General features: G+C 44.5%; 13 protein-coding genes across 16 annotated transcripts in view; 9 read left to right on the forward strand and 4 right to left on the reverse strand.

The window, feature by feature from the left end:
• Positions 1 to 7,632: 7,632 nt before the first annotated feature.
• prdx6 (peroxiredoxin 6) lies at positions 7,633 to 12,441 on the reverse strand. The gene is made up of 5 exons (XM_079267061.1): positions 12,288 to 12,441; positions 10,551 to 10,707; positions 9,879 to 10,022; positions 9,373 to 9,519; positions 7,633 to 7,953 (listed from the first exon to the last, which is right to left on the reverse strand). Exons 1-5 carry the CDS (start codon positions 12,377 to 12,379, stop codon positions 7,828 to 7,830), a joined length of 666 nt encoding a protein of 221 aa, XP_079123187.1. The 5' UTR covers positions 12,380 to 12,441; the 3' UTR covers positions 7,633 to 7,827.
• A 277-nt stretch (positions 12,442 to 12,718) lies between these two features.
• On the forward strand, positions 12,719 to 19,428 carry plpp6 (phospholipid phosphatase 6). The gene is made up of 2 exons (XM_079267060.1): positions 12,719 to 13,408; positions 15,137 to 19,428. The coding sequence occupies exons 1-2, from the start codon at positions 12,904 to 12,906 to the stop codon at positions 15,502 to 15,504; spliced, it is 873 nt and encodes a 290-aa protein (XP_079123186.1). The 5' UTR covers positions 12,719 to 12,903; the 3' UTR covers positions 15,505 to 19,428.
• A 1,781-nt stretch (positions 19,429 to 21,209) lies between these two features.
• LOC306776567 (uncharacterized protein) lies at positions 21,210 to 34,188 on the forward strand (the record flags this gene model as incomplete). The annotated part of the gene is made up of 20 exons (XM_079267279.1): positions 21,210 to 21,341; positions 21,498 to 21,686; positions 21,781 to 21,946; positions 24,056 to 24,198; positions 24,293 to 24,492; positions 24,668 to 24,803; positions 24,898 to 25,117; positions 25,198 to 25,270; positions 26,378 to 26,630; positions 26,743 to 26,886; positions 29,291 to 29,512; positions 29,707 to 29,895; positions 29,979 to 30,141; positions 30,267 to 30,409; positions 30,748 to 30,947; positions 31,716 to 31,949; positions 32,563 to 32,684; positions 32,762 to 32,834; positions 32,938 to 33,007; positions 33,097 to 34,188. 20 exons carry the CDS (start codon positions 21,210 to 21,212, stop codon positions 33,397 to 33,399), a joined length of 3,375 nt encoding a protein of 1,124 aa, XP_079123405.1. The 3' UTR covers positions 33,400 to 34,188.
• A 6,135-nt stretch (positions 34,189 to 40,323) lies between these two features.
• Positions 40,324 to 44,919, forward strand: LOC306776671 (flavin-containing monooxygenase 5-like; the record flags this gene model as incomplete). Its single annotated transcript, XM_079267451.1, has 9 exons — positions 40,324 to 40,455; positions 40,809 to 40,997; positions 41,923 to 42,088; positions 42,194 to 42,336; positions 42,481 to 42,677; positions 43,191 to 43,326; positions 43,570 to 43,783; positions 44,187 to 44,259; positions 44,530 to 44,919. 9 exons carry the CDS (start codon positions 40,324 to 40,326, stop codon positions 44,885 to 44,887), a joined length of 1,608 nt encoding a protein of 535 aa, XP_079123577.1. The 3' UTR covers positions 44,888 to 44,919.
• Positions 44,920 to 46,428: 1,509 nt separating this feature from the next.
• On the forward strand, positions 46,429 to 52,531 carry LOC306776670 (flavin-containing monooxygenase 5-like). The gene is made up of 10 exons (XM_079267450.1): positions 46,429 to 46,485; positions 47,792 to 47,932; positions 48,019 to 48,207; positions 48,351 to 48,516; positions 48,825 to 48,967; positions 49,287 to 49,483; positions 50,122 to 50,269; positions 50,371 to 50,578; positions 50,680 to 50,752; positions 50,854 to 52,531. Exons 2-10 carry the CDS (start codon positions 47,801 to 47,803, stop codon positions 51,266 to 51,268), a joined length of 1,671 nt encoding a protein of 556 aa, XP_079123576.1. The 5' UTR covers positions 46,429 to 46,485; positions 47,792 to 47,800; the 3' UTR covers positions 51,269 to 52,531.
• Positions 52,532 to 54,534: 2,003 nt separating this feature from the next.
• On the forward strand, positions 54,535 to 59,506 carry LOC306776672 (flavin-containing monooxygenase 5-like; the record flags this gene model as incomplete). Its single annotated transcript, XM_079267452.1, has 9 exons — positions 54,535 to 54,666; positions 54,753 to 54,941; positions 55,142 to 55,307; positions 55,792 to 55,934; positions 56,811 to 57,007; positions 57,092 to 57,239; positions 57,347 to 57,554; positions 57,656 to 57,728; positions 57,829 to 59,506. 9 exons carry the CDS (start codon positions 54,535 to 54,537, stop codon positions 58,241 to 58,243), a joined length of 1,671 nt encoding a protein of 556 aa, XP_079123578.1. The 3' UTR covers positions 58,244 to 59,506.
• A 2,003-nt stretch (positions 59,507 to 61,509) lies between these two features.
• Positions 61,510 to 73,219, forward strand: LOC306776568 (uncharacterized protein; the record flags this gene model as incomplete). The annotated part of the gene is made up of 18 exons (XM_079267280.1): positions 61,510 to 61,641; positions 61,728 to 61,916; positions 62,117 to 62,282; positions 62,767 to 62,909; positions 63,786 to 63,982; positions 64,067 to 64,214; positions 64,322 to 64,529; positions 64,631 to 64,703; positions 64,804 to 65,214; positions 70,315 to 70,447; positions 70,534 to 70,722; positions 70,866 to 71,031; positions 71,516 to 71,658; positions 71,767 to 71,963; positions 72,048 to 72,195; positions 72,297 to 72,504; positions 72,606 to 72,678; positions 72,780 to 73,219. 18 exons carry the CDS (start codon positions 61,510 to 61,512, stop codon positions 73,192 to 73,194), a joined length of 3,339 nt encoding a protein of 1,112 aa, XP_079123406.1. The 3' UTR covers positions 73,195 to 73,219.
• Positions 73,220 to 75,142: 1,923 nt separating this feature from the next.
• On the forward strand, positions 75,143 to 98,605 carry prrc2c (proline-rich coiled-coil 2C). The gene is made up of 34 exons (XM_079266923.1): positions 75,143 to 75,496; positions 81,802 to 81,971; positions 82,156 to 82,330; positions 82,941 to 83,050; positions 83,929 to 84,054; positions 84,165 to 84,457; positions 84,558 to 84,637; positions 84,758 to 84,894; positions 84,988 to 85,075; positions 85,625 to 85,805; positions 85,909 to 86,590; positions 86,684 to 86,856; positions 87,263 to 87,527; positions 88,522 to 88,726; positions 88,810 to 91,263; positions 91,868 to 92,031; positions 92,156 to 92,310; positions 92,396 to 92,786; positions 92,912 to 92,994; positions 93,072 to 93,266; positions 93,354 to 93,611; positions 93,759 to 93,851; positions 93,966 to 94,067; positions 94,170 to 94,341; positions 94,568 to 94,786; positions 94,914 to 95,026; positions 95,121 to 95,419; positions 95,527 to 95,758; positions 95,887 to 95,997; positions 96,153 to 96,347; positions 96,823 to 96,923; positions 97,101 to 97,227; positions 97,325 to 97,576; positions 97,666 to 98,605. The coding sequence occupies exons 2-34, from the start codon at positions 81,857 to 81,859 to the stop codon at positions 97,912 to 97,914; spliced, it is 8,595 nt and encodes a 2,864-aa protein (XP_079123049.1). The 5' UTR covers positions 75,143 to 75,496; positions 81,802 to 81,856; the 3' UTR covers positions 97,915 to 98,605.
• A 1,807-nt stretch (positions 98,606 to 100,412) lies between these two features.
• myoc (myocilin) lies at positions 100,413 to 119,790 on the reverse strand. The gene is made up of 5 exons (XM_079266758.1): positions 119,092 to 119,790; positions 103,226 to 103,291; positions 103,044 to 103,136; positions 101,618 to 101,829; positions 100,413 to 101,542 (listed from the first exon to the last, which is right to left on the reverse strand). Exons 1-5 carry the CDS (start codon positions 119,576 to 119,578, stop codon positions 100,961 to 100,963), a joined length of 1,440 nt encoding a protein of 479 aa, XP_079122884.1. The 5' UTR covers positions 119,579 to 119,790; the 3' UTR covers positions 100,413 to 100,960.
• A 4,128-nt stretch (positions 119,791 to 123,918) lies between these two features.
• Positions 123,919 to 132,004, reverse strand: vamp4 (vesicle-associated membrane protein 4). 3 transcript variants are annotated; one of them, XM_079267421.1, is made up of 9 exons: positions 131,865 to 132,004; positions 130,831 to 130,979; positions 129,966 to 130,067; positions 128,726 to 128,772; positions 128,476 to 128,526; positions 127,455 to 127,555; positions 125,518 to 125,597; positions 125,325 to 125,376; positions 123,919 to 125,242 (listed from the first exon to the last, which is right to left on the reverse strand). In XM_079267421.1, the coding sequence occupies exons 2-9, from the start codon at positions 130,831 to 130,833 to the stop codon at positions 125,217 to 125,219; spliced, it is 462 nt and encodes a 153-aa protein (XP_079123547.1). In that variant the 5' UTR covers positions 130,834 to 130,979; positions 131,865 to 132,004; the 3' UTR covers positions 123,919 to 125,216. The 3 variants fall into 3 exon arrangements, with proteins under 3 accessions (XP_079123547.1, XP_079123546.1, XP_079123545.1); XM_079267420.1 differs by lacking the exon at positions 130,831 to 130,979 and having other exon boundaries at positions 125,518 to 125,593; positions 131,865 to 132,001; XM_079267419.1 differs by lacking the exon at positions 130,831 to 130,979 and having other exon boundaries at positions 131,865 to 132,001.
• Positions 132,005 to 132,976: 972 nt separating this feature from the next.
• On the forward strand, positions 132,977 to 133,993 carry rangrf (RAN guanine nucleotide release factor). 2 transcript variants are annotated; one of them, XM_079267222.1, is made up of 2 exons: positions 132,977 to 133,017; positions 133,098 to 133,993. In XM_079267222.1, the coding sequence occupies exon 2, from the start codon at positions 133,191 to 133,193 to the stop codon at positions 133,770 to 133,772; it is 582 nt and encodes a 193-aa protein (XP_079123348.1). In that variant the 5' UTR covers positions 132,977 to 133,017; positions 133,098 to 133,190; the 3' UTR covers positions 133,773 to 133,993. The 2 variants fall into 2 exon arrangements, with proteins under 2 accessions (XP_079123348.1, XP_079123349.1); XM_079267223.1 differs by having other exon boundaries at positions 132,988 to 133,017; positions 133,123 to 133,993.
• Positions 133,994 to 137,115: 3,122 nt separating this feature from the next.
• On the reverse strand, positions 137,116 to 138,817 carry itpa (inosine triphosphatase (nucleoside triphosphate pyrophosphatase)). Its single transcript, XM_079267705.1, has 8 exons — positions 138,747 to 138,817; positions 138,472 to 138,529; positions 138,332 to 138,396; positions 138,175 to 138,248; positions 138,051 to 138,082; positions 137,849 to 137,961; positions 137,673 to 137,749; positions 137,116 to 137,459 (listed from the first exon to the last, which is right to left on the reverse strand). Exons 1-8 carry the CDS (start codon positions 138,807 to 138,809, stop codon positions 137,321 to 137,323), a joined length of 621 nt encoding a protein of 206 aa, XP_079123831.1. The 5' UTR covers positions 138,810 to 138,817; the 3' UTR covers positions 137,116 to 137,320.
• A 193-nt stretch (positions 138,818 to 139,010) lies between these two features.
• Positions 139,011 to 140,300, forward strand: part of mettl13 (methyltransferase 13, eEF1A lysine and N-terminal methyltransferase) — a 4,376-nt gene continuing 3,086 nt past the window's right edge. Inside the window, exons 1-3 of the mRNA XM_079268010.1 lie at positions 139,011 to 139,228; positions 139,476 to 139,748; positions 139,835 to 140,300. The exon at positions 139,835 to 140,300 is cut by the window's right edge and continues 3 nt beyond it. Coding sequence (XP_079124136.1) covers positions 139,076 to 139,228; positions 139,476 to 139,748; positions 139,835 to 140,300 — 892 coding nt within the window. The 5' untranslated portion in view covers positions 139,011 to 139,075. The remainder of the gene's footprint in view (positions 139,229 to 139,475; positions 139,749 to 139,834) is intronic.

Consider the following 140,300-nt stretch of genomic DNA (forward strand, 5'->3'; position numbering starts at 1 on the left):
ATGTTAAAGTATTTTTTTGAAAGAACCTGTACTTTTTGAAAGTGCTTGTACTTTTCCAAACTGTTTCTAAAGACGGCTTCTCAGATGGTTTTGTGTAAAAAAACAAAACATCTGGCGCGTTGGGTTAGCTTTTAGTTGGACACCTTTGGACAGAGCTAGGCTAGCTGTTTCCCTCTGTTTCCAGTCTTTATGCTAAGCTAAGCTAATTGTGTGCTAGCTCCCGCTTCATATTTCCTGTACAGATGTAACAGTGGTATTGATCTTCTCATCTAACTCTCAGCAAGAAACCGTATTTCCAAAATGTCGCACGATTGCAACTCTCATGGAAAGCGATTAGTGGCTTAAAATCTCTCACAGATATAATTAATTTTAAATAAATGTCAGTGGCAATAACATCTTTGTGGTTCACATGTCAGATAGGAGTCTTTTATTGCACAATGTTGAAAAAGCAATCATGTGAAATATTACTTTTATTACTTTTTCAATAAAATTACTTAATATTAGTTTTCTATTTTAGTTGACTTTTATTTGAATTGATTGTACTGTTGTTATTCTATTATAATATCAGAACAAGGTGTGAAGCCACTGACCCGACGTCTAAGCTGTTCGCTCTCTCTTTTTGTCCCCAGCAGACAAATGTGGCAGTTTGTTGGAGCCCAAACACAAAAAAATCAAAGTCGCTCCCCATTTCCTCCTCTCCATACCTATGTATAAATAAACATGCGTGCAGGCAGTCGACTCACCTTAACTCCCCCCGTCCCCTATACTTAAATAAATATACAGGGGGAAGCGAAGGGTTAATAGGGCCACATTTTGGGAAAAGGAGGGAGGGGTGGAAGGTGAGGGAGGCCCGGGGGAGCTCATTATACTCAAACAGAGGAGACATTAACTCACATACACACACTTTGACACAAACCTCCAAACTTCCTTAACGCACACACAGAGACTTATTACTCTCCATGTGAAGCATGTGCTGGCTGAAAGCCGCATTAACACACAACGTTTTGTAAGCGTACTTATTGAAAGTCACTGGTTCCTGGTTGGGTGACGCCCGCAAGCCACGTTACAACATGAGAATGAAATATATATATATGTGTCTGTTTACGGGATATTAAAGCGTGCGTAGCAAAGATTTGGAGTCTTATCTGTTGTGCTGATTTTGTCCAGAGCTTAAGAGAACTTTATTACATCTTAAAGCACTTGGTCGTTACTCTTTATTAAAAAAACATATTATATCTGTGATATTCATTTCATATTGTTCTTTTTTCTTTTCGTGCCTCTCTACGTATCTTCAGACAATGGTTCGTGTGATGACTTACAGAAAGTTATTTTTTATTGCGTTCCCCTCAACCCAGTCGTAAGAAGAAATGTTGGCATTGTTCATTTCTGCAAACAATAAAAACCTTTCATGAATGCGTTTTCCATTAACCTCGTATCACACAACGCCCCGTGGTTAACGCTGAGACACGATTGGTTCGGTTTAGGCAACAAAACGACATGGTTAAAGTCAGAAAAAAAGATGCTTTTAAACAATCACGTAACAACATCAGTAACATCGTAACTATAAGAAGTACACGTTACCCTCCAAAAGTACGGTTATTTCAGTCAATGTTGACTTGTGGTTTCACACAGGACACAAACAGCGGCCTCCTGGGTGAAAGTCCCATGTTTGCTTGACCCGATCCTCCCTACACAGACTCTGGATGCTGTTCATTATGCTAAAGTGTCTCCTTGCTATCGTCACTCGTGCCCTAACTTCAGAATTCAAAATGTTTAATGTCAATAATTTTTTACGAAGACTATTCCAACACTAGTATTTCAAAATATTACCCGAAAAACGATATGGCCGATCAAATAGGCCTCATTTTGCACGCAGCATCACCCCGGTGCATGAACACAGTGATTGGAGGAAAAATGATGGGAGGTTCACCAGCTAAGATCTGCCTAGCTGCACGTCCTGGCTCATCATGATACGTAGATATGTACAAACGAATAACAGCATTACTTTTGGTAGTGGTGAGTACGAGCGGTGACAGAGAACAGCCTGCTCTGTGTGAGCTCGGCCCTGTTTATTTACAAGTGCTCGTTTTATGATCATCGCTTTAATTGATAGTTAACCATGGCTCTGCTCTCCCACTGTTGGATGAACATAAACAAGTACTAAAGCAAAACATGTGTCACTCTCTCAGCTGTGTGTGTGTGTGTGTGTGTGTGTGTGTGTGTGTGTGTGTGTGTGTGTGTGTGTGTGTGTGTGTGTGTGTGTGTGTGTGTGTGTTCATTATGCTCCCAACTAGCCCATTATGGTTTAGGAAAATCATCCAAACCCTAAACAGTTGTTATGGCAACGGCATGTCACCTCTCCCTTTTTTTTTTCTTCAACCTTCCCCACTCTTCCGCTATTCCCATTTCCAAACACACACACACACACACACACACACACACACACACACGGCCCTCGCTCTCTTTTCCCCCAGCGGTGAGTTATAGATGCAGCCTCTGCACTCGGCCTAAAGAACAATAAACCAGTGGAAAAGAACACAGAGGGAGGGGAAAAAACAGCAACAGGAGATCTCTGTCTTTTTTTCCTTTCTGCTTTATTTTGTTCAAAGGTTTTGGCCCGTCCACTTCCTTTCCTATAAAGTTCAAGTCAGGTTTCAGTGAAGGGGTTAACAGCCTGAGGACCATGGTCAACATGTTTGTTGTTTCTGGCAGAATGAACGTGGTTCAACTTGAATACTGGAAATAGAATCAATCATTTTAAAGTGTAACTGCATCCCCGGGTCTGAGAGAAGTAAAAGGGAAACGGATAAAACCACGCCCACTTCAGTATGATGAAAGCCTTGATGCAGCGTCGACAAATATGACAACCAGAGTTGATGGCAGCTAGTTACAGTTGCTGGGAAAATAGCGACTGAATAGGATTTACTGTTTATCAGGCCACAAATTAGACAGGAATCACTTCCTGTGGTCAGCAACCTCCGGTACTGAAGAGTGAAGCTCATGCTGAAGTGTCCTTAAACTTGCATTCTCTCTACTGGCCATCAGGGGGCGACTCCTCTGCTTACAAAATGAAGTCAGATTGTATAGAAGTCCAAGTTAACTTAAATTCCAGTGGTCAGAAAGGAGCGAGCAGGCTTGTGCTGTGATTGTACTGTAATGCTACACTGTGGCTACTGGAAACGTAAAACCAATCGATGCTGAGGAGAGAGGAGAGGAGGGAGGTCTGATTAGAGGGTGTTCAAATTATTTTATTTCATGACGTTATTAGTCACAAAAGTTTCCAATGATACTGTTTCGTCCACAGATTTTCGCCCTCCCTTAGTCCCTGAATCTCATTTCACAATCAGTGGAGCTGCTTCCCAGAATCAGTCCTCCTGCCCTCCTGTTCACTGAGCTTTCTGTTGCTGCCGTTGTTGAGTTTTCCTTCATAGCACCTTGACACAGCTCTGTTAATCCATTCGTCTTGGTTAGCCTAGCTTTCTTTTATTTATTTAGCTCGTTTTGTTCTCTGGTTTTGTGGCTTGTTATTGTCTTCTTGTTTGATTCAGCAGAATAATTGAGTTTTTATGTTCTAGTTGTAGGTTCTTTTGTTTGTTTCTGTAATATCAGTCGGTTTTTCTGTTCATCTTCATAACGATGCCACTCATTTGTTACACTCGAGGTGCTTCAGCAGCCTTTTCTTGCTGTTCTTGTCCCATTTTCTTTGCAACGGTCAGTGAAATACTCGTTTAAAATTCTGAGAATTAGATGTGAAGATTGATGCAACTCGTGTGAATGGTAGATGTAAGGCCAACAGCATAGCTTAGCATGAAGCTTAGCATTATGCTAAGCTAAGTCTTTATGCTAAGCTAATGTCTGCTAGCTGTAGCTGCAGCTAATAATCTGCTAGCTCCTTAGCTAGTATGACAGACAGTCAATCTTATTTAATTCTTAGCAAGAAAGTAAGTAAGCTAAAGGGTTAAAGTTTAAATATACCTTGAGCATTCTGAGTGTGTGGCTTTAGGAATCTCAAGTGCACACGCACACATGCTGAAAAGATTATTAATGACTTAAAGTGGTGGAGCATAGTGCTTCGCTTTGTGGCAGGTCTGGGATCCTTATTGGGTTGTGTTTGATGTCTCTTCTTAATGGCAAAGTCCCAATGCGTTATGATCACACACACACACACACACACACTTTATGTGAGCAGCCATTTGCCTTGTCGCCATGATAAAGCTCTTGGCGCTCTACCGGGGTTGTTTTAAAGCCCAGACACCCTTAGCCATTACTCAGGTGATATGCCAGCGGCTAGTGATCAATGTGTCTCTAATAGAGAGAACAGGGGGGAGCAAAAAGCAAGAGAAAGACAGCGATACTGATAGAGAGAGATAAAGATAAGCGCGAGAGTGATTGCACTTTTACCTTCTCGTCCATCACGCTCTTCGTGGAGCGCTAACTGGCCCTAACCTGCTCTGCAGTAATAGCCTGTCTTGCATGTTGTATTTACGAGGTGCCATCAAAACAATGGCATTTATCTCGGCACTCGGATCATAAGCTTTCATCACTTTTATCATCGTGTCTTTCGCCTCTGTGTGCGTGCAGGTGTTGGCGGACCTGCTGAAAGGCTCGATGACCCGTGCTTTAGCGGGAGTGAGGAAAGCTCAAGGGGTGGGCGTCGAACGCGAGGCGCTTAATGCTCCTCCAAGTTCAGCCAAACCCTGAGGTCAGCGCGCGTGTTTCCGTACGTCTGTCTGACCTTCAATCTGTTCGTCTGTCTCGCTGCCTCTCCTCTCGGGAGGAGTGGGTGCACAGAAAAAGGCCCACGGGGTTTTTTCGCGGGAGTTTCAGATTGAATGAGGATTAAACCGCAACAGGAGCGAGGGAGGAAACAAAGAGAAGAAGTGCATGGGAAAGGAGAGCTGAAGAAGCAAAAACTTCTGATAAGCGGGTTTGAGTGAGCCGGGGGAGGTGCTAGAGTGTGTGTGTGTGTGTGTGTGTGTGTGTGTGTGTGTGTGTGTGTGTGTGTGTGTGTGTGTGTGTGTGTGTATGAGATGTGGGGAGGGTGAGAGTGCCAGGCGATGTAGGAGGGAGAGAGAGCGGGCGCGTCTGGAAAGCATCAAGCTGTAGTTCGGCATATGTGAGAGTGTGTGTGTGTGTGTGTGTGTGTTTTGCAGCTCCTCTGGTCTCTGGCTTGTTAACCCGCAGGTCACGGGCAGCTTCAACGCCTGGCACACAGCATGGGAATAATGACCTCTTCCATAGCCAGCACATGCTCATGAATAAACACACACAACACAGAAACATGCAAACTGAGTGCGTGTGCGTCCGTGACGTCTTTTTATATCATGCTGCTCCCTCTCTACGTCAAACGTCTGCAACACTTTCGAAGCCACGCTAGCTGTTTCAAGTGCCTTCAGCATTCTCCCTATCTACCACCCACTTCTTACACATAGCCTATGGCTGCTTCCCCAGGTTTCCAGTCTTTATGCTAAGCTAAGCTAACCGGCTGCCATAGCTTCACAATTGGCGCACAAACGTGAGAGCGGTGTCGATCTTCTCAAGCAACTCAATCAAGAAAGCGAATTCCCCAACAATTGTCAGACTAGTCTCTGAATATTCACAGTAAGATTAATGTCGCTGTCAAAGCTACAAGCAGTTTGTTTTGTTGGTACGGAGTCGCTCCTGGTTATCACTTCTCAGGAAGACTGGAGCATCTGAGGGGGAAACACGTCTTCTCCTCCGAGATAAGACAAGTTTAGTGGGAGGCCACTCCTTTTAGAGCGGTGCTGGTGTCTTTGATCAGCGGTGGGATGTGTGTGTGGGATGTGTGTGTGTTATAGGGAATAGTAGAAAAAGACCAGCAGCTGGTGTGTTGTGTTTTGCCCTGTGAGACCTGGACCAGGCTGGTGTTGTCTTACATGTACTAGTGTTGCAGAGGCGAGGTGGGGCGAGTTGGCTCGATAGCCCAGAAGTGAGGGGTGGCACCCAAAGCGCTTCTCATGCTCTGGCACGGGCTATTGTAGTCTGGAATTTGAGAAATGCATTTGATCGGTACAGAGCGTCCCTGTGGGTGTTATTTTGGACGACTCCTGGCGACAAAGCAGCCACCAGAGAAGGAGGGCAAGGGTTACCTGGTGAATACTTTCACTTTCATCACACATGAGAGAGGCATCCAGCGTTTAAGTGAAGAATGTAGGCCCTTTGTCTAAGCTCTGCAATCTAAAGAAGAGAAAGAAAGAAAAAAGAAACAATGTAGCACTTTTAACCTTTATGGGGCAAAGTGAGCATCTGCTTAAAAGAAAAACATTCCAGTTCACATTGTGTGGATGAGAGGAGTGAGGAGGAGGAGGGCCTGCTGATGTTATATCTGGCTCTGCACACTCTCAGCCTCCCTCCTCACTCAAAGGGAATCCCATCTTTTCTCTTTGACCGCTGCATTCCTCGGAGTCATTGCAAGGCGTGTGCGTGTGTGTGTGTGTGTGAGAGAGAGAGAGATCGGTGTTCACCTTCAAACTACTTGAAGTAATTAATCCGATCCTCAGCCACGCCGTTGTGAGGGTTGAGTAACTCAAAGAGGGAAACAGACACCTCGGCGCTGGCTTCAGTGTCTCATCCAGGCCGAGCTGCAGAGATGCGTTTACCGCGGCTGAAGAATCGGTTCAGTCTTTCATCTTTGTCTGCAACGCGGAGATGTGACGTGACACTTTAGAGTTGCAAGAGATATAAAATACTTTGTGTTGGTTATTGGTTTGGTGCAGCATGGGAGCTCAGGTGTAAAGAGAGATGGGGATACAGATTCTGCTGAGTTGAAATGAAATAAAGAGTCTCAGAAATGCATGCTTGACATCTTCGTTTGTGCAGTTGTTATTCGATCAAGCTAATAAAGTAACTTCAAGAACTACTTTTTAGTAGTGAAACAAGTATTCAGGTCTTTTACTTGTTTCAATGTGCTGATTTGGTGGCTAGATGCCACCAAATTTTTGGCACCAAATCAGCGACCACCTGATTTGCCACCAAATCAGCGACTAAAGTGAAAGTGTAGAAAGTACAATAATTCCCCTGAGTTTTACTTGAGTCGATGTAGTTAATGGTTATTTTCCACCGTCCTCTTCCACGGTGCAGCTGCTACATTTCATCTGCGATTAAAAAGCCTTCGACATGAAGCATAGAACAAACGGAACAATCAATTTAAAAGACTAATCCATTGTGCATTAAGACACTTAGACAGCTAAGGGCATGAGCCTGGAATGCTGAGTCGGCAAAAAGATTTTTTTTTAAAACCGCAGAGTAAAAAAGGAGGAGAAAGTTTTGCCTCACTGGGCACTTGGAGAAACATTGCTGGAAGTAGATCAACCTGATGTGGTCGATCCTCTTTTCATAATGAATGGAAATGTAAATAAACCGGTCATTTCACCACATGTGGTCCCACTCCCCACATCTGCAACTGTTTAGGACGGATTGGTGCTTTCACCCTAATTGCTTTCAGGAGAGACCATGAGTGGGTCGGTCATTGAGCACATACCGCCACCTATTGATGGAAGACTGCACTGCAGCGAGAGCAGCCAGCTGATATTTCTAGTTGAGGTTGTAGGAGGACACCTAGCGGTACAGTAAGCTGCTCAGAGTGAAAAGATTCAGAGGACATGTGTGAAAAGTGTGTTTATTGAAGGAAACAAGGCGGTGTAAAAGGACACTATACTCTACACTCCTGGCTCATTGCATCCCACTAGTCACCAAACCGGATGAGTGCATCCAATGCTTTTGATCAGTTCTATATGAGAATTAGCATTTCAAGGATTTCCATTTTTCCCAAAAAGAGCCACAACTAGAGAAGGCTGTAGTGTCTCGTCAGGGCTGGGTGTAGCGCAAGTAGTTCTTCCCAGAAGGCACCTCTTTGGTGGTCACACCGTTGGGGAAGAGAGCAGCGGCTTCAGCATCAGAGAGCGACGGGATGACCATGACTTTCTGACCAGGCTGAAAGAGACATCAAGGAGGCGTGTTATAGGAGCAGGACTCCAGTTTGAGTCACAGCGTCACTGTGACGACAATTACGCAGCGGCATCGTTTGGCTCCTGTGTAAAAGTGACGTCACATGGACACCTAAATGGCCTGTTTGGAAGGGATGCACTTGCAGTCTTGAATAATATGTAGATGTTGCTCTCATGGAGGTGGAATGCACTTATTTTAACTCTACACAACAGTGTCTGCTCAATGGATTTACCGAATGCTGATCATCACTGATGTCGTCAGTTTTGGTACTTTTCAACCTGTACCATTTTCCCCATGCGTTTGTGTCTAATTATTTATTTTACTTTTTTTAAATTGGTCCAGTATTGAAGGAGACATTTTGAAGACAGCAGCTGCTAAAAGGTCTGCAATATAATCGCTCCAGGCAACTCCTCTCCGTTATTATAGGTCCACTAAAAGTGGTTCAGATTGTTGTTATAAATAAGAATCCTGCAGAGAAATAAAATGCTTTTCTGCACCTTTTACTTGTTCCGGTCTGTTTGTTATTGTGTCTTGTTGCTGGAAGGCAACGGTGGGAGGGAGGGGGAGAGCGAGAGATTTGTGTTGTCACAGTTTGTTGTGTTGGACTACAGAAAGCGTAGCTAAGTGATAAATACAAGATTTTTAATGTCACGGCTGAATATTTAAATGATTTCAACAGTGTGGATGAGACGCAAAATATCAGAACGAGACTTCTCAGAGTGACACTTTGTTGAATGCAATAACAAACAGACAGGATCAAGTGAAAAGGAGGTTTTTTTCCATAATGTTGCCAGACACTTAATCTGAGAACAAGAGCAAACACAAGCACTTTTAGTGGAGCGATTTGCCCAAATGCACTTTCAAAAATCACCACACGCAAAATACCAGAATGACCTTTTACGCGTCTATAAGACAGCTGGGAAGCTGTGGTTGCTGCTGCACAAAAAGTTCATCGTCAACAGATCAAGAAGGTGACAGAATCCATGAATGGAAGGTTTATTGCGGTTATTGAAAAGAAGGGGGGGCTCCATTGGTCACAGATTTCTTATTTTTTTTTCAATGTAATTTTGAGTCGTGCGTTTATTATTCGTTTTTCATTTGGTTGCATAATAATTGTGCACACAGATATTCTCCTAAGAAAGCCAAAACCTCACTTTTACGTTCTTAAATATTCAGGTTTAACCGAGAGCTCTGTAGTTGTTGAATAATAAAATGAATCCTCAAAAATACAACTTGTGCATGCAGTGTACATTTTGGGAAGCGTGATCATTTGCGCTCTAGCTGAGAGTGAGATGGCAGGAATCGCCTCTTACATCTGGACGCTGACTATGAAACCGGAGGAAGGAGCTTAGTTTAGCACAGTTCACGGCTGCAGGTGAAGAAACACGCGGTTTAACCGTTTACCTTCCAGTTGACAGGCGTGGCCACCTTCTTCTGTGCAGTGAGCTGCAGAGAGTCGATAACTCGGAGCAGCTCGTCAAAGTTCCTCCCTGTGGTGGCGGGGTAGAGGATGGACAGCTTCATCTTCTTGTCTGGGCCGATCACAAAGACCTGAAGAGGGTTAAGATGTCACAGGGTCAACATAGCACCCAGAATATTCTTCTTTTTGTAAATATGGTGATAAAGTGCCACACAAAACAAATGGAAAATACTGGGGAAACAGCTTTGTTGAGGTGCAAACACTTCGTAATTTTGCTCCGACTTGACTGGCTCCCAGACAAAAGGATGTGGGAATCAGCTGCAGCTAAATTTGAGAATAAAGACCAAAAAACTGTCCTGCACGGATTTTTTTTGCCAGTAAAAGACTCATTTCACCAGCATCTGTACATTTTGGATCATGATGCGGTCTTGGCAATGTTTTTTAGTGATGCAATACAAAGTATGCCCGGCACTGAGGACAGGTGTCTTACACAGCGAGCGGTGAGGGGCAACCCATCCTTGTCAATCTCATCGGGGTCCAGCATGCCGAGCTGGACGGACAGCTGTCTCTTGTCGTCAGCGATGATGGGGAACGGCAGAGGGCTATCAGCCTCATCGCTGAACGCCATCACATCCTATCGGAGGAAGAGACACAGACAGACTTTACACCCTTCACAGCAGCACAGGTTTGATGAGTGACCAGAGACATTTAATCTTTAACTCCAATAAGAGCTCAGACACTAGGATTGTAGAGCCAACACTGTTGCGTCATAAATGTTAATTATCATCTGGAGGGCAAAAGGAGAGAATGCTACTTTCAAAAAGTAGTTTCCTGCATTTTTTAGCAGGATCGTGTTACTGTTAAATAAAAAACACACGGCTCCCTCTTCGACCAATCACCGGCCTGCCTGAGGAGGCGGTGCTAAATGTCATAAATTGAATTTAAAACGTAATTAATTTAAAGAAATTAAGTTGAAATGACTTAAATAAGTAGTATTTAATTAAATTAAATCTAATATAATCATTTAAATCTAACTCCTGTTTCTAGATCGTAAGCCACACGCAAGTAAAGCGCCAATCTTATGCAATGAAAGTATGCGATGTAAATCACAATTTAAAAAGCTGTGTGTGTGTGTGTGTGTGTGTGTGTGTGCATCCCCAACCTTGCTCCAGTTGCGGTGATCCTCCACACTGTCTACGGACAAGGCGATCATCTTCACGCCTCGTTTCTTGAACTCATTGCTGACGTTGGAGGCACAGGCGAGCTCGGTGGTGCAGACGGGAGTGAAGTCCTTTGGGTGGGAGAACAGGATGCCCCATCTACAGAAGACGACACACACACACACACACACACACACACACACACAAGCAATGAGGCCTTTGCTCTACACATCGTCTTCTGGCTCAGAAACCTCAATGTGAAAAACTGTATTTGGAGGAAAATGGCAAATAAGGTCACGGTCATCCAACACTCACGTGTTCCTGTTGAAGACAGAACTTGCATTAAGCGCAGAGTGCACAAGTTACCACACTGAATGAAGTAAACTAAAGGTGAAACAGAGTTAAAACACACATAACATACACCGTTGCTCTGTATTTGTGCATGCATGTCTTTGTTTCCCTGAAGGAACACACAGAAACAGAAGGAATAGATATAAAGAAGAAGGTAAAGACAGGACTTTAACTCTCAGTAGAGGAAATTCCAGCTGCAGATTGAAACAGGTGTCTGTGAATCTGGCAGACTGAAGCTCAAAACCCAGCTGTGCACTCACTGAAAAACATCCAATGAGGAGGGGTGAAGGGTCAGACGGTTGGGGAAGTGATCTTGCAAAAACAATTCCAATTTTTTCAAAAGAGAATTCTCCCATTAATCACACGAGCCTCCTGCTTCATATGATGCATGTCGATTTCTTTTTTTAACGTGTTGGAACATGGGGGAGAGGAAACTGGAAAGCTTTGTTCCTCACATGCATTGTGATCAGCTGATTATCGGGTAACTAGATGATCCGGTTAGATTGGGACACTCCCCATCGGTCAAAGCAGGGAGAAACTGGATACGGACAGTTTGTAAGAGGAATGTGTTCAGAAGATAGTGTTTTTTGTTTTGTTCTTCGCATCATTAAACAGGAAGAATGATTTTAAAAAAATTAAAAAAACGTCAGCTATGCATTTTTATTAAAACAAAATATATGGACCATTCTAAGATGCAACTGGCATAAACAACCTCACACAACAATTGATTATTTGGCAGTTAACTGGGCATGTATAGATCCAGCACTTTGGAAAGTCGGTCAAGTTACACAGTTGCAACACCGGCTCTGCTCCGCCACCGTGTGCACAACCCTCAGGATAAGGATACAAATCCTGAAAATCCTGAAAATCCGAAGAGAATAGAAGAGTGCAACGTCAAACAAAAAATGATTTGGTTATTAAAAACAGCAGAGTCTCACAGGGTTGGATATCAAAGGGGATGTGAGCACCGAGGCACAGTTCCAAGTTCACATAAAACACACAATACAGGCCTTGTCCTGACTGGGCCAACAACTCACTAATGAGTCGGGCCAGAGAAAAATACAGAAAGTCATGCTTGTATAACAGTCTCTGTGTCAGCCAGCAGGTGTCGCATCACGGCAGTCACACAGTGGGATCACGGTCAAGTGATCTGGACTGATGTGTCAGATCTCCATAAAATAAATAAAAAAGTCACCACTTTATGAACTCAGAATGAAATCCTTAATACTCAGATGAGCGTTCAAGCTTCTCAGTCTGAAGACAGGCGCATGCGCACACAAACCTGCTCAATCAAATGTTGCACTGTTAACAAACATAATTCAAAACTCAAGAGTAAAAACATAATAGGTGACGCATGTGCGTGGGAGTTTGCAGATGTGCACACTCACGAGCTGCCCAGGAAATCGTGGAACTTGATCCTGCCGATGGTGGTGTCGGCCTCGAAGTTAGGGAACTCGTCCCCCAGCAGAAGTCCAGGCATGGTCGGCTCTTCTCCGCAGCTCAGACGCAAGAAAAAAAACAGGATCTGTCTGGCTTCCTGGAGTGAGATGGACCCTCATGAATGGACCCGGATATAGGCGGGGTTTATTTATGTTACCTCGACATCATCGACCAATCAGATGCGAGATAGCTTCTTCTTTTTTATTATATTATAACTTTATTTAAACAAAAATTACACTTCGAACAGTAGACAAACAAAATACAAAAAATGTGACCCGTATATTACTGTTATCATGGATGTATAAAGAGAGATGTTATAACAATAGAAGAGTCAGAAGAAACCGGTCACATAAAAAAAACACAATTACCCAGGTAGCTTTGCGATTAGAACAACAAAGATGGCGATTCTGTTCAGTGTTTCCGGACGTGATAAGAATTGTGAAACGTCCAACATATGAATTAAAGGAGCGACAACCCGCACAGCACTGCAGACAACAGATAATTTACCATTGCGGGTCAGCGACATCACACCTCACTACATTCACCGGTGTATATACTAATAAAATGCCGTCTCCTAAAGCTAAAAACCCCGGTCGCGGCGGTGGAAGCCCAGTGCTTGGCAGCAGCTCCAACGGCCGCTACGAGTTCATGTCGCTAACGAAGCCGCTGAACCGGTCCTCAGCGCCACCGCCGCTCCTCCAGCGGCAGGGCTCCGACCCGACCACCGCCCGCCTCCGTGTCTCGGAGAGCCCCACTCGGCGCCGGGGCTCCAGCTCCTCCACGGGCTCGGCGAGCGGTCAGGGTCCGCCGCCGCCAGAAGTGGACGGTTTACGGCTCAACCCTTCCTTCGTCCGCGTGGCGCTCAGCTCGCTTCTCGCCATCGACCTGTGGATGTCCAAGCGGCTCGGGGTGTGCGCCTGCGAGGACTCGTCCTGGGGCAGCGTGCGGCCGTTGATGAAGCTGATAGAGATATCCGGACATGGCATCCCCTGGCTGGCTGGTACCGCCTACTGCCTGTACAAGAGCGACAGCGCTGCAGGACAGGAGGTCATGCTCAACCTTTTCATGGGTAAAAACACTTTGTGTTCATCTGTTGTCACATGCCGACAGGCTTCTATGTACCACTGAGCTTTGGCTGAGGTGCAGTATTTCTGTTCCCCCCCCATGCACACCTCTTCCATCAGAGTCCACATGTGATCCCATCTTCCATGACTAATTATATTCATTTCCTGACCCATTTTTCCTAAATGTTTTGCCAGGTTCTCACATGTACATCACAACTGTTGTTCATTCTGGCCTTAATACACCTCTTGTTTGCTGCAGCTTGCTCCAACAAACACCTTATGAAACCACAAGAGGAGTCTGTCACAACTTCACCTACATTCAAGGTGTTAAAGTCTGAAGAGGCCAAAACTCCAGGGAAATGTCACAAGTCTTAACAAATGATGTTCTATATTCTACAAGTGTTGCTGGAGTTTTGACTTCTTAAAACCACTGGAGGGAAATATGTACCAAGATTTCAAGAAAGGCAAAGTGTCAACCAGAGTGTGCAGCAATGCAGGTCCATTAGAAATAGAAACACGCCACACACACTCTCTCGCTCTCTCTTCTCCAGCACACCAAATGTTTTCCATCATGGAAATACCAACGTTTATTAAACTCTATTCGATACCTATACTTTTTGTTACAATTTGAATGATACAGATACTGATCATGTGTGATTTTTCAACATAATGGTTATTTTTTTTAAAGTAACACTAACATCTTTATACTCAACGGCAAATCACACATATACATCGATAAGGAATTCAAACGAATGCTGCGTGCCAAACCCCCCCCCCCCCACTGTGCACAAGTGATTCTCTTGTTACAGGAAGAGGATTTGTGTGTGTCCCTATTTCCAGAGGTTGTTTTTCCAGTAACACAAGCTCACAATGATGTGACCCGATATGAACTTTTGATTTGTGCTCCTCCTGTGCGTGGGTGAATTCATGTTTTATTTTTTAGGTCAGATCAGTAACTATGAGGCAGGTAGAGGCAAGTCTGTCTCACCATCATCTCACGCACGGCATGCAATTGTGCATGTGAACCAGTTACGTGTTAGTCCCACCTCGTCATAAGAGTCTGAATAGAAGAAGTCAACTAATAGCAGGCTGCAGATAAACGTCCAAGCCAGCTGCACAGTCTCATTATATTATCTCAGTATCATTGTAACAGCAGCAGTTATTTAAAAGTTGAGTTGTTGTCAATAATGTATGCAATGTACCGTTGCGTATTGGCGATTGGCTCGATGCCACCTGGCTGTTGCATGACTATTTCAGCACTGCAGACCTGGAGGACATAAAGCAACTGCTATTAAAATACAAAGAGACATCTCTCTTTATTCAAGACTCTGTTGAATCAAAGGCCAGCCTTTTTAAATGTAAGATAAGCTCAGATAATCCTTTATGAGTCCCGCAGCGGGGACATTTACAGGATTACAGCAGCAAAGTGGATAATGCAACAAGAGACATAGTAAAAAAAACACAAGATCAAAACAAGCAGAAAAGCTGCAGATATCAACTGCTCTTCTTCACAACGGATGACGTTTTGAAGCTTGGTTCTGATTTGTGTATAACTAAGCTAATGGGTGACATCATTCTGCGTTGTGCTGTTTTAGGATACAACGATAACGGCTGTTATTTAGAAGTATGAATCTTGACTGGCCTCATGATTTGATTGGATTACGATTGTCGATGGATCTCAATGTGTCACATCTTGTTAATGTGACTACATCTCCTCCCTTCATCCCCTCCAGGCCTCCTGTTGGACCTGCTCCTGGTCGCCATTGTGAAAGCAGTGGTGCGGCGCCGTCGGCCGTCACACAACCGCATGGACATGTTTGCCACCTTTTCCGTGGACCGCTACTCCTTCCCTTCAGGCCACGCGACCCGCGCCGCCATGTGTGGGCGGTTCCTGCTGGCTCACCTGGTGCTGGCCGCCCCGCTGAGGGTCCTGGTCCTGCTGTGGGCCGGCCTGGTGGGGCTGAGCCGAGTGATGCTGGGCAGGCACAACGTGACTGACGTGATGTTTGGGTTCTGGATGGGCTACTGCCAGTATAACCTTGTAGAGATGTTGTGGATCTCGCCTCAAACCCTGCAAGGGCTGCTGGGACAGTTGGCTTAATGTTAAGCATTGAAGGAGGACGAGACACGGCCGTTTAAATCTTGATCGTTAGAGCACCTGCACACCTTGTGTCTTTTTCACGGATACATCAGAGAAATTGTCGTTAGACTGGAGAAGAGAGCTCCATCACACGCAGCTTTCTTCTGCTGTTATTTGACACTTACAGGCACGTTGAGTAGGATTTGTCGGTTCCGGTTTGCAAACATTTAAGGTTGGTCCCGGCTCAACGCGGGTTGCGGTGCTCGGATTCACTCTAGTTTTGGAGCGAGCTTTGTCCGCTTGCCGTTGAACCTCGCTATTTTTTGCAGAGTCCTCCATTTTCAAAGCTTCCTCGCTGCGTTTTGAAGCTCAGAAAATGTCCCAAACACGGCAAAACGAAAAGAAAAAAAAGAAACGGAGAGACCAGCACACACTTGTTGTAGGTCATAAGTAATTATTAAGAGGGATTCATTTTGCACGAGTCTACACTTTGTTTTTAAGGAAAGTCCTACTCATTGTGCTTTAAATACAAAAGCCTTTTGGCCCTCATGATCAGCCTGTCTGTTATAATTAGAAACAACCACCTCACTCCCACTACTGGTCCGATTCACTGGAAATGATTTAAACTGCAAGCTGCATGCTTTTGTTGTTCGAAGAGTGCGGCTGGTTTTCCGTCTGCCTGTCCACATCTGGCGATCGGCGCAGAACTTTGAGGAGTTTTAAGAATGTCTGTTTTCCGCGAAGAGAAACCTGCACAGAGTATAAAAGATCCAACTGTTTCCTCCTCACAGTTCTGCGTCAGCTGATGTCTGTGCGATCGTCCAGGACGCTTTAGATATCCTGAATACTTTTACACACAGCACCTTTTTTACACCTGTAAGTTTACATTACATGGTTAGGTCCTGAGAGGAAAGTAAGAAAAATGATTCTTGTGAATTTTAAGTCTGATCTAAACTGCCAGGATAATCTGCCAGGATAAACATGACGTTTTTGTAATCAGAATAATTATTTTCCAGTGTTTGTTGTAGTACTAATTTCGGCCACAAGAGGCTGAACTGCACCTCCGATTAAAATACATTCATGGCGAAAAGAAAGACATAACAGTATACACAATATATGTACTTTGTGTTTAGAGTGCACAGATACATTAACACTCACCTGTAAGAAAACAGGAGTTTGTTTAGTCCTATTTAGAACACGGGGTAGTGTTGCACTTCAGCCTCTTGTGACTGAAATGAGTATTACAACGACAACAACATCCGACTTTACTTGACAAAACTCTTCAGCAATGTAAGATTATCCTGGCAAAATAAAACACAGGACAGAAAACGATTCAGATCAGCCTTCCATCGCCAGAATTATTATTTGATTCTCTCTTTCCTCTCAGGGCCTCCGTACTTCTTTGCTGTCAATCATTTTTCAAAATGCTTTTTTTTAATTTTTTTAATATGGAACACGGTGTATCTGAGGTCCACCTACAGCCCAGGGGAGGGTCTGGTGATGACCTGAAATGCATGAGTTCATACTCTTCATCCTCTGACTGAGGATCATGACCCCGCCGGTTAAATCTACATCCAAGCAGATTTGGATGTACTGAGACTTTTTAAAATGTATTGTTAATTTAAATGAACACTTATGAATCCATTGATACGCATTTGTTAGAATGGATATGGGGCACTTTAAAATAAGAGCGTGTGGATCCATTCGGGTGGTTTGCTGTCAGCGTTTTAGAGTTCTGCACTGTAATAATTCTAGTCTCACAGACTCGAATAGAAACTATCTTTATCCCTTTTAAGGGGGAAATGTTTCTCTGCATTTGACCCACCCCTGTATATAGGGAGCAGTGGGCTGGCAGTGACGGGAGTGTTGTGGAATATTTCTATGAATAGTCGGGAGAAGAGTGTCAAAGTGTTATCAAATCAATGTCAATTGAAACAGAGTCTGGATGAACGATCAAAGTTGTAATAGTCAATTTATTTGCTTGCAAGCAAAGAGAACACAGTCTCACAGACACATCACGTCATCTGCAGGAGGTGCTCTGACAACATAGTCAGATACATGGACATTTATACTCAGCCAGGTGCTTCCTTTGATTAGGTCACTGTGACCTAATCAAAGAGTTAAGTCACAAGAAATACAGAGTCTGAATCCTGTTTTACCATCACACATCACATATGCATACAGAGGGTCATGCTCATCAGGAAGTACCGTAATCCAGACCTCTGTGTGTCGCCGTCTTTGAAGACAGAAACAATGCACAAGATAACAGATAACAAATAACAAGACACCTGGATGCAAAACTGATAGAATCATCTACTCAACTAGGTTTGGTGCCTGCGCAGTTAAAGATTTACATTCTTTAATCCTGAAGCATAAGACGATGACATATTTTCCCATAACAAGAGCCAGGGGTTCAGTGTATTGCTCAGGTACACTTCGACACGTCCCAGTTGGGGATCAAACCGTTGACCTTCCGGTTCCCAGACGACCTCTTAACCCAGTGCGCCACGGTCACCTCAAAAAAAACAAACATTTATTCATTAAGTTAGACATGAAACCAGAATGTGTAACTACGCACGTCATTCCTCTACCAACTCTTAACTATCACTTGCCACTCTGGCTATATTGCTCCTGACTGTTCACATAATGTTTGACATTTTCCATAAAATTCTCAGTTAAAGATTCAGCAAGGCAATAATGTGTTAAAGGAATTAACAGCCAAGTGTTGCAGATCTTCCCACAGTTCATATTTGATGATGGAGTGACCAGTTGAATCTTGATGTTCAGACACAAATGTGACTCTGTGGGTCAGTTACTTGCTGCTCATTGTGTGTTTGGGGCACATACGGTTCCTCAGAAGCAGCATAGTTAAAGGTTAGTCCGACTCGCTGACCGCAGATTGAATGACGGCGGTCACGATGTAACACGGACGAGTGTTTGACGACAGCGCTGCCACGGAGGCTGCTGACCCGTACACCAGCACAGCACGTGGAACCTCTTCTAGTTATTTATTATATAGCTTATTTGCAAACGAAACGCAGCATCACAAGATTAGCTTATGTGATTGTTGTCAGATAGGTAGCAAAAGTAGTAGCAAAGAGATTTAAAGAACATTAAAATAATAGTTTATGTTTGTCTGTTATGTGTCTGTTGATTAAGACTACGATGGGATATATGGACGTGTGATTTCTGTGTATTTTGGTTATTGTTGAACCATTCTTTTTTTTAACCTCTTGAACACTGCCCCTATTTTTAACGCGCGTAATTTAACAGCCTGTTCCCTGGTGTGCAGGGGCCCCATTGTAGACTTTCATTGGCGCTAAATACTTCTCTCTCTCTCTCTCTCTCTCTAATAATTGACAAATAATCCCAGTGCTGGTGATAGTATGACGAGAGTGAGCTGTTGATTCCACTTTTTCCATTACCCTTCGGTTGAAATCTTAAAATGCTGGACAGTGAACTCTGTGACCAAAGTGATTGAGTTGTTGTTCCATGTTGACACTGATGCAGAATAGATTTTACACATGGAGCTCATCTGGTCGAGCAGACGCCACATGTGCTGAGGCTCAGTCCTCGGTCTGAGTCTGACCCACTGCTGCTTCTCTTCTCTCCCACTTTCCTGTCTTCACCATCATCATAACAATCATAACAATCCGAAAGAAAAAGCTTCAGCACATTCCAAATGTCACCTGATCACTTCACCTCATTCAGCTCTCAAAGGATGTCAGCAAACACATCTGTTCGTCACATCTGTTCGTGCACATTGTCCAACATGAAGCCAGCTGCAATATATTTCACTGGTCTGTTTTGCCTGCTGTATGCTATAACTGATATTGTGTGTTTCCTGTATGGACCTTATTCTTCATGTATGTAAATATGCCTGTATACGGTTCTGTGATTACACTGTTAATTAATGTTCAGTAGACTTGAATGTGCTGCTCAATATTCCCTGAGAGGTTGTTTTTGATTGATTTGATCGTAATGATTTTTAATTAAATTGGGAACGAATCTGAATCCGTCTCATCTCTGTGAATAGATGCATAGATATGTAATAACTGCTGCTCAGTTACTCATCATCATCATTACTGATTGTCTGCCAGGAGTGCAGGCTCCTCCCTGGCAATTAGCAGTAAAAGCAAGAATAAAATACTTAATATATATTTATAAAATTCACTCTTCCATGCGCTGGATTTATATCAGAGGTCAGAAATACAATTTCACTTGTTTGTTGACTTGTTATAGGGGCAGGGTTAGAAGGAACAAAAAACATTAGACCTTTGGTCCCCGCCTCTATAAAACATTAAGATGAGGTGGTGCTCGTCATTTGATTTTCACAAGAAACCAACACGCAAGGATCAAGGTAAGAAGGACACTTGTACTGTATTTTACTGCTATTTATTTTAGTGCCGTTGTTGAGGAAGTTGGTCATATTTTAGTGAGATGTGTTGCTCATTTATGTGCATATTATTATTATTGCTATTATTAAACTGCAAAATTACTGAATGAAGCAAAAAAAGGTAGTTTTCTAAGTTCAAAATATATATTTTGTCTTTACACATTTTCCTCTGATACAATCAAAACACTGAATCTTTACACATATTGCACCGCTTTGGCTGAGAGCATTACAGCCCAAAGAAAGTTGTTTTAAAGTCTCATTGCTCTCAACGAAGTGTAAGATCTGCTCTTCTTTCTTGTAAAAGATCTGGGTGTGATTTTGGACTCATCTTTTATGTTGGACCTCCAAATTGCGTCTGTGGTCAAAGTCAGCTTCTTTCAGCTAAGACTCTTAGCTGAAGTCAAAGCCTTTCTATCGTCAAAAGACCTGGAGAACGTTGTTCATGCTCTGATCACCTCCAGGCTGGACGACTGTAATTATTTGTATGCTGGAATAGGCAAAACACTTGTATCATGCCTTCAGTTGGTGCAGAACTCTGTAGCTAGACTTTTAACTGAAGGCATGAACACATTTCATCTTAAAATCCCTTCATTGGCTACCTGTAGAGTACAGAATTAAAAAATGTAATTTGTTTTTAAGTGTTAAAAGTCTATCTGTCTGAGCTGCTGCAGCCCTATACCCCATCACCTCGCTCACTAAGATCTCTCGGCAAACAGCTTTTAGTTGTTCCAAAAACAAAAATGACAACCCGGGCCGACCGGTCCTTCTCTGTTGCTGCCAACAGTCGTTTAAAAACCTATTTATTTTCACTGGCCTATCACCTTTGATCTTAACATGGCACTTTTGTGTGATTTGTGTCAGTTTGTCTTGATTTTAATGCACTTACTGTTATTATTCCAGTCTTTGTTTGTATGACTGCTTATCTCCTGTATGTGCAGCACTTTGAGCAACCTTTGTTGTATTTTAAAAAGTGCTATACAAATACATTTTGATTGATTCATTGATTGAGAAAGGTTTATGACAGAACCAGAGATCAGGGCTCGATAAGTCTGTGCATAAGGACTCAGTAATATCGCTTTATGCCGTAAGAAATTCTATAATATAATCTGATCTACTTTCTTTGTACAACTGTTGTTGAAAGACTCACTGGAGTATTTTAAATGTGCTGGGAATGAGATTGAGCCTTACTACTGCAAGCACGAAAACACACGATTAAATTAGTTGTCTACACAGCTGCAGCGTGTTTTAAATTAGAATTTTGAAATGGATCCAACACACACAATATATATATATATTATGTATTTGTCCCTTTCCTTCGTGCAGCTCCATCATGGTGCACAGAGTGGCGGTGATCGGGGCAGGCCCCTCTGGTCTGGCCAGCATGAAGGCCTGTCTGGATGAGGGCATGCTGCCAACCTGCTTTGAAAGCAGCGATGACTTGGGTGGACTGTGGAGGTTCAAGGCAAGTTGATAATGAAAAAAAAAAAAAAGATTCCTAGCAACGTGTTTATGTTTATGCCCCCAAGCAAGTCAAGTCAAACGGGGTGAGATGAAATAAATTAAATTGCTGCCTTATATGTAAAATGTTTTTCTGCCTTTTTAACGCCTCTTTCTGCAGGAAGTGTCGGAGCCAGACAGGGCCAGCATCTACCGATCCCTCACCATCAACACCTCCAAGGAGATGATGTCCTACAGTGATTTCCCCACCCCTGCTGATTACCCCAACTACATGCACCACTCCAAAATCATGCAATACTTCAGGATGTATGCAGAACACTTTAAACTGCTGCAACACATTCGCTTCCAGGTAAGAAGATGCAAAAGATGCAGAGAGGAGTATGCGGTTCATTCCAATATTTTTTGACAAACTAATCTGCGTTTGTTTTTTATGTGTATTTCAGACCTCAGTGAAGAATATTAAAGAAGGACCAAACTTTTCTCGCAGTGGTCAGTGGGAAGTGGTGACCCAGAGTAGAGACGGAGAGCAGGTGAGGCATGTCTTTGATGCGGTTATCTGCTGCTCTGGTCACTACACCTACCCCAACCTGCCGCTCAAAGACTTCCCAGGTAAAGACAGGTTGTACATCATTGGAGGATCATGTTGTTTCTTGCTGTTGGCACCTTTATTTACTCCGTGGTGGTGCTCTCGCTTTCAGGAATGCTCTGATCACATTCACACAGCTATACATCCCCAGTACAACCACAGTCTGATCTGCAGACTATAAAACAACAAAAATACCAAAGAAAATGAATAAATAGTTTAATTAAATTTTTTTGTAGTTGATTCATAATTTGTATAGTTTATGTATAATAAGAAACACATATTGTTATGGGTTGCTACTGACTAATTTACCCCCAAAAATAAAAACCAGGACGGAGATGGGTTTGCCTTTTTGAGGGCATTCTATATGGCAAATAGCCCCATAATTAAATTCATGTTTTTATCTGAAATGGAGCCATTCTTCGCTGAACAGATTGTTGGAAGGCCGGCTCTCTCTACAAGCACACCCACCCAATTGATCCAAGTGCAACGAGTTGGGTGTGTCAGTGTACTTCAAGAGAGGGGTGTAACTTTAAGGGATGTAACATTAATGGGGTGTAACATTAATGGGTGTAACATTAATGGGGTGTCACATTAATGGGGTGTAACATTAAGGGGTGTAACATTAAGGGGTGTAACATTAATGGGGTGTAACATTAATGGGGTGTAACATTAATGGGGTGTAACATTAAGGGGTGTAACATTAATCGGGTGTAACATTAATCGGTGTAACATTAAGGGGTGTAACATTAAGGGGTGTAACATTAAGGGGTGTAACATTAAGGGGTGTAACATTAATGAATGGGGTGTAACATTAATGGGGTGTAACATTAATGGGGTGTAACATTAAGGGGTGTAACATTAAGGGGTGTAACATTAGGGGGTGTAACATTAAGGGGTGTAACATTAAGGGGTGTAACATTAAGGGGTGTAACATTAAGGGGTGTAACATTAAGGGGTGTAACATTAATGGGGTGTAACATTAATGGGGTGTAACATTAATGGGGTGTAACATTAAGGGGTGTAACATTAAGGGGTGTAACATTAGGGGGTGTAACATTAAGGGGTGTAACATTAAGGGGTGTAACATTAAGGGGTGTAACATTAAGGGGTGTAACATTAAGGGGTGTAACATTAAGGGGTGTAACATTAATGGGGTGTAACATTAATGGGGTGTAACTTGAAGTTGCAGCTGGGACAGGCTAGCTAGCTGACTCCACCATGCTTTCATGCTTCACTGTTTACAAAATGACCTGGACCAAGTTGTTACTCATCTGGCGATGTCAACGTGCTTACCTCGCTATGACAAGAGTGTGTGGATGAAGCATTAAGTTGTTCAAATTTACTCATTTAGGTCTTGGCTAGTTAGCTTGCTAGCTTGCTAATCCTAGCATGCTTTTATGCTACAGTTACAGAACATAAAAAGCCCCACATGAACTGCTGGGCTTGGTCTACTGTACCTTAACATTCAGCCGGACTTTACTGTTTTAACTTACATCTATGATGGCTGTTACCCTTTCAATGAGCTTATGCTCATCGCTAGCGCCAATATGGTTAGGTAACTAAGTGCTGTTGAGGGTCTGTTATAGTAACAAAATACAGTTTAAACTCTGTTTGAATTTGAGAAGCCCTTGTGTATGCTAACGGTTTTACTCCACGTTGGTTTTATTGGAAGAGATCGTTGGTGACAAAAATCACATGCCTCCAGATCAGCCAACAGCAAAATGTATTTGCAATAGCCGAATTTCAACCACTAGAGGGCACGCTATTAATATTTATAACACAATATGTAGGATTCAACTACTTTGCACTCAGATGTCAACATTTTAACCTGATTCCATTGGTTTTCAGGTGAAAAATATGATACAGCATCACGTGTCAGGAACAATAACTTTTGGTTTCACACTGGACACGCACACCGGTCCCCTAATTAAAAGTCCTGTGTTTGTTTGACCCATCCACCACCAGTCCCTCCCACACTTTCTCGCTCTTAATTTAAAACCATGTCCGTTGTTCTGCGTGTCTATTAAGAACGCAGATGGGTTTACATTGGAATTAGTTGAAAGCCCGGTCCGTCTCATAGCAACAAAATAGAGAAACACAACGTATGAAGCCATCATTCTGCTGTTTTGCAGGGATAGAGACATTTGAAGGGAAATACTCCCACAGCTGGGACTACAAGGGGCCTGAGGACATGCATGGGAAAAGAGTGTTGGTCATCGGCATCGGTAACTCAGGAAGCGACATCGCCGTGGAGAGCTGCAGAGTGGCAGAGCAGGTTGGGGAGTCTTTTTTTGTTATTGCTCTTTTCTCTCTCCTTCTTTGAGATGATTCATGCATGTTGATGTCTGACTGTTGCGCTCCTTCTGCAGTTGTATATGAGCACTCGTCGTGGTGCCTGGATCATCCGCCAGGTTTCTGACAATGGCATACCCGTTGACATGAAGTACAACACGCGCTTTGTCCACATCCTCTTCCAGCTGTTGCCTATCAGCTTCCTTAACTGGCTCTGCGAGAAGAAAGTCAACGCCATGTATGACCACACCATGTATGCCCTCAAACCCAAACACAGGTAGGTGCTGTAGGGACCACACAAATAACTACTCTGCATAAACTTCCTCACATTGTTACAGCCGGCAATAAACAACTTGCATAATGAAGAAATGTGTTGAATCTGTGGATGTACAATACTTATTTGACCGTCTATACCTTGTTCTCCATTCTTCTGTCTTCTGCTGCCCCCTTAGATTCTTCAGTCAGATCCCAGTGGTCAACGATGAGCTGCCTATTAAGATTCTGTCCGGGTCGGTCATCCTCAAAACAAACGTGAAGGAGATCCGTGGCTCCACCGTGGTGTTTGAGGATGGCAGCGCTGTGGAAAACGTTAGAGAACTTTGTTTCCAACAATACTGTCTTTTCTTTTTATGCCCAGCACAATTTAAACTTATATCTCTAACTCATCCTTTCCTCATTACAGGTGGATAGAATCGTGTTCGCCACAGGTTACAACTACGATTTTCCTTACATGCCGAGCAGTGCTGTGTACAAGTCTGGGCACCGTGTGGGTCTGTACAAGCACATCTTCCCTCCCAACCAGGAGCATCCCACTCTGGCTGTCGTGGGTTTCATCCATGCCTTCGGAGCCATCTTGGCGCAGGCTGAGATGCAGGCTCGCTGGGTTGCACGTGTCTTCAAAGGTGAGGCGGCGTGTCCAGTTTGTCAGCTGCCACTAGTCTTGCCAAGCAGTCTTTACCTCAGTCTGTCTTTTGCTCTTCAGGACATAAAAAGCTGCCTTCAAACCGGGCCATGATAAAGGCTGTTGACAAGGACACCAAGGACATGGAGAACAAGTAAAACTTCCAGTATTCCTTTGCCTGACAACTTATTGCGAACAACATTGTCCCCATTGTCCCTCCTTCTGTTTTATATTATGGAGTGAATGACACAGCATACAGGGAGTTAATCAAATAAAGTTGATGAGAGCTGAGCTGTGGGTAAAAAAAAAAAGTAGCCCGAAAGACATTAAAAGGCTCCTTTGAGCTGCAGAGTGGGGGATAATTGGTCATTATGAGTGAATGTTGTCTGTCTGCGGACTGCAGGAGAGGGGCACAGCTTGAAACAGAGGGCGTAACTTGAAGTTGCAGTTTCGGCTGGCTAGTTAACCAGCTAGCTATCTTTTTGCACCATGATTTCATGCCCCACTGTTTACAGAAACTCATATAAAACAGCAATGTGACTTCCTGTGTGTGGATGAAACATTAAGTTGTTAAATATTGCGATTTCAAGGCTCTAGCAAGCTACAATATCGGCGAAGCGTCTCAGCGATGGAGAGAAAATGTGGCTAATAGTTTAGCTCCTCAGCCATCACGGCTGAGCTCAACGCTCACGCAGAAAGCTGGAGAGAAATGTTTACCTGTCCTACCAGATGGTATTACCTTTAGCCATTACAAAAAACAAGCGAACAAAACTTGTAAGCCAGCGTTTGCTAAGATTGCGTACTTTGCATCATGTCTTTCCAAACAGATTCCCCAAATATCATTTTGGAGTTTTCCATCAATTATTCCTCCTATCAATTTTTTAATTACTACTGTTGCAATCTACCATGTTTGACAGTTTCTGTGCAAGCATATAGTACAGTGCTTCTCTGTCGCACATAGAGTAAAACATTAGAAAAAGAACGATCTGATGAATTAAAACCACTGCACGTAAATAGAGAACAAAAAATAAATGAATGAATGTATAAACATGTTGTCATGTGCAGAAATAATTTACCTACAGTTAGAAATGGATGAAAGCCAGAATGCCCTCAGAGGGTCATAATTGTAATTGGGCGTGACTTGAAGTAAGTCTTGCAGGCGACAGATTGATAGTGTTGCTATGAGCGACTGCTTCCACATCACAAATTGTTCCACTTTGAACCTGTTTAAGCAACTTGTAAATTTCGGATGCATCCACAGCTACATTGTGTCGAAGCTGACGCCGCTGCAGGTGGACTTTGTTTCCTACATGGATGACATGGCAGGAGAGATTGGGGTGCGGCCAAGTCTCGTCTGGCTCTTCTTCACAGACTACCTGCTGTTTAAGAGGATTCTGTGGGGACCAGTCACAGCCTACCAGTACCGCTTGAGGGGACCAGGCAAATGGGAGGGAGCCCGCAGCGCAATCTTCACCCAGTTTGACCGCATGTTCCAGCCCTTAAAAACAAGAAAGGTTGGAAATGTTTCTTCGACATTCTGAGCCTTATGTGAAATGAAATAACTGTGTAATGACCCTGTCCCTGAGGCAAACATCAACGTAACCTTTTCCCTCCCGTCTTTTCCAGCTGGAGGCAGAAGAGGCCTCCGTCGCTGGTCGCCTGATTAAGCTGAGCCTGACCCTCGTGGCTGGAGGAGCTGCCGTCTACTACGTCCATGTGCGCAACCCGACCACCATCCCCACCCTGCTGTCCAACCTCTTTCCACAAACAGTCTGAACGTGCTGCAGTGATCAGACGATGTGAATCTCGCAAATCAAACATTGAATGTTCTGTTTCTAGATTCCTTTGGAAATCCTCCTGTTTAGGATGTGATTATGGGTCACTGTCTGAGCTGCTGAGTAATGCTAGAGGTCTCAATGTAGCTATATGTTTAGTTTCATGAATACCTTAACGTTTCCTTATCAGTGACATAGATATTCATCTAGATTGTTTTGGTTTGAGTTGTCTGGTTTTGTTGATATGTACCATCAAGAAGTCTGCATTCCCATGAACATAATGTAGCTATTTATATATTTATATATATTTAGCTGTAAGTCACAGTGAATGTAAAAGACTGTTTTTCCTATTTGAATCAACCATTAAACATCTGACCTGCCTGTCATTGTGTGTCCAGCCCCATTGAAATATAATAACATAATGTTCGGCATATGGAGCAAACAAATACTAAAATAACTGTGTGAGACCTGTCTTAAAGTGTAACTTCTGTATTTTTCAACCTGGACCCCTATTTCCCCATGGTTTTGTGTTAAAGTAACTAATGAGGACAAACAAATTTAAACTTGTCCAGTATTGAGGGCGAATGCTTGTAATGGAATATTTCCACGGCTATTCGGGAGAAGAAAGTAAAGGTTTTCAGTTAATATCAAATAATACAGAGTCTGATGAATGAACAAGTTGTAATGTCAATGTATTTGCCTGCAGGCAAAGAGTGCAGATCTCACGGACACGTATTGCAGAGTCTTGTGAGGAATGCCCCCAGAATCATCTCCGTACATGTTTATTCATACCTCAGAGACAGAAAAGGAGCAGAGAAGGGAGGGGTGAACGTGGGGGAGAGGACATACGTGTGCACTGTGCAATGACGGTATGTTCTCTGCATCACAGGGAGGCGCCTCATTCTCTGCCGAGGCCTGCAAATGCCTTCTTCTGTGCTCTTTGCCCTATATGGATGTTTCATGCCACAGCAGGCGTTGTCCTCCTACAGAGAACTATGCAGAGATGTTAAAACATGTTTTCCTTTTACATGCTGCAGGCGGCAGCTGCTAAAGCACAGGTGTTACTAATAACACTATGGCTCTGATTTAAAGTGTTCCAGTGAGCCTGACAGTGAGCCAGCATGCACGATACCAGGAACCCGGGTCCAGTTCTAGACTGCTTTGAACGGCCGAAATCTTGTGCATTTTAGCCCCCACACTGTAAATAGCTTTCAATCATTTTAGGTGGCATCGTTCCTCTCCCCTTTCTCCTCCAATGTTATACATCTGGCACTGTGTAACACCACTGCTCTCTGACCATTAATTAAGACACACATCCAATATTACTCAACCTGAAAGGCCCTCGCTGACCATGTCTGATATTGATTATCTTTGTTGATACAAAAGGGCCAACACACTGAGTGGTCAGCTAATAAAACAGGAGACGATACACAGTGGAAATTTACCATCACACTTTTCAGAACCTGCAGTTCTGACACGTTACTTATCAGAGAACGTGGATTCATCTACATATCAGTCCGCCATTAAGTCCGTCTAACATTTGAACGTGCGGTCAGTTGTAGTTGACTAATGTGTGTAAACTTGTTGTAAACTTATGGAAAGCTGATCACAAAAGTCACACTGCTTCCTTGATGTATCTCCGTGGTTTATGGGGCTCATTGGAGTTCAGCCAGCCAATAGTTTAATAATCTACTGTGCTTTTCCTACACTGTGACTTTTGTGACAGCACACTGGGTTAAAGTTCTATGGAATAATTCATGTATAGCTCCTCCCTTCCCCCTGCAACACGGTTCAACTGACTATTTGATAAACAGCTCAGTTCATGTGAATTTAGATGCTGTTTGGCATTTGATCGGAGCTGCCCAAGACTTGAAATCGGCACACTGGAGAAGGTGAGAGCAATCTGTTCACCGTCAACAATAAAGATCAGCAATGTCAAAAATGTCTCTCTTGAATTGCGCAAACACATTCTGTAAATTGAATCTGATCAAATTCCTCAAACTTTTCCAAGTGTTTTGAACTAACGTTACTTAATGCTATGATGTGCTTGACATTGCTGTTCTTTAATAACGGTTATCTGTTCTTCTAAAGTTTTGTTGTGTGCTAGAGCATAAAGGTAGTCTCACACGCTGCTGAAGGCTGTACTGCATTAATCACTCAGCCAAATTCCTTGTATGTGTAACATAGACACATTTTGGCTGATTACTATCAGTCTTGTTTTCTCAGTGCTCAGCAATGGTTCGACGTGTGGCTGTTATTGGAGCAGGAAATTCTGGTCTGACTTGTAGCGAGTAACGAAGGTTTCAGGGGAAATGTATCGGAGTAAAAGTATCAGTTTTCTTTGCAAAATGTAGTGAAGTAAAAGTCAACAGAAATATAAGTAGTAAAGTACAGATACCCAAAAGAAACTACTTAAGTACAGCAACGAAGTATTTCTACTTCGTTACTATACACCACTGCTATCAGTCTTGTTTTCTCAGTGCTCAGCAATGGTTCGACGTGTGGCTGTTATTGGAGCAGGAAATTCTGGTCTGACTTGTATCAAGACATGTGTTGACGAAGGACTGGAGCCTGTTTGCTTTGAAAGCAGTGATGACATTGGCGGCCTATGGAAATTTAAGGTGAGTGAGGCCACAGTTTAAAACGCGTATCCCACATATTAACCCTGTTGCCAGTTCAGGATTTGTCACACGATGATGAATGGCCAACGAGCTTTCCACCACATAGAACAAGTCTAGCATTCATGGTGTATGAACAAAGATTGTGTAGCTTTTGTGATTATCAATATATTTCTCTATGCCTGGTTTTCCTTCAGGAGTTGCCTGAGGCAGAGCGATCCAGCATCTATCGCTCCTTGGTGACCAACACCTCCAAAGAGATGACGTGCTTCAGCGATTTTCCCATGCCTGCCGACTATCCCAACTACATGCACAACTCCCAGCTGCTGCAGTACTTCAGGCTCTACGCTGATCACTTTGACCTGCTCAGATACATTCGTTTCCAGGTTGTCAAGCCACAGGTTTTTACAACGTATTGTGTCAAGTCAAATTTGAATGCATGCGTTTAATTTGAACATGTGTGCTGCAGACCACAGTGAGGAGTGTTACACAGAGGCCAGATTTCTCTGAGTCCGGTCAGTGGGACATAGTGACCAACAACGGGGATGGAGAGGAGAGACACGTGTTTGATGCCGTCATGGTGTGCATAGGCCAGTACACCCAAGCAGCCTTTCCCCTGTCCGACTTTCAAGGTCAGTAAACTAATGGACAACACTTGTCTCGTGAGGACAGTTTTACGATTTACTTGACATCTGCACAGTCTTGCGAGGACCTCTTGCAATTTCTTTGATCCGTTGCAACATCTGCATCTCTCCAGGATATGAGACGTTTTCTGGAAGGTGTCTTCACAGCTCGGAATATAGAAACACAGATACCCGCAGAGGAGAGAGGGTGGTGGTGGTCGGCATTGGCAATTCTGGAGGAGATATTGCAGTGGAGAGCAGTCGAACTGCAGAGAAGGTAAACCCTTGGCGATACTTTCCGTGAGGATGGTCGCGACATTAGCCGATATAGAATCGTGACAAGGAAACGTTTGGATCTTTTATGCTTGTGTGTTCAGCTTCTGAATGGCTTACATACTGCCCTACATTGCTTTTTTAATTTTCCTATAATGCCAGTTCTGGCGCTCTGGAAAATCACATTAAAGAAATTAAAGAAAATCAAGAAAATCAAGAGAAAATGTAAGAGAAATGTAAGATAATGTTGCTGCATGAGGCCCACTGTGTATTATACAGCTCGTATTGCACAAAGAATACAGTACATCTATTTACATCCCTTCTTTTTACTCTCTCTGACAGACATTTCTCAGCACACGGCATGGGTCCTGGGTGATGGGCAGGATGTCAAGTAATGGTCTTCCCTTGGACATGAACACTATCACCAGACTCAACCACACCCTCATGCTGCTTCTTCCCAGGTCTCTGGTCAACTGGGCAGCAGAGAGACGACTCAACCGCAAATATGACCACAGACTGTACGGCCTGAAGCCCAAACACAGGTGACACATTATTTTACCTTTGTCCCTTTCTGCCTCGGGTTCCCAGAGCAGACAGTTAATACAAAAGTGAACGTGACATAATGGGCCTCGTGCAGCAAATTCCTCTATAGATTTCCCCTTCATGTTCTGTTGAGAGAAGTCAACTCCAGATGCTCAATCCCCCTTGTTTATTATTAGCAAAGCTAAAGCCCCCAAAACACTATATAAGGGCAGGTATTGTGCCGTGTGCAAATATAGTGGCACATGATTTGGGGAGATGCCACCAATGAATTTTAGCAGATGGATCGATAGATGGACCGATTTTAGCCCACAAATTTAATCAAATTAAAACATATAAAACAATTGTGTCTGAAGTCAGCAGGCAGTCAATGGCAATGTAAAGCGGGCAATTAAAGGTGCTTTGCGAAAGTGTGAGTAACCGCAACCACAAGAGGTCCTAGAGATTAGCCGTGGACAGACACAGAGGTGCACACTCACTCACGGGGACACGCACACACACCACCAATCCTGGCAGAGATAATGGTAAAAATAATTTCATGCATTTCATTATGTTTGCCATATTTAACATATTAAACTCGTGCTTTGGACACGTAATTTATGGACTTCACTTAAAAGAAGAGCAAAAAAAAAAAAAAAAAGTTGCTGACTCCCAGAAATCAGATTAACAAAGTAAAAACAAATTTAGGATACGAACAAAAATAAGAGAAAATGTGTTTGTATTTCGTTCCAATCTTTGTATTGACTCCAATCATTTCCTTTCTCTGTCAGAGTTTTGGAGAAGGGCCGTTTGATCAGCGATGACCTTCCTGGTCGAATCCTTCAGGGGGCGGTGGTGATGAAACCAAATGTGAAACGATTCACGGACTCTGGAGTTGTGTTTGAAGATGGCACTGTGGAGGAGAACATTGACGCTGTGGTCTTCTGTACAGGCTATAATGGAACCTTTCCATTCCTGCCTTCATCTCTATCTGAGGGGCCTCACAAAGTGCTGACATTGTACAAGTGAGTAAACGGTGGACGGTGTTTTGTAAATCTATTCCTGATTTCAATTTTGTTAAGAAGTTAGAATTGAAACTCTATTACTCAATAAAAAACTGATTTACTGAGGATGTAAAGGTCACATGCTTGAGTTGGATGAGAAGACAGAGCGGGAGTAATCTTCTCATCCAACTCTATGAAGAACCTTTTCCCCAAAACTATTCTCTTAATATTTTTAAAAATGCCTTTTTGAATACACTTTAACAAATACACATATGAATTCAGTATTTTGATCAATACAAAATTGCATTCAATTTTAAAATAACATTTTATACTTTTTTTTAATGAAGCCAAAATGAATCCGAACCCAATAATAACTACCCAGGTAGCCAAAATGACCTGGCCCAGATCCGGCATGAGCTCGGCACGCCGGAAGAAACACGTCGAGCCCAGTCCGGTTGCCGACTCGGCAGAATCGGGCCGAATACACTGGCCCGATTCCGGGTCCCGACGCTGCCGTCACTCGGCCATTTTGCCTATTCTGAGTGACGCATTATTTTTAGGTCTTACTTATGTTATGTATTGGAATGTGATATCATCATTTTGAAGGATCAACACAGGCTTTTTGAAATTTCAGGAGACTGTTTCCTCCTTCTCTATCACAACCCACACTGGCCGTCTTGGGTTTTTTCCAGGCAAATGGACCAATCACACCCACGATAGAAATGCAGGCGCGCTGGGCTGTGAAGGTCTTTGCAGGTAAACAGCTTTAAATGAACACAAACTCTGTGCATAAGAAGCAAAATGTGCCAGTTTGTTGTGTTTTATCTCTAAAGGTTTGAGCCGTCTGCCACCCAGAGACAGAATGCTGGAGGTCATCGAGTGTGAGAGGAAGAGAAACATGAAACGGTATCATCTTCACACTTCGCACCATTCCATGCTGCCATCATTCAGGCTGTTTTTTGTAGAAAGTAGAGTTTGACTTTTCAAAGACTCTACATGTTTTCCTCAGCTATCCTTGCCCACGAAAGGCGTCTCTCCAGGTAGAATACATCCCGTACCTGGATTTCATGGCTGAGGAGGTCAGTTCAGTTCAGCTCTATATAAAATTGTGTGACCATTTGGACTGTATTTGTGAGACACAATCTTCATGACAGACTTCCAATCACAGGTCGGGGTGCGACCTAACTTCCTGAGACTACTACTGAGAGATCCTGTGCTCTGGTTCAGGGTCTTCTTTGGTCCCTGCACGCCTTATCAGTATCGTCTCACGGGGCCCGGACAGTGGGCCGGAGCCCGCCAGGCCATCCTCGCTCAGTGGGAACGGGTGGCTCAGCCGTTCAGAACCAGGGTGGTACCAGAACCGGAGAGCCGTCCTTCTGTGCTCTTTTCACCCTGGCTGCTCATGTTTGCAGGAACTGTTGCCATTGCTGTTCTGTCGCTCAGGTTCTGGACAAGGGCAAGAATTCCCTGAGGGTCTTCACTGGTTAAGTATCAAACACGACCTTTCATTATTAAAGAATACTTTATTACTCTGTCATATTTTAAATTGGTGTTTGTCGAAATCTCGGTGCATCGGTATCAGACGGTGAGGGGCACTGACCAAGCGTCTGTATTTGAAGAGTTGGGTGTGACACCTGGTTTAAAATATCCACTTTTAATATCAAGAAATGATCTAAGATGCAGTGAAAGAGAGAGTACACCGTAGGAGTATTTGAGAAGTCGTGTATTGTAATCAAATCTTTCTATTTTGTGTTTGGCATGCAGAGAAATTCAGCCTCCTGCTTTTAAATGTGGTGCACAAATGTGCTGTGTATGTAATCATTTATTTTTTTACCTAGCTTTGTTTTTGGAAACACTCAATGGCTGAATAAAGAGGAGAAACTGATTTAGTGGAGGAGTTACTGACAACCCTTTCTATCTGTCTGTCGATCTATCTATCGATCTAAATGGTCAGTCAACACCACAGCTGGCAGCCTGACTCAGCCAGGAAAAGGATTCGTATGAACGGTATTTCTTGCTGACAGCGTCGGAGAAGCGTTGCACATGTTATGGCTGGGCATGCGTTTCATTTGAAGTGAGCCCTTGGTGTTTTGAGCTACGCTAACCTGAGGACACCATAGCATTTGAAAACCTTTGGAGAGAAGTGGACCTACAACTCAACGAACACGTTCGCAGGGAACCTGCTCCACAACCTGGCGCGCGGTCTGCGCCGGCGGAGGTCGCGAAATACAACTGGAGGCTCGACTGTCACTGGTGTCCATGAATGGAGAAGGACTTCTTACTGGAACCGAAACGACACAGTAACGTTACGACTGTTCATTTGTCTATCGTGTCGTTTTTATGAATCATATTTGAATGGCTCGTGCTCTTGTGCGGTGGAATGCGTGGATCCGCTGCAGGTTTGCTGGATTGATGCTTCATAATGAGGTTATTAGGAGGTAATTCAACTGTAGTAGGACAGCACTGAAGGCCCAGGTATAAAATCCACTGCCCGCCACTGGGTACCGAAGAGGGTTCTGTGGATAGACTATTAAATCTACCATGTTAATGCCATAAGTCAGAACCAGGTCGAGAGTGTGGTTAAAACAGTGAGTGGGTTTCTGTACATTCTGACAGAAACCAATCGAATCTAATAATGAGATAAATGCAGTACTGAGGCTGTTGTTCTCGACATCCACATGAATATTAAAGTCACCTACAATAATTACTTTATCTGTTTTAAGGACTAGACTTGATAAAAACTGAAAAAATTCCGATAAAAATTCAGAATACGGACCTGGGGCCCGGTACACTATAACAAATATAACTGGCTGTATTGTTTTCCAGGTTGGGTGTGAAAGACTAAGAACCAAGCTTTCAAATGAGTTATAGTCTAGTTTAGGTTTAGGGTTTAATAATAGGCTAGAGTCACAGATGGCTGCTACTCCACCTCCTAGGCCGGCGCCTCCAGGAATGTGAGTATTGATATGACTTGGAGGAGTTGATTCATTTAGGCTGACATATTCATCATTACTCAGCCAGGTTTCAGTAAGACAAAATAAATCGAAGGGCTGCATCCAATCCTCTGTGTTTCCGATGATACTCAATTAGCTTGTTGACAAAAACGTGTGGCCATACCATGATAATTCTGCCTTTTTTTAATAAACTAATTACAACTACCAACAGTCATGCCTTCAATGACCTTAATGTATTGTCATATAATGTCAAATAACGACAAATAAAGGCTAAACTACGGCGGAATCTGCTCCGAAAGAGTGGCAGCTGCCACAAGATGCTAGTGGCAGCTGCCACATACAGTGAAAACGGTCGCGAAAAGTAGTGGCAGGTACCACACAACGGTGGTAACTGTCGCAACAACTTGTTGCATACTGTATATATATCTATATACTGCGTATATATATCCAAGTCAATAGGTTATATGGATTGCTATCACTCTAAACAGTACAATGCATATCCATCCATATTTATAATTTGCATTCCTTTAGTCTGCAGCGTGAAAGTGTTTATCGTTGCCATGGCCAACAGGTATCAACTGAAGTTAGCCCGCAATTAGCTTGTTGACAAAAACGAGTGGCCATACCATTATAATTCGGCCTTTTTTTAATAAACTAATTACAACTACCAACAGTCATGCCTTCAATGACCTTAATGTTTGGTCACATAATGTCAAATAACGACAAATAAAGGCTAAACTACCGCGGAATCCGCTCCGAAAGAGTGGCAGCTGCCACAAGATGCTAGTGGCAGCTGCCACATACAGTGGCAATCACTTCCTGTTGCAGGCCCAGCTGCCACGGAAAGTCGTGGCAGCTGAGCTTGCAACAGGAAGTGCCTGTACTAGCTGCCGCTGCCACGATTTGAGCCAGCTCCTACTGGCGCTTTGTAGACTGGGAACACTGGGCCCAGGCGTTCCCAGTTACAGTGGTGTATTGTACTTCAGTCGTTTTTTTTGGATATCTGTACTTCACTACTTATATTTCTGTTGACTTTTTCTTTTACGTCACTACATTTTGCAAAGAAAACTGATACTTTTACTCCGATACATTTCCCCTGAAACCTTCGTTACTCGCTACAAAATCAAATCTATCTTCAGAAAAAAATGAATCACGAGAGCAGCGTCGGGGACTGCGGTGGAACACAGACTGCAAGCAAGCAGGTTTGTGAATCAGTGGTCCTAGCAGCAAGTTAAATCATTGGTTAATCACGTTAATGCGCAATTGCAAACAAGTGCTCTCAAAGCCGCGGTGTTTTGATTCCCAGTGATGTCAGGATGCTACATGCGGGCGACTACATGAGTATAGTTCCACTCTACGATGACTGATTTCATGATGGAAGCAGAAATGGAAGCACCTGCTACTCCAGTAACAATCTACGGTGGTGACGAAGACCAACACCCGTGGATCGCTAGCGAGTTAGTGAGCTGAGGAAGTGTTGACAGTTGTGAGATTGTGTTGATTGGAGTCATGTTAGCTATAATCATTGCAGCACTAGTCCCACCACACCATAGGATTGACGGGAGCCGCGAGCGTTAGCATTAGCGTTAGCATTAGTGAAATCCTTCAGCTGTGCGCGAGCTGTCTGTGACGCTGAACACACCTCTACCTGCCTCAGCGGCCTGTGAAAGGTATTTAGCATCGCAGGACGAGTCTTCAGCCCAAGAAGAGAGAGACGGAATTCTCACCATTTTGAAAACTAACTTCTTTTGAAGATGAACAGGACATGTTTCAGTTTCAAGTAATGACTGGGTTGTTCCTTTCGCTGCTGCTTTAGCATTGATCATGTTTTGATATTTGAGTCATGTTGTGGATGATCAGATGGAGTTATGATGGCAGCAGTCGCCCAATTGCAGATTCAGCTTGAGAAAAACCTTTGTCTATTGTGTTAAAATCAGCCCACAGGAGTTTACAAGGCAGGCGTCCTTTCTCTAATCACTGACCTGATGCATCAAGTGGATATGTTTTGCTGAACATAATATTATGCATTGGCCTCTACATCCTCTAGTCCAGTGATTTTCAACCGGTGTGCCGCTGCACACTAGTGTGCCGCGAGAGATCGTCAGGTGTGCCGTGGGAAATTTTCTAATATCACCTAATTAACCATTGTCGGGTGTCTGTGCTGTAATAAAGTGTCGCAGATAATGTAATACTCTTCTATGGCAGTGGGTGGCAGCAGAGGGATTTAAATACCTGTAAAGACAATAGAGTTAGTGCTGCGCGACACGTGACAGTGACAGTTTGGGATCAAAGCAAGACGAGCAAGTGACAGTGATGAAAAACAAAAAAAGGTGACAGTGATGGAGAAGTTTTTGAGAAGGGAAAATGCAAATGCCGAACAGGGCCCTGGACAAAATTCTGACCCAGATGAAGGCCCAAGTATGAGTGGTCGACAAAAGAAAAAAGACAAGACGGTGAGCTCGAGGCAATACAGCGAAAGCTATCTTTCATTTGGATTTACGTTCACCGGGGATGCAACGGCCCCGAGTCCGCTGTGCTTGGTGTGTGGTGAGAAGCTATCCAATAGCGCCATGGTGCCAAGCAAGCTTAAACGCCATCTCCAAACGAAACACCCTTCCGTTCAAAACAAGTCGATGGACTATTTTGTACGCTTACGTACAAACAATGAGAAACAGGCAACTGTTTTGAGAAAAACCACAAAGGTAAACGAGAGAGCCCTCAAAGCTAGCTACCTTGTTGCTGAACTCGTAGCTAAAACAAAAAAGTCCCACACCGTGGCAGAAACATTAATACTGCCAGCTTGTAAAGCCATTGTGAATGAGATGCTCGGCCCTGACGCGGCCAAAGAGATCGCTAAAGTGCCTCTCTCAGATAACACAATTGCCAGACGTATTGATGACATGTCTGCGGACATAGAAACTGTTGTTTTTGGAAAAGATGCGCATCAGTAAGAAATTTGCCTTGCAACTTGATGAGTCGACGGATATTAGTGGACATTGTCAGCTCTTGGCCAACGTGCGTTTTGTGGATGGAGAAGCCATTAGAGAGAACTTCCTATTTTGCAAGGCACTGCCAGAAAAATCAACAGGAGATGAAATATTTCCGGTCACGTCGGAATATCTTGACAAAAGCGGGCTTACGTGGGAAAACTGCACAGGTGTCTGCACTGATGGAGCCGCAGCCATGGTCGGGCGCATCAAAGGCTTCGTAAGTAGGGTCAAAGAAAGAAACCCAGCTGTTACTGTTACGCACTGTTTTTTGCACCGTGAGGCCCTCGTTGCAAAGACCTTACCAGCAGATCTAGGTCCTGTGTTGGATGATGTTGTGCGCTTAGTGAACTTTGTGAAGACGCGACCTTTGAAATCTCGCTTATTTGCGTCTCTGTGTGAGGAAATGGGAGCGGAACATAAAGTGTTATTGCTCCACACGGAGGTCCGGTGGCTGTCGCGCGGCAAAAGTGCTGGCCCGTGTGTATGAGCTCCGAGAGGAACTTAAAGTGTTTCTGACAGACGAGAGGCCCGATTTCTCAAAGCTGCTTGCAAGTGATCAGTGGTGTGCAAAGCTGGCATACCTGGCTGATATATTTCATCATCTGAATGAACTGAACACACGGATGCAAGGCCGAAATGAAAACCTGCTTACAAGCACTGACAAAATGAACGGATTCCGTTCAAAGGTGCAGCTCTGGCAACAACATGTGCAGCGTGGCAACCTTGAGATGTTCCCACTCACCGAGAAACTGCAGGATGGCAACACTGCTGCAATGTGCGAGGTGATTGGCAAACATTTGAAAACTCTGGAGGAGAAGTTGTCATTTTATTTCTCTTCAGCCTTCACAGAATGCCTTGACTGGGTTAGGGACCCATACAGCTCAGCATCCGTTGCTGGAAATGACATGACTTTAAAGGAGCAAGAGGAACTCATTGAACTGAAACAAGATCGTGGTTTAAAGCTAAACTTTGCTGATCTTCCTTTGGACAGTTTTTGGTTAGCTGTTGCCAAGGAGTTCCCCATTCTGGCCAACAAAGCTATTTTGACATTGCTCCCGTTTTCAACCACATATCTGTGTGAGCTGAGCTTCTCAAGCTTGACAGCGATAAAAAGTAAAAACAGAGAGAGACTGAGAGCTGTTGAGGAAGAGCTTCGTGTGTGTCTTTCTACCATTCCTGCCAGGATATCCATGTTGTGTTCATCGAAACAGGCCCAGGTTTCACACTAAGTGAGTACAAATACATTTAGAAACTATATTATTAACTATATGTATTATATGTACTGTGTTAGTGTCTTTTTGTGTCATTTTGGTTGGTGGTGTGCCCCAGGATTTTGTAAATGTAAAAAGTGTGCCGCGGCTCAAAAAAGGTTGAAAATCACTGCTCTAGTCTAATGAGCATACTTATAAACACACTGTTACAACTCCTTCAGTGTCATATTGCTTTTCGGAGAATTATGATGATACGTTCATAGTAGATGCAAAAGTAGACTTATGTACGATATATTATGTTGAACATTGTTGCTCCTGGATGGATCACAGCCGACCCAATTATGTTCAACACAGCTCCATGTCCTTGGTCATGGTGCCACAGCACTTAAAAGAATAAACTTCATAATTCCCAAAATTCTGACCCTTTGCTTTTTTATTAACAGCATTTACTTGTACTTTTACTTTCAATACTTAAGTACATTTAATTTCAGAAAATTACTTTTGATACTTAAGTACAATAAATATCAGATACTTTAAGACTTTTACTCAAGTAGTATTCTAATAGGTGACTTTTACTTTTACTGGAGTCATTTTCCAGTAAGGTATCTTTACTTTTACTCAAGTGTGGCTTTTGGGTACTTTCTACACCACTGCCCAGTTGGCACTAATGATCCTCGATCTCAGAAACAGGTGAACAACTGACAGATTGGCAGGGAAGGGCAGAGGTCATCACGCCTCCTGAATAACTCTTTCTAACTTGAATCTTGATAGCATCGCAACACGAGAGCACTTCGGTTTCCCAGCAGCCATTTCGCTCTTTTCTCTATTTTATTTTCTTAGCAGACAAATCACAGGAGGGAGTAATAACGTCAATGATTGACATGAGCTTCTGGTATTTGTTACACCTGTGTAAATCTTCCTCTCTGAAAAAGGTGGATTAAACTTACACTGCACATTTTTTTCTGGCGCAGAAAAAAGATTATTGATCGAGCCATTGACGCTTTAATCTAGCACTCCTCTGTCTCATACTCAAATGAATCCCACTGTCCTTGATTGACTCAAGCAACTTGAAAGGTCATCAGTCGTCATCATGCAAATGAAAACCCAATGGGGAGTGAAAGACACTCAACATAAAGCTGCTTTCAAATCACACTGCAAAGCAGCACACACGTTTCTTCTGTCTCCGACCTCTTTAACGCATCAGAGCTCCCGTTGCTGCCGGACGTTGTTCCCCTCCAGCATGGTTCAGAAGGTGGCAGTGATCGGCGCCGGGGTTTGTGGTCTGATCAGCATCAAGGCCTGTTTGGACGAAGGTCTGGAGCCCACCTGCTTTGAGAGCAGCCATGAAATTGGAGGTCTGTGGAGATTCAAGGTGAGCGAGAACGCTTTTATACCATTTTTATACCATGCACTGAAGTCACACTGTTTTGACTTTTAGTGTATGAATATACACACAAATCTGACAGTCAATAAAATAGGATAACACCTCTGTGGATCTCATGATGTTAAACGTATTGATGCTAAAAGAAAACAAACACCAGAGCTGTCATTAGTTAATGAGGACTCGCAATGTATTCGGGAGTTTGACCCTTTAATGGCATTTTCAACAGCTACCACTCTCTTTGGAAGATTGGTTTCCTGCTACAGTATCACACAATATGGTAAATAACTTTATCATTTTTATTGATGATCATTTCAAGTCAAGTTGATATTGTCCCTCTGCAGGATGAGCCAGAGCCTGGACGTGCCAACATCTATCAGTCGGTGGTCATCAACAGCTCCAAAGAGATGATGTCTCTCAGCGACTTCCCGGCTCCAGCTGAGCTCCCCAACAACATGCACCACTCCGAGGTGCTGCTGTACCTTCGCCTCTACGCTCAGGCCTTCAGACTGCCGCAGCACATACACTTTAAGGTCAGTGACCTTTGGGCTTGTTTGTAAAGATGATAGTAAGCTCAGGTATTTTGATTTTCTGTATGGAGTTAAACATATATAGGCCTGCCCAACCGGTCGCTATAACAACAGTAACCACATTAATCCTTTGGCTCATGAGGACCGTAACAATGGTGGAAAATCTGCAATGAAAATATAGTGAAATCTACCGATGAATTTAGACTTTTTATTGGCTATTATTTTGAACCACTGGAATAATCCTTGATATGCTCCTGAAGGACAGGAAAACAATGAGCGCAGTACCTTTTTTATATATATATTTGAATGCATTAATACAGCCTGAGTTTCGGGCTTTTAAGGGTAATATCACCCAAATGTAACACTTTACTTTAAATGCCAAGTTCAGTGCTTTTTAACCATTTTCTCATGTTTTTGTGTCGAATAAGGACAACGAGCTTTGAAACTGTTGCAGTATAGACGGAGAACGCTGCAGCCGTCAGCTGCTAAACACGGCTGCGATGTCATGTTAAGTGCTTGTTTCTGCCACTGATAGGCTCTGATTGTCATAAGTGTCTGACAACATGATGGAAACGACCTAATGGTGTCCACATTAGTCACTTAGACACAAGAACATGGGAATATAGGGTCCAGGTTGACAAATTAGAAGTTGGTCTTCAAGCCCCTATTTCTAGCTTTATAAGCACGACATAAACATTGAATAAATGGTTTATAACACACTATATTGTAGTTGTAAGCAGATGTACTGTGGGCACCATAAGTGGAAGCTGATGTATGTAAACAGATAATAAAAGAAGCTAGAGTAATACACATACATATATGAAATATGTCTCCATCAGAAACATATGATATCAATGCAGAATATTCAACACTGTGTGCGTGTGTGTGTGCGTGCGTGCGTGTGTGTGTGTGTGTGTGCCTGCCTCAGACGGCAGTGGTCAGTGTGAGGCAGACCCCGGATTTTGCAGTGACCGGCCGGTGGGAGGTGGAGACAGAGAGGAGAGACGGTCGGAGGCAGACTGCTGTTTTTGATGCAGTGATGGTTTGTAGCGGACACTTCACCAAACCTCACCTGCCTCTCAGAGACTTCCCAGGTACCAGGAGTCATCATACACCCTGCACACACACACTCACTGCTCTTCAATGGGGTACATACGGCAATGAATATATGTTTTCTTTCTATTCTTATTCCATCTCAGGTATTGAGAGCTTCAAAGGTAGGTACTTCCACAGCTGGGATTATCGCAACGCTGAGGGTCTGCAAGGGAAAAGAGTGGTGGTGATCGGGATTGGGAACTCCGGAGGCGACATCGCTGTGGATATCAGTAGAGTTGCTGAGAAGGTACAGTTTTGTGTCTTTTTCAGATCCAGCATTGCTGTTCCATATTAAATAGCCGCTGCATGTGGCTGTACTTTGCGCGGTTAAAATGAATCTGGAAGCTGAGCACATGAATCTGAAGCCTCTACGTTGTGACCTGACCTGCAGGTGTTCCTCAGTACCAGGAGCGGAGCGTGGGTCGTCAGCCGCTTGGGACGGGGGGGGCTCCCGGCTGACCTGGTTGGGACTTCTCGAGTGGATGCGATGATGCAGACGCTCTTCCCCTCGTGGATCAACAGGATGGTGGAGAAGAAGCTGGACGAAGCATTTGACCACAGACTGTATGGTCTGAAACCAGAACATGGGTAACAATGGCACTCAGTTCAGCAATTATTTTTTAGTATCAAAAGTCCAACTTCCTATCTAGCAGTGCTTCACACAGTAATGTTCACTACACATCATAATGTGAAAGTACTGGCGGAGTGTAGAACATGATTCACCTGCTGGGTCTAAAGTTAAAGTTTGGCCTGCAGGTGGCATCAGACGAGAGCTTAGAAGTGTCCAAATATGAAGTGCGACCACGATATAACTTCAGCAAAAATTTTATTTTCAGTTGTCTTATGTGTCCATTTTATAATTGGTGCACAAAAGCACCACGTATAAAAGTTTCTACTGTGTAACGGTTCAATGTTTGGCCTGATAATAGTGCTGGAAGACTGATTATGGGTGCAAAGGGTTCAAACACCAAAGAGAACAAATGCACTCTCTACTTCCTTGGTGACAGTGTCTGTGCGTCTACACACAGAGTGTGTTTTTGTGCCTCTGAGACTTCTCATGTACTGACGTTCCCTCACACAGCTCTGCTGTCCTTTTGTCAGTTATTTGGCACAGATCCCTCTTGTGAATGACGACCTGCCAGCTCGGATCATCTCGGGTCGGGTTCAGGTGAAACCAAATGTGAAGGAGTTCTGTGGATCCAGGGTGGTCCTGGTGGATGGGAGCATCATAGACAAGGTGTGTATTTGTACAATTATTAGACGTCAATGTACATTCATTGTAAATATATGTAATTGCATTCAAAAACTGTGATGTCCATTTTTTTGGACTCTCCTCCCTTTTTGTTTTCCGCACACAGTACTTTGTTTCCTTGTGAATTACGGTCCGGTTATAAAAAATATAATAATCACAAAGAAATGAAATGCTGCTCTAATCTCTAGTGTGTGTATGTGTGTGTGTGTGTGTGTGTGTGTCACACAGGTGGACATAGTGGTGTTTTCCACAGGGTACAACTACAGCTTCCCCTTCCTGCCCTCAGCTCTGCAGGCTAAACGTGGTGACAAGCTGCTTCTCTACAAGCACGTGTTCCCTCCTGCACTGCCGACTCTGGCGGTGGTGGGCTTCATCCAAAGCTTCGGGGCGATCAACCCTCTAGCTGAGATGCAGGCCCGCTGGGTCACCAGAGTGTTTAAAGGTAAAGCACAGTGTTAAGCGGATACAACAATGATGACGACATACAAAGAACTTGTAACTGAAACAGACTCAATGTGATACTAATGCCTCGATATGATCTAAACACTCAAAGCGAGAAGATTGGCCTTGCAGACTTTCCTGCAGGAAAATTTGAGGTTTTCAAAAGGGAGTCTGGCAGCTGCATCTTTAAAACACAAAGTGGTGACGCTCGTGGATACACTACCGCTTTTTGTCCACAGGGGCCGCAAAAATCCCCACAAAATGTTCCTTATGGTAATTTTAAGTACGTTTGTTGACCTGTGAAAGAGGGCCCAGGGTCTCCAGGACCCCAAATAGAACATCAGCGTTAAGCTCACTGTTAAAAGAATGTATTTGTGTGTGTGACTGATTATTTGTTCGTGCAGGCTTAACGACCCTCCCATCAGAAGAGACCATGATGAAGGAAATTGAAAAAGACACAGTAGCTAGTCATCAGAGGTAGGAAATATGTGTGAGTTGTATCCACATTAAGATGTTGAGATGATCACAAATAATCCATTTCACTTCTCACACGGGCCGCCAAAGTTCTCCTGCACGCTTGGCACAACCTTACCGCTAGATGGCGCCAAATCATACACACTAGAACGTCACATTTCTCTCTGTCAACGTCACATTTCTTTTGTTTGCTTTATTTTAAAAAGTCCCACATAAGAATCGCTGTTTTTATTGTGTTATAATGTTTTGTTTTTGTTTGTTTACCTGTGTTAGAAAGTGTAACCCCCACCAGGTGAACTACATCCCTTACATGGACTCTCTGGCAGACCAGGTGGGGGTTAAACCAAATATACTGTGGCTCTTGCTGACGGACCCCAGACTGGCTCTGCAGGTTTTGCTGGGTCCCTGTACTTCTTACCAGTATCGTCTGACTGGACCGGGCCAGTGGGCCGGAGCCCGTCAGGCCATTCTCACTCAGTGGGAGCGGGTGCATCAGCCTTTCAGGACCAGAGTGGTACCAGAACCAGAGACCAGACCCTCGTCTAGACGGCGCATCATTGTGATTGTTTCAGGTGCAGCGCTGCTGTGCTCCCTCTTCTCTCCTCTGGCATTCTTCAGACCTCCTCAGTAAGATGGAGTGATTGTTTACATTGATGATGGGAACCGACGGCAACACATTCTCTTTGTCAAAGTGCTTTAGGCAGAGCATGTTTTTAGACTGTACTCATTGAACAATTTGAATGAGAAATAAAGTCTTAAAAAATGAACATGCTGGTTTTGGCTAAGTCTGTACAGCATACAACAATGTATGTCAATCCTCTTGTTTGAACTTTTTATTTGAGGCCCTCTCTTTACGGAGCTTGATGACGTCAGATCTCATTGTTTTTTTTCATTAGTGGCTCGTCGCCGTAATCTTTGAACAAAGAGTGTGTTTAGCCAGCTGCTTGAAACAAACAAACACAAAGGTTAACTGGACAAACTTACTCTGAAGTTTCTTGAATACTCTGCGATGGATATTTGAGCATTTCTTTAGCCAGCAGTACGTTCCTGTGTGAACATACAGTATCTAAAGAGCACTTCTGCTATCCTTGTCTCGAAGTCAATGTGTGTTTTAATTGTGTTTTTGTCTGAAATAAGACATAAGATGTTTACGCTTTGTTCTTGAACATAAAATATAACAGTAAATACCCCAACTCGTAAATGTTGAAGCTTTTACGCGTCTTAAAAAGGTGGCTGCTGACGACTAAATAAGACGATGAAATGTTATCGTGCAGATTAGTCCGTTCGCTTCTTACTTCTGCAAATTGCATTCAGGCTTCAAAAATCCTAAAAGATGTGTTAATTTGTGAAGATTATCTTGCTGAAACAAAACTTGTGAATGTCATAAACGTTTGTTTTCATCTTTTTGTCATCGTTTTGCTTTTCGTTTCAGTCATTTTGTTTTGGTCATTTCCCGTCTCGCGTAGTTTTCTGTCTCTTTGTGACTTCCCAACCAAAACAATGTTTGCAGTAACTTCAAACAGAGGCTCATGCCGGGGCCGCTAACCTGTTTGGCCCCTGAGCCTGTGGGCCCACTCGGTATCCGTCCTACACGGTAGAATCATAACGCTGGCCGTCTTTACTCTCACATTGCCTGTTTTACAGTCCAACAATAAATCATTCGACTTGTTTGTAGAAGCAAAGGTAACCGTTAAACAGCGACGTCTTCTGTGGTTGAGTTCAGCTCCATGTGCTGCACAGTTTAAGTGTCAAGCTGATACAAAACCAACAGCGCCACCCTGTGTATTTGGTGAGTCATGACATTGTTTATAGGCTAAGCTCAAATTAATCAAATATGAACAATATCCAGTGATATGACAGGTGTGTACTCTGAAGGCTTCACATGAGTAAAAGTATAAGCAAATTATAAGACAGATACATTCCAACGCTGTAATTGATTCACTACCCTACAGATGGTAACCTCCATTGCGTTCATGTTGAAGGAAAAGGAAACACCACAGACGATTGTTTTTCCTACAAGATGAATGTTGCATTTCACCGAAATAACCTAAACACCTGATCAGTCGCCCAGACTGGCCAGGACACGCTCCTCGCTGCTGTCAGCGGCTCAAGGGTCACTTCACGATCCTCCAGAAACGTGCGCCATCCCCTCCCGCTCTCACTTCCGCCCACCGCAGAGACGCCGCGCAGCACGAGCGAATACCTCCGAACAAAAACAAACACAAACAGGTAAAACACGGTTAGTGCAGGAACAGATTGTGACTTTATGTGCGCGTTTATGTTTAGAGATGTGGTAAAACCGAGGTGTGGTCTAAATGCTCACGTTAAACGCGTTGTTGTTGCGCCCTTGTTCAGAGTCGCACTCAACAACAAAGTTTAGTTCGGTAGTTATTCTGAAAATAAATGATACATTTCCGGGTATCGTGTTGGTGCACTGGAGAATTTAGAATGACGGTAACGGTACAAATTGCCATCCAAATGTATCGTATTTAAACTTCTTCCGCGACTGGATTTCCACGTGACGTAACTCCCTCAGAGGAAAACTGTTATAAGTTGAATCGGGATCATTTGACAATGTTGGTTGTTTTTGGAAACTTTCATGGCGATAAAACCACATTGTATTGGCAATTAAGAATAAGCTGCATAACATGGCTACACGCATTACAAGAATAAATCATTTTATTTAATGTATTTTATTCCATCACCATCGCGACATACATGTATGTATGTATATATGTATATATATATATACATATATATACATGTATATGTATGTATGTATGGTGCCATCGTCTGACTGATTTCATGTGAATGCAGCATTTGAAATCTCTGCCTGTGGCTACATATTAACTCGTGCTGAACTTTGATTTTGGTACATTCTGAGGTTTGTGGCACAGATCCAACAGTTAGAGAACTAGAGGGCAGATAGGATCCCACTGACAGAAAAAATGAACATGAACCTCTTATTTGCATTTTTCAGACAGCTGTAGTCATTATTGTGTGACGTGTATTTTTATGTATTTCCATATTTGTAGTGTATTGTGGGTTTTATGATACTGAAAGCTGTAACAGCCCAACTAGGTAGAAGGGTTGTGGATAAACTCGGTGCAGCGCTACATCGTCCTTATCAAATTCAATTCAATACAATCTCATATTATAAATCATATTTCTATCACTGCTTTTATTATCATAATGAATCTAGTATATCCACTGCTGCTGTTATTATCAGGAGTCATCATTTGGAGAGGGATCCCTACTCTGTTGCTCTCCCTGAAGTTGCTTACTTTTCTCCCCGTCAACGGAGGGGGGGTGGGGGGGGGGGGGTCAGCTGTACAGATTGTAAAACCCTCTGAGGCAAATTTGTGATTCTGGGCGATGCAAATGAATTGAATTGAATCCTAATCAACCCGCGTAAGTAGGAAACAAAAGTAGGAAAACCCCTTGGTCCACTTCCTGTTGTGTGCAGCCCATGAATGCATCTTATGGTTTGCAGGTGAAACATGTTTCAGTCTGATCTGGTTTAAATCCTTCACAGAGCTGAAGTATGACTCGTCGTGTGGCGGTGGTTGGAGGAGGTAGCTCAGGTCTGGCCTGCATCAAGTGCTGTGTGGATGAGGGGCTGGAGCCCGTCTGCTTCGAAAGCAGCAATGACATCGGTGGTCTGTGGAGGTTCAAGGTGGGTCTCGCTACGTGCAGGATCTCATAATTCCACAGTTTGTTTAACAAGTTAGGATGGTCATTGGTCTGGGGACTCTATTGCAGGAGAATCCAGAGCCAGACAGGGCCAGCATCTACCACTCTGTCATCATCAACACCTCCAAGGAGATGATGTGTTTCAGTGACTTTCCCATCCCTGCACACTACCCCAACTACATGCACAACTCCCTCATCATGGACTACTTTCGGATGTTTGCTGACCACTTCCAGCTCACCAAGCACATACGCTTCAATGTGAGGATGCTTACTGAAAAAGATGTTACTCTGTCCATGAAATGATGCCTTGTGGTTCACCCAGATCTCAAAAGTGTTGCATAATAAGATGACAGACAGCTGAATGTATTGTGAGCAGCTGGTTGTGCGTCTCTGTCGTTCAGACCAAAGTCTTGCAGGTGAAGCAGAGATCGGATTTTTCTCGTTCGGGCCAGTGGGACGTTGAGACGGAGAACAAGGACGGCGAAAAGGAGAAACACATCTTTGACGCTGTGATGATCTGTATCGGACATCACTGCCACCCCAACCTGCCGCTGCACGACTTCCCAGGTACCATTTACGGGCTATAAATATCCCTCAGTTTACTCAAGGACAGGTAGTGCTGATAGCGCTCCAGCAATATGAAGAGGAAAACCTTTGGACACAGTCTGAATAGCCTCTAATGGCAACGCTGTACAATGTGATGATGTCATACTTTATCAACAGAAAGCAGCAATAGATAGGTTCATATAATGTACTCAACCATGGCCTAGATTACATTCTAAGGGCAAAGCTGCAATGTCCATCAAGTACAGATTCAAATCCTCTTTTAGCAAAAATGAATGACGTTTTGTCCATTGTCCTTTTTTTTTTTTCAGGAATCGACACTTTCAAGGGAAAGTTCTTCCACAGCCGAGACTACAAGACTCCAGAGGAGTGGAGGAACAAAAAGGTGGTCGTGATTGGAATAGGAAACTCCGGAGGAGACGTCGCGGTGGAACTGAGCAGAGTCACCAAGCAGGTTGGGATGAGTCCCATTACAGACAAATAATGCTCCATCCACAGTGTAGCCATAAACCCAATAATCCGAAAGTTAAATCGAACATGAATGCACCAAATATAACCATGAGTTCATTGTACGACTGCAGTAAGTACCGTAAATATAAAATACATTTTTGGTTATGTTTCATGTAACAGAGCCACATCATTTAGTCCACTTTTTAAATCCTACCTTTCTGTCTGTCATTTTAAATACTAAGATTTTGCAAACTTATCGATATTGGTCAAAGATTTCTCTGGTACCATCAGAATGACTGACTACTGTGTCTTCCTTTTCTCAGCTTTATCTGAGCACTCGGAGAGGAGCCTGGATTCTGAACCGAGTCGGGCACAACGGGCTGCCCGTTGATCTGTTGTTCAACAGGCAGCTGAAGTCTGTGCAGAGCATCCTTCCCTTTAATCTGTTCTGTGGTCTGGTAGAGAGCCAGCTCAACCGGAGATTTGATCACACTCTGTACAATCTTAAGCCAAAGCACAGGTACTGCGTTTGCATCTGCTTTTTTTCCACAATTGTGTATATATATTACAGTGATGGCATAGCTTGACTCTGCAGATGGGATGGCGTCCAAAATTCCACACTAACATGCTGTCTAGTACGCTGAAAGCAAAATGTGAGATTTCTTTCACATGTCGGAAACGTCAGTGTGAAACCAATAGTATTTCCGGTGAAATATTACAGCATGCAAACACTGGACACATTCTACTGTTTATCCACACAAAGGTATGTTGAACGATAGTGCACATATTGAGTATATAGGAATGCAGCAAGACTAGAAATCGCAGAGAAAAGACACTCACTATAACTCCAGAACTTGAACGAGAATTTACACGTTTTTAAGTTGTCTTCAGTGTCGGAGTAATCCAGTGGCAGCCATCTGTACATCCGAGGAATAACTGCAAATACGAACTGCTAATAACTAATTCGGTATGTTTGTAATGGAGCCAATTTGCCTAAATCTAAACAAATTTAGGTACAAAAAACTGTTCTCAGTTCTACACGTCATGATATTAAAATATAATAAAAGTAATTTATTGCAGTATTCCTCGACGTGATTGATAACGGTATTCATCACATTGTTGTAACATAACGAACCAGTGTAACGACATGAATCTCAGGTTGTTCAGCCAACATCCCACAGTGAACGACGAGCTTCCCAACCGCATCCTGTCTGGAACGGTTCAGGTGAAACCCAACATCCGCAGGTTTCACGAGTCCAGTGTGGAGTTTGATGATGGAAGTGTTGTTGAAGATGTCGACCTGGTGGTAGGTTTAAATATTTAAAGTGTGTGTACACACACACACACACACAGCAGTATAGTTGGCCTGTAGTGTGTGTGACTGAGAGGAGTCCAACTGTCTTGCAGGTGTTTGCCACAGGTTACAGGTTTTCCTTTCCATTCCTGGCCTCACAAGTGGCCACAGTGTCCGAGAACAAAGCCTCTCTGTACAAGTACGTGTTTCCTCCTGAGTTGGACCGCCCCACGCTGGCTATCATCGGTCTAGTGCAGCCACTGGGAGCCATTATGCCCATCTCTGAGATGCAGGCCAGGTGGGCCACACGTGTCTTTAAAGGTACTCTTTAAAAACAAAACAAAAAGTACTCTATACTAACTTCCTTGACAGAAATACATTAAATATGAGAATTCACTCACCATAGCTCTCGTTATGAACAGGCTGCATCAAGCTTCCCTCAGTGGCTTCCATGCTAAAAGATGTCCAGTGCAAGCAGGAGACAATGGCTAAAAGGTAGGATTGTGGATTTTCTTAACTTCACGTTTGTCTATTTCGGATCTAAAAAGCCCCCAAATCTTGTAATCTTGCATTGCTCACCATGGTCTGTTCTCCAGGTATGTCTCCAGTCAGAGACACACCATCCAGGTTGACTACATCACCTACATGGATGAGATAGCAGAGCTGGTGGGAGTTCGACCCAGCTTGCTGAGGCTGCTGCTGACCGATCCCAGGCTGGGACTGAATCTGGTGCTCGGCCCCTGCACGCCGTACCAGTACCGTCTCAGAGGACCAGGGAAGTGGGCTGGAGCCCGTCAGGCCATCTTCACTCAGTGGGAGAGAGTGGCTCAACCCATGCAGACCAGGCCCTGTGATGATCCCAAACCCCAGAGATCGTTGAAGTGGCCTCTCATTCTGGCAGCTGCTGCTGTGGGCTCGGCGGCCTACGTCAACAGGAACAGCCTTCCAGCTTTCCTCCAGGATCCCACTGCACTGTTTGACAAGATAAAAGGTTACTTGCCTGCGCAGTGATGTGCATGTCGTGCTTGTTCCGCTCGTAGATATGTGCTAATCTTTTAACACATTTATCATACATGTTTTCAGTTTTTACACTAAACTACCCCAACTCTGGATGTGAACAATATACTCAGTGAAACATTTTGGGGGTCTGTTTTTATGACGTTTTTAATTTGCATTAAATATATTATGGGGGAAAAGTATTTTCAACAATGGTAAAATATTTATTCAATTCATTTTTGTACAGCCCAAAATCACAAATTACAAATTTGCCTCAGAGGACTTTAGAATCTGTACACATACGACATCCTCTGTTGTTGTGGAATATTTCTATGAATAGTCGGGAGAAGAGTGTAAAATGTTTCTTATCAATGTCAAATGAAACAGAGTCTGGATGAACAATCAAAGTTGTAATAGTCAATTTATTTGCTTGCAAGCAAAGAGAACACAGTCTCACAGACACATCACGTCATCTGCAAGAGATGCTCTGACGACACAGTTAAATGCACGGACATTTATACTCAGCCAGCATGCTGTTATCTTGGTTCGCAAACAAGAATAAACAGAAGAAGGAAACCAGTCAAGGCAGATGTTTGTCTTTGAAGCACAGCGTCCTGTCTTTCCGATAACCTGAAGGCGCTTTTAAAGCCTGTTTACAAATCCCTTTGTTATCAGTTTGCCCCACAATAAACCATGGATACACCCAGTCAGATGCGTCCTTTGATGTCACTGTGACCTGGTCAAAGAGTTAAGTGCAGAGACGGAATGAACCTGTGAACCATCACACATCATAAATACCTAAAGAGGGTCATGCCCTTCCTCTAATGCTCATCAAGGAAATACTGTAATCAAGGCCTCTGTGTGTCCCCGTCTTTGAAGACAGAAACAATGCACAGGAACAAACAGATAACAAGATAAACAAGGTTTGGTGCCTGCACTTCTACAACTTACATTCTTTAACCCTAAAGCAGTAGACGATGACATATTTTCCCATAACACTGTCCTGGAACCCTCACATCAGAACAGGAAAAAAACCCCAAAAAAAACCCTTAACGGGGGAAGAAAGAGGAAGAGACCTGTGGGAGAGCAACAGAGAGGGATCCCTCTCCCAGGATGGACAGAAGTGCAATAGATGTAATTTATTATGGCTTCATTTGCAATACCTAAACATGAAGGATGGCTGTAGGCGTTGATGCTACCCTTTAGTGTTTTGGTTTGGTTTTATTACCAGTTCTTTGTATTGACATGAATGTTGAAGATGCTTTTTACAGAATGGTTTGCGTGTGTACATAAAGTTTTAAACCAAAAACGAATGTACAATCCATGGTTGTATGAATAAACAGTTTGATCCCATTTGAGTTGTGTGCATATATTTGACATTTTAAAAGATAATTTTGCAATTCAAGAAAGTTGCAGTTTGTCGTTGTACCATTACGCTTCAACGTACGTCACCAATACCAACATGGCCGTTACCGTGGCTAACTAGCTAGCTTGATAACGTAGCGATGTTCCATTCACAAATGTAACGTTATCTTAACTGACGTGTCTTATCCAAAGATCATTCAAAATTTTTGTCCAGGCCATTTTCACACGTTTTTTGTTTTTTTTAATGATTCTGTTGAACCACAATTCAAAAGCAATGTCTGATTTTCATGATTCATTTTCAGTAAATCTTTATTTATTATTACTTTTGTCAGTTTCAAGTTATTTCACTGACCATTGTGGGTTTTTCTTTCTTTAACGGAAGGGTACCAACAATTTTGTCCACGTGTGTGTCTGCTGAGCAAAGGATTAGAAAAGCACAGTAGCTAGCATACTGCAAAATGCAAACAGGATGTATTGGGGCATACTACATCATTTTTTGGCATACTAAATAGTATGGTAGTATGTGTATTGGAACTCACACCATGTAGTGCCACAAGCGAGTGGAGCTAACTACAGTCAGACTCTGAATAAGGCATTTTCAGGTGACCAAAACTGTTTCCATGAACCTTCAATAAACTTAAAACACTCTGTGAAAGGGTTAACGCTCAAAGACAAACAGGTAAATAGCTGATCCACTCACTGACAGCATAAGTATGTGCTAAAGGTTATTCCTGTGACTACTCTGCACCTTTGCAACAGTGAGCTTTCTGTTTTTTGCATCTCAGTAGGTAAGTGATTTGGATGATTTTAATGGGAAAATTGGATTTGGTTGATTTAGTTTTTTTAATGCCCAGACGTGTTCGTTTTGTTTCTCATCAGTTGTTGGAGTGAAACAGCTTATTGCACGCTCAAGTTGACACAAAGTTTACACATTTGTCTGTGTTGGATTTGATGCATTGGGAAAGCAAGTTAGGTTTGACTTTGCCTCTCTCTGATGATTTGGATATTTTATTTTGCATAATTTATTTCAATATGAGTTTTTCTTTGCAATACTTACCCCAAATGATCATTGTCTTTCATCCGTGCAATTGGACAGAACTTTGATTTTAATTACTTTTTACATCCAGAAATATATGTTCCGTGAACAGACTTTCATGGTATATGTAAGATAAGTTTATTACATTTCTGCGTCAGCTGCCATGTACAAAAAACATGAATCTCATACAAGGAAAGGAGTTGTGTTGCACCACATTTAGCTTCTAGCTCATTTACACAAACTGTAATTTATTTTGTGTTTAATGTGACATTAACAAACTAATTACAGTTTATATGCTGCATGTGTTGTTTGCCTAAATAGAATAGATATGAATAGTTACAATGATAATATAATTATTAGGGATAATAGATAAACAGAGGACTTTTTAGATTATTAGAAAAGCTTCAAGACGCATTTTGTAAAAGCAAAGTTGGGTTGTTCTGAGGACATGAACCAGCATTTGAAATCTCTGCCTGTGGCTACATATTAACTCGTGCTGAACTTCGATTTTGGTACATTCTGAGGTTAGTGTGTCGTGTGTTGTGGGTGTTATGATACTGAAAGCTGTAACAGCCCAACTAGGTACAAGGGTTGTGGATAAACTCTGTGCAGCGCTACATCGTCCTTATCTGATTGAGTGTCCAAGGACAGAGGATGTTGTCAGCTGTACAGATTGTAAAACCCTCTGAGGCAAATTTGTGATTCTGGGCGATGCAAATGAATTGAATTGAATCCTAATCAACCCGCGTAAGTAGGAAACAAAAGTAGGAAAACCCCTTGGTCCACTTCCTGTTGTGTGCAGCCCATGAATGCATCTTATGGTTTGCAGGTGAAACATGTTTCAGTCTGATCTGGTTTAAATCCTTCACAGAGCTGAAGTATGACTCGTCGTGTGGCGGTGGTTGGAGGAGGTAGCTCAGGTCTGGCCTGCATCAAGTGCTGTGTGGATGAGGGGCTGGAGCCCGTCTGCTTCGAAAGCAGCAATGACATCGGTGGTCTGTGGAGGTTCAAGGTGGGTCTCGCTACGTGCAGGATCTCATAATTCCACAGTTTGTTTAACAAGTTAGGATGGTCATTGGTCTGGGGACTCTATTGCAGGAGAATCCAGAGCCAGACAGGGCCAGCATCTACCACTCTGTCATCATCAACACCTCCAAGGAGATGATGTGTTTCAGTGACTTCCCCATCCCTGCACACTACCCCAACTACATGCACAACTCCCTCATCATGGACTACTTTCGGATGTTTGCTGACCACTTCCAGCTCACCAAGCACATACGCTTCAATGTGAGGATGTTTCACTCTCTACCTTTCTGGAGTTTGATTTCTCTGTACCTGAAAGCATGCAACATTTTCACCTTGGCCTCAAATTATCGTTTGGTGCAACACAAAAAAACAGTTAAAAAGATCATACTCGCCTCACGTAAAAGTCTGTGTTAGCTCTTTGTGCTGTTATCAGCCAATTTATCTGTTTCTCTGTCGTTCAGACCAAAGTCTTGCAGGTGAAGCAGAGATCGGATTTTTCTCGTTCGGGCCAGTGGGACGTTGAGACGGAGAACAAGGACGGCGAAAAGGAGAAACACATCTTTGACGCTGTGATGATCTGTATCGGACATCACTGCCACCCCAACCTGCCGCTGCACGACTTCCCAGGTACCATTTACAGGGTAAACCTGTCCACGTCCTGCTGTGTTATCGTGTGACCCCTTGAAATGAAGCCATACTTGTAACCCCTTTGCTTAGGAATGTAGATGTTTTGTTACCCAAACAGTGACTGTCCACTCTTGACTCCTATAGTTTCATTATGAATAAGTGTTAGAGGTCTGAAATATTCACTATTTTAAACAAAACTGAGTAAGTCAGTAAGTTTTCTTCTTACCATCCCATTATCGCTGAAGGAGAAGTTGTCCAATGTAACTATTTACATAGTGTCTGAAACAACCTATTTTAGGTTTCTGGTGTTGTTGAATGTCTTTTTTAAATGTTTAAATTTAAAAAGTGTTTCATAATATGTTTGAAACTAGACCAATAGATTGCACAGAGGCATTTATTCATTTATTAAAAGACTTTGGACAAAAAGAAAGTCTACCAATGAAAAAACATGTAATGCATTTGATCTGATTGTGACAAATCTAAGGAATCAACACTTTCAAGGGAAAGTTCTTCCACAGCCGAGACTACAAGACTCCAGAGGAGTGGAGGAACAAAAAGGTGGTCGTGATTGGAATAGGAAACTCTGGAGGAGACATCGCGGTGGAACTGAGCAGAGTCACCAAGCAGGTTGGGTCGTTGTGGATCGTCAGACACACACATGTTGATAAAATTAGCTTATATACAGCTTAATCAGCAGCTAGTTTATATGCAGCTTTAAGTAGCAACTAGCTTATATACAGTTTAATTAACAGCTAGCTTATATACAGCTTAATCAGCAACTAGCTTATACATACAGTTTAATTAATCACTAGCATATTTGTAGTTTTAATAACCATTAGATTATGCAGCTCTATTAACCACTTATACAGTGCTCACAGCACACACTAAGGCCAGAGAGAAGCAGGAGGAAGGTTACTGATTTAACTGCGTCACAAGGAACAGGACGCCATCTTTAGAGAAGATAAGAAAGACACAATGGACAGTTAGATTCAAGCGAGGGACAACGCCCCAACAGAGCCCAACTCCTTCACACACTCTTTCTCAGGTCTTGTCCCATGCAACACCTCACTCACACTGATGGAAACCAACGCCTACTGGGAGGGGCCAAGGTGGATGGACATCCACGGCTCCCATCCAGGTGTCATAACGTACAAACGTGCCACGCCTGCATCTTTGACTTTGACCAATGTGTATCAAGGGGTGGACCCCCTATATTAAGGTTCACGCTGATGTGTTCAAGTGTGTCTCATGGCGAATCTCTGAGAGTGAAACCATTAGATTCCCATGCATGTTTAATTGTTTGGGCTGAATAACTCTGTTGATAAATAAATCTATTGCTTTGATATAACTATACGCCTCTTGAGAGCTTTCGTTATCCTCTTAAATCCGCTCTGAGTGAAAGATAGCTTTATTTTTCACAACACACACACCATGAGACTTTGATGTCTTCCCTTTGACACAGTGCTGGCATGATGACTTACTTCATGCATCTTATATTTACAGCTGTATCTAAGCACTCGGAGGGGAGCCTGGATCTTTAATCGAGTTTCAGTTAACGGTCTTCCCTCTGATATGCTCAACACAAGGATGAGTAATTTTGTGCGCCAAATCCTTCCCTTTGGATTAAAGTGCAGCGTGGCAGAGAAGAAACTCACCCAAAGATTTGATCACAGTCTGTACAACTTGAAGCCAAAGCACAGGTATGGCAGCAACAGCGTAGCTCAGTGAAATACTTCCGTACCATGTGCTGCAGTATTGCTTATCATTGTGAATATGAATCTCAGGTTGTTCAGCCAACATCCCACACTGAACGATGAGCTTCCCAACCGCATCCTGTCTGGAACGGTTCAGGTGAAACCCAACATCCGCAGGTTTCACGGGTCCAGTGTGGAGTTTGATGATGGAAGTGTTGTTGAAGATGTCGACCTGGTGGTAGGTTTAAATATTTAAAGTGTGTGTTCACCCACACACACACACACACACAGCAGTATAGTTGGCCTGTAGTGTGTGTGACTGAGAGGAGTCCAACTGTCTTGCAGGTGTTTGCCACAGGTTACAGCTTTTCCTTTCCATTCCTGGCCTCACAAGTGGCCTCAGTGTCCCAGAACAAAGCCTCTCTGTACAAGTACGTGTTTCCTCCTGAGTTGCACCGCCCCACGCTGGCTATCATCGGTCTAGTGCAGCCACTGGGAGCCATTATGCCCATCTCTGAGATGCAGGCCAGGTGGGCCACACGTGTCTTTAAAGGTACTCTTTAAAAACAAAACAAAAAGTACTCTATACTAACTTCCTTGACAGAAATACATTAAATATGAGAATTCACTCACCATAGCTCTCGTTATGAACAGGCTGCATCAAGCTTCCCTCAGTGGCTTCCATGCTAAAAGATGTCCAGTGCAAGCAGGAGACAATGGCTAAAAGGTAGGATTGTGGATTTTCTTGACTTCACGTTTGTCTATTTCGGATCTAAAAAGCCCCAAATCTTGTAATCTTGCATTGCTCACCATGGTCTGTTCTCCAGGTATGTCTCCAGTCAGAGACACACCATCCAGGTTGACTACATCACCTACATGGATGAGATAGCAGAGCTGGTGGGAGTTCGACCCAGCTTGCTGAGGCTGCTGCTGACCGATCCCAGGCTGGGACTGAATCTGATGCTCGGCCCCTGCACGCCGTACCAGTACCGTCTCAGAGGACCAGGGAAGTGGGCTGGAGCCCGTCAGGCCATCTTCACTCAGTGGGAGAGAGTGGCTCAACCCATGCAGACCAGGCCCTGTGATGATCCCAAACCCCAGAGATCGTTGAAGTGGCCTCTCATTCTGGCAGCTGCTGCTGTGGGCTCGGCGGCCTACGTCAACAGGAACAGCCTTCCAGCTTTCCTCCAGGATCCCACTGCACTGTTTGACAAGATAAAAGGTTACTTGCCTGCGCAGTGATGTGCATGTCGTGCTTGTTCCGCTCGTAGATATGTGCTAATCTTTTAACACATTTATCATACATGTTTTCAGTTTTTACACTAAACTACCCCAACTCTGGATGTGAACAATATACTCAGTGAAACATTTTGGGGGTCTGTTTTTATGACGTTTTTAATTTGCATTAAATATATTATGGGGGAAAAGTATTTTCAACAATGGTAAAATATTTATTCAATTCATTTTTGTACAGCCCAAAATCACAAATTACAAATTTGCCTCAGAGGACTTTAGAATCTGTACACATACGACATCCTCTGTTGTTGTGGAATATTTCTATGAATAGTCGGGAGAAGAGTGTAAAATGTTTCTTATCAATGTCAAATGAAACAGAGTCTGGATGAACAATCAAAGTTGTAATAGTCAATTTATTTGCTTGCAAGCAAAGAGAACACAGTCTCACAGACACATCACGTCATCTGCAAGAGATGCTCTGACGACACAGTTAAATGCACGGACATTTATACTCAGCCAGCATGCTGTTATCTTGGTTCGCAAACAAGAATAAACAGAAGAAGGAAACCAGTCAAGGCAGATGTTTGTCTTTGAAGCACAGCGTCCTGTCTTTCCGATAACCTGAAGGCGCTTTTAAAGCCTGTTTACAAATCCCTTTGTTATCAGTTTGCCCCACAATAAACCATGGATACACCCAGTCAGATGCGTCCTTTGATGTCACTGTGACCTGGTCAAAGAGTTAAGTGCAGAGACGGAATGAACCTGTGAACCATCACACATCATAAATACCTAAAGAGGGTCATGCCCTTCCTCTAATGCTCATCAAGGAAATACTGTAATCAAGGCCTCTGTGTGTCCCCGTCTTTGAAGACAGAAACAATGCACAGGAACAAACAGATAACAAGATAAACAAGGTTTGGTGCCTGCACTTCTACAACTTACATTCTTTAACCCTAAAGCAGTAGACGATGACATATTTTCCCATAACACTGTCCTGGAACCCTCACATCAGAACAGGAAAAAAACCCCAAAAAAAACCCTTAACGGGGGAAGAAAGAGGAAGAGACCTGTGGGAGAGCAACAGAGAGGGATCCCTCTCCCAGGATGGACAGAAGTGCAATAGATGTAATTTATTATGGCTTCATTTGCAATACCTAAACATGAAGGATGGCTGTAGGCGTTGATGCTACCCTTTAGTGTTTTGGTTTGGTTTTATTACCAGTTCTTTGTATTGACATGAATGTTGAAGATGCTTTTTACAGAATGGTTTGCGTGTGTACATAAAGTTTTAAACCAAAAACGAATGTACAATCCATGGTTGTATGAATAAACAGTTTGATCCCATTTGAGTTGTGTGCATATATTTGACATTTTAAAAGATAATTTTGCAATTCAAGAAAGTTGCAGTTTGTCGTTGTACCATTACGCTTCAACGTACGTCACCAATACCAACATGGCCGTTACCGTGGCTAACTAGCTAGCTTGATAACGTAGCGATGTTCCATTCACAAATGTAACGTTATCTTAACTGACGTGTCTTATCCAAAGATCATTCAAAATTTTTGTCCAGGCCATTTTCACACGTTTTTTGTTTTTTTTAATGATTCTGTTGAACCACAATTCAAAAGCAATGTCTGATTTTCATGATTCATTTTCAGTAAATCTTTATTTATTATTACTTTTGTCAGTTTCAAGTTATTTCACTGACCATTGTGGGTTTTTCTTTCTTTAACGGAAGGGTACCAACAATTTTGTCCACGTGTGTGTCTGCTGAGCAAAGGATTAGAAAAGCACAGTAGCTAGCATACTGCAAAATGCAAACAGGATGTATTGGGGCATACTACATCATTTTTTGGCATACTAAATAGTATGGTAGTATGTGTATTGGAACTCACACCATGTAGTGCCACAAGCGAGTGGAGCTAACTACAGTCAGACTCTGAATAAGGCATTTTCAGGTGACCAAAACTGTTTCCATGAACCTTCAATAAACTTAAAACACTCTGTGAAAGGGTTAACGCTCAAAGACAAACAGGTAAATAGCTGATCCACTCACTGACAGCATAAGTATGTGCTAAAGGTTATTCCTGTGACTACTCTGCACCTTTGCAACAGTGAGCTTTCTGTTTTTTGCATCTCAGTAGGTAAGTGATTTGGATGATTTTAATGGGAAAATTGGATTTGGTTGATTTAGTTTTTTTAATGCCCAGACGTGTTCGTTTTGTTTCTCATCAGTTGTTGGAGTGAAACAGCTTATTGCACGCTCAAGTTGACACAAAGTTTACACATTTGTCTGTGTTGGATTTGATGCATTGGGAAAGCAAGTTAGGTTTGACTTTGCCTCTCTCTGATGATTTGGATATTTTATTTTGCATAATTTATTTCAATATGAGTTTTTCTTTGCAATACTTACCCCAAATGATCATTGTCTTTCATCCGTGCAATTGGACAGAACTTTGATTTTAATTACTTTTTACATCCAGAAATATATGTTCCGTGAACAGACTTTCATGGTATATGTAAGATAAGTTTATTACATTTCTGCGTCAGCTGCCATGTACAAAAAACATGAATCTCATACAAGGAAAGGAGTTGTGTTGCACCACATTTAGCTTCTAGCTCATTTACACAAACTGTAATTTATTTTGTGTTTAATGTGACATTAACAAACTAATTACAGTTTATATGCTGCATGTGTTGTTTGCCTAAATAGAATAGATATGAATAGTTACAATGATAATATAATTATTAGGGATAATAGATAAACAGAGGACTTTTTAGATTATTAGAAAAGCTTCAAGACGCATTTTGTAAAAGCAAAGTTGGGTTGTTCTGAGGACATGAACCAGCATTTGAAATCTCTGCCTGTGGCTACATATTAACTCGTGCTGAACTTCGATTTTGGTACATTCTGAGGTTAGTGTGTCGTGTGTTGTGGGTGTTATGATACTGAAAGCTGTAACAGCCCAACTAGGTACAAGGGTTGTGGATAAACTCTGTGCAGCGCTACATCGTCCTTATCTGATTGAGTGTCCAAGGACAGAGGATGTTGTCAGCTGTACAGATTGTAAAACCCTCTGAGGCAAATTTGTGATTCTGGGCGATGCAAATGAATTGAATTGAATCCTAATCAACCCGCGTAAGTAGGAAACAAAAGTAGGAAAACCCCTTGGTCCACTTCCTGTTGTGTGCAGCCCATGAATGCATCTTATGGTTTGCAGGTGAAACATGTTTCAGTCTGATCTGGTTTAAATCCTTCACAGAGCTGAAGTATGACTCGTCGTGTGGCGGTGGTTGGAGGAGGTAGCTCAGGTCTGGCCTGCATCAAGTGCTGTGTGGATGAGGGGCTGGAGCCCGTCTGCTTCGAAAGCAGCAATGACATCGGTGGTCTGTGGAGGTTCAAGGTGGGTCTCGCTACGTGCAGGATCTCATAATTCCACAGTTTGTTTAACAAGTTAGGATGGTCATTGGTCTGGGGACTCTATTGCAGGAGAATCCAAAGCCAGACAGGGCCAGCATCTACCACTCTGTCATCATCAACACCTCCAAGGAGATGATGTGTTTCAGTGACTTCCCCATCCCTGCACACTACCCCAACTACATGCACAACTCCCTCATCATGGACTACTTTCGGATGTTTGCTGACCACTTCCAGCTCACCAAGCACATACGCTTCAATGTGAGGATGTTTCACTCTCTACCTTTCTGGAGTTTGATTTCTCTGTACCTGAAAGCATGCAACATTTTCACCTTGGCCTCAAATTATCGTTTGGTGCAACACAAAAAAACAGTTAAAAAGATCATACTCGCCTCACGTAAAAGTCTGTGTTAGCTCTTTGTGCTGTTATCAGCCAATTTATCTGTTTCTCTGTCGTTCAGACCAAAGTCTTGCAGGTGAAGCAGAGATCGGATTTTTCTCGTTCGGGCCAGTGGGACGTTGAGACGGAGAACAAGGACGGCGAAAAGGAGAAACACATCTTTGACGCTGTGATGATCTGTATCGGACATCACTGCCACCCCAACCTGCCGCTGCACGACTTCCCAGGTACCATTTACAGGGTAAACCTGTCCACGTCCTGCTGTGTTATCGTGTGACCCCTTGAAATGAAGCCATACTTGTAACCCCTTTGCTTAGGAATGTAGATGTTTTGTTACCCAAACAGTGACTGTCCACTCTTGACTCCTATAGTTTCATTATGAATAAGTGTTAGAGGTCTGAAATATTCACTATTTTAAACAAAACTGAGTAAGTCAGTAAGTTTTCTTCTTACCATCCCATTATCGCTGAAGGAGAAGTTGTCCAATGTAACTATTTACATAGTGTCTGAAACAACCTATTTTAGGTTTCTGGTGTTGTTGAATGTCTTTTTTAAATGTTTAAATTTAAAAAGTGTTTCATAATATGTTTGAAACTAGACCAATAGATTGCACAGAGGCATTTATTCATTTATTAAAAGACTTTGGACAAAAAGAAAGTCTACCAATGAAAAAACATGTAATGCATTTGATCTGATTGTGACAAATCTAAGGAATCAACACTTTCAAGGGAAAGTTCTTCCACAGCCGAGACTACAAGACTCCAGAGGAGTGGAGGAACAAAAAGGTGGTCGTGATTGGAATAGGAAACTCTGGAGGAGACATCGCGGTGGAACTGAGCAGAGTCACCAAGCAGGTTGGGTCGTTGTGGATCGTCAGACACACACATGTTGATAAAATTAGCTTATATACAGCTTAATCAGCAGCTAGTTTATATGCAGCTTTAAGTAGCAACTAGCTTATATACAGTTTAATTAACAGCTAGCTTATATACAGCTTAATCAGCAACTAGCTTATACATACAGTTTAATTAATCACTAGCATATTTGTAGTTTTAATAACCATTAGATTATGCAGCTCTATTAACCACTTATACAGTGCTCACAGCACACACTAAGGCCAGAGAGAAGCAGGAGGAAGGTTACTGATTTAACTGCGTCACAAGGAACAGGACGCCATCTTTAGAGAAGATAAGAAAGACACAATGGACAGTTAGATTCAAGCGAGGGACAACGCCCCAACAGAGCCCAACTCCTTCACACACTCTTTCTCAGGTCTTGTCCCATGCAACACCTCACTCACACTGATGGAAACCAACGCCTACTGGGAGGGGCCAAGGTGGATGGACATCCACGGCTCCCATCCAGGTGTCATAACGTACAAACGTGCCACGCCTGCATCTTTGACTTTGACCAATGTGTATCAAGGGGTGGACCCCCTATATTAAGGTTCACGCTGATGTGTTCAAGTGTGTCTCATGGCGAATCTCTGAGAGTGAAACCATTAGATTCCCATGCATGTTTAATTGTTTGGGCTGAATAACTCTGTTGATAAATAAATCTATTGCTTTGATATAACTATACGCCTCTTGAGAGCTTTCGTTATCCTCTTAAATCTGCTCTGAGTGAAAGATAGCTTTATTTTTCACAACACACACACCATGAGACTTTGATGTCTTCCCTTTGACACAGTGCTGGCATGATGACTTACTTCATGCATCTTATATTTACAGCTGTATCTAAGCACTCGGAGGGGAGCCTGGATCTTTAATCGAGTTTCAGTTAACGGTCTTCCCTCTGATATGCTCAACACAAGGATGAGTAATTTTGTGCGCCAAATCCTTCCCTTTGGATTAAAGTGCAGCGTGGCAGAGAAGAAACTCACCCAAAGATTTGATCACAGTCTGTACAACTTGAAGCCAAAGCACAGGTATGGCAGCAACAGCGTAGCTCAGTGAAATACTTCCGTACCATGTGCTGCAGTATTGCTTATCATTGTGAATATGAATCTCAGGTTGTTCAGCCAACATCCCACACTGAACGATGAGCTTCCCAACCGCATCCTGTCTGGAACGGTTCAGGTGAAACCCAACATCCGCAGGTTTCACGGGTCCAGTGTGGAGTTTGATGATGGAAGTGTTGTTGAAGATGTCGACCTGGTGGTAGGTTTAAATATTTAAAGTGTGTGTTCACCCACACACACACACACACACAGCAGTATAGTTGGCCTGTAGTGTGTGTGACTGAGAGGAGTCCAACTGTCTTGCAGGTGTTTGCCACAGGTTACAGCTTTTCCTTTCCATTCCTGGCCTCACAAGTGGCCTCAGTGTCCCAGAACAAAGCCTCTCTGTACAAGTACGTGTTTCCTCCTGAGTTGCACCGCCCCACGCTGGCTATCATCGGTCTAGTGCAGCCACTGGGAGCCATTATGCCCATCTCTGAGATGCAGGCCAGGTGGGCCACACGTGTCTTTAAAGGTACTCTTTAAAAACAAAACAAAAAGTACTCTATACTAACTTCCTTGACAGAAATACATTAAATATGAGAATTCACTCACCATAGCTCTCGTTATGAACAGGCTGCATCAAGCTTCCCTCAGTGGCTTCCATGCTAAAAGATGTCCAGTGCAAGCAGGAGACAATGGCTAAAAGGTAGGATTGTGGATTTTCTTGACTTCACGTTTGTCTATTTCGGATCTAAAAAGCCCCAAATCTTGTAATCTTGCATTGCTCACCATGGTCTGTTCTCCAGGTATGTCTCCAGTCAGAGACACACCATCCAGGTTGACTACATCACCTACATGGATGAGATAGCAGAGCTGGTGGGAGTTCGACCCAGCTTGCTGAGGCTGCTGCTGACCGATCCCAGGCTGGGACTGAATCTGATGCTCGGCCCCTGCACGCCGTACCAGTACCGTCTCAGAGGACCAGGGAAGTGGGCTGGAGCCCGTCAGGCCATCTTCACTCAGTGGGAGAGAGTGGCTCAACCCATGCAGACCAGGCCCTGTGATGATCCCAAACCCCAGAGATCGTTGAAGTGGCCTCTCATTCTGGCAGCTGCTGCTGTGGGCTCGGCGGCCTACGTCAACAGGAACAACCTTCCAGCTTTCCTCCAGGATCCCACTGCACTGTTTGACAAGATAAAAGGTTACTTGCCTGCGCAGTGATGTGCATGTCGTGCTTGTTCCGCTCGTAGATATGTGCTAATCTTTTAACACATTTATCATACATGTTTTCAGTTTTTACACTAAACTACCCCGACTCTGGATGTGAACAATATACTCAGTGAAACATTTTGGGGGTCTGTTTTTATGACGTTTTTAATTTGCATTAAATATATTATGGGGGAAAAGTATTTTCAACAATGGTAAAATATTTATTCAATTCATTTTTGTACAGCCCAAAATCACAAATCACAAGTTTGTCGTTGTACCATTACGCTTCAACGTACGTCACCAATACCAACATGGCCGTTACCGTGGCTAACTAGCTAGCTTGATAACGTAGCGATGTTCCATTCACAAATGTAACGTTATCTTAACTGACGTGTCTTATCCAAAGATCATTCAAAAATTTTGTCCAGGCCATTTTCATTCGTTTTTTGTTTTTTTTAATGATTCTGTTGAACCACAATTCAAAAGCAATGTCTGATTTTCATGATTCATTTTCAGTAAATCTTTATTTATTATTACTTTTGTCAGTTTCAAGTTATTTCACTGACCATTGTGGGTTTTTCTTTCTTTAACGGAAGGGTACCAACAATTTTGTCCACGTGTGTGTCTGCTGAGCAAAGGATTAGAAAAGCACAGTAGCTAGCATACTGCAAAATGCAAACAGGATGTATTGGGGCATACTACATCATTTTTTGGCATACTAAATAGTATGGTAGTATGTGTATTGGAACTCACACCATGTAGTGCCACAAGCGAGTGGAGCTAACTACAGTCAGACTCTGAATAAGGCATTTTCAGGTGACCAAAACTGTTTCCATGAACCTTCAATAAACTTAAAACACTCTGTGAAAGGGTTAACGCTCAAAGACAAACAGGCAAATAGCTGATCCACTCACTGACAGCATAGGTATGTGCTAAAGGTTATTCCTGTGACTACTCTGCACTTTGATAACAAAGGGATTCGTAAACCGGCCATAAAGCGCCTTCAGGGTATCGTAAAGACAGGACACTATGCTTCAAAGAAAAACATCTGCCTTGACTGGTTTCCTTCTTCTTGTTTATTCTTGTTTGCGAACCAAGATAACAGCATGCTGACTGAGGATAAAGGTCCAGGCATTTGAATGTGTCATCAGAGCATCTCTCGCAGATGACGGTGATGTGTCTGTGAGACTGTGTTCTCTTTGCTTGCAAGCAAATAAATTGACTATTACAACTTTGATCGTTCATCCAGACTCTGTTTCATTTGACATTGATTTGTTAACACTTTGACACTCTTCTCCCGACTATTCATAGAAATATTCCACAACAATTTGGCGTTGTCGGCAGGATTCGCTGACTGTCTATCAGAGCTCCAGAGGGACTGACCGGAGGAGAAGGCCTCTCCAGGAATCCACAACTGAAGTTTCCTGTCTCATACCTCATTAGCCGAGAGAGAGAGAACCGGCAGACCCGAGGGAGTTTCTGATTGACGGCACGCGAATCCAACGAAAAAGAATTAATTTCTACAAACGGGTAAGAAAGTTAAAATTTCAATTGTAAAAGTAATGGTAAAATTATACTAAGGTCATATGATTTAACAGACACAGATGAATGGTCAAGTAGTCATTTTTGGCTATCTGAACTTGACACACTGTTCATACAATACGTTGACCTGAGAGACGGTTACATTAGTTTAGACTTAGGAACATGGGGGCAGTCAAAGGCCTGGTTACTTTACTAGGTTAGACCTCACAGCACCAGACCTCTTCTGTCTGCATGCTGTTGCACGTGATATTGCGACATGTTTCCTTATGCTGTTTTTTACAGATTAGAGCAAATGAATACAATAGATTTGCCTAACACTGCTTTGAAACGATGTATTACCCTTAATCCTAACACTCTTTTTCCTCCTCCAGCAGATGGAAGGCTGATTAACTATGTAGTTTCTGTTCTACAGGTCTGCATACAGAGAGCTGACCTCACCGACACTCCCACTAACGCTTTTGATCCCATTTCAACAGGAAATGCTGAAGCTGATGTTGTGAAGGCGATTTTTTTTGTTTTTGTTTTAGGTTCGGTGTGTCTACGGAAATATTTCTCACTTATGATATTCGATTGTTATAAAATGATGTATGGCTTAGCTTAGATAGATTGCTATGTGGACCAAGTTAGCTAAATGTTGTGATGACACAGGTCTGTCTTGGACAAAAGCTTTGGTTTTCCTCCCCATGTGGGCACGGAAGCACCGAGAGCACCATTTCCCTCAAACCGCCTTATGCGAACATTTTAAATGTAAACATATTGTGCACAATTGTCGTTTGCTCTATCTCACATAAGACAACAGGTAGCAGCTGCCCTCCAGAGACCAGCTGAATGACCTCTCCATAAGCTGGTGATTTCGAGGTGGTGAAAGATTTCAGAAGGAAGTCCATTCCAGGTCCTCCTCGTCACTCAGACGGCTGTCAAAGTAGCTGAGATGGCAACTTGGGTTCATGCGTCACATTGCAAAAAGGTTCCAGACCCAGGAGAAGCTTCAGGTGAGCGAACACCTACACCAACCGGCACCACCGAAGGACGAGAGACGGACGACGGTGCCATCGACAGATGAGATGCAGTGATTCACGGACGGGATCACGACGGGCAGTTAGCCAACAGACACGTGCGTGTTCTGTGTTAACTGTCTACAACGCGACGTGGATGCCACGCAAGAAAGACGGCTGGAAGAGCCCCTCTCAACACGTGTTTATGCCAACAAACACAAGAAAAGGACAGCGGTCAGGCCTCTGAAGAAGGACGAAAAACTTTTCATGATAACTATATTCACATTATTGCTCGTTTTGTTTTCATTTTATTTCTGTATAATTCAATCTGTCTGAGCGTACAGTGTCTCTGACAGTTTTGTGGAAACCTCACGGTGGCAACACAAACAAAGCTGCTCACACAAACCAGTTGCTCGGGTGAACTCCATACAAACTGGTGGCTGTTGCACTCAAGACAGTTTTTTGATTTCTATTTTTTTAACCTTTGTGTTAATTGAATTATATTGCCTGCTACATTCATGGGATCTTTCATCTCACAAGAACAGTTTTTCTTCAGTTCTCTCACATGATATTTTTTAAATCATATTGTTGGGTAATACTTCTGTTGTAATTGAAATGTCCTTATAACATATTTTTACTATATTGTGTGATTACGATGTAATCAAAGAGTGGAATGTTATGGGAAAATATGTCAGTCTACTGCTTTAGGGTTAAGGAATTTGAGTTTAGAAGAGCAGGCACTAAAAACCTTGTGTCTTCTAAATGAGTCTCGTAAATTTCGGATCCAGGGGTCTTGTGATCTGTTATCTTGGTGTCTGTTTTCCTGTGCATTATTTGTCTTCAAAGACGGCAACACAGATGTTTAGATTACGGTACTTCCTGATGAGCATCAGGGAGAGCATGACCCTCTTTAGGTATTTATGATGTGTGATGGTTCACCGGTTTATTCCGTCTCTGCAATACTGTGACTTAACTCTTTGACTAGTTCACAGTAACATCAAAGGAAGCATCTGATGTCTCCATAAATATTGTGGGACAAACTGATAACAAAGGGATTCGTAAAACCGGCCATAAAGCGCCTTCAGGGTATCGTAAAGACAGGACACTGTGCTTCAAAGAAAAACATCTGCCTTGACTGGTTTCCTTCTTCTTGTTTATTCTTGTTTGCGAATCAAGATAACAGCATGCTGACTGAGGATAAAGGTCCAGGCATTTGAATGTGTCATCAGAGCATCTCTCGCAGATGACGGTGATGTGTCTGTGAGACTGTGTTCTCTTTGCTTGCAAGCAAATAAATTGACTATTACAACTTTGATCGTTCATCCAGACTCTGTTTCATTTGACATTGATTTGTTAACACTTTGACACTCTTCTCCCGACTATTCATAGAAATATTCCACAACACTTTGCAACAGTGAGCTTTCTGTTTTTTGCATCTCAGTAGGTAAGTGATTTGGATGATTTTAATGGGAAAATTGGATTTGGTTGATTTAGTTTTTTTAATGCCCACACGTGTTCGTTTTGTTTCTCGTCAGTTGTTGGAGTGAAACAGCTTATTGCACGCTCAAGTTGACACAAAGTTTACACATTTGTCTGTGTTGGATTTGATGCATTGGGAAAGCAAGTTAGGTTTGACTTTGCCTCTCTCTGATGATTTGGATATTTTATTTTGCATAATTTATTTCAATATGAGTTTTTCTTTGCAATACTTACCCCAAATGATCATTGTCTTTCATCCGTGCAATTGGACAGAACTTTGATTTTAATTACTTTTTACATCCAGAAATATATGTTCCGTGAACAGACTTTCATGGTATATGTAAGATAAGTTTATTACATTTCTGCGTCAGCTGCCATGTACAAAAAACATGAATCTCATACAAGGAAAGGAGTTGTGTTGTACCACATTTAGCTTCTAGCTCATTTACACAAACTGTAATTTATTTTGTGTTTAATGTGACATTAACAAACTAATTACAGTTTATATGCTGCATGTGTTGTTTGCCTAAATAGAATAGATATGAATAGTTACAATGATAATATAATTATTAGGGATAATAGATAAACAGAGGACTTTTTAGATTATTAGAAAAGCTTCAAGACGCATTTTGTAAAAGCAAATTTGGGTTGTTCTGAGGACATGAACCAGCATTTGAAATCTCTGCCTGTGGCTACATATTAACTCGTGCTGAACTTCGATTTTGGTACATTCTGAGGTTAGTGTGTCGTGTGTTGTGGGTGTTATGATACTGAAAGCTGTAATAGCCCAACTAGGTACAAGGGTTGTGGATAAACTCTGTGCAGCGCTACATCGTCCTTATCTGATTGAGTGTCCAAGGACAGAGGATGTTGTCAGCTGTACAGATTGTAAAACCCTCTGAGGCAAATTTGTGATTCTGGGCGATGCAAATGAATTGAATTGAATCCTAATCAACCCGCGTAAGTAGGAAACAAAAGTAGGAAAACCCCTTGGTCCACTTCCTGTTGTGTGCAGCCCATGAATGCATCTTATGGTTTGCAGGTGAAACATGTTTCAGTCTGATCTGGTTTAAATCCTTCACAGAGCTGAAGTATGACTCGTCGTGTGGCGGTGGTTGGAGGAGGTAGCTCAGGTCTGGCCTGCATCAAGTGCTGTGTGGATGAGGGGCTGGAGCCCGTCTGCTTCGAAAGCAGCAATGACATCGGTGGTCTGTGGAGGTTCAAGGTGGGTCTCGCTACGTGCAGGATCTCATAATTCCACAGTTTGTTTAACAAGTTAGGATGGTCATTGGTCTGGGGACTCTATTGCAGGAGAATCCAGAGCCAGACAGGGCCAGCATCTACCACTCTGTCATCATCAACACCTCCAAGGAGATGATGTGTTTCAGTGACTTTCCCATCCCTGCACACTACCCCAACTACATGCACAACTCCCTCATCATGGACTACTTTCGGATGTTTGCTGACCACTTCCAGCTCACCAAGCACATACGCTTCAATGTGAGGATGCTTACTGAAAAAGATGTTACTCTGTCCATGAAATGATGCCTTGTGTTTCACCCAGATCTCAAAAGTGTTGCATAATAAGATGATAGACAGCTGAATGTATTGTGAGCAGCTGGTTGTGCGTCTCTGTCGTTCAGACCAAAGTCTTGCAGGTGAAGCAGAGATCGGATTTTTCTCGTTCGGGCCAGTGGGACGTTGAGACGGAGAACAAGGACGGCGAAAAGGAGAAACACATCTTTGACGCTGTGATGATCTGTATCGGACATCACTGCCACCCCAACCTGCCGCTGCACGACTTCCCAGGTACCATTTACAGGGTAAACCTGTCCACGTCCTGCTGTTTTATCGTGTGACCCCTTGAAATGAAGCCATACTTGTAACCCCTTTGCTTAGGAATGTAGATGTTGTGTTACCCAAACAGTGACTGTCCACTCTTGACTCCTATAGTTTCATTATGAATAAGTGTTAGAGGTCTGAAATATTCATTATTTTAAACAAAACTGAGTAAGTAAGTAAGTTTTCTTCTTACCATCCCATTATCGCTGAAGGAGAAGTTGTCCAATGTAACTATTTACATAGTGTCTGAAACAACCTATTTTAGGTTTCTGGTGTTGTTGAATGTCTTTTTTAAATGTTTAAATTTAAAAAGTGTTTCATAATATGTTTGAAACTAGACCAATAGATTGCACAGAGGCATTTATTCATCTATTAAAAGACTTTGGACAAAAAGAAAGTCTACCAATGAAAAAACATGTAATGCATTTGATCTGATTGTGACAAATCAAAGGAATCGACACTTTCAAGGGAAAGCTCTTCCACAGCCGAGACTACAAGACTCCAGAGGAGTGGAGGAACAAAAAGGTGGTCGTGATTGGAATAGGAAACTCCGGAGGAGACATCGCGGTGGAACTGAGCAGAGTCACCAAGCAGGTTGGGTCGTTGTGGATCGTCAGACACACACACACCATGAGACTTTGATGTCTTCCCTTTGACACAGTGCTGGCATGATGACTTACTTCATGCATCTTATATTTACAGCTGTATCTAAGCACTCGGAGGGGAGCCTGGATCTTTAATCGAGTTTCAGTTAACGGTCTTCCCTCTGATATGCTCAACACAAGGATGAGTAATTTTGTGCGCCAAATCCTTCCCTTTGGATTAAAGTGCAGCGTGGCAGAGAAGAAACTCACCCAAAGATTTGATCACAGTCTGTACAACTTGAAGCCAAAGCACAGGTATGGCAGCAACAGCGTAGCTCAGTGAAATACTTCCGTACCATGTGCTGCAGTATTGCTTATCATTGTGAATATGAATCTCAGGTTGTTCAGCCAACATCCCACAGCGAACGATGAGCTTCCCAACCGCATCCTGTCTGGAACGGTTCAGGTGAAACCCAACATCCGCAGGTTTCACGAGTCCAGTGTGGAGTTTGATGATGGAAGTGTTGTTGAAGATGTCGACCTGGTGGTAGGTTTAAATATTTAAAGTGTGTGTACACACACACACACACACGGCAGTATAGTTGGCCTGTAGTGTGTGTGACTGAGAGGAGTCCAACTGTCTTGCAGGTGTTTGCCACAGGTTACAGCTTTTCCTTTCCATTCCTGGCCTCACAAGTGGCCTCAGTGTCCCAGAACAAAGCCTCTCTGTACAAGTACGTGTTTCCTCCTGAGTTGGACCGCCCCACGCTGGCTATCATCGGTCTAGTGCAGCCACTGGGAGCCATTATGCCCATCTCTGAGATGCAGGCCAGGTGGGCCACACGTGTCTTTAAAGGTACTCTTTAAAAACAAAACAAAAAGTACTCTATACTAACTTCCTTGACAGAAATACATTAAATATGAGAATTCACTCACCATAGCTCTCGTTATGAACAGGCTGCATCAAGCTTCCCTCAGTGGCTTCCATGCTAAAAGATGTCCAGTGCAAGCAGGAGACAATGGCTAAAAGGTAGGATTGTGGATTTTCTTGACTTCACGTTTGTCTATTTCGGATCTAAAAAGCCCCCAAATCTTGTAATCTTGCATTGCTCAACATGGTCTGTTCTCCAGGTATGTCTCCAGTCAGAGACACACCATCCAGGTTGACTACATCACCTACATGGATGAGATAGCAGAGCTGGTGGGAGTTCGACCCAGCTTGCTGAGGCTGCTGCTGACCGATCCCAGGCTGGGACTGAATCTGGTGCTCGGCCCCTGCACGCCGTACCAGTACCGTCTCAGAGGACCAGGGAAGTGGGCTGGAGCCCGTCAGGCCATCTTCACTCAGTGGGAGAGAGTGGCTCAACCCATGCAGACCAGGCCCTGTGATGATCCCAAACCCCAGAGATCGTTGAAGTGGCCTCTCATTCTGGCAGCTGCTGCTGTGGGCTCGGCGGCCTACGTCAACAGGAACAGCCTTCCAGCTTTCCTCCAGGATCCCACTGCACTGTTTGACAAGATAAAAGGTTACTTGCCTGCACAGTGATGTACAACTAAATATAATCAATTTAATCAATTCATAATAATGTTCTAAAAAATCTGGATAGATAATGCTCAGCTGGCTGTCTTAATGTAAACACACTCCTTTTAACTTAACGCAACTCACATTAAAACTGCATTCATTACAAAATGCTACAATAGACAACATTTTAAACTGTTAGTTATCGTCACCATAGCCCTACTAACCATTTGTGAAAGTATTTTCTCAATGAAACTTCGTTGATTGTACATGCACAGATGCTATGTATGTGTGTAATCCCCAGCTGAAGATGATTATATTCTGTTTGAATGAACAAAGGCATATTACTCAAGTAAAAGTACTTTAAAATTGTCCCCAAGCACAGTATAAGCAAAACGTTGCACAGTTTCTATTCCATTGTGACTCCATTGCCAAGCCGTCCTTGAACTAGGATAATGTATATTAGTGAATGATGCCACCCGATGGCAGCTTCAGAATCCATAGAAAAGTCTGTATGAAGCGATGTAGTCCTGTGTCTCTGCATCATATCATGGTATTAAGGACCGCCCTCTCTCTTTGAATCTCATGTTGTCAAAGTCTGCAATATTTTGTAATATGTATTATTTTAAACAATGACATGGGTAAATTGTGTGGTAGAATCAAGACATTAAATTCTAAATCAAAAATGATTATATGGAGCAGGAAAAATTGTATGATTTTTTTGTTGCATTGTGAATTGTTATTTATTTAACTGAAATTAGGAAAGGTGAGCAGAGAAGCGGAGACACTGACACAAGATGTCCATTTCAGCACATTTACATCATCATCAATAAGTTCATTCATGGCGTTTTGGATGTAAATATATAGAACGTTTCTTGGTTTTGAGGTAGATAGATAGGTCAAAGAAATAACCTGCATCGATCAATAATCAATGATGATTGTGGACTAATTTTAAAATGGACCTATCAGTCTTCAAACGAACCGCCTCTCGTCAACCACCGACGGACCCCGGAAGAAGAATCGTCCACGCGTGAATCGTCAGCATTTGGGTTGCCAGGTTTGGGGTTACCTATGAAATGAACGTTATCCGAGGGATGAGAAAGATTTTACATTTGAGGATGTATTTATTTCATCATTTTTTTAAATTCAGCTGCGTTTGTGTGGCTGCACACTTCAACACCTCAGTTACCAAACTGTAACCTGTGAATGTAACCGCTTTATAGACATATAAATGTACACTTTAGGTACCACTCGTACAATAATAGCTATTATAGACAACAATTGACCTCATTTAGGACAACCTCGTTTAAATTAATCCAATCACTCTATTACCCAAACGATACTATAAACAGTTGTGATTATTACTCCAGCCAACATAACAGTATTTATTAACAAATTAATATAACATTGCAATATAAAATGTCTACAGAAGTGTATTCACACAGTGATTGTGACTTTATGAACAGTTTTATTGCTGTGTGTTTTAATTGCCTCTTATTCTCTACTATATAATACAGCTGCATATGCTTACTATATTTTATTTATTATAATGTTTAGCCACCAACCTTAACAGAATGTATCTTAACAAGAAATTGTTTTCTTTTTTGGGCTTTATTAAATACATGCTTATCTATACAGTAGATCTACAAATAATTTAAATCACAATAAGATTTACTGCCAAGTAGGTTATTCAAGGAATTTGCCATAACATAAATACAAGACAGAATGTTTACAATATAAATACGGAAAAAGATACCATAACCAATTTGTACAATATAATTAATTTGTACAATGAACTTTTTGTTAGAATGAAAGATTTGTAGACTGTACAGTTTTTGTGCAGGATGCCATCGTAAGAATGTAGGTGGCGGTCTCTTCTCTGAATGACATATAGGGGGTTTCGGGTTTGAGAGGGGGGGATGAGACAATACATCTGGCAACAAACGGTCTGCCATCTTTGATTGTGCGACAGGCCGCGGCGCGAGCGGGGCCTCACACACAACTAAGGAAAAAACGGTGTGACACGAGATAACGGGCGTGGATAGATACGGAACCACGAGACCACCGCGCACCGGCTCCCACAGGAGCGGCCGAACACACGAGTACAGACCGGCGGCTTGAAACGGCGCCGAAGACACAGAAAAACTAGTCGCCGTGCATGTGGTGGAGCGGTTTGTTGGCAGTAGCTAACCATCGTTAGCAGGCTAGCCAGTTTTTGTAATCTGCCGGCCAGACACACACGTTCGTCCACCTCAAACCAGGCCGACATCGGGATTCAAGTCGGGCCACACATCAGCCGAGAGGACAAAGAAGGCACCGGCGGTGGCAGGTGGGTCTGCATATCGTGCGAGGTTAAAACAAATACAATGATGGAAGTTTAGTCCCCACAGTAGCTGATGTGTTGGTGTTCACACCGCGCTAAGCTAGTGTTAGCATGCTTTTGGCCACTCAAGGAAAAGGGGGGCTGAATGTGGATGTGATGGCGACCAGCGAGAAACGAAGCTGTGCTAAACGATGCAATGCTCTGCGGCCTGCTCTCGTAACTGTTTCTCATTCTACATTTAAAAGAAAATTATGTTCACATATTTTTGTGTGTGTGCACATTTAAAGTGTTCTCGGAGACCGGTGTGGTGGAGTTCCGGGCGAAGTGGGCCTCTGCTCCCTGCCGGTATAGTTTGATTCATGGAGAAGGATGGCCTGCAGACTCCTCAATCAGGGATTTACAGAAACATCACAATAGTGATGTTTCTGTACAATAGTGTACATTAGGCTGGCATAACATTAAGGTTTTTGTTTTCTTCTCGGGCGTTGAACTGAGACGTATTCCTCATTTTCATGATGTGCGTTCAGACTAGCACCGTGCTTTCCTTTTTCAGTTTCGATGTGTTGCAGAGCCAACAGATGTGGTCTTAAAGGAGCACATTTGTACTGTGTGAGTCTGTACGTTTAGGAGCTGGGCGGGATTGGGAAGGGCTCTAAATTATTAATAAACTCTATTAGCAGATGTGGAAACCACCTGGTGGCTTACTAATTGGCATATATATATATATATATAGATATATATATATATATCTATATATATATATATATATCTATATATACACATGGTTCAGGATCTGAATAGTTATAGGGAGGCTATTTGCATATATTGGCCAGTCAGTCACATGATCTGATTAATATATCTAGTATCTTTTGGGGGCTTTAGCAATGAGTTAAAGAAAACTGATGCTAATCATTTCTGTATTACGATTCTCTTCTCAATAAGCCCGACTTTGACAAGATGGATATCAAACGTAGTTACACACTGCATCAGTTAGTCCCCTAAAGTGTTCCCATGTGTCTAACTCAAATTGGCATTTCCAGCAACATGTCTTTTGTCCCTTGAACCCAAGCATTTAAGCATCCAATGGAGTGGTCTCGCTGACGTCACGATCTCCTTAGATACGAGGTCTGTCCGCCATGTTGGAGTACATACAGATCCTACATGGCGGCGAGTAAACAAGGAAGTGCGGCGAAAATACCATACTTTGAATCACTGGATAGTGCATCAAAGGTTCGCTACCTGTCCAAATTGAAGGTTATTGGTAATTTGGATCCCTATACGATGAGTGCAGATCGTTTCAGTGCCGATCCTACTTATCTTCCATCGGTAAACTACGCCAACATCTACACGTATCTCGTGAACACCCCCAGTCCTTACACAAAAGACGAGCTGGAGTGCTACAAAGGGCTCGACGCTTATAATCAGTTTGTCAGTGGATGGGTCCGAGACGTCAAAGCAACGGTCGTCGAGAATTCTCATCTCGTCATTGGGAGGGTAAATATATACAGATCTGGTCAGATATTTAGCAATATTCAATGTTTACTCAGTGCAAACAGACACGTGTGTTTGTGTACATTGTACATGCATGTCATTGTGTGCGTGTGTGTAGGAATTAACTTTAAACTAACTCCTAACTTCATCATATGCATGTATGTATGTATGTATATATCAACTCATATCAAGCAATGCTGAGGCTGCATCTCTGTGTTTCGCCTGTTGTACACGCTCGACACGTCTCTGGTACCGACTGCTGTCACGGGCCGATGAAGCTTCGGTAACCTTCTCATGTCCAAGTTTTAGAGACTGAGACCAGTCTGGATTATCGGCATCTTGGAGAGTAGAGTGTTTACCTGAAACAGTTTGTAATAAACATTGAAATACAATTTTACTGAAGTAGTCTTATCGGATTAATTTATATTTCCTTTATTAAATACTGTTCACAAACAAATTTGTAAATAAAATCACTTACCACTTATAAAGTGATCCGCACACACTCTAGTGTACGCCAAATTCCATTCCTTTATATCTCGAGAGATGCGTGACAGCCATTTCTCGCGACGTCGCTTGGATAGCTCCTTCGTGTCATTTCCTTGATGTGTGATGACCGCTGGCAAACGAAAGAATGATTTCTTGTCTGTCAGCTCTGCTGCCACAACCAAAGACGGCACAAAAGTTCACCATGATCACCATGCCAGTGGCTTTGTGTGTACTCCAACATGGCCGACAGCTAAAACTGTGACGTCACACGAGATCGCTCTATAGGGAGGAAAAAACACACACAGCCACCCTTCAGTTTGTGGTGTGCTTATTGAAATTACTGACATCTCCCAAGGGAGACTATCTCAGTGGTATCGATTGCCTGCTGTTTGAGAACCACAATAATCTTAAGTGGCTTCCGATCCTCATCATCTTCCATGCTTTTTGTCAGTAGAAGTTGTGTGCAATGAGCCTGATCAAAGTGAATATGACTTGGTAGATGTTTAATGTGTGCTGTGCAGTTCAATTAATGGATATAGCGATGCATTTATCTACAGACCAGTAATCCAGTATCTTTTTATATTTACGTCCACTGCCCACTTAGTATACTTATTTAATATGCAGACTGTAGTCTTATTGCTGTAACTTTGGCTAGTATAACTGAACTGCTAGAGCAGCAACAACAATGTTTACATAAGATTTGTATAAATACTACTTCTCTTATCAAACTCAATTTAAATGTACTTGTATTTTAAATACAACTCAACTGCTAGAGCAGTAAAGGTAATGTTTACAGACGCAAAGTCACTTTACAAACTGTAATATTTCACTGGAAACGAATCTTAAAATGCCGAAAGATTAAATAATATTCTTGAGTGAAGTTCATGAAGAGCACGGTCAGTCATTTCTCCCGTCGTCCTCGCTCCGCTGATGTGATTTACTGCCTGCAGGTACCGGCTGCTTTGTCTCAGCCACCAGATACGTTCACAAGAATAACCCAAGCTAAGCCGTTAAGACTACACCCAGACGACTTTTGTTTTAATTCTGCTTTTGCAATTTGCTATTAGCAGATCTTGTGCGCTGTGGTTGTATAAACTGTCTGAGAGACTGCGGACAGAGCAGTTTGAAACATCCCCTTGGCTACATGTTGATGCTCGTTGAACAGGTGTATTAATAAAGTATTGCATTGTAGCATTACAATAGAAAACCAAAAGGGACAATGAAATACAAGACTGCTCTTTCAGCAGCCATCATTGAGGCCATCAACATGACTTCTCATTATGTGACTTAACTGTTGCATTAGACGGGTCAGAGCCGTGGCCCACTTTAAACAACAGATTTAGGTGCATTAGAACTCTACACACAAGCCATCTGAGCCGACCCGCTGGTTGAGTCTGGAATTAGGCTGGATCCTGCAGTGCAGAAGAGTCGTAATGGGCTATTAGGGCATAAGACTGTATAATCAGCACTCACTCACAGGCGTGCTACAGAGAAGAATAGTTTGATTGTAATGGTATCCTGTATTAATAGTGAACTGCAGTCAATGATCCAAGACCTGAACATAATGGCCCTTCACTCAGACTGGCCGGTCATAGCGTAGCATCCGCCAGCTCGGACCAGGGTCTGAAAACTATCCGGCTCCGCTCCATAGACTGTGATGCAGACGTTTCAGATTTTCTTAAATTTCGGGCATGCTTTTGAGCTGGTCATACTTCAACGTTTTGCCTGGGATGCGTGTCATAGTGATGCGTAAATGCCTGTGGAGCTAACATTAGCAGAGTACGTTAGCACATCATTAACCACCGTTGGCCCGTCTGCGCTGCGCTAGCTACTGAAGGTATATTGAATGTCACACGTGCCGCTTTAGCTTTCTATTAATTGGAACCGTGAAGAAAGACCTACCCGGCTTTACAGGAACAGTGTTCCTTAATTTCATCGTCTTCTGTCTGGATCTCCAGGTGATGTGCTGGTTCACTTTTAACACTAACACTATTTTTATCTTCTTGACCTGTGTACACCGCTGAATCAGTCTGACATCCTGGAGATGTATCCTTCGGACGCATATCGCAGACCCTTCTGTCTACTTCCCTCTGAAATCACCTTTCCCCAAAAAATTTGATAATTTTTATTCATTTTGGCCATGGTCACTTAGCTCTGACAGCTTGATGGAGTAGCTGTGGGGAGCGGACCTTAGCGAATGATCAATTTGGGGGGTTTTGCATAGAGGATTTAAAGGTCCAGTCTTTACACAATCGGGCATTCTTAAAAACCCAGATGTTTATCAGTCATGTTTAATATAATCTGTGTGTTTTGTGGTGAGTGAGAGTCCCAGACAAACACCCTCAATCACCAAGAGTCTACTACTCTACTACTTTGCTAGACTCTGCAGTGATGGGAGTTTCGAGTACTTTAAAGTCAAAGTGTTCCTCCACACCTCCTGTCAAGCATCACTGATTCGCATGACAATTCTGTACTAGAACCATTGATTTATAATGATGATGAATGAGTCTGTTTCACTTGTCAATTTTTTTATTGTTTGTAATCAGTCTCCTCTGCCAAATACAGAAGCGCCACACAGCTTGGTTTTCAACTACAGTTTCATCCATTTTATTTTGTCGCTGTACATGGTGAGGGCACACAAACATGTGTCCAGTGTACTCTGAAGTGGGCAGGCTTGTCATAGCACTTAGGTCGACGGGTACTACTTTGTCCGTGTTTTGGCCGAACAGACTGAGACCGGTGAAAATGCTAAAACATGTTTTCTCCTCTTCAGATTTCAAAGTGCCCGGCTTCAGTGTCTGTTCAGACCGCTGGAGAGTGTATGTGCAGATTTTAAAGCCTCTGATGCATCAAAGTCGCCATTCCTCGTCTCGGCTTTCAGTGATCAGCAACCACTACCGCAACTGGAAAAATGTTGGAGAAGAAACTAAGTTAGAGTGTCTGTATAAGACCTGCACTGTCCCTTTTGCTTTGTTACTCATTTGAAGGGGCGCACATAAGCTACAACACGGAGCTCTACGTACTGTTAATGGACACTTAGGATGCCTGCTGCAGAGGCACAAAAGCTATTTGATGCACAAGTTAACACCAGTGTAAAGACGATGATGATGCCCTCACAGTACCACATATGTATTAAGTGGAGCCACCAAAATATGATCATTTTAGACCATACCTTATTTTAAGTAAGTTTTCCTTATGGCATAATACCACAGAACATAATCAAGTATCAGTTGAACTGGACAAATTAACTACTGAGGAAGTGTATTGGCTAGCATCACTACTCCTCTTTAAAGACATTTCTTATGATTTGGGCTCTCATTGGTAGGGCTGCACCCTCTTAGTCCTCGTTCGTTTGTTAGTTGACTAAGAGTATTTTTCAATTCATGCAGAATTAATTATTTCAAAACTCTGGTAAACACAAGATTTAAAGTGGTGCTTTTGAGTGTTTTCTTTGTGGAGAAACCCAGTTTTAGATTAAATCAACTCATCGATTAGTCGACAATATTGTATGAGTGTTGGTCGACTAAGAACTACTTCGGTCAAGGACTGACCTAATCATTGCACTTCACAGTATTTTACAAAATACGAGCCAGGTTGTTTAAAGGGCTTTTCCTTTAAGTGGATGTTCCAAGGCCAAGTTGCAGATACTCTGAGCTCATCAGAGCTGTCACACACACACACTGCTCCGTTAATAATAAATTACCTCTGTGTGACTTAGGAAAGACGCTGCAGCCCTGAACATGCTGTGTCTCTGTCCATGGTGCTGCTCACTCTCATTCACTTTCTGCCTGCCTTGTGCCGCCCCCATACCACAATGCAATTGGTGGACCAGATCAGATGGGGTTCAGTCTAGACTTATTCGACTTGTGTGCAGGCCTCAAATCTGTAGTTTCGCAAAGAAATTTAGGGGTTCTCCGATCCACCAAATCTGTATTGAAACAAATACTGACCGTATTAATTGAATCAGGTAGCGGCCAGACATGGTCGATCCACAGTTCATAAAACTTAATAAAATTCGGTGTCTCCTGTCAGTTACATTCATGAAGTCACTGCAGGTCGGTGACTCACTGTGCTCGACTTACCGTCAATACAAATAATTCTAATGATTAATGCACTCTGCCCAAACTCCACGTTAGAGAGAGATGTTGCACAAAAGCATAGTTAGGGTTTTTTTCCTAAACCATTTGTCTCCAGAGGAGCAGATGTACGACAGCTTTGTAAACCAGCACCAGACTCTAAAGAGGTTCAGAGAGATTTGTTATAGTTTAGTGTCCTGGGCCAATAACCTCCTCACCCGTTCTGTTCTTGTTTTTCCTCTCACCCTGGGTCTGTAGGAGGCTGGTTCTGGGGGCGAGGCCAGAGGACCAGACTCAATGAGTTTCAAGCGAAATGTCCGAGAAGTCAGGGCAAAGCACCAAGGCAAAGGATGGCAAAACAAAGTATGCAACCCTTAGCCTCTTCAACACCTACAAGGGCAAATCTCTGGAAACCCAGAAAACTGCAGGTAAGCCCCCACTATTGTCCCCTGTTAGTATCGCATGCAATGAATGGAGTGTTGTTGCAGTAAATGTTTGCCTTCATTGAGTTCAGTTGAATGATGTCATATAATATAATCTTTAAGGATAATAAAGTGCTTTCCCTGGCCCTCTTAAAAACCACGATATCGTGCTGTTCTCCTGCGTGTGAAGTGGCTGCTAGACATGGGCTCCAAAGTTTGGGCAAAGTTGCTGCCAGCCGGCGCATGCCCCCTCCGGCCAACCTGCCCAGTCTGAAGGCAGAGAACAAGGGAAACGACCCCAACGTCAACATCGTCCCCAAAGACGGTAGTGGCTGGGCATCTCGACCTGAGGGAGCGGAGGAGAGGTAAATTCAACAGCTCGTGTGTGGGAACGTTTAGTGCATGAACAGACTGAAACTTTTATTATAGCTCTTCTCTAAATTAATGTGTGTGTGTGTGTGTGTGTTCAGCACAAAAGAGTAACTGGAAGCGTCTCAGGCCGCGGCTACACGTGTCTTTTTAATGACACTTTTGTCATCCGATCACGTCGGGACGCATTAACGGTAAAGTTTGTACGCGTCGAGATCGGATGTGGCTCGCATTGAAATCTGATCATCCAGACCACACGCAGAGGTGGCCCGGCTCGCATCGAGTTCGGATATCAGTGAGGTGTGGACGAAGGAGGACAATCTATTGTCTTTTCAGTGAAGATACTCAGTATATTTCATTCGTCAAGTATTTAATTCACACAAGAGTATACAAAACCCTATAAAATGACCTGTATCACGATACGATTTGTATCCATATGGTCCTAGTGTGGACAGCGCGTGGGCACAATCCGGACAATTTACAATCTCATTTTATAATCGACCGTTTCCTGATTTTGCTGTGTGTAACCACATCCTCAGATGGAAGAGTCTGTAAACCATGTTTCATGAGTGTTGTTGGAAACTATCCTGTTTTTATGCGCCACAGGCAATCGGAAACACCGCCACCCCCGATCAAACCACCAGTGATCCCGCCACAAGAGCCTTCTGTTGCGGCCAGCCGCTCCTGGGCCAACAGCAAGCCGACGCAGCCAGAGGGTAAATGTGCTCTTCACCCGCTCCCTTAAACATGACCCCGACTCATGAAACGCAGATACGCTGTGGTCCTTCTTGGCATTTTATTTTTTGAAGTTGGGAACACTATCCTGTACGTTTCCTTCTTGTGTCCAAACAAACAGAGGAACTATCCACTGTATGTTTACAACAGTCAAACATTACAGTCTGCATGGACCATCCGGTCTCTACTGAATGTGGTGATGGGCTGGTAAGGGGTGCCCTCCACCAGCTATTCTCAACCACTGGTGGGCCTCATAACGCCATCTAGTGGGCCACAGAGGTACTGCCAAATGGTTATATTGAAATATAATGACAATTTGGGGTAATTTACAAAGAATTCATAAAGAACATGGTACGTTAAACAAAGTTACAAAATGACGACACATCAGGTCGAGAGGAACGTGTTTTTCCACTTGGCTTGTTAACGTTTCTGCCGATGCAGTGACACAAAATAGATTGTTTTGTTTTTTTTACCAAAAAGTGACGTGGGAGACCCCTGCGGCAGTAAAAGCACCAAAGCCTGTGGGGAGAAATATGACCCTGAATACATTGAAGCTGTATTCATAATGGCAGGCCGTGGTGGCTGGGCGTCGCCTCTATTATAGTCATTTCAGCTGACGACGCACATTTGCAGCCCAGTTAAATTTTTTGTCATGCTGTTTTTTCTAATTCATTTTGAAAAGGTGATCCTTGGAAGTTGTGTTTTTGACAATCAAAAGTGGGCTTTAAGTTCAAAGTGCTTGAGAACCTGAGCTGTACACCAACTGAGGATTAGACCTCTCAATGCTTCTCTGAGTCGCTGTGTTACATTCAATCCTGGGATTTCTGTGCATTCCTAATGATGCGCTCGTATCGTACAGGTGCCCCTCGTGTGAGCAGCCATTTTCAACAGGAGTTTCCCAGCTTGCAGGCGGCTGGTGAGGCGGAGAAAGGGGACGAGCATCAAGAGGAGCCTTATGGACCAGGCCCCAGCCTCAGACCTCAAAGTAAGGCCACACTCGTGCACGTAAACGTCCACTGGGCTCTGCCTGATGTTCGGGAACCACAGGCGCTGTAAGTCGAGTCAAATTACAACTTTCTTCTCCTGTCGCGTTAGATGTTGGCAGTTGGCGTGAGGGTGGAGGCAGGAATTTGATCACCGCACCCAGCCCCCCTGAGATGGACAACAAGGCTCCGGAGGAGGGTGGTACGGGCCTTGGTACCGCTACACCACCGGGGGAAGCCGAGGAGCCTGGACGAACCGTAACCACTGACGTTCAGAGGGACGGCCGGGAGAAGTTGCCCCCCTCTGCCCCCCCTCCTCAGCCTAAACTTAACGGGGGGCAGCAGCCTCCCGCTGGGGTGCCAACTCACTTCGACCCTGCTTTCAGGAGCATGATGCCACCCTACGTAAGTCTTAGTTTTATGCTCTGGACAGACCACATCACAGTTAGTCTGTATGTTTATCTCGTCTTGAGTCTGCGTGATGATTCCCGTCTTTGTCTTGTAGATGTTCCACGCTTATCCTCAGATGACTTTTGCTCCAGGGCAAGCAAACTTCAGATTCCCTGTTCCACAAGACGGAGCGAAGTGAGTTCCCGTCTTCATGGTTAACCGTGTATAGAATTGAGTAAAAGGCAGTTGTTAGTTTTCCAGACCAGGTGCCATAATGTGCTTTCCTCTCTTTTTTTCCCCGTGTTGGATGGTGAGGGGTCCTCGTCCAGTACGGCCCCAGCAGGGCCACCCTCAGTCCTGGCACCAGGACCCAGACAGACCCTCTATCATCAGCGCAACGGAACTTAAAGAGCTGGACAACTTAGACACCGATACTGATGAGGGCTGGGCAGGTTAGTAGCCATACCTTTGAACTTCAGTGTTGAACTACAATCGGTAGGGAAACAATATAAGTATCCATCAACCCTGTCCCTTCTGCTCTCCAGGAGCTCAGATGGAGGTGGACTACACCGAGAAACTAAACTTCAGCGACGATGAGGAAAACCATGCTTCTAAGGAGAAAAGAGAAAACTGGTAAGTCGTCCTTTTCAACACTTTGATTGTCTTGAATTCATTATTGAGCGTCTGTGGACATTTAGATCATTTAGACATCATTTAATGGAAAGAATTATTCATTCAACGTTCGATATGTTTACACAAAAAGCACTACATGCGTGGTTCGAGTTACACTTTGCATTAAATATCTACATCCCGATGGTATGACTTGATAGATGGCTGACAGTAATGCAAAATGATTTGAAGTAAATGTACTAAATCTTGGAAAAACAAATAAATTTGACATGTTTAGTAAATGCATTGTGAAGCTGACTCAAGAACAGGACAAAATATAATGGACATCCATAAATTGCAGATGGAGCACACTGTATAATGGATGATTTTATGTGACAAATGGTTATTGTATATCAGCCGATATAAATAGCTGCTGCAAAGTAAAAGGATTGAGAAATGACAGAAGTCGTCAAAGCCAATTTTATTTTTAGTGAGAGGTGTGCAACCTGAGGTGAAGAGAGATGGTGAACTGGGGATATTGTCAGTTGGAATAACCTGTGACATTATTTTCAGGGAGTGGATGGGTAAAGTGGAGCGTATGCGATCCCGGCCCCCAGACGGTCAGGAGGGCTGGAAGGAAGGTACTGAGGACCGTGGGGCCAGTAAAACCTCATGGGCCGATGGTGATCCCAGAGCGCCGTCACCTGGCAGCATGGGGCAGTACAATAAGTCAGCTGCCCCTCAGGACTACCAGGTAAAGCTGGATATGCGATACACAATCCTCTCTTCATGTGTGCATTGTTTATTTACCAGCAAGGTGATGAGTCTGTACCTGTGCTCATTTCTCGATCCTCTAGGGCGCCAGTCGTTCTGTCGGTGGCGGAGCCCAACGTGTGACCAAACCACAGGCTGCAGCGGCACCCGGTGCCGACGAGGACCCTGAAGCCTGGCGACAGAAGCGCAAGAAGCCTCAAGAAGTTTCTGAAGCCGTAGAGCGAGCGAGGCGGCGGAGGGACGAAGAGGAACGGCGGATGGAAGAACAGCGGCTCGCCGCTTGCGCTGAAAAACTTAAACGTCTCAATGAAAAACACCGCCCGGCGAATGAGAGCAAATCTCCTCTTCCTCCGACCACCAATGATGAAGAGGAAGCTGTCCAAGAGGAAGAGTCCTCATCAGCTCCCGCTCGCGTATCCAGTCCAGAACCTTCGAGCCCAGTTTCACAATCGCAGGCCCCGATCGTGGAAGCTCCTGTAGCCGAGATAGTGGACCAAGACGAGGAGAGGGTGGAGCGAGAACTAGAGAGCGTAGAACCAACTGTGGAGGAAGAGGAGGAAGAGGAGGAGGAGGAGGAGGAGGAGGAGGAGGTGCTCTTGCCTCGCCAGCCCAGCCCCCCCGTCCAGAGACCTGTGGCCGTAGCTCTGGAGCCCGTGAGCGAGGAAGAGAGCTCCTCGGCTGAGGTCGTCCCGCTGATGGAGGAGAACCAGGTAGACGGGACAACAGTGCCTATCCGAGACTATTTCAACATGGAGGACAACAGAGGTGAGCTAGCTGGCGTGTAAATGACCGTCGTACAGTTACGACCGACTGCCATTCTTTCAGTCATTGATGCCCATTGGTTTTGTCGTGCTGCAGTGGATGAGCCCCGCCTGTCTCTGCCTCACATGGACACCCCCGGCGGTGAGGAAGTCCCTGTGGCACCACCACAGCTGGAAGGAGAAGCAGCAGCTGCTATGCGTCCCTCTCTTACCTCAGGCTATTCCAAACAGTTTCAGAAGTCTTTACCGCCTCGTTTCCTCCGACAGCAGGTAAGGACTTCCACATCTGGCTTCTTCAGTCAGTAACTGCTCGCTGAATCGTGATGTGTAAGTGTGTCAGCGACTAGAGGTCTAGTAGGGGACTTGATAACGAACATTAGTGTTTTTTTACACTTTAAAATGAACATAAGAAAAGAACATTAAAGGTTGCCACAGCGGACATGTTGACTTTATACAAGTACAGGTGTACATCAGTGTATTACTGTCAAATATTCAAAAAACTAGGCAACGGTGCTGTCACATAGGTGGCAAATTTCAAAGCAGCGTGTTGTCCGATCAACCAGATATAACCTTTATGAGAAGACCTCTTTCTTTTGATGCAGTGGATACCATTAAAAGCAAATTATCTTTATTGATCATAACTTTCCTTTGTTACTGTTTCCTGTTGGTCTTGTAGGAGCAGATGAAGCAGCAACAATGGCAACAGCAGCAGCACCAGAGTGGGGGCTCCGTGTCTCCATCAGGTGGTGCTGGTGGTGGCGGCGGCATTCCAGCTCCGCAGCAGCAGCAACACCGCTCCATGTATCAACCCATCGGCCCCCACCACCAGCACCTGGCCTCCATGGGGTTTGACCCCCGCTGGCTCATGATGCAGTCCTACATGGACCCCCGCATAATGTCGGGACATCCTCCCATGGACATGCCAACTAACATTCACCCCGGTAAGATGTTTTGTGGATAAGAATTACAAGAGTGTACGAGTATCTTTGTTGGTGATTAATGTGCTGACAGATGTGCCAGACGACCCGTTTATGGCCGGCAGCTCGTCTGCAGATTTTTTTTTTCCGCTTGTCGCTCACGATTCACAGCACAAATAAAAAGGGGAAATTATATTTTGACAGTATATTAACATACCAGCAGCATTACAACAGTTTCAATGCGTATATCTGTATCACGTGTCAGACGTGAAAAAAGTTATTTTATTTTTCACACCTCCTGTTTCAAAATAAGAGCCATCTAACATGCAAGATGCTTTCAACAGTACTAAAGTTGTCTTCTATGAACATCATAACATGTCACTAGCTTCTAAGCTAATTTTAACATTACGGCCAATGGGGAAATGCTAACCGCGATTAGCATTAGCGAATATATAATATATCTTTGTACATCTTTTCATGCAGACATACTTGCATTACAGACTAAGGTCTCTCACGGCTACCAAACGAAAAGCAATGAGGCAATAACTGTTGTTGCTCATAGCTCTGAATAGATAGCTGTTGTGCTAGCAGCAACTGGCCAAGCCAGTTAGCCGTAAATGCTATTCAGAGCTATGAGCGAGTCGGACATGTACTGTTAAAAGCATCTTGCCGTTCAACCTTTTTTGTTAACAGTCCTAGTGAGAGGTAGGTCAAAGGTACTTCATCCATATTGTAGCGACCCTGTCAGTAACAGCTGGTAGCAGAGGGGTTGCTGGTAGCAACTGTTCTGTGTCGGGAGCGAGTAAATGTTGTTAGACCGGAAAACCGGAAGTTGCGGTTGTTGTGGCGGAGAAAAGCTACGGAAAAATATAAGCCGACGCCTCAAAGCGTGGGGTAAAAAGTAGCGGCTTATAGTCCGAAAAGTACGGTAAATAGCATTTATAATGTAATGAAAAACATTTTGGCCATTATGAAAGGGAACCCTGACCGTTAACGTTGGTCTGTTTGGCGTCTCCAGGGAGAATGCCTCCTAAGCAGATTGTGCGCAGAGAGCCTGGTGACAACTCCAGCTCTGACTCCTTCGACCATTTGACCCGACCGATCTGTGACCACGGCCTGCCGTCAGACTCGCGCATGGTTTGGGGATCGGACCCGTACCCACAGTCGGAGACGCTACCGTCTGTAACTCCCCCAAAAGCACGGGATGATAACAAGGAGCCGAGGTAAATAGAATTACATGACATCATAAGAAAAATCTTTTATTTTCTGCAAATGCCTATACCTAATGACAATTGTGTCTCTACAGGATGGACTCTGCTTTGGATCTGGACCGGGGTCTCCCAGCGATGTATCCCCAGGACCACAGTGCATTGGACTCTAATACAAGTAACTTCTTCCAGGACCCTACAGAGTCCCTGTCAGCATTTACCCAGGACCCAGAGGACCCGCCAGAGCCTCTAGACGGCGGCCCCGTAGGCTCAGCCTTTGATGCTGAGGAGCCGGGCCTACCCAGTGGGGAAGAGGTAGAAGCTCTTGGTCAGGCTATGCTCCAGAGGAGTGTCTCCCAGGGCTCCAGCCACTCCCTCAAGCTGGATGAGCCCAGGTTTGATGGGCTATCCCTGGGAACAAAGTCTCTAGAGCTACAGGACACGGGAGAACAGGCTGATGATAAGCCCCAGAATGAACTCTACCCCCAAGCTGCGGTGACTAGCAACAGGGCTACACCTCCTGCTGATGGATTACACAAACAAGAGAAGCTGCCTCTGCCAGCTTCTAGCAAGCAGAAAGCTGAGCTGCGCTGGGCTGCTAGAGCCAGTGCCGGACGCAGAGAAGGACCAGGGGGAGAGAGACCCGTCCGCAGGTCTGGGCCAATAAAGAAGCCTGTCCTAAGGGACATGAAAGAAGAGCGAGAACAAAGAGAAGAGAGAGAGAAGCGTCACGAGAGAGGGGAGAGACTGGAAAGAGGGGAGAGAGGGGAAAGAGGGGACCGGTCCAAAAAGGATCAACCATCCAAACCTCCTTCTGCAGCTGCTGCTGTGTCTGAGGGCTCCAGACCTCAGGTTGAGGGCAAGAGAGAAGCGGCTGAGGCAGAGGAAACACCGACTGGCCATCAGAGAGTCAGAGACTCCCAGCCTTCAACTGGGCCTCCCACCTCTTCCTCTCAGGAAGAGAAATTAGACAAACCGCCCAGCAATGACAAACACCCAGAACCCAAACTGCCCTCCAGGAAAGAGTCCAATCTTCCTCCACGTTCCTACCGGCGAGAGGAGAGGGAGCGGGAACGTGAGAAGGAAATGGACAAAGACAGAGACCGAGATAGAGAGTGGCCTGCCGACTCAAGTTTCAAAGCACGCGGTCGAGGGGAGTATTACGCCAGAGGACGGAGCTACCGGGGAACTTACGGCGGCCGAAGCAGGGGGGGTCGAAGCCGAGCAGAGTTAAATTACAGAGAGCCCCGTTCACGCTCTGATTTACATTCTGTTGGAGGCGCTGCTGCCTTTCGCAACAGGGAAGAAAGCGAAACGCGCAGCGAGAGCTCAGACTTTGAGGTTATACCAAAACGTAGACGGCGCCGTGGTTCAGACACAGATTCTGAAAGTGAAGGTGGGAGAGAGTCTGCCAGTGATACTGGACCGTCTGACCGTGAGCCGAGCACCAAACCTAGCCATCCATTGAGACGAGAGCTCCCTGGAGAGCCCCGGCCTGGGCCCCACAAGCCAGGCTTTGGACCTCCTCACATGGGGGAAAGAGTTGGACCCAGAGGGGATGATGACGGCAGACCCAAGCCAGGATTCCTCCTGAAAGGAGAGCCTTCTCGTCGAGGAAGAGGAGGATTATACAGTAGACGAGGTGGAGCAAGGGAGCACGGCGGCCCTCGCTCAGGCCCTCTCAGGCGGCCAGGAGCCAGAGAGTCCTCTTCTCAGTGGCCCTCTAGACCCATGGAGACATTCAGGCCTGAGGACACCGAGTCCACCTCAAGATATGACAATCCTGCAGCTGACCGGCGACACCCACGGTCTGATGGCAAGAGATTTGGAGACATGGCTCCCCAGAGTAGTAGAGAAAGGCCTCGTCGGTCCAGACCAGCGCGGCCCCCGAGGCAAGATAAACCTCCCCGCTTCAGACGCTTGAAGGAGCGGGAGGCTGCAGTGTTTGCTAATGGAGAAACAGCCCCAAGTCCCTTCCCTCTACTCCCAGTGCCTGCTCTCTCTAGCTCTGCCCCCGCCCCCATCTCTTTCTCCCCGGCCCGGTCTAGAGCTTCAGGAACCCCGGTCACTGTGCCTGCTGAAGCGGCAGCCGCTACGTCAGCAACAGACTTGTCCTCTCCGACGGATGCACCCTTGCCTGAGACCAGCAGCCCCACCATCGCTGCAGCCGGCACCAAGTCCCCTGACTTGTCCAACCAGAACTCTTCGGATCAAGCCAATGAGGAATGGGAAACCGCGTCTGAGAGCAGCGACTTCAACGAAAGGAGAGAGCGAGAAGGAAGGAAAGGAGCACTGGAGGCCGCTAATGAAGCAGCCGCTGCCTCGGCCCCGGCTCCTGCACCCCCTCAAGGCTCTTTGACCCCCAATAGAAGCCCTCCCGATGGAGGAGTGACCCCAAGACGCGAGGGGGCTCCCACAGCAAAGGGGAGTTTCTCAAGTCAGAGGCCTACAGAGAGGCAGAATCGCAGAGGCAACAGCGGAGCCAAACCGAGCCGGAGCTACGCAGGGGGCAAGGGGGAGAGGAGGGGAGGGGCCAAAACCGGCCGCAAAGGGTGAGTTTGAACAATCGCGCTTTTGTGTGTTGTTGAGCATTTACTGTGTCTGCTTACATTAACACAATGAAGCTGCCTCAATGAACAGTGTGCAGTAGAATAATACTGGAGCTTTATTCACCCACAATAAACCTTTTGTGTGGTGTTCTTCTCATTAAGTGCATTTCACTCGTGCAGAAACTACGTGCATCAGGAAGCTCTTGCCGATATTGCCTGTCCAAGTTGACTTTGGCTGTTAAAAGGATTCTCCGCTTGGTTGGGTTACTTTATTCAAGTGTTAAAAATAGCTAAATGTATGGAAGTATTTTTAGACTCCAATTGTACCTCGACAGAAGCATTTCAACATTTTCTCTCCATCTATCTGGTGCATCAACACTCGAGCCGTTCATCTTCTACGTCACTCAAAGGACGGTTAAAAAAAGAGGCCTCTTTTTTATTTTTGCACAGTTCTCGCATCATTACAGAATTAATTTACATTTTCAGTGTTTCAGGCTCGTTCACCACTTCACTGTTCTCACCGACATTAAAATGTGTCTCGTAGTCTCTCTTTTGGGCCTTTTTATTTTCCTCTCTGTCCCTCAACGTGCGCCTCTGATCCAAACAGCCCTGCGGCCCAGCAGAACTCAGAAGGTGGAGCACAAACAGCTGGAGGAGCGTCCCAGAGGCCGACAAAAGACCAGTCCGGCCGGTGCAAAGAGGAGGCCAAACAGGCTGCTAAGAAGCCCAAAGAGAATGCTCTCTCTCAGTTTGATCTCAACAATTACGCCAGTAAGTAAACGCAGTTATACTCTGACACTCTTTCTTGCTGATAAGCCAGGAACCTACACTCGGCTCTAGCCGATCATACCATTGAATGTAAATGTCTCGATCTGCTTTTGTCCCGTCACTGTAGGTGTTGTGATCATTGATGACCACCCTGAGGTCACCACCACAGAGGACCCACAGTCCAACACCAACGATGACGGCTTCACTGAGGTGGTGTCCCGCAAGCAACAGAAACGCCTGCAGGATGAAGAGAAACGGAAAAAGGAGGAGCAGACTCCTCAGGTACGAGGGGGGGCTTTCACCACGTAGTTAAAAACAGCAATGCAATACTTTGACACAGTATAATGTACATATTCTGTTCCGACAGAACTGGAGTAAAAAAGGCTCTGGTGAGAAGGGCAGAGGGGGCGGAGGAAAGCTGCCTCCAAGATTTGCTAAAAAGCAGTCATCGCAACAGCAACAACAACAACAACAACAACAGCAACAACAGTCCTCTCAGCCTCCTGTAGTCGCTACACCTCAGGCCCCACCACAGCCCCTCATTTCTGCTCCCCAGCATCCTCACCTCGCCCCCTCCCAGCCCGCCACATCCCCCCAGACTCTGGAAGGAACACTGGCTCCACTGCCCTCCATCCCCGCTGCCACTGTGGACTTTACCTCAAAGAGTTTACCTCCCGCGCAGACGCACAGCACCCTGGGTACAGAACTGTGGGAGAACAAGGTGGCGGGCTCCACTGTCCTTCCTGATGTCAAGAAGCGTGAGTGGATAAGTCGATTCTTGTTAAAGAAATGTCATAAATTTGTCTCCATTCCTGAATGTTGTGATGCAGGAGGGGATTTATCAGCCAGCTCTGGTGTGACACATGTAATGTGTTTATTCCAGTTGGTCCAATCAGCCCTCCCCAGCCACCTTCTGTGAGTGCCTGGAACAAACCTCTTACCTCCTTTACTGGCGCCGTCACTGAGGTATGTTGAACACGTCTCCTTTTGTCCCGCGTACGATCCTTTGGCTAAATGATAAACCTTCACATGTGTCGTTTCAGGGAGTGAAGCCTGGATCAGAGGGCGGTGTGGAAATGGCAATAGACTGTATTCAGTTTGGAGCGCCGTCGTCTGCAGGCAGCACCGACAGTGATGGAGTTCCAGCGTTGCTAGAAACGGTCTCTGAAAACAAACTACCTGCTCCCAAAGAACAGAGACAGAAACAACCTCGAGCTGGCCCGATCAAAACACAGAAGGTAACTCGGCCGTGGAGGAAACTCGCTGTTTGAACAACACTCGTTCCTATGAATTAATTTAAATATTGAATCTCTCCTTCGCTCCAGCTTCCTGAAATGGAACCGGTGGAAACCAAGGAGTACAAGCCGGGTCCCATCGGTAAAGAGCGCTCTTTAAAGAACCGCAAGGCCAAAGACGCACGTGGAGGAGAAGGGGAGGGGATGGAGGGCGGAGTCCCTGGAGGAGTTGTCAGTAGAGCCACAGACTCCAGTCCTCCCACCAGTGACACCACAGTAGCAGAGCTGGGAGGAGACTTCGAGGGCATGATCACAGTCCCCTCAGCGGAGTACAACAGTAACTCTAAGGTACGTCAGTGTCACATGAGCACACAGCCAGGCTTTGAATACAGAAGAAATATTCACATTTTTGCCCACTTTTGACAGCCCTACATTGTTCCTTTTAGTATTTCTGCAGTATAACACGTGTGCTGAATTTATGTCTTTCCGTCTCAGGAGTCCGTCACTGACTACACCACTCCCTCCTCCTCACTGGCTGACAGCGTTCCTACAGGAGTGAACAAAATAGAAGAGAGTTTGGTGGCAAGTGTGAGTACACAGCCTTGTTTTGGACAGCTTCTTTTAAATATTTGAAGAGATCACACGTGCCATAATACCGATGCGTTAATCCTAAACACTGGGGGTGACTTTGGTGTGTTTCAGGTGGCGCTACCGCACTCATTGCCGCTTCCTCGACGAGAGACCCTGCAGCAGAGCTCCAGCCTCAGCACCGTCTCGCCCGCTACCGTTGACCTAACACTAAAGGTACGCAGAGAAAGTTAACGTTGTTTTGAGTGGGATGTCCCGCTACAAAACATTACAGTGAAACACAACCTGAGCGTTTGTTTCTTTCTGTCTCCTCCTCAGATGGAATCGGCTCGTAAGGCGTGGGAGAACTCGCCGAGTCTGGAGAAGAACTCTCCTGCCACTTCCTCTTCCTCCCCCATCACCTCCTGTGCGTCCTCGTACTCCACCTTCTCCTCCACCTCCATGCCGCAGATCCCCGTGGCTTCTGTCACCCCCAGCACCTCACTGTCAGGTAACATGACTCCAAATTAGAAGGGGGGGGGGGGTTGTATGAGGTAATCCATCGTCGGATGTGGATGTATTTTAGACACCTAAATATGTTTAGAATGTTTCCTCTAACAGTGCTGGTTGACGCCTTGTTTAGCGCTGACGTTCTGCAGTACACTGACTTTGTTTTGGGATTTCCCCTTGTGTGAGGCCTCCTTTGTGATCTCTTGTGTTCATCTCCACCCCTGCAGGTGCTGGCACCTATACGACGTCATCGCTCGGCACCAAGACCACCACGGCCTCTGACCCCCCCAACATCTGCAAGGTGAAGCCCCAGCAGCTGCAGGGTGGAAGTCTGTCCTCCAGTAGCAGCAGCAGCAGCAGCAGCTTCTCTCAGCTGGGCTGCGTGCCGACCCTCCTGGCCCAGCAGCAGCAGACCCCACAGGTGTACGTCTCCCAGTCTGCAGCAGGTGAGAGACGCATGGCACCGACTCAACATATTCATCCACCTATCTATTTTTATTTGTAGATATTTAGTTTTGTATTTTAAAGACTAAATAGCTAATATTGAAGCCCATGTCTGTCGAGGTTCTGCAGCTCAGATTCCAGCCTTCTACATGGACACTAGCCACCTCTTCAGTACCCCCCACCCTCGCTTGGCGCCTCCCTCCCTGGCGCAGCAGCAGGGCTTCCAGCCCGGCATCTCACAGGTACGGTTTTCTGTTTCAGCAACATGCTGCAGGAATGTTTGTTTTTTAATGTTGGAGGTAAAACTACCTGTGTTTCTTCTCCACCTTTTTATAGGCGACAGCAGTGCAGCAGATTCCCATCCCCATCTACGCTCCACTGCAAGGCCAGCCGCAGCACCAACATCAGCCGCAGCACCAACATCAACATCAGCCGCAGCACCAACATCAGCCGCAGCACCAACATCAGCCGCAGCACCAACACCAACATCAGCCGCAGCACCAACACCAACATCAGCATCAGCACCAACATCAGCACCAACACCAACACACACATCAGGCTCAGCTCGGACTCAGTGCTGGTCCCCCAGTCTCCCAGCAACAGGACCTGTTCAGCTCCTCACTGCAGCCTTACAGGTAACTCACAACACTGCACTCGTATTCTGTCCTCTGCTCCAACACGCTCGGTACTGCTGGGCCGCCGTTGTTCGCTCATCCGATCCCACGTCCCGATCCGTCCTCAGGTCTCAGCAGGCGTTCATGCAGAGCAGCCTGTCGCAGCCCTCCATGATGCTGTCGGGGCCGTCGCTGCACAGCTATGCCGGCGTCCAGGCGTCTGAGCTCGGCAAGCCTCAGTCTAGTCTGGCCTATCAGCAGGCCTCCTCCACCCAGCACATTCCCATTATGTTTGAGCCGCAGCTCAACCAGCCCTCCGGCATGGGAGGCTCCCAGCTCATTGACACGCACCTGCTGCAGGTAACCAGTCTGCACAAAGGATCTGTCCCACTCAGCCTCATGGTATTGACCAACGCCGTACTGACCTCTACATTTATTCGTCAACATGTTTGTGTGTTCCACCTGACATATGTGTGTCTGTGCTTCAGGCCCGACAGGGGATGAGTCAGCATTCTAACATGTACTCGGGGCAGGTGCAACAACACGGCCAGAGTAGCTACTACAGCAACACCCAGTCGCCCAGCTCTGCAATGCAACAGGTAACCTGCATGCAAACACGAGTTTATAAACCTCTTCTATGGCTTGTGTTGTGTTAGTGGTTAAACAAAGACCTTAATCCAGTGGTTTAAATCAGCACAACTTCCTTTTGGTTGGTGAATGATTTGATCGTTTGCGTGTCTTAATCTCTCTCCAGATGACGGTCTCAATGCCCAGCTCCCAGCTGTCCCTGTCTAACTTTGGCTCGGGTGGAGGCCAGCCCCTCCTGGCGCTGCCTCCCACTCCTCCCCAGGCCCAGCCCCCCAACATCAACCGGCAGCCCCCGGTCTCCCAGCCATACCGAGGCATCATGGGCCCCAACCACAGCATGATGCAGCCTCCGACCAGCAAGGTACTGTCGTGCTGCTATTCTCAACCGCTGGGAGTCGTTTAAATCGAGCTGTTCTTATGTCTAGATCGTTCGACACGAGCATGAATACAAAATGTCATTAAAATGCATCATTTCAGAGACTTTTGCACATCATCACAATACATCAAGTAGAGTTGTTGCTAGCTTCTCTTCCCTCGTATGAAGTGAGACAAAATGTTTTTTAACCAGAGTGTGATTTGGGAGACGACACGACTAGTAAAAGCTCCAAAGCATGTAGTGATTAAATATGAATACATTAAATATGAATTTATAATGGCAGGGGTGATGGTAAGCTGAATGTTTATCCAGGTCATTACAGCGTGCCGTAGCATAAGACATAATCCTTTTTAAAGACGTAAGATAAGAGGTTGAGAACGCTCCTGTAGTGTGACTCTCTTGCTGATTTAGATTTCTAAAGCTGGAGTTGGAACAGTTTTTGTGTGTGGACGCTTTGCAGATGGACATGGATCTGAAGCTCTTTGGCAGTGGGATGGATGTGAAGCCCGGAACCCCTCCTATCGGCGCCCGGAGCACCACGCCCACCTCCAGCCATTACAGGTACCTGTAGATTCACATCGGACACAAGCAACACGTGTACAACAAATATAAATGTGTTCACAAGCAGCATCAAAAAGGCTGTCATTTATTTTATTCATAAGATGTTTGTCGCCAAGTCAGCACTGCATCTAGTTCGGTTCATGTGTTTATGATGATCGTTTCCTCCTCCGCCTGCAGAGCGAGCTCCACGTCTCCCAGCAGCCAGTCCAGTAAGATCAACAGCATGCTGTACCAGAAGCAGTTCCAGGCTAGCTCTGCCGGCATGAGGATGGCGCAGCACTTCCCTGGCCAGTTCAACCCACAGGTAGATTAATCTCACCTGTATTTAGATGGATTTGTATCAGCATGAAGGTTAAATGTCAAGCATCCATTTATTTCCGGTTTCTTCCTCTTCATTTCAGATTCTGTCTCAGCCAAACATCGTGTCTCCTCTGGTTCGACCTCCTCACGTTAACTCGTTTGCTGGAGGCCTCCAGCGCTCTCCCATGGGCCCCCCGATGTCGCCCAATATGGGAGGTGGTCTCATGCCCCATCCCCGCCCTCTGCACCCTCAGCACCCACAGCACAGCCAGCACCCTCCCAGAGGACCTCCCGGTCCCTCGCTTGCTCCCAGAGGCACGCAGGCGTCTATGAAGGCTGAGCAGGACCTCAAGGTCTGGTTCCCGTTTTATCAGACGATGACGTAATCTTTCAGTGATTGGTGGCTTTGGCTTATTGTGATCGTGTCTTCGTCACTCTGCAGGCAAAGCAGCGGGCCGAGGTGCTCCAGGCCACTCATAAGTTCTTCTCGGAGCAGCAGCAGCTCAAGGCCGCCCCGCAAGTCAGCAAAGTGTCGCGGCTCGATCAGGGGGGGAAACCCCCGCTCGATGCCTCCGCCCCAATCCACCAGGCCATGGGCCCGGATCCCGACAAACCCCCCATCTCCTCGGCCAAGCCCGTCCGGACTGGCCCCATAAAACCGCAGGCCATCAAACCAGAAGAGGGCAAGTAAAGAGCGGCGGAACCCTCTTCAGATGACAATATGAATGGATGGGAGAGAGGATCGAGCCCCTTTCACTCAGTCACCGCCTCATATCAGCCCGGGGGGGGGGGGGGGGGGGGGGAGCTGATGCTAGAGGAGGCACTGTCCCGCCTACACATAATCGCCTCTTTCTTCCCCTAGCTTGTCCCACTGTAGGTGGCGGCGTTTTGAGTTCATCATATTTAGAAACCGATTTGAAATGGCTGCACAAGTTGTTCCATAGAAATCTACTCAGACGGTAGATCAGAGGAGAGTTGGAAAGAGAAAATTCGAAAATGAGACTTGCTGCTGAGTTTGCCATGTTCGTTTTTTTTTTTATTTTGTTTTTTTTATATATGGCTCTTGATTTCTGTTGCTCTTTTTCTTGCTAGGATCAGATAGGATGTGCGTGTTATAGGAGAACGCTGTTTTTGTTAAATGAAATAATCCGTTTGTTTTTTTTGTGTAGTCGAAACGATCTTGTTAAGGAGATGTCATTTTAGCGAAGAACACTTTGTGTTGATCTCCCGTCATAACTAGTCACGTGGAAATGTGCCTCGATTACCACACACTCACATTTCATCCACGGTCACCGCACACAGACGTGAAACCAGAAGCTTCTCGTCTTTTTTTGTGTTTTTACCAGAACGGAAATGTGAAAAATTAAAGCAGTTGATTGAAATGAATGATTTTTGATTTATCGATAAGTCTGCCTGTGAGCATATGCTCCTGCCTTCTGCTCTCATCTCCTTGCCTGAGAATCACTGACGTGTTGGGATGCGTGTGTGTGTTTGTGGCATCGTAGCTGGACTCTCCTGTTTATCTGGCCAAAGGTTAAAGCAACGCAGAGAAGACGTTGCCGCCTTTTTGGGGGGGGGGGGATTTTAAGGAGTTCTGATTGGACTTTACAGGATCGCTACATAAATCTACTCTCACACACTCGTTTCACTGCTTCCTTGCTGTCACTCAAACACACACCTATACACACACTTCACTGTAAAGCGCCCAGGCCTGCTGCTGTTGACTGATTCCAGTGCCCTTAGCTAGAGAATAGCTGCAGGATAGGGCTATTTTACAGGAATAGAAACGGGGAGGAGTTAATGGGTGAAACGGTAGAAAACTCAAGTGTGTGTGTGTGTGTCAACCCTCACGAGAACGGAGAACAAGGAGAGAAAAAAAAAAAGATGAAATGAAAAGCCTCAAGTTCAGGAGCGTTGAAGCAGAAGGACACTTATTGATTAGTTGTCTTTCCTGATGAGAGCGATCAGCGCTGTGTTCTGTCTCCGCTGGCTGTCCGACCCACAATGCTTTCATCTCGGGGTTGTGGCGACGAGGGCCCTTCAGAAATGTACAGTAGTATGCACCCTGGGGTGGGGGGGGGCGTCCTCACCTCTACCCGAGCCGGGGGGAGAAAGAGTCCTTTCTTTGAAGGATGGATGAGGGAGGGAGGGTAATGATTTTGTTTTTGTTGAATTTGTACAGGGGTTTCATCGCTGTATTAAAATGTGTACGGTCTTATTTACATTCTCTTGGTTTGGTTACAGAAACTAATAAAATAATATACTGTTGAGATGTTTGTCAGTGATGCCAGGTTTGTACTTTCAACACTTTAATTTACGTCAGAATTAATATTCGGCACAGATCACATCTCACCACTAGATGTCACTACAACACTTATCAACATGGAGGAAAATCGAGTTCCTACTTCTCTTAAAGCAGGGGCTTCATGCATAGATGCATGCATGTACAGCACTGCAAACTTCAACGTCAATAATACGCACATAGTTGAATCAACACCTGTGTTTTTTGTTTTTTACAAAAACTAAACATTCATATCTGAGCTGTTGTATTCGATTATATAGTACCGAACAAAGTGACCAAGGAGTTTAAACTAACAGTAAAATGACTGAGTTGCTTATTTTACTGGTGGACATCTGTAAAACATCTGTAAAACAATGTGCGCCATTCAGTGAAATGGCTTCTGTCAAAAGCAAAATGACACTGTTTACAGTGTGGATTATATGCAAAATGGCAACATTTATAATGTTTTTGCCACTTTGGTGACGCACCACTGTCAGATTGATGTAGGCTACATGTAAAACGCAAAAAGAAAACTAAGTTACAGCAATAAATATTGCATAGCTTTATGCTTTTATGACAATCACATGGTCTAAAGGGATCATCATAACAAATATAATTTAATAATGTTCTATACATCAGTTTTTAACCATAAACGATGTTTGCGTTGCCGGGCTTCAGCTGGTGTTGATCCTCCAGCAGTACGCCGTCTTTGTCTTGTTAGTACTGCATGAAAGGGATTTGCAAGAGCAGTGGGATTATTAATTCATTCATTAATAATTAGCTATTTGTGTGTTGTGTTCATTCGGTCTTAACCATTAATATTAAAGTTATCAGAGCTTACGAAGCCTTCATATGAAGAGGTACAGATGCAGCTCTAAGGTTCATAATAACTACCGGTACACAAACTGTTGTCATTTAGGCCGTTTATTTCATGATGATTTTTAACATTACATCATTCTGTTGGCGACAGTGTACAAGTACATGCAATATTCAACACATGCCGAGTGAGAGAGCACTTTATCGAATACATGTTGACTGGTGAAACACGAGCAGTTTGTTTTCATTGTATGCTTTGATTATCCCACTTAGCTTGTACAATTCATTCATCTTTCAGTCCTCAAATATATATATATATATATGTCTATATACATATATATATATAGCTTATCAAGAAAACTACAAAATCATACATCTGAATTGAAGGCGGTACAAAAATAATTCCTCTAAAAACATGTTTGTGGGCCGTGCCACAACAAAAGCCTGAAGAAAAAGATTTTTTAAAAAGCACACCTGCAAGAAACGCAGTTCCTCAAACGTCTTCACTTTGGAGTTTGGTAGCTCTTCTGCGCTGATGGTGTTGGCTTTATGACCACGACTACCACGCGCCTCGTGCTCTAAAGCTCTGAGTCTTTGAAGCGGGAACAGCTGAGCTTTTCGACAGTCAACGACGGCGGCCTCAGTTGGGCTGCTGGCGGCCCAGCCTGAGGTCGTAGGTCACCATGTGGAAGTTGTCCCAGGCGAACAGCTTCCTCTGAGCCAGGTTATAGTCGATCATGCTGTTGTAGCGGTACTTGTTCCTGAAGGGGACGGCCATGGGCTTCCCCTGGCTGGTTTTGGTGTCGTACACGTAGTTGATGATGGTGTCCGGCGCCGTGTAGCTGGCCACGGTGTACAGCTTGCCGCAGATGATGAAGGTGTTGGCCACGGAGTTCTTCCTGATGTTGGTCTCCCAGCTCCTCTTCACGTCCAGGCTGTGCGGGTCCAGCTGCGAGATCACGATGGCCCCCTTGGCCTTGCTGGTGGAGTAGACGGCCCACAGCCCTTGCTCGTCCACGGACAGGTCGATGTCCGTGTAGCCGCCCCAGGAGTAAGGGAACTGGCCGTGGAAGCCGGCGTGGGGGAGGTCGCGACGCGCTGCGGTGCTCTCGGAGGCGAGATCGAAGCGGATGAGGGAGCGGCTGCGTCGTCTCTGGTAATACAGAGAGCCTCGGTACAGAGTGGCACCGGTGCTCTCCACCAGCTCTGGCAACATCAGGACCTGTCAGGGGAAAACACTGTGAGCTTCTTTGGGGGCTTATTCCAAATGAGGGAGTATCGTCCATGTGACACCGACCTTGGATGGAAAGCCTTTAGAGAGTTGCTCCATGTCGTCGTACCCGAACAGCTGCCTGACGTCAGAGCCTATGGTGTCGATGCGCCAGACCATCTCCGGTCCGTAAGGGGAGACGGCCTCGGGGTCCTGCATCCAAACGCCATATTTACCCGCTATGTTGTCCGCCTTCCTGTGAGTCACCGGCTCAGCAACTGAGACCAACTCCCCGCAACCTGCACGCAGGAAGAAGAGGAAGAAGATGAAGAGATGAAGAGGTGAGACGCATTTAAGAAAGATACAATATAATTATGTTCAAGATGTGAAAATCTAGGCAAAGAGCATTGGATCAAAAAACGTTTTTATCAAACAAATACAGGACTTTCAACCAGGAGACCAATGTTCGTGTCCCAACGGGTTGTTGGGTTGTTTAGAATTGACCGTCACAATGTTCGTGACATGTTTTCTGTACTAGTGTTTCCATTTGACTTCGTTCAAGTACGATTTTAAGCCCAATCATGATGCTTCACCGAAACCTAACTTCAAATTGGATCACATATTTCCGTCTTCAGGAGACATTTTTCGCGGTCAGTGGCGCACATTAGAGGGGTCAGCAGCGTGTGTGACAAGCTCGTTAGGCGTGTTTCTCCATTTACATTTACGAGACAAAACGTGAAACTCGGGGAAAGGCCCTCATACCTGCGGATTGGCATGACGTTGGTATTCTCGTTCCGAATGTAATAATAGCAGTATTTGCTTTGAGGCTGCCAGCAGGGGGGCGAGTGTCATGTTTGCCCGGTCAGATGGAGGGGGAGGAGGGCGAAAGGGGTGAGTGAGAGGGGTATACGCTGCCAGGACTGGATTTAAAGGACTATACTGGTGTGTTTGCACGGTTTAACGTGTTCTTTACTGGGTCTGATGTGAATCTTCTGTCAAATCAATCACAATTCCTGAGGAATTCAAAGCAAACTTTTCCTTAGTAATTCTTAATATTTAATATGATTAATATTCTTAGCTTTCAGCTGTTAGCAGCGTGCAGCACAGTCCTGCTTGGCCACGTTCACGGAGGTGCATTAAGTTACATTAAGATGCGTTTAAGCTCTATTCAGTAAGAATGAGAATTGGCCGAAGGACAATTATGTCATCATGTTGTATTCAAGTAAAATCTTGTGAAATGTTGCTTTTGGCGAGAAATAGAGATTTTGTTTCTCAGGAACATAAAATAGATATTCGAGAGGGAATTATGACCTTTTTATAGTTTTTTGTATTGACGCGCTGGTATCGGATCGATACTCGATACTCGATATCGGCCGATGCGAACGTTCAGGTATCGGACTCGTGAAGGAAGAAATGGTATCAGCACATTGTAGTAAATCGGCTAAAACATCACACTGAGCCACTCGTATGGTTCTGTAAGGGAGGAACACATCAGAATATTTCAAACGGAGACCTGTGTTGTCCTCAGATCCATGAGGAGCCGGCACCTCCGTCACCTCGGCCTTCAGCTCCTGGAAACCCGGATGTCCGTACTCCCACGCCGAGTCTGCCGGGAAGAGACGAGGAGACACGTGGATTTAGTTGAACAATAAAACTGCGAGGATGGAGGTGATTCTGCAGAAAACGTGACCACACCTCTCAAACTGCTGCTGTCTCCTTGCCTGTTGGGCCTGGTCATCAGGTGAGACATGGGATTGGAACCTAAACACACACGCAGAGTTTAGTGATTTCGGTTGTACGTCTCACATTCAGCATACAACAGTTAGGAGAGTGTTTGTGTACCCAAACGTGGCTGTGGCGTGAAGCTGATGTTGATTCTCGGCGTCGATGAGGAGAGGGAGGTGGGCGATGAGGCAGACGATGAGCTTGCGGTGTTGAAGGTAAAGGTTGAGCCCATTTAAAGGGTTGTAAAGAAAAGAGGCTGGAAGTGTTTTGAGGGTTACAAGACGCAGCCATTCATCATCGTCATCACAGGTAAACAGCCACTTTGTCTTACTGTCTTTTCCCCTGAGTGTGTGGGTGTTTACTGTGAGCCATATGTGCACTCACAGACAGAGGAGGCAGCGGCCGAATCAACCCCAGCTTACAGAGTTCAGCAGAGCTGTTGGATGTAACTCAGCCAGAACTTATTTCCCCCCAGTATTCATAATTCAGGGTGCTGTGTATCATCAACAGTCAGAGGACTTTTAAACATTTTGAATGTCCTTTAGTCCCTCTACATACCGCATGATATGTGTTGATAAAATTAGCATATATACAGTTTTAATCAGCAATTAGCTCATATACAGCTTAATCAGCAGCTAGTTTATATGCAGCTTTAAGTAGCAACTAGCTTATATACAGTTTATTCAACAGCTAGCTTATATACAGCTTAATCAGCAACTAGCTTATATATACAGTTTAATTAATCACTAGTATATTTGTAGTTTTAATAACCATTATCTTATGCAGCACTATTAACCACTTATACAGTGCTCACAACACAGCAAGGCCAGAGAGAAGCAGGTGAGAGGTTACTTATTTAACTGCGTCACAAAAGAACAGGCAGCCATCTTTCAGAAAGATAAGACAATGAGATTCAAGCGAGGGCCAACGCCCAGCTGAGCCCGGCTTTCTCCACACACACTTTCCCAGGTCCTCTCGCCTCAAAATCTCACTCACACTGACGGAAACCAACGCCTATTGGGAGGGGCCAAAGGTGAATGGACATTCACGGCTTCCAACCAAACGTAATACACGGCTTAAACGTGCTACGTTTGCATCTTTGACTTTGACTAATGTATCAAGGGGGCGGACCCCATATATTAAGGATGATGCTGATGTGTTGAAGCGTGTCTAATGGTGAATCTCTGCGAGTGAAGCTATTATTGACCCGTGCACGTATTACTGCAGGGCTGAATAACTTTGTTCGATAAATAAACCTATTGCTTTTGATTTAAATATACGCCTCTGAGAGCTTCTGTTTCATTCTTAAACCTGCTCTAAGTGTGAAAAACAGCTACAGCACATTTTTTCACAACAAAGTGGTGACCCCGACGTGATCTGATACGATACAGAGCTTCAGGTTAGAATGTTAACAGGCCTCTCCTTTTGATTCCAGATAACGGCGTAACTCTCCCTTCGAGGCTGGGAACCCGATAATTGCCATCGGAGCGAAATTGCAGCTTTGGGGAGTCTGAGACGCACCGGTGCACATCTCAAGGTGAGGCAGAGACCTATTTAACTGAATTCTGCAACATTGTATTCATAGAAATATTCTAAATTGTGCTCAGACTGTCCGAACTGTAAGTATTTGCTTAGAAATAGAGTAATTGTAAAGATTAAACACACAGCAACAGAGTTGTTATACAGCCATTTGGGGGGTTCTGTGAATATGTATGAATGAGCCCATCAGAAAACGTCAAATAAAAGGCGAGAAATTACGCACTTGTGATAGCGTCGATGTGAGGTGCTGTGAGCCGTGTAACGCATTTGCTCGCAGACACGCGCTCCACGCTGAGCACTCAAATTCATGTTGCAAAAGGCGTGATTTCTAACGTACTTATGGGATGTTTTGGGCTACGAAGAAATTGCATAACATGACGGGGATATATGTATATGTCATTGATGTCATTGATAAACTGTAAATTGTATTGAGAGAATTGACCGTGAAATATTCGTATCAAGTCATCGAGTGTGTTACGTGTGGTGTAAAAACCAAGTTAACTCTGCTTAGAGTAACTCTTATAAAGTTTCTGCATGGGAGCACAAGTTTTAAGTTAGCCGATGTATCATTGATAGCGGACCAAGAGAAAATTACCTTATTGAGATCATCAAATCTCCGGATCTAGATTTGTGTGCGGCGCTTAGTGGAAAACCATGATATCTCTGCTTAGAGAATCCTCGACGGAGTTTCTGGGCGAGAGCACAAAATTTACGTTAATTGATGTGTCGTTGATAATGGACGTTGTGTAATAAAGTAACTAGAGAAAAGGACCCGCAGAGTCCTATGTTACTTAAAGTGTTTTAAATTGTGTTGTTTGATGTATTGCGTTGGTGGTGTGGTTGGTAGCACCGCGGACTTCCACGCGGAAGGGCCGTGATCACGGCCCAGCCAAAGCAGATATTGTGATGCATTAAAATAGCGCTGTTTTCTTTGATATGTGTACGATAGGGACAGAATTGATTATAATTTGACTGATTGTTTGCTGAAAAAGCATTTGTTTTTCATTTGTATCGTGGTCGAGAGATCAGCGGTACACAGTCTGTTTGATGAGATCGAGATAAAAGACAAATTGCTGTTACAATGCGTTCCTGATAAATGTGTGTCTAAAAAAAAAAAAAAAAAGAGTCAGCTCATCCGAAGGCCGTGCTTCTGACTGATTTACATTTAAAGAGACAGCCGTGTATGTTCTAATGTGTGTTCATTGTTTCACTGCAAGTATTACTTACATGCTAGACCGGATTTGTGAATTGTGCGCATTTCAAATTTGGTTTTAATTGGTGTTTACTGTGTTTGTTTGCTGAGAAGCAGTTGTCATTTGCGCAGGCGTCCAAGAGGTGTCTGTTTGTTTAGTTTGATAAAGTGGATTAGCTGCCAAGGAATAGGGAAAGAATCTTTATAATCTGACTGTTTTTTGGTTGCTAAAAAGCTGTTTGTCATTTGCGTTGTGATCGAACGATCAGTAGCGCTCCAGTCTGTTTGATGAGGTTGAGAGAAAAAGAAGCTTGCTGATGGAATGTGATGAGTGTGTAAAAGAGCTGTACATCTCCTCTACAACTCCGTGTTTGTGACTGATTTATGCTTAAAGAGACGGCAGCGTGTGTTTTGATTATCTAGTATGAATGCGGGTGACTCCGTGCTTGTGACTGATTTATGCTTAAAGAGACGGCAGCGTGTGTTTTGATTATCTAGTAGGAATGCGGGTGACTCCGTGCTTGTGACTGATTTATGCTTATAGACACGGCAGCGTGTGTTTTGATTATCTAGTATGAATGCGGGTGACTATTTGCTGAGCTGTACGTTTTAACTTTTGTTTATTTGTTTGACTGTGTTTCTAAAGATATTCCTTTACCGCATTGGTGATCTCTGCGCATTTAAAAATGGCAGTGTGTTGCAATTTTGTTTGAATGAAAGTGCATGTTTGCAGCGTACATAACCACGGCTGTGTATGGATTCGATTTCGTTTAAATGAGTGCGATTCTTTGGAGCATATATGTGAGCGCTGAGACCTGGTTCAGAGTTTATGCTGTTTCTGAGTTTCTTTGTGCGTTAGAGACAGCCAGCTGAGGCCGTGCTTGGTGTTTGAAAATGTTGGTGTGTTGTTTCAAAGGTTGGTGTCCAGAATAGGAAAAACACACATTATACACGACTGTTACATTCACACACACACATAAATCACTAGAATATGCTGAGAGACAGCTGAGGGTTAATATAAGTGTCAGTTTTACTGGCGTAGTTAAATTTATTGGAAAATTGTGTTCCTTAGGGATCGTTAGCAAAGTGTAATGCGGAAACACAGCAGTCACTCATGCAAACCAGAGAGAGAGAAAAAAAAAAGTTTTAAAGCCGATACACAGCTTCTATTGTTCCAGCCAGACAGTCGCTAAAATTATGAATGTACAAGGTTAACAGCTGCTACAAATCTTCTATTCATTTAGTCAAGACTGGCGGTGGGAATATTAGGGAGGATTTGACTACTCCTGATAAAAAACACAGATGCGGCCTTGCTTTGTGTCCACTTACAAAGACAGTTAGCGGAAGATATTTGAAAAGGTGGGGGCAAGGTTGTCTCACTCTGCCTTATAAAATATTTAGTTACAAGCCATTGCTTGAGTAATCAAAACATAGCATTTCACACCTAGCAGGGATATATAGGCAGATTTGTAAATAATATATATTCATACACTGTTAAATAATATGCTTTATACTTGTAATGCTTATATTGCGGAGTTGTGAGGTCACTGTATGAAGGTTTAAAACGCCGAGAGAAGCACTCCGTCATTCTCTCGTACAACAGAATAAAGATCAGTGACCTCTGCACAGTAATGCTTGCTTAAACCATAAGATTAGGGCTGAAAATTGCCAAATTAGTATAATGGACGAGCTTTTGTGTCCATGCACACAGAGACTTCGAAATAACTCTATAACTGTACTGTTTTCGTCCTCTTCACCATAAAGTGTTAATAATAAAATAGATCATCATTTCACACACACACATATTACAGAGAAAAGCAGGTTTTAAGACATGCAGCAGTGTGAATGACATTGATTTGAGTTCAACCAGACACCAGGAAACTTGGGAGGAGCGTTGGCTCCCTCTGCTGGTGCTTTTGATTTAAAAAAAAAAAAAAAAACATTTGTCCTGCATGTTGGCTTTTCTGTGGCCTATTCAAGAACTGCAACAGGAACAATGGACAGGAGTTTTGGCTCCATCGTGTGGACATTTGGGAATACTGATTTCAGACTCTCATTGCATGTTACAGAAACCCATCATGGCTGAGAAATTCTCCTCTTATCTGTGCATCTTGGAGAATGCAGTCCAGGAACAGAGCAGGATTAATGGACGAAGCAAACTTTGGCCAGTGGAACAACACGCCTACCAAAGATTGATAAAAAGATGGAAAGATAAAGCCATTTGGGATGGAGAACGGCTGAATTGTTCCCCTTCCGAAGAGATGGTACAACAGATGAACAGGGAAGTGATGAGACACTGTGAAGAGAAGAAGAACGCATGGCAGGACAGAAATCCAAGATATCTAAACATGGGAAAAAGAACAGCAAGAAACAACGCAGCTGCAGAAAAAGGCGTCTGGCCTTATCTTAAACGGTGCTTCGATTTTGATAACAACAGGATGGGCAGCAAGCTGATTCTCACTGGAATCGAGAAGAGATGGATGGAGCGGGCTGGCAAAGAGCCATGGAACGCAATGGAGCTGGATGCTGAAGCAGCACGTTCACCACTAGAGGCCGCCAAACACAGCGGAGGCATGTTCCCGGCCCTAACACCCTCATCCACTGCCCCTCCCTCATATGCCGACAACCCATTCACCCCTATCGACAATGACAAGCCCAAGCATGAACAAAGCAACCTGTATCCTGACCTGCCACCGCAACACAAAGACATGCATGAACATGAACAAAGCCAACTGCACCCGGATCTCCCACCTCCCCCTCCAGATTATGTGCCCACAAATAACCCTTTCATTCAGGCTCCAGTAAGACCAGTATCAAAGGGGTTCCTGAAAGGCATCTTCGCAGTAGATGAAGGAGAGCTGCAGATACCTGTCTCAGTAGAGGAAAAGGAGAGAAGAAAAAGAGCGAAGCAAGTTGAGAAGACTGTGGGATACCTGATGACTCAACTGAGCGCCCTAGGGCTGTCAAACACACCCGGACCTGAAACTACACCTACACTAATTGTCGACGCACACAATGAGCCACGCTTCGATGCTTTCGCATTGACAGCCCCACTCGAAACTCGGCACAGAGTGAGCAACTCAATCAGAGACCGTTACCAACACAGACAAAAAGACGACACACAAGAGGATATTCAAACCCTGGAACAACAACTGGAGGAGCTCGAACAGCTGGAAAAAGACCATGCAGCAGCAACAGGCTATACGCCTTACATGGAGGCTAGTGGATATGCTATACCACAAGCGGACCTGTGGGTTCCTGGTACAGAGGAAGAGAAGGAGCTGATCGAACTAGCTGCACAGCCAGCCAACGAACACAAATGGCCACAAACACATGAAGTACAGAGGCTAACGCTAAATGGAAATTTCACAGGATATGCCACAGCCCCATCAACAACGCGCAGTGGACAACAATATGGGCCTAACTCATGTCAGATGCCACTCAGACCAGCTCCAACAGCTGCAGCCCCTCACCAGATGGCATTTATTCCCTTCTCCTTCATGGACATGTCAACACTGCTGACTGCCCTTCCTTCACTGTCTTCAGGAGCAGAGCCATGGCTAGAAGAGCTAGATAAATATACAAAGTCCCACAAACTGGCACTTGGTGACTACAGAGGCCTGCTGGCCAGAGCATCTGACCCACACACACTGAAAAAGCTTGAAGCCGCAGCAGGAACCACAAACGCGCCTGACCCCACGCCCATAGGCGGTGTCAGGATGGTACTACATCAGGCCTTAAGAAGAGAGTACCCCACCCCAACAGACCACAGCCAAATGTCAACCTTCATGGCCAAGCCTGGGGAGCCTGCTGCAGATCTCCTAGCTCGCGCTGAGCAAGTATGGAGAACAACATTTAGAGAATCCCCAGATGCATCTCAGACATCATTGGCACTCTGGAGAAGCATGGTGACCAAAGGATTGCCTGCAAAGGTAAGAGAGGCGATTGAAAACACTGTGGCCATCGCCTCCTTCACTCAATCTGCATGGAGAGAACATGTACTGCATCACTATGATAAACACAGAACAGCTGCAGAAGCATCAGATGTGGAGCTCAAGGCACTGCAAGTGGCACTGATGAAGAGACAGCTGTCTGACCTGGACACGGCCCAAAAGATTGCAAAGGACAAAAAGAAGCAGATGGCTCAACTGGAACCACTAGCAGCACAAGTGGTCCCTGTAATGGTGCAGCAACCATGGCAACAAAACCAAAGAGGAGGACAAAGAGGAGGTGCCCAAGGGGGTGATCAAGGAGGCACTTTCTACTGCTACACCTGTGGAAAACCAGGCCACTACTCACGTAACTGTCACACACGTGACCTGTCACATCAACAAGGCCCAACACGTGGAAGAGGAAGAGGACCCAGAGGAAGAGGAAATTATCAGAGAGGAAGAGGAGGCTTTCAGGATCCACGAAACCAGAATCAAGCTGGACAGCCATACCAGGCGCCACTAGGAGGCACTGAGCAATGGACGCAAAATGATCCTAGCTCCGGAGAAAATGTCAACCAGGCACTACAAGCTCAGTGGGCGAATAACTATTATCCCTACTAGGACACCCCACAACCACCTGGCACCGGCATCATGAAATTTGGACTAACAAGTGAGCCAACTCTCACTTGCACAATAAACGGACAGGCACACACATTTTTGGTGGACACAGGGGCAACATATTCCAGCCTCACGTCTCCACAGGTCCTGTCATCTAAATATGTGTCAGTGGTTGGGGTCTCAGGCGCGCCAGAACGCCAGTGGTGCACTAAACCTTTAAATGTCCAAATTGGAAGTCAACAATGGTCACACAGCTTCCTATCAGCGCCAAACTGCCCAGTAAACCTACTGGGCCGCGATCTGATGACTAAATTCGGTCTAACAATATGGCTAAACAACGAAGGGGTCCAGGTCTCACTGGACCCTCCCCCTGCAAGCACACTATCAATGCCTGTGCGAATACTATCTATGCCACAAACGTCCATTAATGTGGAATCATTGGATGAAGAAGTGTACTGGCTGAGATGTCTAGCCACAGGACCAAGCACACCAACAATTCAATTCTGGTTCAACATACACAGAGAACAGATCCAAAGACTGCATCCATATAAAACTCCTCTACCATATGTGCACTGCACTATGAATGTCACGGACGATCCAGACTGCCCATATGCTGAAGATTGGGACATCAATATGGCACACCTAACTCCACAAATAATATGTCATGATGTGTATTGTGGAAAAGAAGGCGTGGCAGCAGCAGTGCTATTGGATGATTATCAGACCAAGTGGTATGGTCTCAGCAAAGAATCTGCTCCACACGTCACCCTAGCGGTTGGATTTGGACAAGAGGCCAGAGGACTCGGCCCCATGATAAAAAGAGCACATACTCTGTCATGGACACACACAGATACAGCAGGACTGCTGAAGGCAACAGAAGAAGATATGTGGCGATGGATCATCTCTACCAAAGAACACACACTACCTGAACATTTACCACTGCCACGCCATCATGGTAAACCATGCACTGACCATCCTGCAACTCAAGCTCTATTGGACGGCGTGCCTGCGAAACTATGGACGACTGGCCCTTATGATGTGGGAAAATTGGCAACGGTCAAACCTGTGAAGGTGACGCTGTTGGATCCATTTGCACCTCCTATCTGGCATCCACAGTACAAACTAAAGCCAGAACAAATCGCAGGCATCGCCCCGACCATTGCAGGTCTGCTACAAGCTGGAGTGTTGGTGAAAACTCGATCACCATACAATACAGCGATACTGCCAGTGCAGAAGGCCGGAAACAACACAGGCTGGCGGATGGTACAAGATTTTCGACCAATCAATGATGCCACACAACCGGCGTCATATCCAGTTCCAGATCCACATATTGCCTTAACAAATCTCAGCCCACAGCACTCATATTTCACAGTAATTGACCTCGCTAACGCCTTCTTCAGCATCCCTCTGGACAAAGACTCACAGACACTGTTTGCTTTCACATTCAACGACCAGCAATACACCTATTCTCGCCTGCCACAAGGTTTTCGTTGTTCTCCAGGTTTGTTCAACCATCATCTCAGACTACACTTGTCTGATATAGAGGTGCCGGATGGTGTCGTCCTCATACAATATGTGGATGACCTCCTGATTGCTGCCCCATCTTCTGCCACCTGCCTGGAGGCCACTGAGACTCTGCTGCTGCTGTTAGCCTCAAAAGGCTACAAAGTTAAGAAGACCAAGGTCCAAACATGTAGGAGACAAGTCACATTCCTGGGTCGCACTCTCTCATCTAGCGGCCTGGCTGTAAGCACAGCCCACAGAGACAGCATTCTCCATCATGACAGACCTATCACCGTGGGACATATGCTGTCATTCCTGGGTCTAACAGGCTACTCTCGTAGTCACATTCCAGACTACACTGACCTCACCACCTGTCTCAGAAGCCTGCTCAAGGAACCAGGAACTAGAAACACCTCTGCCCCACTGGTGTGGACACAAGACGCTGAAGACGCGTTCACCAAACTCAAACAGACTTTGTCACATGCCTCGGCTCTTCAAGCTCCAGACTATTTACTCCCTTTTCACCTAGATGTTTCTGAACAAAAAGGAGGGATGGTAAATGCAGTTTTGTATCAGAAAAAAGGGGGAGAAAGAGTGGTACTCATGTATCACTCATCAAAACTGGACCCAGTTGAAGTTGGCCAATCCACCTGTACAAGACACATGGCGGCAATTGCAAAGGCGATCGAGAAAACATCCCACATTGTCATGTGCCACCCTCTGAAAATCCACACACATCATGGTGTGGCTGCATTCCTCCTCAGCAAAGAATTCACATTCGGAGCTGCAAGAAAATCGAAAATTCAAAGAGAATGCACAAGACCACATATTGTCTATGAAACAGGAGGAATCAATATGGCGTCATCACTACAACAAGGGCAAGGAGATCAACCACACAGCTGCGAAGCAAGAGCAATCATTGAAAACAAACTAAGGCCAGACCTGGGAAATACACCAATCCCAGGAGCAGAAATGTGGTTATACACGGATGGATGTTGCTACAAAGGAGATGACGGAAACACAGCATCCTATGCTGTGGTGAGACAATTCGAAGACATGGAACACACAATAGTAGCATCAGGTATCCTACCTCAACCAGCATCAGCACAACTGGCAGAAGTCGAAGCGCTCATACAAGCCTTGAAAATAGCAGAAGGAAAATCTGTAAACATCTTCACAGATTCTGCTTACGCACATGGAGCAGCTCACGTTGATGGGCCCATGTGGCGAAGAAGAGGATACACAACATCAATGGACGCACCCATCAAACACAAGAAGGAAATCATGGCACTGGTGGAAGCTATGAAGCTACCAAAAAGAGTGGCAATCATGAAATGCAAAGGACATGATGGCAAGGCAAAGACCAGAATAAGTGTGGGAAACGACAAGGCAGATGAAGCTGCTAAAGAAGTAGGAGGATACAGACCAAAACAGATGATTCTGAAAATAGCCATACAAGAACCCGAAATCACTGAAGAAACACTGATTGAGATACAGAAGAAGGCTGGACCATACGAATGGTCTGAATGGCAAAGGAAAGGAGCAACAAAAGGAGAAAGTGGACTTTGGAGATCCCATGATGGCAGAGTGGTATCACCAGCAGAATTATGTGTCTCACTGATACCAGAGGCACATGGACCAACGCACGAAGGAAAGAAAGGAACATTACAAAGGGTGGAAGCACTGTGGTGGCACCCACGCATGGAAAGTATGGTGTCCCTCTTCTGCGACGAATGCACCACCTGTGGGGATCACAATGTGAAGAAACCGTACAAGACACCTATGGGCTCTTATCCTGTACCATCAGCCTGCTTCCAAGACATCAGCATAGACTTTACTGACATGGGACATGATAACAGAGTACAAGGAAAAAGATACATTTTGGTAATGGTTGACAGATTCTCAAAGTGGGTAGAGGCAATCCCAACTAAAAAAGAAGACGCACAGACAGTAATAAAGTGGCTGCAAACTGAACTAATACCTCGCTATGGTGTTCCTAGATGCATAAGGTCCGATAATGGTTCACATTTCAGTAATAAGCATTTGCAGGAAGTGGAAGCCAGACTAGGAATCAGACATAGATATGGATCAGTGTATCATCCACAGTCACAAGGACTGGTAGAGAGGGCAAATCAGACGCTAAAATCAAAAATAGCAAAGACATGTGCGGCATCAAAGCTGACATGGGTTGAAGCCTTACCATTAGCTCTAATGGCAATGAGGAGCGCACAAGGAAATGAGACGCATCTTTCACCACATGAGTTAATGACAGGGAGGCAAATGCCTGGTCCTCCAAGAGACAGTAGTCATATTCCTGCTTTAGATGTGCAGCAAGTTGAAATGAAGGCATATATGACTGCGTTAATCACTCTCACGGAGGCTCTCTCCAAACAGGTCCTGCGGACCAGTGCAGCTGACCAGGAGGAAGTAAAAAATCTCATCCGAGTGGGTGACTGGGTCAGGGTCAAAGTTCACAAGAGAAAGTGGACTGACCCCAGGTGGACAGGGCCGTACGAAGTGAAGGAGGTTACTTCACACTCGGTCCAGGTCATAGGTAAATCAGGAGCACCTTGGCACCACCTGTCACATTGTGCCCCAGCATCTGAGCGTTCCAGACCCTTAGCAGAGGTCCGAGGTGATCTGGCGCAAAATGGAGTGTGAGTGTAATCTGTTGGGGGGAACAGACATCCAGCCACAGGGGATTCATCCCACTCCAGGTACCTGGAAAGACATGGGGATAGGTAAAAGAACTGGGTGGGTCCTATTGGGTTTGGGTGTGGCATTTGTGATATTCTTGACTTTGGGATTGAAAATGGGGGACAAAACAGTGAACAAACCAACTAGCGGAAACTATGACTGTCTGCCAGAGGCAATGCCAAATCTGACAGGGTTTGAGAGTCATCCAAGCTGCAATCTGACAACAAGTGGCAAGGATGTGAAAATGCCAAATCTGACAAGGTTTGAGAGTCATCCAAGCTTCAATCTGACAACAAGCGGCGAGGATGTGAACAAAACTCAAAACGACCTCGAGAGAGGGAAGGTTAGGCAAAAAAGAGATGCCTCAGAACCGGCATACAAGCCACCACCAAAAGCATGTCGTGCATATCTGACCTTAAACTACACCCAGGGGAGCAAAACCGTTTTTACTTTTGATTTGTGTGATGTGATTAACTGTGGAAGAAGACCAAGAGCATGGAGAGGTCGTGCTGTGTATTTGTGTGCTGACAATGCCATAGTCAACAGATGTGAGAATTACGTGAACGTCCCGTCCATAGCGTTTTGTCATTCCTGGGGGGCGGTAACTAAGTACACAGGGCGGTGGAAGCCAACAATGCGAGGGGAAAGTCCGAGAAGGACCTTATGGGACAAAATAGACTTCCAACGAGACTTTTCAGCAACAGCCAATCCCTTATCTCTGTCCCTAAACAACGTCACCAAAAGCAGCACAGGAAAAAACATAATATGGTTCGCCCTATTAGTGGACGTCCCAGGCAAAGACCCGAGAGTAGGAATTCAAATAAACATAATTCCGCACAGACAACCGCTACCACCAGACCCACCTACTGTCTTATCAGAAGACTTTTCTAAATGGACTCCCCAACAGGTGATCCAATTAGCTACAGGACAAGGAAGCGACAATGTATGGTTAAATTGGATTGTTGATAATGCTATAAAAAACAAAATGAGTGGCTGTGTAGCTTGTGCTGCAGCTAGACCAGCTATGTTCACCGAACCAGCACCACTATATCCTGAATCTGACCCAACAGGATACGCGTGCATGACAAAAATGACTAAAATGGCTACTCCACCACATTGCACTACTCTGGCATCCATATTCCCACCGATTGACAACCAAACTGCAGTAGGTTATTTCAAAGCTTACAAAGGACTAGGATCCAGATATGTCTGTTACCATTTCACCAACGATAGAGCTCAAATCCACCTAGGTAGTGTGCCAGAAGACTGGTGCAACATGACACGACCAGGCTCAGAGATAGGTTCTTGGGCTAGGGGAGGGCTATTCTACTACTGTGGGGGTCTGCGCTTATTCACTAACATACCACCATCTACAATAGGAGTCTGTGCTATGGTGAGGCTGGCAATGCCACTTACCTTAGTGGGAGACAAAATAATACAGGACCAAAACAAAGTACAAAGCCTGACCCAACGCAGACGCAGACATATCTTAGCTAAAAGAGCAGCTGAAGCTGAGTTCAGCCTGGACAGAGGTCCAACTTACATAGATGCTATCGGAGTGCCCAGAGGAGTGCCTAATGAATACAAATTGGTAGACCAAATTGCAGCAGGTTTTGAGAGTGTCGCAAGTATTATTCCATGGATAACTGTGAATAAAAATGTTGATCGTATCAATTATGTGCATTACAATGTTCTTCGTTTGGCTAATCATACTAGGGATGCAATAGAGGGTCTGGCTGAGCAGCTGGCCCCTACTTCTTTGATTACTGTACAAAACAGAATGGCTTTGGACATGTTGCTTGCTGAAAAAGGAGGTGTTTGCTCAATGTTTGGAGACCTGTGTTGCACTGTCATCCCCAACAATACTGCGCCGGACGGTTCAGTCACAAAAGCACTGAATAGTCTGAGGGCACTGTCAAACGAAATGCAGGAAGCATCAGGTGTGAACAATCCATTTGGAGATTGGATGGAAAACATGTTTGGAAAATGGAAGCACCTGATCTTGTCAATAGCAGTGTCAGTGGGTGTGTTCATTGCAATATTGGTCTCATGTGGATGTTGTATAATACCCTGTATTCGTTCTTTGGTTGGCCGTCTCATCACCACTGCCCTCTCCAAGGAACCATTACCACCCCCTCCTTATGGAGCTTACCCAGTATGGGAAGAGCAGAACAGCCTGGTAGGGTCAGGAGAGGCAGAGGAAGACACCAGCGTGTGAACAGGGTAGGAAAGTAAAGAAAGTGACGTCCTTCAGACGTCAAGAGAGGGATTTGTTGATAAAATTAGCATATATACAGTTTTAATCAGCAATTAGCTCATATACAGCTTAATCAGCAGCTAGTTTATATGCAGCTTTAAGTAGCAACTAGCTTATATACAGTTTATTCAACAGCTAGCTTATATACAGCTTAATCAGCAACTAGCTTATATATACAGTTTAATTAATCACTAGTATATTTGTAGTTTTAATAACCATTATCTTATGCAGCACTATTAACCACTTATACAGTGCTCACAACACAGCAAGGCCAGAGAGAAGCAGGTGAGAGGTTACTTATTTAACTGCGTCACAAAAGAACAGGCAGCCATCTTTCAGAAAGATAAGACAATGAGATTCAAGCGAGGGCCAACGCCCAGCTGAGCCCGGCTTTCTCCACACACACTTTCCCAGGTCCTCTCGCCTCAAAATCTCACTCACACTGACGGAAACCAACGCCTATTGGGAGGGGCCAAAGGTGAATGGACATTCACGGCTTCCAACCAAACGTAATACACGGCTTAAACGTGCTACGTTTGCATCTTTGACTTTGACTAATGTATCAAGGGGGCGGACCCCATATATTAAGGATGATGCTGATGTGTTGAAGCGTGTCTAATGGTGAATCTCTGCGAGTGAAGCTATTATTGACCCGTGCACGTATTACTGCAGGGCTGAATAACTTTGTTCGATAAATAAACCTATTGCTTTTGATTTAAATATACGCCTCTGAGAGCTTCTGTTTCATTCTTAAACCTGCTCTAAGTGTGAAAAACAGCTACAGCACATTTTTTCACAACATATGCACATTGATAGAAAGATCTTAGAAGTTCATTAAACATTATTTATGACTGCTTATCCTCCTGGCTGCACACACACACACACACACACACACACTGGTAACATGCTGTGGCTGTTTACCTGTGATGGTGATGAAGAATGGCTGCAGGAAGCATGTGGGCTCGACCTGAGTAAAGGGCACACGCGTGCTCTTATGACCTGATAGTAAACTTTGTTTCGGCATGTATTGGATGGATTAGCTCTGCCTCGAGCACATGCCATTTTTATCGACATGAAATAATTGCAATATTTCAGCTCGTATATTTTGAGAGGAAAATGTTACTGCAGGTCATAACCACCGCTTGAGTTGTCAAAAAAGAAATTCCTGTCAGAGTTGCCAAAGCGCTGTGACGTTGACCTCCTCTCTGCGTTCTGCGTGTCGTCCTCTCGCATGTGATCTGTTCCACACCCGCCCTGACCCACCAGGCCTGATCAAAAGCCCAGCCCGAGCGTGCACTTCCAGAGCGTGCATCGCATTTCAGCCGCCTCTCCCCTTCCACATAACCTGGCTATTCGCGCCCTGCTCGTCATGCGGAGGGAAACGCCGGTCATAAAAGAAGCCGGATCTGCTCATGAAATACTGAGCCGACCCTCTCTGGCTCGTCACCGTCACCCTAAATGCAGGAGCAGAAACCTGAGCCGAGTGGTCTAATGTGCAGACTAATGGGGCAACCAAAACATTAACCGCACAAGTACGCACAAGTTCAGAGCATGCACACACTTTGCCCCGCTGCTGTCTTTAAGGGGATTTATGCAGGAAGATGTCGGGAGGAATACACTTTGTGTGCGTGTGCATTGAGAGCAATGGAAACCAGAGTCAAATTCCTTCACGTAACTGGCCGATGAAGCTCATTATTTATCAGCCTTTTCTCTGTTGCTGCAGACAGTGAACAGAAACAAACGCACACACACTCGGTGCAAAACTCTGGAATTGTGTGTGGCTCTGTACCTGCATGGTATTCCACACATGGACGACATTTATGCTTCAATGTTTCTCTGCTTCAATTCATCCATTTTACTTCAATCAGTCTCCAAATAGCAGAAAGACAACCTGTCTGCAGGCTAAGTAATCTAGTTGTGCATCTTAATTGCATTAGAATATAAAATAAAAACGTGTGCACTGTTATCCAAAAACTGGGAATTCATAAAACATGTATATTTACGAGTTTAAACCGTTTCTATTCATAAGCGTCGATAAGCTTCACACATTTTTTGAGTGGCTCATAAAGTGTGTGGTGGTTCAGAGTGTATCTCTTACCCCCAGCAGGTCTAGTCAGCCCACTGTCCTGCAGAGGGGGGCTTGGTGGCACCATGGGGGTCTGTGGAGGACACGGTCTGCTCCTCAGCCTCTCCGTCTCTCTCCTCATCTCCTCCATCCTGCGCTGAAGCCCCTGCAGCTCCTGCTCCAGACGCTCCTTCTCCCCCCGCAGCAGGTTCCTCTCCCCCGTGGCCCGGTCCAGCGCCTCCTGAAGCCCAGGCCGAGCTGCGGCCCCGGCCCCTTGGGGACCCCCGGTGTCCCCTCCGGTCAGCCGGGACACCAGCACCTCCAGCAGGCTGAGTCTAGCCTTCAGGCCCTCCACCTCGGGGCCCCCCGTCTGCGGGCAGCTGGCCTCGACGGGGCTGGGCACGGTGAAGGTGTACTGGCATCGTCCACTCCGGTCGTTCCCCCTCCACAGAGCGGCTCGGTCCTGAGCGTCTCCTTGCAGCAGAAGACCACACATACACAACGAGAGAAGGAGAAACATCGTGGGCACCGTCCTTCCACACAGATCTGATGGTTCCTTTAACCAATCTTCTTTTATTTGTCACCTCTAAACTTGAACTCTCCTTTAATCAATTAATAATTCCCAATTTCCTGGTGATTCTTGTTTTAGTCTTATTTTGTCTCACTCTTTTCTCATTTATCTCTCCTTCTTCCGTCCTCCCCTCTCGCTTCTTCTTCTGTCTCTCCTCAGTGGACAGGTCTGTAGCACTGAGCTCTCCCCAACAGCTCACAGATATTTATACGATCTGGAGGGGAGGGAAGGAGGGGAAGAGAGGAGAGGTGAAAGGAAAGGAGGGGAGTGGAAGGATATAAACTTGGGGGGAGGGGTCAGAGGACGAGGAGGGAGGGAAGGAGAAAGGAGAAAGTAATTGGATGATGGTTGTTTTGGGGACAAAAACACAACTTCTTTGACACAATTTTGAGCGTCTGTCATTCTGCAAAAGCTGTTTTTTATTCAAGGGTCCAACATGACAGCGTCTGTCTTTTAAATGTGTGTAATTCAGCCCCTCCAGTGTCTTTTACTCATATCTTATCTGTAGAAACGTCTCGTGATACGCGTGATGTGTCGAAGGGGATTTGGCCCCAGCATGGCAGGGTGAGCAATTACCTCCTGAGGAGCACGGTGTCCCCTTTCATATTGGCAGGGGAGTCATAACGTGATGCTAGCAGCCGATGAGGGCTGCCATTAGGATGCGGTCGAGGTTACAGGTCAATCGATGAGCGCTGACCCCCGACATAGAACCGGGTTCCTTTTCGGCTGAGCTTGGGTCTGATGTGGACAGTGTATGTGTGTTTTCTTGCTGCAGACTTCACTCAAATGTTCATTTAATACAACCCGAGTGAGCTGCCGGGGACCATTCCTCCAAAAGAAGCTCACTTCCTGTCACTTGCTGCCCGGGGTGGATTTGTTGCAGTCTGCCTCCCATCCCCTCGTCTCTTTGCTTTAACACAACATCACGGACACACTGAACCTCTGCCTGCGAGCCTCACTTCTACAGGCATGTGAATGATCTCTTGTTCATTTCCACAGAGGCAGGATGAAAAGATTTGGAAGTGAGTCACTTGCTCAGAGATGCACGCAATGAGACAGGTGTGCAGACGCACGCACACCTTCTGGTCCTCGCTGTGCAAGTCTCAGCTTACCCTCATATCCTGCCTCTTTGTTTTGGTTCCTAGAATATGTCCTGGCTCCTCGCCTACGCTTCTTCTCCTCATGTCTCCTACACTGTCTCAAAGTCCTACGGTGTTTGTTCTTAGAAATAAAGGTGCTAACTAGAACCATATTGGGTTCTTTGGCTTGTCCTCGTGGGAGAAGCCTTTCGGTTTCTGGTAGAACCTTTTACAAAGTTGCACCTTGAACCCTTTCCGAGGGTTCTACCTACCAACATAAAGATTTATACCTAGAAGCATCTAAGGTTCCACCCAAAACCCCATAGCAGAGGTCCTACAGAAAATCCTTCTATAATGTAAAGGTTCCACCTAGATCCCTCTCTGGAGGTTCTATCTATATATTGCAATGGTTTCATCTACCGAGAACCCTTTTATATTTCAAGGATTTAATATAGAACCCACCCAGTGGGTTGTTACCAGAAACCTTTCACATTACATGTGTTTCATCTAAAACCCACCCAGGGGGTTCTTCAAAACCACAGTCAACAAACCAATGGGTGATGTCACGGTGACTACGTCCACTTCTTATATTCAGTCTGTGGTTCTTCAGAAGCAAACGGTGCTGGGTAGAACCTCAGCCCTTTACGAGAAACCCTTTCGAGCCCTTATTTCTAAAAGTGATCCATCTCGACTGACCCCCCCCCCCCCCCCCCCACCCCCCCTGAACCCTAAAACACCACCTGACCCAGATTCTTCACTCCAGGGAGGCTTGAGGGCAAAGGCTGCACACTTCAGAAAAACACTTCCTCTTGCCGATTGATGCCAGCCTCATCTGCTTCTGGCAGAGCTCGTTTACAGACAGCTGGTGGTATACCTGAGACAGTTGCCTTTGATTGATGAGGCAAGTCTATGATCGGTCGGACAGATGGGCGAGTGGATGAATGAGGTATATGGTTTAGTCTGCCTTTGAAAAACACATCCTCTTACAGGAAATATCTTAAGAATGAGAAACTTAAGAGAGGGTGGACGGTGGGCCACTCCTTTATTTCACAAAGGAGTGAAATAAATCATCAAAGGAGGAAAAGATGAGAGTAAAACCATGTGTACAAAAAAAATAGGTGAGAACGAGTGAAGACATGCTCCTGGGAAAGTAGTAGGAGTGTTTAAACATATGAACAATGTTTCATTCACTAGAATGAGTGTAAGTATCATTAGGAAATGTATTCTCCACTTCTTCCAGCTCGTGATGTTCTCCCTTGTTTCTCCACTGGACAGGGTGTGTGTGCGACTGACTAATGCTTGTTGGCACATCGTCTACTCCTCTCTGTCTCTCTCTGTGGGGTGAAAATCACTGTTTCATGACTCAAATAACTGCTGCTATGCCTGGAATCTGAAGTCATCCAGCATGAGTCCTACAATGAAGGACCAAAACATGTTCTGCTGCCAGTGTGGGTGTGTCTCCAGCAGTAAGAGAGCATAGAAATGTTCTCTCACGAACAAATAAACAGTCTCGTGGAACACTGAATTATTTTACCCTTTGCTGGACAAAGTCCTGACCAGAGGCTGAATCAAACCTCCAGACAGCCACTTTCCAGTTAAAGCAAGTTGTAAATGTCACATTGCAATAACATAATAAACCTTTCCTCTCTTTTCTGTGGACTTGACATTAAGCTGTCAGCGCATGACAAATGCTGGTGAATCTGTGCTAATGACTGATAGCAATGTGCTTTGCTACATTGCTACTAAGAGCGTGGGGATGAGGCATTCATTTGTTATATTTTACTCATTTAGCAGCAGGCTAGTTAGCTAGCTAGCTTGCTTATTGCTTATTAGCTTGCGTTAAAACTATCGTTCATGATAGTCGTTAACATTTCAGTTAGCTTACGCTCATCGCTGGCGCTAAAGCTAATTGCTAGCATGAAGGCTATTGTTGTGATTATTGTGAGGTAGGTTGCTGTAAAGGGTCATTGTCACAAAATACAGTTCAAACCAATACACATTTGTGAATTTAAGTTTACATGCGGGGCCGGGATATATTTGTATGCTATATTAGCATCAGCGCCAGCTACGTGTATGCTATCAGTTAGCATAAGCAATTCACAGGTTCATTGAGAGAGGACCGGCCACTCTTCACTAATACTCCTCTCTCAATAGTCTGCAGACTCCATTCATTGCTTTTATAGGAGGAATCTGTAGAAATGAAATACTTGTAAAGATTTGGACCTGAATCCATCAATAACACTATTAAATACCCATATAAGTGGTTTAGGATTAAGTACCGGTACTCTTTGAGAAGGAGTTAGCTTCCCCTTTAAAATGTCTTTGTGGGTAATTTTTCCTGCTGTAATGTTTGTCAGTTCCGAGGAAGGAAATGTTCACTTGTTTATCAACTTCACCAACAATATGTACGCTTTGATTATGCCTCTTGAGAGCGTGCATTTGATTCATATCTTTGGTCAAAGTGCATTTGACGACCAATTATAGCTCCAAATGAGGGGAGATTGATGCCACCTGGGTTTCAGTTGCACTGATTCCAGAGATCGTCTCTGATTGTACGCAGACAGCAGGTGACGGGTTACAAAAGGACATGGAAACTGATTGGTCTGTCCTTTTTGTTTTCTCATTAATTGTACACAGAGGACCCAAAGTGATAAACCTATATGGTTTGTTTCTCTGGTCTGAATGCATTTTGTTTGAAAATCAACACCTGCGTCCCACTTCCAACTCTCATCATACCAACCATCCATAAGTACACTGCAACTAGCGCGAGCTGGAATACCATCTGCCGTAGATCAGTGAAGTAAAAGACCCCTCTGGTCCAATTTAATGTCTGCTCCCAGAGAAGGGTTGGGCAGCGCTGGCTGAGCAAAGAGCAGAGCTGTCAGTGTGCGTTTGTGTCTACTGTCCGTAGAGGACAGGAGCAGCCGGTCTGTCGGAACAATAGCGCTTCACGGCGTCCAGTCACTTCAAACTTTCGTGCCATCTTGGGACTCCACACTGCCAGTAAAGTCAGACCGATAAAAAAGAAAGTTTGCTAATGAGATAAAAATAGAGCTCAGGATTTAGAAAGTGGTTAAGAGTGAAGGGATGGCATTTTCATCTTCTTTCTTTCCATCAACCAAACTTTCCCTACGATGGCTCCCCCCATCCTCACTTTTCTGATGTCATCCTCGCAGGAAGACCAGTTGAAACCAGTTGAAACCACACCGGTGCCCTTTAAAATCACTTTATTCCAGAGCAAAAAGGATCAGTATATCACAGTCTTCCAATGCAATGCAGAGTATTGTACATCATTACAGAATCAATATTTACAGCTAAAATAAATTACATCAACAAAAAAAAAATGTAGAGCTGACAATGTGTTATACAGTTAATTAATCCAGAACACAATGACACCTAAGTTTGTTTCACAGCGAGACGTTTAACTTGCATATCTTAAGTTACCCCTGCTTCAAAGTAATGTAACAGTTCTGTGGGAATACCAGTGTTCAGACAAACATCGCATTGAGCGACCGGCATAAATAAGGAAAAACAGCGAAGTAAAGACAGAAGAAGCGTTAAAACCAAACAGAGCCAACGGGCCCCAGAGCCCGGCTCAACCCGGGAGGGAGGCGAGCGGTCCGGAGAGGCCGAGGAGACATTCGTGACCTGGATGTTTTGGTTCGACGCCGTCCTGCCGTACAGTTTAACAAGCTACCAAGGGGCAGACGGAAAGCGGTGATTTATGGAGGAGAATCGATGACCTTCCTTTCCCCGATCATCTGCACTGATGAGGAAACATACCTGATAAGTGAAATCACTTTCCTGCCAGAATGAGTAAAAGAAGCCGCACTTTTGACGACGCAGATGAGCCTCAGATGTTTTCTGGTGAACATGTGAACGGTGAAATGTGCTCGTGTTCACAAAGGGTCCCCTATAAACGCTCTCACACAAGGAATCGTGACGTCTGAGGTTCATTTGCTGAATGTTAAAAGCGCCTTCATGGCCTTTATACGAGGCTGCTGCAGCAGATTCAGACCAGCTACACTAAGAGAGACTGTTGGCATAGATCCCCTTTACAGTAAACTATCTATGTAATATGCAGGAGTTTTCCTGTTGTCAGGGCAAAGACCCTACACGTGATATGTGTCATGGCATGGAGCACTCCTTCACTTAGACTAGAGGGGCTGAGAGTCGGCGGTTTCTCCCAAACCGCCTTAAAATATCTCCGGCGTTCCCTTATCTGTAGCTTCACTTTCAAACCAGGGATCAAACCGGGAGCCTCAGTGCCGATCTCACAGCAGATTCATGTGGAAATACAAATGATGAGATCTGTACTGAGGGGCGAGTTGAAGCCAGATCCCTTGAGGATTATACGCAGGCTGACAATGGGGAGGGTGTGGGAGGCTGGCTGGCGCCCCCTAGCTGGTGTGAAGGACTGTGTGCAAAGAAGAGAGCGAGAGAAAGAGAGAGAGAGGGGAGGAGGGGGGAGGAAGAGGACAGTTCTCCCTCATCCTCCTCGTCAGACACTAGCGATGTCGCATGATCACTGGAACTGAAAGAGAGAGAGAGAAGGAATATTTAATGACAAGTTCTGCACATTATGTCCGTTTGAGTGTGTCGGGTCTAATACTCACTGATGATAATGAGCAGGAGGGCAACGACTACCGAGGCGATAATTATCTTCATCTGTGGAAGAAACAACACATTCCTCACAACACTGGAAACCTGCGAGTGCAAGCGAGTAAAGAGACACAATGAAGGTGTGTCTCTCACACACACACACACACACACACACACACACACACACATATAAAACAGACAGCCCACCTTCGTGTCTGTCCACCACATCCTCCTGTGCAGCTGTTTGGCTCGGCTACTGAAGGCCGACGCGTTGTCCGATAGGCTCTCTGGGACACGACAGGACCGCAGCACGGACGAGGAAAAATGAATTAGAGAAGAGGGGAGAAAAAAAAGAAACCTGTTAATCACCACGTAAACAAAGACCTGGCTATTGTTCGGCCTTCGATGTTGGACGAGGTGACTCAGAACTGCCTGGCTCCGATGTTGTGCATGTTATGCAACACCGTAGCTCTGCTGGTGAGATCACTCCCATCAACAGTTTGGCATTTAACGGTGAACAACAACTCGCCGAGTTTAAACACCACGGAGTGAAAACACATTTCCTCCCGTCTGTCCGCGTCGTGATGGCCCTCTCCTAAAGGCTCGCCCACGCTGCCGCTCTGTTCCTTGGATACCGTCGTCCACTGGATTGTTTACGCGAGTTAACAGGAAGGTCTCGGCTCCGCTCTCGTCCGAGCCCCTGGACCCTCTGTGGAGCGTTTGTCTCCGTCATGTGTCGGGCCGTTCCCGCGGCCATGTGCCTGTTAACGACCGGTCGACCGCTACGAAGAGAAGCGCTCAGACGGGAGGCTTCTGAGAAGACGCTTGTTAATCTTCAGGAGTTTTAACGACAGGTTCGCCTGCACATGGATCGGAGAGCAAACCGCTCGTGAGAATCGCATAGAGGTCAACACACACACACACACACACACACACACACACACCAACAAATACAGCGAAACTCGCGTATACACAAAGGCTCACGCAAACAGATGTGTTCCAGATGTGCGTCATTGTCTTGGTGGGCTGGTCGACCTGACAGAGAGAAGCAGTTATACAACATCTGTGTGGAGCTCATGATGAGACTGAGATGAGACACTTCAGCCTCATCTTTTTATCTTATGAAGAAGAAGAAGAAGAAGAAGAAGAAGTGTCTTGTTGATTTCACACACACACACAAGAGTGTGAGTGAGTGTGAGACCTGTTCAAAGCTCAGACACACACCTGGTAAAACACTGAACCTGGACATATCATTAGCACCTTTGAAGTCTACTTCAAACTGTATTTACACGCAAGCAGCACTACTACTCACAAAGGTGAAGTTTTGATGATTTCTTTTCAACTAAAACATGTGACATACATTACGTATCTCTGCAGGGTTTAATATAGAGCTGCAACGATTAGTCAATTAATTGATGAGTCTACTCATAAAAGAATAATCTGCCTCTATTGTTGAAAGTGTGCCATGACCCTGATGAGCTCTGGGAGGAGCCACAGGTGAGCCACAGGTGAGCCCAATCAGCGCTCTCATAACGAGGAGGAGGATCTTTACTCTGTTTGCTCGGAGTAAAGATTAACTGACCAGACCTGCGCTCCCTCGTGTGTGTAACGTGAGTTATTCCTCAAGCTTCATCGGTTCCCTAATGTCATGTTTGTTTCCTTCGTATTGTGACGAATTCCATTGTTTAAAGGTGCGATATGTGGGATTCAGCGCATTAATAAAGCAGCAAACAACTTTGGTTTGTGTAAAGATGTTGAGTAACCTGAGCAGAGGATGACATCACTCTCACTCTGTGTTTCTTTGTTGACATAACTGGCCATCAGTGCATGTGTTTAGTGCATGTTGGTACATGGTGCCGCATTTTTGGACATGGCCTCCAAATAATGAAGTGTATTACTACTAAAACATCTGGTATGCAGGTCTGAGATCTCACTAGAAGCTGAGGGCGTTACCCAAACCTTCATTGCATGACTTTAAAATACATTGAAGATGATTGGGCCTCATCACGCCTACATACAGTGAGGCTCAATCCTCAGAGGCATGTGCAAACAACCTGTGGAAAGTACCCGTTAAAATAAAAGACGTTCCCTGTGGAGTTTGTGTCAACATGTGGCCGAGCACAAACGAACCCGCTGTGACTCACCCGACTTGTCCTGCAGGTCGTCGAGTCGCTCGCCCCTCTCTATCACCTTGGAGATGTTCTCCTGCATCACATCGATCACCTCGTCAACCTGCGACTGCACCCTGAGGACACAAGTTGGTGCGAGATGGTCATAAAGGATATAAATCAACCGTGAATGATAAAAGGTAAGATTTGTTAAGGACTGATCTTCTCTTTTGGGGTAACCCACCACAGCACAAAGCACCTGTCTTCCCAACAGTTTCATCCTCTCTCGCTCTAGCTCTAGCTCTCGCTCTCGCTCTAGCTCTAGCTCTAGCTCTAGCTAGCCTGGTCCAGCTGGCAGGCAATACAAAGCCTCAATGATCTGCCTGCACCCGTTTAGTATCTGCAGAATAATGCTCAGCTCCTTGCTTTATTCCCGGTACTCGTACCTGAGCATGGCATGACAAGCGCAGATTACCCTTCAGTCACTCTTATTGCAAAGTCATTCTTAGCATTACCTCTTTGAAGGATGCGGGGTCGGTTGGAGGGAGGACATTAGCAGAGAAATCATAAATTAATATAAGCAGAGGCTCATACGGGAGTTACAAGACGAAGGAATTTGTTTTGTCTAACACTGATTGTCTCAGACGAGGAGCTGCAGGTAATAATAAACATGCAAAACCACAACAAATCAGGAGCAGGGGGGCACGGCGAAGCATGGACACATAAACACACGAAGGCACTTATAAACACCCTGAGAGAGAGACGCACGGCGATGGGGAGCCTGGGTAATGTGCAAACATTCCTGGGGCCGTATACTCGTAAAGCTTCTCAGGAACCAAACTCTTCAGCCCATAAACCATTTGGGTGATGCACATGTGCGACTCGCAAAAGAAGTGAGATGGCTCACTCTTAAGCTACTTCCATCATCGGCTCCGCAAAAAAAAAAAAAGTGTTAAATTCTTTATTACCGGAATCTGGCAAGTGAGCTGGTGGCAACACCACTCTGACCTCTGACCTCTGGCTTTCAGTTGTTTTGGAGGAATGTGTTCATACTTACTGCTTGAATTTGTCATTCTGAGGTCCAAATCTGGGTCCCGTGGGTCCTCGCCTGGAAAACGGGTATTAATGAAGCCAGAGTGACCAATTTAATGTGAACTTTCAGCTGTAACGACTTATTTCGCTGTTTATTATGTGTCAAAACATTTCACAATATGTATGACTGCTCTCGTCTTCTAGATGAATTGGACGGAAATATATTTGATTAATTTATTGTATGCTGTGTCTTAATAGAAATTAAACAAACTCACAGAAAGAAGTCTTCCTCCTCATCGGAGTCGTCCTCCAGCAGGTTCCTCTGTACAAGAGGAAAAGGTCAGAGGTCAGATAAGAGAACGTTCTAGATACTGAACTATGACTCTCATGAATTCAGATGTATTTCAGGAACACGCTGCCGTAAGAGCATCTCAGCCAAGCGGAGTACTTTCCTGGCACTCGCAACCGATGATACAGAGAAATGAAACTGACCTCCAGATGAATGCTGATCGATAGAATCTTTTTCTGTCCATCCTCAGAGGGCAGATATACCCGAAAGCATTTACACTATTATAGTGCACTTACGTTGTGATGACGTACTAAAACAATCAGACTGCTGCTGCTCTGCTTTCCAAACCTCAATTAAAACTCCCGTAAAACTCCGGCTACCGGGGAAGAATGATTTCTAAGGAAAGCGGGAGTTGTGCCTCCGTTCAGTGCGTTGATCCATTAGTTCAGGAGCAGCATAAACGACATAGTTTAGAAGCAGTTTCGGTTAAATTATTCAATCATGACCTCATGCCACTATGCAGAGCTAAGAGATGAACACAGATGCTCTATGTTGGCAGCTGCAAGCCGATATTGTGCCAGTAAATATGTAATGCACTGTCATCTGCAAAACAGCCGAGGGAATGGTGACCATATGATGAAGAACTTTACAAGTCGAGGCACCGACACTCGCTGTCTATTGTTGGAGACGTGAGGGAGGACTAGTTGTTATTACCAGAGGCCAGGAGGTGAGGCACCAAAGAGAGCCACTTGTTATGCAAGTCTCCCAGTAAGCTTAGCTTTGATCCCAGTTCAACACGATAGAAAGAGGATTTCACAGAGAAACAGGACCGAGGGGGGGGGGGGGGGGGGGGTGTGTGATCACTTTGATGAGAACCAGACATTTGGCTACAGGAGTTTCTTCACTTAACCTCCTTCTAAAAGGTCCACTCTGCATCTCCTGTCAACATCTGCTTTTGACTGTTTCTGCAGCCAACATGGATGCTTTGGTGGTTTCATATTTGTTCCATAACCCTATGGACTCCTTTTAGATTTTGCGGTTGTGTTCGCATGCCACGCCACATGGTGGCAGTTAACATGTCGGTGATGGGTCACGTCACACAATCAAGCAATAAGTAGACACAGGTGTGTAGCCGCAGTGTGTTTGAACCGCGGGAGGTGAAGGGTTCTCCACGCAAAATGGCGTAATACAAACGATATGCCCCTCCCTCCTCCTGTGTGTCTCACCCTCTCGCTGCGAACGGATCCCGTGACCTCGTCGTCATTAAGGTGTCGTTTAAACTTGGGGGGCATGTTGTCTTCAGGCTGCTCCTCCCGATCCGGCTCCCTCTGTGGGACAGGGGGGGGGGGGGGGGGGGGGATAGAAGATCATGACGTGGACAGTCAACAACAATGGTCCTGCTGCTCATGAGTGTTACATGTGACATGGCGGCCTGCTAGATGAGAGTACTCTAATATTGGTGGTCAGAAGTGAGTGATTTGACTTGCAGGTTCACAACTATCTTAGCATTGAGTGTATGAACAAAGACCCAAAATCTAAACTCGCTCAGCAACAATTGCAATCAGGAGAATTATTGGTCGAGCAATCTGAGGAGAGCTGATTTCATTCATTTCCTTTGCAATCTAATATTTACCTCCTGGAACATGTTAAGAAAGCAGTTCATCTGTTACGCCAGCTGTGTAAGAAATAATAATCCTCTCCTCTCCTTTTCATTTTCGGTAAAGAAAGACGTCCTCTTTAGAAGTCTTAATTCCTCATATTCCTGGCGGGAGCAGACATTGAGTCTCACTAGCTATGAAAGGAAATGTCATCATTGCTCTGTGTGTCTTTGGGTGAAAAGAACTCGACCATATCGGATGTGGAAAACATGCTGTTCTTCCAATTGCACTCCCTTGAGTGTGTGTTTGGGTGCTACTTGTTCCAAACATCGTTTGGAACGGTGCACCAAAACAAAACGGCGCCTCAATAAAGTGCCTCTGTGACACTGAACTAAACAACATGTGATCCTCAGGCCCGTCTGTAACCAGGGGGAGGAAACACACACACACACACACACACACACACACACACCTCTCTCAATACAACTTATACCATTGAATCCAGTTCAGTCTGACTGTGGCTTTCTCAGCAGCGTTCTTGTCTGGCACTGCGATATGGAAAAAAAGGCCGTTGGGTAGCCAGAAGAGGAGAGGAGCTTTCCAGTAAACAGAGGTGGAGAGGAGCAGGGGGCAGCGCTCGCTCTGAAGCAGCGACAGCGAGAAGAAGGGACACAGAAAGAGAAGCCAACTCCATCATGTTAGGGTTTCAAAAGGAGTTTTAAAAGCTAGAATCCATTTAAAAAAAAGCTGAATTGGTTCGTATTAAAGTTACAATTACAGACAGCATGATGTCAGGTTCGGACAAAAGAACTGACATCTGCAGATCTGTAGATCATTAATGATAACAATCAATATATGGATTGCAATGAGTCATCCTCCTGGAGAAGAAGAGATGCTGCTTTCATTGAGCAAAGTACAGCTATTTTTAGTACTGCTGTAATGGTATCAACGTCCAAACAAGACTCTTTAAAGGAGCCAGTGCTGAAAATATCAAATCTCAGGAGCTCAGCTGCTCTCAGGAATAGAAGGGTCCTGTGTTCCTCAGCTCAAGACAATATCCTCTTAATATGAGAAATGATGGCGACCTTTTCAAGAGTTTTATGTTCTAAGCAATGTTTTTTCCCTCCATCAAATGTTTCTTGTACGTTTCCCTGGGTCAATATGTGGAAATCACCAACAGTTTTATCAACTGGCGTCTCAATACGCCGTCAAATGTGCGTGATAATAATAGTTAATATCAAGAGACACATGTCCACGGAACATAGGACCCTGGGATGATCCCAATTAGCTAACGTTAGCTAAATCACAGCTGTTAGCTGCTTTAGCTGTTTGTTAGCATACATTTAAATACGTCAGAGTATCGCTGTCTACTACACTTTAACTATTACACTACTACACCAGCATATTTAAGTGAAAGTGGACCGATATCAACGCCAACACAGCTAACCTAATTGCCAATGTAGCTAGCTCAGGTCACATTTAGCTACCCAGCTAAGCTATGGAAGCTAATGATGCTAACGTGGCTACCTGATGTTTCCCCACGAGATCCGATGTTCGATGCTGGTAGACACAGACACACAGGGACTCGGGTATTAATCCAGGTGTTTTAAACGCTGTCCGGACGAAGAGACAGGATATCATGGAAGCTTAGCGGTCCGCTTGTCTTTCCTCCGTCTGAATCAGCTGACCAGGAAATGAACACAAACATCTGGAGGATGAGGAGAGGAGCCGCTGCAGATGTTTCTCAGCGTCAACCTTCATCTTTTTTACTTTACGTGAGTATTTAGATGTTATGCTGCTCTTTACTTCTATTCTAATTCATGGCAAAAGGAATTATTTTGTATTTTTTACACCAACAAATGCACTTGATAGCTATCATAACCGCATATTCAAATTTGACTTATGAAACGTTTGTAAATTATAATTCATAGTTATTTATATAACAATTAGAACATGAAAGATAAAAGAAAGTATTGCAAAAATCAAGAAACGTAGATCTATAGAATAGAAGAAAAACAAATAAGTATTATGAGATATATTGATATACCACTCAAAGAGCCATTGTTCTGTTTAAGTATGCTTACTTTTGAAACTTTTACCATTATATTGTCACTTTATATACTTGGTCTTTTAATATCATTATGCATGTACTACATTCCTGTTTACATGCAGTTCATTAATTTGCAATTACTGTAATTTATAATTTATTCATGCTATATTTTATTCCTTATTTCAACTTGAACAATTTCATTTATTTCTTTATTTATACAGTTTTTAGCAAATTTATAGAAATTTCTGTAAATTCATCCATCTTTGCAAATTTTCAGCTGCAGTCCCTGGGCATTTTGTTGCTTGTATTCTCAGTTAGTTTTTACTGTAATCTCTTTGTATACAACTGTATATACAGTGTGTGTGTGTGTGTGTGTGTATATATATATATATATATATATATATATATATATATATATATATATATATATATATATATATATATATATATATATATATATATATATATATATATATATACACACACACACACATTTTTTTCTTTTTTAAGGTGTATGTAGTATGTCTGCCTCACCTGTAGATGGCAGCAGTGCGCATGCTCGAGCGTGCCTCTACTGATAATGTAGAAGAAGAATACAACTTTCACCGGAAGAGAGTTCCGACTTAGTTGGTAAGCTAACTCTGTATATCACGCTTCATTTACATATGTATTATTATGTTTTCCTGAATCATTGTTATCTTTTTAAACAGAGAGAGTGTGTTTCTGTAACTACAGACAGTTAAAAACAGACTCCGTGTTTGTTGCTGTTCCTCCGGAGCTCGTACCCGGGTCTTCTCGGAGAGATGCAGCGTGCTGGAGGCAGCGTCGCTGGGTCTCATCCTCTGTTCGGTGGAGCGCTGTCGGCCGTCTTCCCCCACAGCGCCAGAGACACTAGTGAGCTGAGGGAGATCCCGGACAACCAGGAGGTGTTCGCCCACGAGCACACCGACCAGAGCCTGATCGTGGAGCTGGTGGAGTACCAGCGGCAGGTGGAGGACCGAGACGCCGCCAGGTATCACTTTGAGGACATCGCGGGCAGCAACAAAGCTCTGGAGCCGGGTGCTTTTGAGGTCACAAGTGTTGTGCACATGTCCAAGTCTGAGCTGTCCCTCTCAGACTGCAGCTCCGCCTGGATGCTGACTGGGACGCAGTATGTATCCAAATTCAAAGAAGAGGCGAGGAACAAAGTGACCCTCCACCTGGGTCTGTTCCGCCTGCCACAGTTCTCCACGGACGTCCTGATCACCTTCAACGACCCGCAGAGGATCAGCCCTGACAGCAGCAGTGCTGCTTCGGCTGCGACGCACAGAGAGCCGTGGACGGTGCAGGACTTCCAGCGCTTGTTGCAGACTCTGACTCTGCACAACCCTGGACTGTTTGGGTAGAGCAACTGCTTCTTTCTCTGCGTGGGGCCCTGATTTAGTCCCCGGCACATTTGAACTGATCCCTGTAAGAAGCAGGCCTCCAGCAGGCTTTGGATCTCAACCTGAAAGTTCCTTCGTCTGGTGGTTCCCTGTCGCTCCCATGACACATGTGTACTGTTCTGCCCTTGATGTTGATGTTTTTCTGACATCTAAAAAATGATCACGGTTTTGTCGTAATAAAAGTGTCGGATGAAAACTGTTTGACCATTTCATTATTTATGGATCACCTGATGAACATATTTGTAGGTTAAATATGCTCTAAAAGTGGACTGTGGAGACTTGCAGCAACTCTCACAGATCACATTGATGGCATTTCTGTTTTATGTGATCGTCTGAACCTGAGAGAAATATGAGAGTTTCTGTCATAATGTCATCGACATGCACATTTTCCGCTCCTGTTTCCCTCCACGTTCCAGTTCTCCTCCTCAAGCATTTCCTCCTTCCTCACACATGCCTCTCCTCCACCATCCCAAAGTATGTTTTTATTCTTGGATACAAACATCTCGAGAGAAGAGTCTTGACAGTATCTGTAAAGCACAAACCCGGAACCTTAAATATTCACCCACAGCCAGCCAGCTCGTGCTACTCCACTTTAACCTCCATGTATTTTTTACAGTACGAAAGTAATAAAAACACACAAGTGATGGCCAATTCAAGTCAGAAGGTTAAAGGTGAGCTGAGTTTCCACTTATAAACTCCCTCAGGAACAGTTCATATTCAGAGAGTCCTCGGTGTCGGATGGACCTGAGTTTGGTCATAAACAGTGAGAATTGAGAAGGACAGTCCCAGCAGGAATATGTATTCGGTCAACTGTTTCCATCCTTTATTGGTCTCATGGTGGAATAATTCATTAGCCTGAACCGTGAATAACTTTTTGGAATGGCTTCATTCAGCTGGATGAGTTTGGTGAAGTTTATGGATTGGAAATAAAACCTCATTAACTTCTGCTTTGAAGACTTTTCCTGAGTTATGTGTGCTGTTAGTCGAGGAAACTTGAGTCTGCTGTTGCATAAAACTCATCACAGCGAGGTAGTTCAGGTAAAACTTGAATAACAAATACGAGAGTCTGCCCCCCCCCCTCCCCTCCCTCCCAAAAAGCCACATCAATCCCTTCTCATCCTCAGGATTAGGGTCTCATAAAGTCAGGCATCCTTTCCTGTCGGTGATCCCGGATGGAGCACATTCCTTTAACCACAACATCCACAGCAACACAACAGCAAAGCCCCCTCCTGACTCCCTCGGATAAACATGCTGCTGTTGGTTCCTGTAGAGCCTGAAAAGATTCCCGTCTCTCAGACCCGAGGGGTTTTAGAAACAGGCACCTGACATGAAGGTCACGTCAGGAGACGATTATTGAGGCTTTAAGGACTTGAAGCGTTTTCCAGGTCCTGAAAACAGTCCATTACAGCCTGGCTACTGGGCTACAACGTCATATGGTGTCTGAGTATATGTATCATATTAAAATATATATTTATGTTCATTTCACCAAGTTTTTATAGTCATGTGGTACCAGAGCTGTTCCAGCCATCACATGATAAAATGAAATACTATTTATATCGCACTTTTCTTCATGCATCACAGAGGAAAAGAAACCAAAAAAGGCAGATACATTAGAATAAAGCCAAATAACATGAGCACAGCGGAAGTAAAGAAAATAAATCTGATGAATAAAAATAAATAGAAATAAAAATGTATATCAAAGATTTCCCAAACTTTTCACGATCAGAAAAGTTTTAAGACGAGATTTAAAAGAAGCTATAGACTTGATGTGTCTTAGTTCAGTTGGTAGAGTTAAATATAGTGTGAGAGCTCTGCAACAGATGACCTGTGAGTAACCAACAGGGCTCCATGGTGTTAATGAAGAGGGCACATAGGTCAATAAGTCAGATGCATTTAGACAAAGGCCTTAGAAGTGAGCAATACAAGAGCTGCAAGAATAGAGAGAAATTAAATGGTTTTTTTCAACAATTCAAAGGCCTTCTTAGCTGACAATTAAAGCCTTTAACAGGATCTGAAATACATACTGTACAGGCAGTAGCTCCACTGAATGCTACAGCGCTGACAGTTAACTGTTGACTTTCAGTCACAGAGGAAAAAAGGAGGGATGCCTCCATGGCGATGTCTTTGACCTATGACCTGAAGTCTGGGACCCGTCTCGGCAGACAGGGGAACTGAAGTCTCCCTGATGAAGACAGAATACTTCTCACAACTAATTGCTACTTTCTGGCAAGCCCCAAAAAATGATAGGTCTCAGCCAACAGGGCGGATCAGTCATTTCACGACCTGCAGCACCTCTCTTCTCAAGAAGCATCACTTTTACTTGCAGAGTATCATTATCCATCAGCAGGTGAAAATGTTTTCTTGTACACAATAAGAAAAGCTTCATGTGCCATGAATCTGTGTTGAAAGCAGAGGGAATATTTGATAAAACACACAAGTGGTACTGCCATTAACATGAGTAGTTTCTACTGTCTTCTGGTCTCATTCGGTATGCGTGTGTGAAGAGATTTTCAGTACATCTGGGAGACATCAGTCACAGGTGTACGCATAGTTCCTGCTGAGAGACTTCCAGCTCCAGGGTCATTTATTACCCAGGCTCCCCTGCTATCACTGTTGTGTTTGTACTGAACCCCCCCCCCAAGCTCTCTCTCTCTGGACTCCAGCCTGAACATCCTTCCCTGTCTGCTGCTCTCATCATGACCCCGGAGCTCCCTCCTTTGTGTGATTTATGCTCCTCTCAGTCTTACCTTTGACAGTCTCTGGAAGCCAAAACTCAAGCGGTTGCCTTTAAAGTATCCACTGTGGAACAATGAAACCAGGCTTGCAACAATTTGCCGGCGCCTTCCCGAATTATCTGGAAGATTTTTAACATGCTTCTTAAACATTTCTAACCACCGACAAATGGAAATGTTAAACAAGGTCGAGCCACAATGAACTCAAACATAACATCCATATACATGCACAAACAAACAGGACCAATAGAAAAATATTGTAGCATAATGATTCTTTTGAATATTCTGTGTACCGGTATTTACTTTTTTTTTTTTCTTCAACTTGCGGTCTGATTGTTATCACTGCTGCCGTAAATGCCTCATTACTTTTATGCCCGAACCGACTTCACACAGCTGCTTCCTTGCAGTGATTATTCAGCCCTCATCTTCCTCCTCATGCACATCTGTCTATTCAGGATTCTATACATCGATAACCTGTATCCTCCCGGACCTTCCTATCTGTACCTCAGTCATTTATCTGTGATGTTGCAAATAAATAAAAAAGGAAATCTTCAGGAACACATAACAAGGAGTTTGTTTAAAAATAGGTTTATTAAAAATAAGAAAAATATATCATGCAGCACATTTTCAACCGCAGATTATAGAAGTAGTCATTGTGATCACAAATCTGTCATACGTTTCTGACCCAACCATAATACATTTCTTCATAATCCTCTGCATTGTTAAATTCTTAGGTTTGATACATTTCGCTCCAGATTCGGAAGCTAAAATGACTCTTTAATCCTCCTGCTTCTTCATCTTCTTCTTGCCCTGAGGTGAGGTGGTGTTGGTTTGGGAGAAGTGCTCAGACATGGCAGCAAGCGCCCGGTAGCGGTGAGAGATGGTATTCTTCACCTCTTTGGGCAGTTCAGCGTAGCTGCAGATCAGAGGGAAGTAGTTCAAGTCAGTATGGATGTGTCCTTATTCTCGGCACAGTAGTTATAAATAAGGGTGAAAAGGATTGTCACAATGATGTAATTCGTTGTAAGAACTGATCTGCAATGCTCAACTCATTTCTAAACTGAAAGTGTGTTGATCTCTGGCTCTACCTTGTGGTATGAACAGGCCATTTCATGCAGTCTTTGCTTACGTTTTGTCATATCCATCTGGCTGGAAACAGGGATCCCATCCAAAGTCTCGAGGTCCCCTGGGTTCCACAATGTGTCCCTTAAAATAACAAGAGGAACGAGTGAATGGATTATCATAAAAAAGAAATAAAAACATACACATGCAGGCAAACACTGAGGCAGTTTGAGAGAGACTGACCTCCGTTTTCCCTCTGAACAGCTGTACTGGTTCATCTTTCCCAGCAGAGAAAGCAAAAGTGCAGAGAGCCCACGCTGATTTATCTTCAAACCCAGCTAGGAGTTTGTACAAGCCTGCAACAGAACATTTCACTAAATTAAAGAGGCTGTATTTGCTTTAAATGTCTCCGTTCAAACATCTCGGCTGTGTTTTACAACATTACCTTCTGGCTTGAGTTTATCCAGGAACCATTTTCTACAAAAACAAATTTAAGTTAGATGTATGAATATTCATTCCCACTGTTAAAGATACAACTGCTCGGCTGACGTGGATGTTATTATACTAACATGTAAGGACCAGGCAGGCCTCCCAGAGCCTTGAAACACAGACAGGTGTCCTCCACGATGACTGGCCCATCAATCTGAGGGTGAAAAACAAACAATACATCAGTTTCAGTCGTGCACACACAGAACATTCACTTGTACGATAGTGTAGTTATTGTACCTCCCGTGCAGCCTCCTTACACTTCTGTATGGAAATCTCATCTGGCTCCCCTTGGTATTCAGGCACTGGATGAAGAAATATTTGGGTGAGCGATGATGACAGGCATTGAATCTACTGGTGGTCTCTGTTTCGATACTTACAGTCAATCTTTTTTGACACTAGTTTATAGGGAAACCTGTCTCCCAGGATCTGAACGACCTGATGGAAGTGATTCAAAAAATGAGATTTAATCTAGCAGGAGAAATGAAACGAGGGATTTATTCTGTATTCATTTACAGCTCATGCTCACTGTCTATATTTAGCTGGCATTGTCTGGAACAGCACAAATACATAATTATTCAAGTATATCCGGCCTGAAATGGTTAAAACAGGACAGCACAACCTCTGTCTCAGATATAAAATGTTTCATTCTCACCTCTTCGAGTTTCTTCGCGTTTCCAGTCACGAAGACCACAGAACTCCCAGCAGGCACCGCCATGTTGAATGACACCCGGCGGACTAACAACATCGGACCAACTACTTCCGGCTCAGCAACGGCCAATAAAATTAGCTCCGAGAGCCTCAGCGAATCACCGGGCAGGGATTAGCCCCGCCCTTTGGGTAAATCCACCAATCACCGACAAGTGCTGCCAGCTATGTTGTCCGACCCGAAAAATGAGTGCCATGTGGACAAGTGGCTGTCAACAGACTGTGACGGTGAACTGAAGCGGTTTTGGAGAACTGTCAACCACCCTGCAGCTGACAATGAGTCTTTTACCTCGCACAGCCGAGGAGTTCAGCTCCGCGGAATACTGGGAGAGGTTTTTTAAGAAGCGCGGGGAGAAGGCTTTTGAATGGTACGGAGACTACAACAAACTGTGCGGCGTGCTGCACAAATACATCAAGGTCCAAGATAAGGTGAGACATAATAATGTCTTATATAGACAGTTAGTGATGGCAAAATCAACTTTTAAAGGTAAAATGTAATTCATGAAGGAAGTTTCATAGTAATACACACCTAGTTATATAATTTAGCATAAAATGGAAAAACTTTAAATGAAGCACAAGTCCCCTCAAAACTTAAGTAATTGTGGTTACTTACTTTACACCACTGCAAACGACAATAACTGATGAATTAACAGTGTTTTGTATTTGCGTCCTTCAGGTGTTGGTGGTCGGCTGCGGCAACTCTGAGCTGAGTGAACAGATGTATGATGTTGGCTACAAACATCTCACTAATATTGACATCAGCGAGACGGTGGTGACCCATATGAACCAGAGAAACGCAGAGCGCCGTCCGGGCCTAACCTTCCAGCAGGTGGACGCCACTCAAACTCCCTATGAGGAGGCCAGCTACCAGGCTGCTCTGGACAAGGGCACGCTGGATGCCATGGCATCAGAAGAAGAGGGAGCACTGGCCAGGGGCATGCTCACCGAGGTGAGAGACCAGTGGGTCAGGGTCTTTGTAGACTCCTCAACGTGCCTCTTTGCACTCCCGTCACATTGGTGTTCTTGTTTCTGCAGGTGGGCCGCGTGCTAAGCGTCGGCGGGCGGTACGTCTGCGTGACGCTGGCTCAGGAGAGCGTGATCAAGTTGGCCGTGGAGCACTTTGTCCAGCTGGGGTGGGCCGTGAGGCTCCACTGCCTGCAGGAGGAAAGCGGGAAAGAAGAGGACTCCTTCGCTCTGCCCGTCTTTGTCCTGGTCTGCACCAAGTTTCGCCAGCCGATGCCCACGCCCATTCTGGAGATGTGTCTCGGGGAAGATGGAGCCCCGACGCGTCTCGCACGGGTAGCAGAGTTGCTGTTGGCCGTGCGGGAGCATCAGGCTTACTCTGTGTTGAAAAAGAGGCTCCGCACGAGCACAGACGCCAGCTCCAACCTCTCTCTCACCCTCTGCCACGCCAAGACTGGCCTCCCCAGATACACTCTCACGGTGCAGGATTGTCCCCCAGGGGCCAAGGTGCCCAGATCAAACCAGTTTGCCATTTTTA

The sequence above is a fragment of the Melanostigma gelatinosum genome (genome assembly GCF_949748355.1).
Source record: "Melanostigma gelatinosum genome assembly, chromosome: 4".
Taxonomy (NCBI): domain Eukaryota; kingdom Metazoa; phylum Chordata; class Actinopteri; order Perciformes; family Zoarcidae; genus Melanostigma; species Melanostigma gelatinosum.

Bases quoted from the DNA above. Each gene is read 5' to 3' on its own strand.
- prdx6 (XM_079267061.1), bottom strand. From the start codon at position 12,379: ATGCCTGGACTTCTGCTGGGGGACGAGTTCCCTAACTTCGAGGCCGAC. The intron at 10,708-12,287 runs GTGAGTGTGCAC...CGTCTTCTGTAG, and splicing joins CACGATTTCCTGGGCAGCTC to ATGGGGCATCCTGTTCTCCC. The intron at 9,520-9,878 runs GTAAGACACCTG...AACCCTCTTCAG, and splicing joins TGCCCCTCACCGCTCGCTGT to GTCTTTGTGATCGGCCCAGA.
- plpp6 (XM_079267060.1), top strand. From the start codon at position 12,904: ATGCCGTCTCCTAAAGCTAAAAACCCCGGTCGCGGCGGTGGAAGCCCA. The intron at 13,409-15,136 runs GTAAAAACACTT...CATCCCCTCCAG, and splicing joins CATGCTCAACCTTTTCATGG to GCCTCCTGTTGGACCTGCTC.
- LOC306776670 (XM_079267450.1), top strand. From the start codon at position 47,801: ATGACTCGTCGTGTGGCGGTGGTTGGAGGAGGTAGCTCAGGTCTGGCC. The intron at 47,933-48,018 runs GTGGGTCTCGCT...ACTCTATTGCAG, and splicing joins GTGGTCTGTGGAGGTTCAAG to GAGAATCCAGAGCCAGACAG. The intron at 48,968-49,286 runs GTTGGGATGAGT...TCCTTTTCTCAG, and splicing joins TGAGCAGAGTCACCAAGCAG to CTTTATCTGAGCACTCGGAG.
- prrc2c (XM_079266923.1), top strand. From the start codon at position 81,857: ATGTCCGAGAAGTCAGGGCAAAGCACCAAGGCAAAGGATGGCAAAACA. The intron at 85,076-85,624 runs GTAAGTCGTCCT...CATTATTTTCAG, and splicing joins AAGGAGAAAAGAGAAAACTG to GGAGTGGATGGGTAAAGTGG. The intron at 93,267-93,353 runs GTAACTCGGCCG...CCTTCGCTCCAG, and splicing joins GCCCGATCAAAACACAGAAG to CTTCCTGAAATGGAACCGGT.
- myoc (XM_079266758.1), bottom strand. From the start codon at position 119,578: ATGTTTCTCCTTCTCTCGTTGTGTATGTGTGGTCTTCTGCTGCAAGGA. The intron at 103,292-119,091 runs GTAAGAGATACA...GTGTGTGTTTAG, and splicing joins GCTGACTAGACCTGCTGGGG to GTTCCAATCCCATGTCTCAC. The intron at 103,137-103,225 runs GTGTGGTCACGT...TCTTCCCGGCAG, and splicing joins AGACAGCAGCAGTTTGAGAG to ACTCGGCGTGGGAGTACGGA.
- vamp4 (XM_079267419.1), bottom strand. From the start codon at position 131,978: ATGATATCCTGTCTCTTCGTCCGGACAGCGTTTAAAACACCTGGATTA. The intron at 125,598-127,454 runs GTGAGTCACAGC...GTCGTGTCCCAG, and splicing joins CGACCTGCAGGACAAGTCGG to AGAGCCTATCGGACAACGCG. The intron at 125,243-125,324 runs GTGAGTATTAGA...TCTCTCTTTCAG, and splicing joins CCTCCTGCTCATTATCATCA to TTCCAGTGATCATGCGACAT.
- rangrf (XM_079267222.1), top strand. From the start codon at position 133,191: ATGCAGCGTGCTGGAGGCAGCGTCGCTGGGTCTCATCCTCTGTTCGGT.
- itpa (XM_079267705.1), bottom strand. From the start codon at position 138,809: ATGGCGGTGCCTGCTGGGAGTTCTGTGGTCTTCGTGACTGGAAACGCG. The intron at 137,750-137,848 runs GTCAGTCTCTCT...TGTTATTTTAAG, and splicing joins TGTTCAGAGGGAAAACGGAG to GGACACATTGTGGAACCCAG. The intron at 137,460-137,672 runs GTAAGCAAAGAC...TCTGATCTGCAG, and splicing joins CCAGATGGATATGACAAAAC to CTACGCTGAACTGCCCAAAG.